Raw genomic sequence first — 144,179 nt, 5'->3', positions numbered from 1 at the left:
AGCATATCAGTAGGGATGTTGTTGATGGGTAAGTTGCCTAGGTGCATCGGGGCCACAGTGTTTGAGAACCGTGCAATGCGGTCCATCCACAGTTCAAGGTCCAGTGTTTTAGGAATTCCTGTGTGCTGAGAGTCATAAAACGATTTGCCTTTTCGTAGGGTTGAATTTAAATGCTTTTTAATTGCAAATATTTTCTGACGGTTGAAAACTGCCCGGGCTCTGGAGAAGGCAATACGATCTTGTATAGCGCCTGATTCTTTCCATCTCTTATGCAGATTTTGTTTTTGTTGAAAGCTGTTGTTCAGTGCTGGTGTCCACCAAGCTCTCGAACAGGGAGTGATGCAGACAGTCTTTGTAGCACCATAACTTGCAATGGTTCGAATCCATCTGGTCATGAGGTCCACAGCTAGCTCGAGATCACAATTATTGAGAGCCTCCCAAGGTATCGAGGATGCAGCTTCGAGACATCGTGGTGGATCAATGAATTTGGGTGCCGTGATGTCTTTTTTCTTTTTTGGGCCTTGGATATCAAAGTTAGGTGCGGCTAAGTGCAGGAATATGGCAATGGTTTCATGATCGGATTGAAATAGGTTTTGAGGACTGTCTTTGAGGTCGCATGGTGCTGAAGAGAATATCAGATCCAAGAGATTAGATCCTCTCATGGGGTGGCAATTAAATAGGCCGATACCCAATGAATTCATACTTCTAATGAGTTTCCTACTAAGATGTGTGAGAGTAGGTGGAAGATTGAAGTCTCCACAAATAATGTGCTTAGCAGAGGCATGGAGGTGATTTACCAGCCAGTGGATCACATCTTCAATGATGTCACTGTGATATATCAAGACTCCATGACCTACCCTGGCAGCCCGTCTGCATGGCTCAGCAAACATCATATTCAACTGCACAATTATCCCCAGGTCTTTTTCACTTTCCACTTCCCTGAGTGGGGTAGCACACAGTTGGTATGTTTCTCTTGGGTTATTGCTAACCATATTGCAGTTGACCAGGCTATCCAGGTGGGTAAAGTGCCTGCCTGGAAACCCAAAGGTGTGTAAAGTGTGTTAAGTGTCTAACGGCACCAGGGGTTTCCCCCATCTCCGTGTTGCTTTCATTGTGAGTATACCAGTTCACTGGGAAGGCCAGAGATTTAAAAGTGTGTGGATCATGTGAATGTGTTATGTACTGTTGTTCTTCTAGCCATTTAGCCGCTGGACCCCAGCTGAGGCCCAACGTTGTCCACACTTCGCCCCGTGGAGGCAGACCAGGCAACCACTAGTTTAAATTTTTACTCTGGCAGGTCCTGCCACCTAGTTTCCTGAGATTTCAGTGGCTTGGACTTAAAAAAAACAAAAAAAAAATTGTATGGGGATATTGCGCTAGAATTGGAAAAGCCAAAATGGTGGGCGTACAGCATAATTTAGATACGGTTATTTTTGGCGTGTGGGGCTTGCATACAGATAGCTGGGTAGGAAGAATGAAGATTGGGGGGGATAAAGACAGAAGAATGAGGTCAATAGGGAAGACAACCCCAGATGGAATCAGTGGGGCATGCCCATGCCCCACCACCAGAGTGAAGAGTGGGGTCAGCGAGGAGGGGAGAAAACAGAAAAGCCGTCACCTCCACCCTACCGGGGTGAGGGAGAAGAAAGGGCCGAACAAGAGAGCCGGCTCAGATTGCCAGCATGGCTTGTATGCAGCAAAGCTGTGGCAGGTCTGCGACAGTATCCAGTCCAGTAGTTGGTCAGTATTGGGATAGGATCTCGTCCACTGCTGGTCCTGTAATCAGGATGTCAGTGTGGGATGGTGTCACTAATGGGACCTAGATCTCATCCAGTAAAGTCCTAGTCATTGTTGTCAGAGTTCCAGTGTCGAGGCTAGGGAAGTTGTGGTAGCGTTCGTAGTCTGCTGGACAGTTTGTGCGCAAATTGCGAGAGGGCTCTGTAGTACTGCTCCTCCCCCAGTACAAGGTGTTCCCGATCCTTTGGGTTGAAACATATTTTTGTTATAAAGTAACATCTTATATCCTCAAAGAGGGGACATTCATGCATCAGATGTGTCCATGTCTGATTTTCACCGCAGTGGCATAGTGGTGATTCTTTTATTCTGAAGGTCGAAAGTTGGCATTAAAGGAACCGTTCCCCTTTAGAAGGAAGGTGGTGTAGAGCCCCGGTGAGAACCAGGCCAGCTGGTGTGGGTAGACTTGGGTAACGTCCGGGATAAATTTCCGGGTTATGGCGCCTTTAGTTGATTCTGCCCGTCGGGACTGCTGGGTTTGCCGGAGGTGGGTGATAAGCCGTTTTTTCTCTATATTGCTGTTGTTGGCTGGATCGGTAGTGAAGCCGATGCAGGATACACTTTTACCTCTCGACAGTTGAAAGAGCATGCCCCAGCGGACAATTTCCAGGTCCAGGTTGAGTGATCCCGCCAGGGCCTGCAGCGCATGAGAGCTGACAGTGCAGCACGCTCTTGTGATGGTGAGCAAGATGCTATGCTGTATTGATTCTAATTTCCTTTTGTTGACAGCCACGGTTGCTGTGTTGTACCAAATACCTGCAGCGTAGGTCACGGGTTCGAATCCCACCTCTGGCTTGGATCAGAGTAAAATGCAAAAACTTTGGGAGGTGCATTATGGCCATAGAAGCCGATGTGCCAACAACTACCAAAAAAAAAAAAAAAAAATTAAAAATCATATGCAGTATTTTGCATTTGTCAACATTAAAACTTCAGTTGCCACTTTTCAGCCTATTGCCTAACTTATCAAGATCCATTTGGAGTAGCATACTGTCTTTATTGTCATTAAAAACCCTGCCAACCTTTGTATCATCTGCAGACTCGGACATTAAACCTGATATACTTTCATCAATATCATTGCCGATGGGCCTAGCCGGGTAGGTAAAGTGCCTGCCTGGCAATCCAAATCGCAGGTTGGATATCCCGGCCACGATACACAAAGGAAGCAAGAAAAAACTGGTTCCTTCGTGTATTGATCACATCATACGAAATAAAATAAATCAATATCATTGATAAATATACAAAACAACAATGGGCCCAACACCGAACCCTGGGGAACTCCACTAATAACATTTGTCCACGAAGAGCAGTGTCCATTGATTACAACTTTCTGATGTCTCTCACTCAACCATCCCTTTATCCATTGTAGCAACTTACCCTTAATGCCATACCTCTCCAATTTGTACAGCAGTCTTCCATGTGCAACAGTATCAAAAGCTTTCCTGAAATCCAAGTATAGGATATCAAAATTATTTTTGGCATTCAGTTCCTTTGTGACCACATAGTATCCAATGATGTGGTCACAATCAAATTGGTAAGACAAGACTTCCCTTTAACTAAGCCATGCTGTGTCTTAACTATGCCATGCTGTGTCTTAACTATTACTGTAGTCTTGTCTAGATGATCCTGCAATGCTTCTTTAACCAGTGATTCCATTATTTTTCCTGGAACACAAGTTAAACTTACAGGTCTATCGTTACCTGTGTCACCTTTTGAACTCCCTTTGTGAATTGGTGATACAGTCCAAGGAAGCTCTCTAATTATGGCTGGGGGTTTGCTTACTTCCTTTGCTGCCTCCTTTAATATAACTGAATAGATCCCATCTACCCCAGGTGCCTTTTTTTATGTTTAACTTCAACAATTTCTCCTCCACTTTGCTCTCAGTTATTACAAAATCACTTAGCTACCTGTTAGAGTTTGATAAACTTCTGGCACTCCCCTCGTTGAATAACTCCTCACGTGTGAAAGTAGATGCAAAATACTCATTCAGTTTGTCAGCTACCTGAACAGGATCATCAATAGTCAACCTATCTATGTTAAGTGGCCAATCTGATTCATCCCTTTCCTTCTAGAGTTTATATTAGTAAAGAACTCTTTGCTGCTTCTCTTTGCACCCTTTGCCAAGGATTTCTCATAATTGCCTTTGCCTGCCTAACCTCCTTTGTGACTTGATTATAGACTTGTTTATATCTGCCAAAAGCCTCATTAGTTTATCTGACATCCATTTAGGCTTAAACCATGAACAGTATTTCTTAGTTGGAATGAAAAGCCTAGTAGCCTCCAAAATTGAGTCCCTGAAGGATTCTCATTTAGAATTCAGTGTTGGTAACATCATCAGTTGATCCCACTGAACAGAATTTAAAAACTGTCTGACGCCTGTAGTCACCTTTACAAAAGCAAAAGCCCTTCCCTTTATCCTTGATGGTAGTTACATCCATAAGTAATTCCCACATCAGTACATTGTGATCACTGTCACCTCGAACATGTTGCTGTAGAAAACAGTCATCCAATAAATCTACGAAAGTCTTGCTAGTGTGCGAGTGACCAATCCACAAGTTCCAGTCAATATCTGGGAAGTTAAAATCCCCCATTATAAGACATTCTGATTTACTGGCCTACTCTATTTCTCTGCACAATTGCTCATTATACTCATCAGATTCATTAGACCTATAACACACACCTGCTCTCATTTTTTCTTTCCCAGTGCTTATGTCACACCAAACAGACTCAACATTGCATTGTCCACCAACATCAATTGGATGCACTTCCTTAGATTTTGTGTTTCTTAACTAACAGCATAACCCCGCCTCCCTTTCTGTCCTGTCTATCCTTTCTGTACACATTGTACTCCCCAAATTCCAATTCTGCACTGCTTATGTCTGTGTGACACCACGTCTCTGATATCCCAACAATGTCTCTGATGTCTTGAGTAGCACTTCAAGCTCATCAGATTTATTAACTATACTCCTAGCATTGGTGTACATGCAAGTATACATGCACCTGTTTCTACTCTTAGTTACCCTAACACAGCCCATGTATTTACTTGTTCCACTATGACTCCCAGCAGTCCTGGAAATCTCCACTGCCTGCTTTCCAGGCTGCTGCTCATTCTAATAGAAGCAGTGCAAGTGACTATGCCTGCGGCCACTGTTAACCTTTTAGTCTGTGTGTCCCCCCCCCCAAGCTAGCAGTTTTCTGCCCTCCTAACACTGCCTCGATAGCATCAGCAAATATTCTTGCACCCTTTCTATTTAAGTGTACCCCATCCCTGTAGAAGCAGTCTCTCCTGTCAACATGCACAGACCAAGTTGTAAAAATTTCTACCCCTTGAGCCTTGCACAATCTCTCCAGGGCCAAATTGATTGACAAGGCTCTCATCATATACTCCCTCCTATCATGTCTGGGTAGAATTGCACACACTTTCACATTCAAACTTATCTCGCGACTTTTTTTCAACATTGACCTGTACTTGTTTAGTAAATCTGCTGATATCTCACTCTTAATGTCATTAGTTCCAATGTGTACAACAATATCACCTTTTGTGCCCTTTAAAGATGATATCTGCTCTACAACATCATCAACTTTTGCTCCTCAGACATACCCTGGTCCTGTTCCAATGTTTAGTCAGTTTGGTGTGATATAATATATCACACCAAAACAGTCTCTCTCCTGTTAACAAGCACAGACTCTGCTGATAAAAATTCTACCCTATGAACCTTGCACATTCTCCCCAGGGCCGAATTGATTGGCAAGGCTGTCACGTACGCTCTCTCCTATAGTGTCTGAGTTGTAACTTACAACTCACTACTCGTACACGTTCATTAGCTAAATTTAAAAATAAGCTAATGAACATGACTAAGATTCTGCATTCTGCACTTGTATGTATACCTGATTATATAGCCAAGTGATCTGGAGTGAGAATGTAATAGTACTACACACTCTTTGAGTGGACTGTGGTTCACTCTAAGATCGTGTAACAATTAACGATTGTATTTGTGCTTTATTATAAACTCCTGTACCTGGCGGTTTTGCTAGAGTATAAACAAGAACATTTTTTAGGCCTAACATAGCTGAGTGATTAGAAGCAAGAGTGTAGTCTACTTCCATTTTGAGTGGACCATGGTTCAAGCTTGTATAATTACTAAATATGATTTAATGAATGTATTCATGACTTATTGTGAACTCCTCTCCTGGTGATCATGCCAGAGTATAAATAATAACATCAGCAAACTTAGACATTAACCTTGATATATGCTAATAAATATTGAAAAGTGTAAGGGGTCCAGCACTGTACCCCGAGGGAACACTAATAACATTTAGTTCATGAAGAGCAGTGACCATAATAACCACTCTCTCTTATCCATAGAAGTATCTTGTCTTTAATGTTGTACTGCTCCAATATATATGAGGGGGGGTATCAAAAAGTTCATACCCTTACCTTGAAATAATAGCCCTAGAAAGGTGAAACTTCACAGGAACTTTAATCCTTTTCCATGTACTCTCCATGTGTAGTAACACATTTCTCCCATCTATGGATCAGTTGTTTAATGCTTTGATCATAGATTCCACACTTTTTGCCTGTAACCGCGATTCCACTTTATTAATGACTTCCTGAGATGAATAAAAGCTGCATCCACTCAATGGTTTTTTCAATTTACACCCAGCATTCGCTGTTTGTCACCAACCAATCAAAAAAGTTCTCAACATCTGCATTACGCAAATCCAACAATTGATGAGAACTTTGCATTTGACATTGCTTCTGCAAAGGCGTCAGCAATCTTGGAACCCATCATGCGGAGATCTTAGATATGTGCTTAGAAATGGTCATGAAAAATGCCGTGGGCAGACTGATAACTAATTCCCACTGCATTTGCGATAAAATGAATTTTTACACGTCTGTCACTCAGTGCCAACCGTCTCACTGTCTGTAGATGTTGATGGCCTTCCTTCCTTCTCCTGGCTCGTCGAAGACACTTGCCCTAGAACTCCTGTTTCTGCTTTTTTACAGTCATAGGATGGACAATTCTGCCCATACACAGCTTTCATTTCTTCCTCAATTTCCTGAGCTTTCTTGCCCTGCAACTGCAGGAACTTGATCACTGCTTGATACTCCACCTTGTCAACCATAGTGTCCTTCCTCAGATTCTGGGCTCCACCTCTGGTGTACGATTACCGACGGGAATGAAATTTCACGTTAGTTATTGAATATGTAGACAACTTATATTAAAAGCAGCATCTTCCTACTGATGTTTTGTGTGTGTCAGGATACAAACGTTTTTTGATACCCCTCGTATATATATAATTTAACATTTTCAGTTTCCAAAATTTCAGACCTAATTATTTTCTGTAAATTCTTCCACAGGCTGTAATAAGAGTTAAAATCTATCTTGATAAATGTTTATAGAGAATGGAATCATCATTGTCTCTAAACTTTAAATATTTTATTTAATGAAATACTGAACAGGTGCACTGTGTTTTAAATTGCAGTATGTATTTATGTTCGACTGTTTTGAAAGGATACAGGAAGAGAGAAGTTGGCCTGTTGGTAAGTAGGTTTTTGTTATGTCCAGTTTTACATGAAAGCATTGTAGAAATTATATTTTGTGGTAGTCTCACTTTGTTAATTAACCTTTGTTATCCATTATTCCTGTTCTCAGTGTTGACATAGAAGATCAGTATTACAGCATGACCAAAATGTTTGCATCATATTTAACCTGAAATTAGCTTGGCGGAAAAATGTAAAAACATTAGTGTAGTGGATGTCCCATACCCCAAACAGTTTTGCCCATTTGAAGATATATTTGAAATTCTTGAGCTCTATTTATTTTCTATTATTTTAAAGTTTTAGAAGTCAAGGAAACATTTTGTTTAAAAAATTTTTATATCACTTTAGTAGGACACATTGAAGTCTTTTTTTTGAAAAAGAGGAATATGTTTAAATTCAGTCTTCAAAGAAAAACATAAACCAGATTAAAAAAGTGACATGTATTTATTCTTTATGTTCTTTGTGCTGACACCCTAGTTCCCATAGTCAATGACTGGCAGCTTTTTTTGTTCTGCTAAAAAAGTGTCTTTTTGGACAGAACCTTCAGCCTGATGACAATGTCAACTCTGTTGTATGTTACTGGTGCGCATGCACACATGCACAACCTGAATGGCTTCAGTGACAGTAGAAATCTCTGTCACATTGGGACAAACATTTGAACTGCTTTGGTGACAGTGCCAAAAAGTAATGAAACAAATGCTCTTTAATTTGCATACAATGTATTATTACTGAAAATTGTTTACTTAATAAATTATTTGCATGGGCTTTAATCACTCTTCATACGAGGTCTGTTCAATAAAAAATTATCATAATTTTTCATGAACAACCATGCCACTTGCTATTTCTAGCTGAGCTACAGAATTTAAGACCAAACCAAGTTGCATCACATAGTAACTGCGCAGTTGACTCATGTGTATATAGTGTATAGTATTAATTGTAACACGGCTCTGGGATTTCCCGCAACTTCGCATGGCGTCTTCGTAGCCAGGTGGGAAGGAGCAACAGTGCGTAGCACATGCTTCTTGATTAGACCGGGATTCGAGCCCGTCACCACCAAATACGGAGGATGCAGAAAGGTCAAGGGAATGACCACATATTCCCGGAGCAATATGGCCTTAGTTGCTAATGCTCCTAAAAAAATAGCAACTTTGCATCAAGCAATGTGATGCATACAAAACTCTGTAAAGGCTAGATTTATGTAGGTTAGTGTGCGGCTGTGTTGTTCATCTGGCCTGTTAGCCTAAAGGCCTGGAGGTTTTTGAAAACGTCCAGTTTACCATCCATCCACTGCCACAAGCAGGTGGGCCGGGTAGTAAGGAGTGTAAAGCACTGGCAGGGTGAACCCTATGGCAGCCAAGACAGCATGCACACAGTGTAACCTTGGCTGTTTGTCAATTTTATGCCCATTCAGTTTTGCCTACGTAAAAATCTACGTAGGTTGCTCTCAAATTTTGTTTCTCTCTCAAGAAAACATCAGCTGAAGTGTATGAAATGTTAAAAGAGGCTTATGGTGAATGTATGCTTCCATATAGCACAGCTAGCAGGTGGTTTAGAATGTTTAAAGATGGATGTGATTCAATTAAAAAATCGGCAGTCCTGGAGCTCTAACCACTGCTATCACTACAGAAACCATAAATATTGCTTCTGTAATCGTGAGAGAAGGTTGTTGTATAGCAGTAAGGCAACTGGCAGAGATGTTGAGAATATCAGTAGGAAACATTACTGTCCGTGACCATTTGCATATGACATGTTTATGCACGCTGAGTTCCAAGACTACTCACCCTAGTAACAGCAAGTTTGCATACAGGTTTGTCAGTAATTGCAACAGATCGTTATTGAAGCTGGTGAGATTCTGCACATGGTGATAATGGCAGATGAGACATGGCTTTCTCATTTCAACTGAGAGAGTAACCAACGATGCTTAGAAATTTTCGTCATCACCAACACCAAAAAAAAAGCAAAAGTTGTGACTTCTGCAGGCATTCTGCAGAAGTCATGCAGATGTGACTTCTGCAGACATTTCTGATGAAGCAGAAATAACAATAGTGTTCAGAAGGTTTACACACAGCCCTAACAAATCTTTTGATATCCTGATTTCTGTGTCTGTGGAAATTGAGTTGTCAAAATCCAACACTCATTGAATCCCAAAGAGAAATCAGTTTTCCCTTGCAAACTAAAAATTCTTCAGTAAGATTATTCTGATATCAGTGCACAGAATTCTCTGAATGGGCATTGAGCTTGGAGGAAGAAAATCCTTGTTTTAAAACAGCCATGTTTTTCAGTGATGAAGCTAATTTCAAAATGCTGGATGGAGTTAATCAGTGTACACACACACACACACATACATTCTAAAAATAGCAAAACACCTGAGTATTTCTCGAACATGCCACAGACTCCATTCATCTTCATCCATGGCTCTGCTATGCTGAGAACTAATATCCTAACAAATGACACCAAACATGAAAATTCCCAGTAGAGTCTCTCTGAACTTGACAAACTGAATTGTGTGCAATTCCTGTTGCCCTGTCTCTTGCTAAAACCTCTTGTCCCAGGAAATGCCCGGGCAAGAAACATGTTCATGCATAACATTCTAACCCTGCTATGAGGGGTGGATTCCTCCACCTGGCTAGCCCAACTTCTGTGTCAGGCACACACCTGGAGAAAATTCCACTGTACACATGTGAATGCTCCAGAACTGCTAACCTTAGGGGAGGGGGTGTTACTCTATCCATGAAATGCACATTTGCTGACCCAGATATTTACTGGGTTGGACATATTCCTAGATCTGACTGTTGGTTGTGGACTTGATCTTGGCTGAACCAGGTTTTAACTGGGTGAGATCTACCCATGAACCTGACTGCTGACCTAGGATTCCTTCTGTATGTGGGACTTGGTACTACCTACTGAAGTGTATATGCTTGTAACTGAAGTCCTCTTCAGAGTAGGATAGAAGACCCCATTCAGGGAATGATGAGGAATTATACCCTGGCTTTGCCAAGGTGGAATTCTTGACCGAGCTTCTCTGCTCAAAATTCTTGCATGGGAAGACTCCGGCTTGCCACTGTCCACCCTTCTCCTTCTACCTCCTTTGCCTTTCTTAAATCTTATATTTTTCTTCCTCTGAGGGGGGGGGGGGAGATAGCTTCCTCTCTCATCTGAGTTTTCTATACACTTGAAGTGGTGGAACCCATGTTTAGTCTCCAGAGCTAAGTTCCGGTCAACCCTTCCCCATCTCTTCTATCATGCAGTATGACTGATGACTTTTGAGGTTATGATGGACGTCATGGCGAGATCCAATCTTCTTTACATTTCAAGGGTACAGCTCTAAAACGGTGTTCACAGGCCGGCCGCTAGTAAGTACACCGGACCAAACCTATTGGTAAACATCTAGGAGGCTTCCGGATCAGTAGTGTATAATCTTGCTACCTCTACTCTGCCAGATAGTGACGGGAGGGAGTCCGAATAGTGTGTTTGCAGGGGGCATTGTCAAGGCCACATTATGCCAAGGATCTGGGTATATCCTTACCATGTGTACGGCATATCCACAAAATTCATTACTTCATACAGCATGTCCCCCCCCCACTTTGTCTTACTGTTGAATACATAATGAATTGTCAAACTAATAGAGTAAGCTTATCTGCAAAAAGATCTAAACCTCCCAAACACTTCCTAGTTCATTTCACAAATATATATGGTCTCAATTCTAATCTCAACAATGTCCATTTCCACTTGCATTCTGCCAAACCTCATGTGCTTTTTCTGACAGAATTTCAGTTATCAGTTGATTCAACTACTGCTCATCTCGGTTGCCCAAATTATTTGCTGTATGATTCCTTTCACCTCAAAGGTCAATCATATCCCATCACTTCCATCATGCAGTATGTTTACTTGTGCATATGTCCGTTCTGATATTCCCTGTCAGAGACTTGGTAATTTGGAATCTCCTCTTTTCAATCTTCTCTGGCTTAAAATCTCTCTACCTCTGTTTCAAATCATCTGTTGTCTCTACCGTTCTCCCAACTGTACTAATCACTTGGAGTTCTTCGACTTCCTCTCTCTGCAATTTAACTTTTTCCAACCGAACTTACATTGAGGTAATTTTCCTTGGTGATTTTAATGTTCACAACTCCAGCTGGCTTCTGTTTTCTAGTCACGCCGACCCAGCTGGTCAAGATGCTGAGGCTTTTGCAATTACTAATGACCTTGCACAGATTGTTCATTTACCTACAATAATACCAAATAATCCTAACCATACAGCCAACATGCTTGATCTTTTTTCACAAAGAACCCTTCTAAGTACATGGTCGAAGTGAGTGATCCATTAGGCACCTCAGATCACAACTTGGTGATTGTCTCTTCGCCAGTGGAACCTTTATCTCATGGCTATTCCCAATCTCGTGTTGTTTGGCATTACAAGAATGAAAATAGGATGACCTGCGAGGTTTCTTTTCCTTTATCAGATTACTGTTTTAAAACTTCTGTCAACGTTTGCTCAGATCGTGTCAGTGAAATTATTCTTGTAGCAATGGAATCCTTTATTCCGCACTCCACTTTAAAATCTCATCCTTTATCTAAACTTTGGTTTTCCAATAAATGTGCTAAGGCTGTTCAAGAGAAGAACTTTGCATATCGTAATTTGCTTGTTTCTAATTCTTCAGTTTCATTTTCTGCCTACACCAAACCTCGCAACAATTGTAAAGCAATTATTAATCAGTCCAAACTAGATTTGGAACAGGCTAAGAGTAGAAAACTTGCTTCTTGCCCTAATGGTAGCTGAGCATTCTGGTCGCTTGCCAAAGCTATTGGCCGCAACTTTTGCCCATCTCTGCTCCCACCTCTGTTAACACCAGATGGCTCTGTTGTCACTTCAGCCAAAGATAAAGCTGACCTGCTAGCATCCCATTTTTCTTCAAACTCATGTATTAATGATCTTAGTAAAACACCTCTCACCATTCCCAGCACGCTCCATTCAATGCCTGCTGTGGTCTTCCGTCAGAAGGACTTTGACTATTCTTGACCTAAGAAAGCTCCAGGTCCTGATGCGATTTCTCCACTTGTTCTCAAAACTTGTGCTCCTGAACTTACTCTTGTTCTTTGCCGCCTTTTTTCACTTTCTTATTCCAAAGGTGTTTTTCCTTCTGCTTGAAAATTTGCTCATATCCAGCCAGTTCCTTAAAAAGGGTGACAAATCCCTCCCATCCAATTATTGTCCCATTGCAATTACTTCTACTATTTCTAAAGTAATGGAGAAATCAATTAAATGCCAACTCTTAAACTACCTAGAAACCTTCCGTCTGACCAATGATTGCCAGTATGGATTCCATCAGTGTTGATCCACTTGTGATATTCTCCCTTATGTTACCCATTTATGGACAAATTCAATGGAAAAAGTTCGGTGAAACACAAGCAGTTGCTCTTGACAGCTCAAAGGTTTTCGATCATGTCTGGCATAAAGGTCTTCTAACTTTTTTTTTGTAATTAATTGTCAACGGTTTGCCAACTGTTTTTAGTAATTGGTTATCCAGTTTTCTTTCTGATTGCTCACTGAGGGTGATGCTAGATGGCTCCCTATCTTCTAACTTCTCCACTAATGCTGTTGTCCCCCAAGGTTCAACTCTTTCCCCCACTCCTTTCCTCTTGTGTATTAATGACCTTCTTCCATTGACTGGAAATCCTATCCATAGTTTTGCCGATGATAGCACATTGCATTCCACTTTCCATTTTGAGAAAAATGGAAAGTGGAATGCAATTCTCTGCTCAATCAGCTTCAATTTCTTGGATATCCACTACCAATTCCTTAAATGCCAATCTCCAGGTAATTCTCTAGTGGGGCAAAGACAACTTAGTTGATTTCAATCCTTCCAAAACTCAGTCTTTTCTTATATCTCACAAAAAGGATTCTTCTGCTTCTGTGCTTATCTTTTGTGACACTACAATTTCTAGGCAAGTTGATATATCTCTTTGGGGATTACCCTGACTTCTAATCTCTCTTGGCACAAGCACATTACAAATATTGCTTCCTCTGCATCTAAAAAACTTGATGCTCTCGCTTCTATTTTGCTCTCGGAATTACTTCTCTTCCAAACAGCTGTTCACTCTGTACAAATCTTCCCTACCATGGAATATTGTTCCCACATCTGAGGTGGTGCCTCCAAAACCTCTCTCAGGCTTCTAGGTTCCATTCAGAAGAAGGCAGTTAGGTTAATTAATGACTCCTCTCTCTCTCTCTCTCTCTCTCTCTCTCTCTCTCTCTCTCTCTCTCTCTCTCTCTCTCTCTCTCTCTCTCTCTCTCTCTCTCCACTTGCTGTCTCATAAACTTACTGTTTCTGCTGCATGCCTTTTCAACAGATTGGCTTCTATAATTCCCACTCTCTCTTTCAAAACAGTCCAAACACGTGCTGCCACCAGCCAACATCCATTTACTGTCCAACTTCATACCCACAGAACCAACTTTTCATATTCCTCGTTTATTTATTCAACTGGCCTTTTCTGCAGAAGTTCGTCTAATGTCAACAAATATCTTCTCTCGTCTTCTCAACCTCCAACCCAAAAACGGTACTAAGTACTATAGGTTCTAATACCTCTCATATTTGGGGTTTACATTTAAAAAAAAAAAAAAAAAAAAAAAAGCTATCCCAACCTACCTCCTACTCCCCCACCCTTTCTGGCTTTCATCCTTCCCTTCCACAACAAATCTTGGATCTTCTGGAATTTTTCTAGCAGGCCCAGTACAGTGCCCTTATAGCAGAGTATTGCGTGCTTCCCTGTGGCTTAGAACTGAAGTCAGGGGGTGACTGACCTTGTGTTTTTCACCCCCAGACTGCTAAACACTAATGCTGGTCACAACATAAAATGCTACACTACACTACACTGACACACCATACAGTACACCCATGGCCGGTGCATGGCTTACACCAATACAGAAAACCTAACATTGAAGGGGGGAACCCTGGAAACCACAACTATGACACACACACACACACACACACACACACACACACACACACACACACACACACACACACACACACACACACACACACACGTTCTAAAAGTAACCCTAATTTAATTGGCTTAACCCATCTAAAGTTATACCCAGGGACTCACATCTAGTGAGTATGGGCTTGGCACACCCAGGGTCCTGAGCTGGGTGTCATCATTCTTCTCTTCCTTGGTGATTCCCTTCTACTTCTGACTCTTGTTCTCTCTCTCTCTCTCAGGGTAACTCAGTGCATCATAGCCACAGTTGCTAATACACCAACAAACTTAACAACAAGAAGGTAACTCAGATTTTTTTTTTTTTTTTGGCTGTTGCAGAAAAAGCCTCAGGCTTCCTTGCACCATATGGCTGATGATGATGATGATAATAATAATACTAATAAGGAGCAAGGTGGTGATGATGCTAGAAGTATGCTCGGACTTGGCCATCAGGCTGAGTTTGGGCCCCGTAGCACAAATCATAATTGGGCTTGGGTTGGACTGTGTAGCATAGATAACATTCAGATTCAGGTAACTTTTAGGTTCAAATTTTATGAAACTTTAAGTATTTCAGGCTTCTTTGAGTCATTTTTTATTCCAAAGAAAAAGCACGTAGCTTGTAATAGAGAAAACATAGAACATAAAGTTAGCTGTCAATGTTTGTGTTGCAGTCAAGGAAGAACAACACGTGGACTAGGAATTCCTCATTAGTACTAGAGAAAGGTGAGGTTCCATATTATTATGAGCAGACTTCAATCGAGCTAAATAAAACACATGTTGAAATGCAGATGAAGTGGGAAATTGTTTTCGCAATGAAACGCAATCAGGTTGAACTTCCTTGGCCATGAAATGAGAGTATCATAACAGAAACAAATTAGTGTGATAATAAAGCTTTCCTTTCCTCTTAGTTGCAATGAAGTGTAGCTCTCATATGTACAGGCAGGGATGAACTGCTGTAGTTAGCAGTTTTTCCAACTATGGCAGCAAATGGCAAATTGTAGGGGATTTGTAAAGTGAGTTAATGACAAATGGTTAGAAATGGTTTTAAGAAGTTTCGGAACAAATTGCTGTTTATATGGAATACCGGTATTCCATATACCTGATTGCAGAAGATTAGACCAATTGGAATGTGTTCATAACCCACTACTGTTATGTCTGTAGCAGTTCAGTCTGATTGTTCTCTTGACTTATACTGCAGCAGAAGGAAATGTGGATTTTTAAGGTTATAAAATTTGATTTGGTGACTTTTTATAGGAAAAGATAGACTTTTAACTGCATTTGGGGACTTGTTAATAGCAAGAGTTCACAACACTGATTTCTGGATCTTGTGTTGTCTGATTCAGCATGTGAACAGTATTTATGAATAGGTTTTGAGTTTTTAGTTGTTTTTTCAAATATATTCAGAAGAATTGCATGCCACTCAAAATGAATTTTGATAAAATCAGAGAGAAATTAAAAAGTTGAGAAAATAGATACGTACAATGATAACCTAGTTTAACGTAATATAATAAAATATATAATAATAAGTAGCAGGCAGTAGCTTTCAAGACTAACAAGTCTCTTTTTCAACTGAATTTAAATACAACGGATAAGTGCAATGAGCTGAGTGAGGCATGTTATTCATTTACTATTGTTGTTGCATAGACGTGCAGTTTTTTTTACTCCACTGATTATCTAGCATTGGAGTAAAAAAAAATCAGTGGAGTAAAAAAAAAAAACAGCGCACGTCCATGTAACAACAATAGTAAATGAATAACGTGCCTCACTCAGCTCATTGCACTTATCCGTTGTATTTAAATTCAGTTGAAAAAGAGACTTGCTAGTCTTGAAAGCTACTGCCTGCTACTTATTATTATATATTTTATTATATTACATTAAACTGGGTTATCATTGTACGTATCTATTTTTCTCAGCCATGTACACCAGGCCCATTCGTTACTAAATTAAAAAGTGGTGAATATATTCTGAGAAGAAAGAAGAAAAAAAAAAAAAAAAAAACATGGTAAAAAGTTAGGTATGGAAATTGTTTTATGAAATACAAGATGCAACTACTGAAGAGAAAATTGGTGCCATTAAGTGCATAAAATGTCACTCTCTTAAGTCAATCTGCCAAAAAAAAACTGGAACTTTGCATTTAAGTTGTCATTCTTGTAAAATCAGGGGACAACGTAACATAGAGAAGCACTTACATCCACCTTCTTTGTATATCATAAAGTAAAGGATGAAGTGACTAAAACTTGTGTCTCACTATGTTGCTAAGAAGTTAAACCCTTTGACATTGTGACTGGTTCTGGCTTTATAGAGTACCCAGTTTTTAATAAAAGTATGATCACTGCATAGAAATCTGAATGCTAGAGATTTTTTACCACATTCTACTACAATTTCCCACAATGCACAAAAATAAACTGAAAAGTTGTGCAAAACACTCATCTCCAGTATTCAGTCATTAATAAATCTCTATCAATATAGTGCATCTACCAAATGTGGACAGATATAAGCACATATCCTATGTGTAATGCTAACGTTGCACTACATTAATGATAACTGGAAGCTGAAAAAAAGTACTGTTCACTTGTGAATTTCCTAATGATCGTAAAACTGCCACTAATATAGAAAATAGTTGAGTCACAGGCTTGTGAAATTAGGTCTTTGGCCAGACATTCTCTCCAATTTAATTGTTGTTACAGATCAAGGAGTTAACGTTGTATGCACCCTTCACTTTTGCGTTAGACTAAGCTGCAGTTCACACATGATCGATACTATTCTAAGAAACACCTTCAAAAGGGAATTCCTTGAAACAAACTTGCGTTAACTTATTATCACTCGACATTAAAGATGTTGTGACATACCTCATTGTACATCATCTAAAAACCACGTTTCATCAAGGGTGCAAGTCACATTAGTATAGCAGAATAGACATGTACAAATCATTTGATGCTAGTTATCAAGATATGGAAAACATTCTAATAGAATGCCAAGAAGCTAGAATATCTCTCATTCAAGATGACTCTGCAGATGCTGGTGAACTTCTTTACATCCTTCAAAGAAGCTTCACTGCAACTTGAAGCAGGTACCTATGCAACACTTCCACTTGTTCTGCCAACAAGGAGGTGCCTCCGTAGCCAGGTGGGCAGGAGCAGCAGTGCATAGCACACGCTTCTTGATTAGACCCGGGTTCAAGCCTGTGACCACCAAATACTGAGGATGCGGAAAGGTCAGGGAATGACCACCGCATATCCCTGGAGCAATATGGCCTTAGTTGCTAATGATCCTAAAACCCAAATAACAACATCTGCCAACAAGGCAAGGTTTAATTTAAATCACTTGGACATGTTGGTTTTAGACACTCATGAACTGGCTGAATTAAAAACACATGCTCATGTGATTCTAAATTAAAAGTTCAAAGAACATGAATTGCACAGAGTTGCTTTGTTCTTCTGGCCAAATTTGCACCAATTAAGAATCCTTTCAAGCAAAGAATAAGAAGAAACAAAGGGTGATGTGTGAAATTTAATAGAAAAGTTTAAATGTGACAAAGAATTCTGAACCACTGTGGTCACATCAAGAAATCTTTGCAAGGAAAGTGTTGGTCACTGTTGAAGACAGAAGCTGCAGATTTTAGTTTTCAGCATGCTTGAAGATGCAACTGAAGAGTCAAAGTCAAGATAAAATCAAGAAAAATATGAATATTGCTTTAGATCATGTTGAAATTCATGACTTATTTGATTGGTGGAAAAACCATGGGTGGGAATTAAGGCTTTTTTTGTTGCAAGAATTGCCAAATATGTACTTTGTGTACCTGCCACAAGTGCAAGCAGTGAAAGAAATTGTAATGCAGCCAGGCTCATTGTGAAGGAGTGTCAAACCTCTTTAAGTAGTGAAAATGTTGATTAGATTTTGTTTTTACACAACAGTATGAAACAAAATTCACCAAAGGATGTTCAGCGTGGAAATATGTTGAATGTAGTGAATTGAGAATTTATTTAACTCTTCATTGATTCCCCTTAAAATGTTTGCAACTCTGTTTATTTTTAAATAACTTTTTATGGATTGTTTTGGAGTCTCCCCCCCCTTCTGAAATACTGAGCTCTAAAAGCATTGCAGAATATATGTGTGTGATTTAATAGTCTATCATTAATGGTAAACTTTGTACATAATGATTATAGATAATCCACTTGGAAATCCTAACGCCACAGTTTTCACATCACGAACTGTATTTTTCATCACTCTGCTTCGGGGCACACCATTTATATTGCAGCTTTTGATTAGTTTGTGTTTGTGTGGTTCCCCAGTTGAGATGCTTTTCCTTCAGTCTGTATTGGATGAATATTTGTTTATATACATTGCACTTAAGAATAGTCTGCATTTCGTAAATCAATGTTAAGTGCTCTTTATTTTTATAAGGACTAATGAAATGAAATATAGATTAGTGTGTCCTTTCATATCAGTATATCCAGGTTTCACTTCTGCATTTATTTACAGTCACATATATTGTTCAGATTAGTACCTAATGTTTTTAATTCCACAATATGGTCAAGGATATATAGTCATGTGTTATTATTATTATTAGCAGCCATATGGTGCAAGGAAGCCTGAGGCTTATGATGCTGCACCAGCCAAAACAAATTCCCGAGTTACCCTGAGACAGAGAGAGAGAGAGAGAGAGAGAGAGAGAGAGAGAGAGAGAGAGACAGACAGACAGACAGACAGACAGACAGACAGACAGACAGAAAGAGAGAGAGAGAGAGAGTCAGAAGTAGAAAGGAATTTCCAAGAAAGAGAAGAATGATGATATCCAGCTGAGGACCCTGGGTGTGCCAAGCCCATACTCACCAGATGTGAGCCCCTGGGGTAATATAAATACACAAAACTTACAGCATCTTATAAGTGTGAAAACAAGACAAGCTGATGGTGAGGCTTCATGGTATGTGGAATAATTCTACAAAATTCCTTAAATTGATGTATATCAGTTTTAATCTAAGGTCGGTGCTGCCATGCAGTTAGTGTCTGTTTAACCTTTAGCACAAAAGTGGAATGATTCAATATCAGTTTTGTTTATATGTTCATTAAAAAAAAGTTTAAAAAAAAAAAAAAGGGGAGAATAGTATTTGTTATTACTTCTAAGAATAAGCTTCAAAGGGATTAACTTGATCACTCACATTATACAGCTGTGATGTAGGAAAAAATCCTAATGAAACTGTCAATTTGTATAGAAAGGTACACCACTTGATAGCCAAGTTAAGAGGTATGGATGGGCTCAGCGGGCCTGTTCTTCATGTTTGGCCCCAACTTAGCTGAGGGCCGGGTAGAATGGTAGCCTTCAAGCGAGCTGTCTTTGGGTCGGGCCAGGAAAAATTCTAAAATTTCAGCTTGTGCAGTCCTCTGGTTATGTAGACGTGTTATTGATGGTATGTTTTCTCTGGAAGGACTGAAAATTGCACCTTTTTTCCTTCAAAACAGTGGCAAGAGCAGTGTTTACATAAAGCCTGAGGATTCTCAATGAACAAGGCAAATATTTGGTTACAACAAGAAGGCATGCCTGCTAATTACAGCTGTGTGCAGCCAGCAAATGGCTAGATGAACAGTTTCTTCAATATCCTAGGTAACCTATGAGAAGGAAGGTAGATTTCAATGGTGTGGACAAGTGAAATGGCCACTGCATTCCCTTGCCTTTGCACTTTTAGACTTTTACCTGTGAAGTCATTCCAAAACCAAAATTTTTTTGTTATGAAAATGCAAAGTGCCAAGCATCTCAAGGAACAGATTATCACTGCATGAGATCAAACTTCAAATAGTTCATGCTGTTTCCTGACTAGCAAAAATGTTTGTATTTTTGTGTTCATCTGAAGGTGCTCATATGGAAAAGTATTTTGCAGTTCCCTATGGTTCCAGACTTGTGGTATACCCTGTGAATATTTCTGTTCAAAGAGAATCAGTGAATTTACAAAGTTATTGTAGTAATTTTTATTTGGATTATAGTACAAAATTTTTAATGTTTGAGGGGTAATCAAGTTTCCTATCCCTAATATTGAAATTAGTTCCAAGTTCTTTTGAAATATGTATTATGTACCTGCATATCACTCTGATGCACATGCACAAAATTAGAGGTCACTGATATATAATCCTTTTTTTGTTGCAAGTAAGGAACTGACTGAAGGAATACTATCTCTCTAAGAAATGGAGAAAACAGCAGGTTAGAGCTGTTATCAGATATTTAGTGAAAAATATCTGGATTCCAACTGATATTCACAGAATATCTACCCTGTTCACCAGATTTGTTCTGTGGCTTCCTTGTGCTATATTGCAAAAAAGAATTGCTAAATTGAAGAATTAATATAAGCAGAGAATTGATAATACTAATGACATTGAAATATCACTTAAACATCATGCCTTTTAATATAGTAAGTATTGAGGGGAAAAAAATGCTTCTATAAATTAAGAGCATACCTAAAAGTCTTTGTATAATGGGCCTTTAGAACAGGCTTATGCTGTTATATAAAAACAGATAACCAGTATCCATTTGTTTAAGATTCTTCAATTCAACTAAAAATTGTTAGGCCCGAACACTGGCCAGCAGTGCTTTCTGATTATTAAAATAAATAGATAATTAAACCACTAGTGAAATAAGTAAAATTATTTGATGAGAAAATAAGATTTGCAATAATCTGGTAGTAATACAAGTGACATCCAAAAACTTACCTGACTTGACTGTACATATGCTTGATATATAAAAACAACTCCATTTTTATCATTCATAAATGTCTCTCTTATTGGGCTGTTCCAGCTTCAATACATTGAAGTACAAAGAACAGAAGAGAATAAAGTAGCCAAACTAAAGGAAAATGTAGATGTCACAGAATTGGGTTATTTATGAATAGATGAAAGCTTGTATATGTTGGGATAAATTTTGTCAGATAAAATTTTGGTCCAAGCAGTTTAAATGGGATTAAGAATCTAGAGAACCTGACCCTTCCCCTTTGTGGATGATCGACAGAAGTGAATGTGATAAAAAAAAAAAAAATTAAATGCCTGATTTATGCAGGATCAAATAAAGTATCTATAATTGTCAGAGATTGTAACATTTTTGAGGGGTTGTTACCAGCCAGAAGTTATTCATGAAAAGTGTGAGGGCTATATATGGTGATACTGCTCCATCTGACCGCCCTTGTATAAACACCTGACCATCAAAAGTCAGTTCTTGCTAGTGCCAAGAAACAGTGATCTGCATCAGCAGATCCACATGGATTCATCACCGGAATCTTAACAGGAGTCCATGCAATGAAAACAAATTGTAGCAATGTGGCATTAAGGACAGGTTACTTCTTTGGATAAAGGGATGGTTCAGTGAAGAATACTGAGAGTAATTATTAATGGACACTGCTCTTTGTGGACTAATGTTATCATTGGAGTCCCGCAAGGTTCGGTGTTGGGCTCATCGTTGTTTCCATATTTATTAATGATATTGATAAGGATATATTGGGATTAATGTCAAAGTTTGGATATGAATACAAAGGTTGTCAGGGTGGTTAATAACATTAATGAAGGTATGCTGCTATTGCAACAAGATCTAGAAAAATGAGGCAGATGGGCTGAGAAATGGCAGTTGAAGTTTCATATTGAGAAATGCAAGGTACTGCATGTGAATAGCAGTAATCGCAGATTAACATACCAACTCTGTGGTATGTTAATGTAGGTAGTTGAAAATGAAAAAGACCTGGGGGTAAATGTGCAGTCAGATATGAAGTTCTCTGAGCAGTGCTGACAGGCTGCCAGGACAGATCATGTGGGTTTTGTCAATGATATACAGAAATTTTGCTAGCAGGGAATAAGCAAGTGATTATCCCTTTGTATAAGGCAATGGTTAGGCCATATCTTGAGTATTGCACATTGGTCTGGAGTCCTTATATTAGGAAGAATGTGGATTTGCTAGAATGTATGCAGAGAAGGGCAACAAGATTAGTGAAGGGAACGAAAGGGTAGTCTTACCAAGAAAGGCTTGGGTTCTGCAAATTGCAGCATCTGGATCTAGTCAGCTGTGAGGTGATGTGATTGGGGTGTTTAAGGCTTTGAATGGATTGAGCTGGTTCATTGCTGGTGGCATTCTTCCTCTTGCTCAGACTACATGCGTAAGGGAAGGGGAACAAACTGAAATTGAGGATGGTTATAGGATAGATGTGTGAAATTTGCCTTTAGCTAGCAGGAGCGAACTTTGGAACAAACTTCCATCTGCTTTTGTGGAAGTACGTAATTTGAATAAATTCAAGGAAGAACTAGGCAAATTATTGAAGAGAATGGGCAAGTGACGTGGGAAAGAGTTTTTTTTTTTTTTTTTTTGGCTTATGTTTTGTAAGTTTGCTTTCTAGTGTCATTTTCCACTACTAATACTACCAGTTTCCACAACCCAAAAATTCAACACTTACCCCTCCAATGGGAAGATCATGGCCACCAGATTTTGGAATATGGAAGAAATTCTTTTGATAGACTGTGCCACATAAGAAACAATCACTACAAATGCCTATTCTTCTGTTCTCGTAGGCTTCCTAAATTTTCAAAAATTTAAGAGGATCCATAAAGGCACACGCGCGCGTGCACACACACACACACACACACACACACACACACACACACACACACACACACACACACACACACACACACACACACACACACACAGAAATTAGCACAAGGTTTCATGACAGTATTCCTGTACATAGGTCCTACAAAGCAATTGTTGCTCTGAGAAATTACAGATTCCGTTTAGTTAAACCACCCATCCTGCAGTGATTATTTCTTTTACAGAAATTTGAAGAAATCTGATGTCCACTTGAAAATTGTCCACAATGTGATGACACCACATCTCAAGAAGCTTTAAGTGTCATTTTCAGACAAAAACTTTTTTTCCCTTCAAAATGGAGGATGGATATTGAAATCAAAAGGGTGGGGGGGGCATATATTGAGAAAAAAAATTAGGCTTTTTTATTACTGAGGTAGACAACTTTTTGCATGATCTCTCATATAGTTGAACTTTATAGATGGCATAGAATAACATGGAAAAAACTATTTACAAAAGTGGGACATCTAAATTATTCACCAGTAACTGAAATCTTAATCAAAATGGCTGCTAAGAACCTTGACTTTCCTTTGCTGACATGTGACAAAATTTCTGATCTACCTGAACACAGCATTTCTTGTGCACATGATGATCTACTGAAATACATTAATCATTAGCTGTTTCATGCATTTCAGTAGATCATTGAAGGCAGTGATGCTCACTGCAGCAATGAGATCCATGGATTCTGCAGGGTTGAAGAAAACAAAATTGTGGGATTTGTTAATGTTTCATTACTTCATTCCTGCACTAATGAAACATTAACTTTGCTATTAGTAAAGTTTACTTTTCCTTTTATTTTTTCTCTCTATATATATATTGAAAAAAAATAAAAGGAAAAGTAAATTTTTATGCGATAGTTTTAGAAAAGTGATTACAAGAGTCCAAAAATGATGGTATACGAGGGTGAGGTTTGTAAAGTTTGCAGCCTGAGTATAAAAGAGTAGTGATACACTGTTAAAAATTTCTCTACTTAATGTGTAACACTTCAAATAGTAATCCACCAAGATTTGTGCAGTTTCAATAATGTCTTTTTTAATTACAGGTCCTGAAGGCAACAAAGTTGTGTGAATGAAGATGGAGAAAATCAGTCACTGTGCACTCATCCAATATTTGGGAAAAAAGGGACTAATTCCAGAGGCAATTCGTGAAGATAAGGTTACATCGGGGGGGATGTCCCCTCCTATTCCATGGTTAAGAAGTTTGCAGCAGAATATAAACAAGTGAGGGAGAGCCAGGAAAATGGTACATGCTGTGGAAGACCTGCAATGCATTATGCAGTGGAACACGGCTCTTCTCCCCCTCCAGTGAAAGCTAAATCGATTCTTTGTTTTTGGGATGTTGATGAAGTGTTGCTAGTGGATTACCTTCAGAAATACCAAACAGTTTCAGAGGCATATTACACAGACCTGAGACATTTATGTGAAAACATCAATGACAAACATTGAGGAAAACTTAACAAAGGAGTCTTATTCTACTAGGACAACATGCCTACTTGCAAGTCTTTCTGTGCCATGGCTGTAATGCATGAGTGTGGCTTTGAAATCTTGGACTGTGTGGCATGTGGATGTTTGTTTTCCCTGGCTCAAAAGAAAATTTTCTTCACAGCTGGAATCAACACATTGCAGCATTGGTGGCAAAAAGTGTATTGACTCCAAAGGGGACTGTGTTGAAAAGTAACATGTTACTAGACTCCTCAAATAAACCCTTCATACTCACGCTATGAACTTTTCAAATGCTTCTGGTAGTTAGCAAAGAGAAAGCTTTTTTTTTATTTAATTAGTATACCAACAAACATGACTAATTTATTTTTAAATTAGTTAATGCTGATAGGAAAAAAAACATTGATTTAGAGATATTCTCATGGGCAGATTTAATGCTTCTGAATGGAGTATGTAGAAATCTGCTTGAGTGACCTTTCATCATTAGGAGTTATAGTTGGTTATAGGAGTTATACTCTGGATTTGCAGGGGGTATAGTTAAGTAAGTGCCATTGTAGTGGCACTTTGCTGCTATGCATAGTTACTACTGCTGAACTAATTTATTGCAAATTAATATGGTGAATTTCATGTGAGTAGGATGTGATTTTCTGCAATTTCCATTGAGTATACTTGCAATTTTTGTAACTGAGTAAAATAATGTATCAATTTTGTCTTTAACTTGGGAAAACAGCTTCATAGACTTATGAAATCCATAAACAAGCATTTGGTATTGATGCCATGTGTAGAACACAAACTTTTCAATTGTATTTACACTTTCAAGGTAGCCAAGCTTCAGTTGAAGAATTTGAGTATTCAGGTTACCCGTCAAGTCAGACTGATGAAAATGTCGAAAAAATACATCAGGCCACCCACAAGGACAAATGTTGTGCGATAAAAAAAATATTTTAGACATTTTAGTCCTATTGTGCAGTATGTGCCTACTCATTTTAACTGAAAATTAAAAATGGAGCAGATTGCTGCAAAAATAGTGTGTCATTTGCTGAGTGACAAGCAAAATGAGAACTGACTTTCTGTGTGCAGGGGCTTGCAGGCACAAGCTGGAACAAACAGAAATTACCTTTCCAGGGTCATAACAGGGGTGAAAGCTGGGTTTATGATTGACTCAAAAACAAAGCAGTGGTCCTCCCAGTGGAAAAATCTATCTGCATCAAAAATTATTCATATAAGTCTGAATTAATTTTATTGCCCACTCTTGACTTGTACTTGTATATGAACATTGACGATACTATTGTAAAACAAAAAAAAAAAAAAAAAAAGTGAAAAATATATATTTAAAAATTACACAAAAATAATACAGGGTTGTTAAAATTAAAGTATCCCTATGTAAAGGGCTCTAGAGCGAGTTCTAAGGCTTGTACTGAAGAGGGATTTGGACAACAGGTACAATAAAGAATACGCTCGCCATTTATTGGGGGAAAAAAAATTAGTTACAAAATTTGTCGCTATATGGCACTGTAACAATACAAATCACTTGAACAGCGCTACAATTGTTCAATGTGTCCTCCATTTTGGTCAACAGCAGTTTCCATTTGAAGAAAAGCATTTTCTACAGCAGAATGTAACATGTCAACTGGAATAGCCAGCACATGACGTCTAATGCTGTCCTTCAGATCTGCCAGAGTTTGACATCCTTTCCGATACACCTGGTTCTTCAAAAAACCCCACAACCAGAAGTCACATGGGATGAAGTCCGGTGATTGGGGTGGCCAAGATGTCTGGAAACAATGGCTGATGACACATTCATCTGTAAAGTGTTGCCTTAGCAATCTTTGGACACAACAGTGGATATGAGGCGGCACACTATCTTGCATGAATATGGTATTCTGAAGGCACCTACTTTGTTGCAGCTCTGGTATTGTGAAATTTGCCAACATTTCATAATATCGCTGTCCAGTGACGGAACAGGTGCGGGGCCCATTCGGTGTGTTACCTGTTCAAAAAAATATGGCCCAATCATGAATGTGGCTGTAAATCCACACACTGTCACTTTTGGAGAATGCAACGGGACCTCTTGGATAACTCAAGGTTTTCTGTTGCCCAAATTTGACAGTTGTGCATATTCACTTGTCCATTTAAGCAGAAGTGGGCTTCATCACTCCAAAGGATGTTCCATGGCCAAGTGATATCCACTGTCATTCGCGCCAGAAACTGAAGTGCATATGTGAAACGAATATCTGCATCACCATGCTTTAGCTGCTGTAGCATGTACATCTTGTAAGTATAGTACCACAACACCTGATGCATTACTAGCCTTACAGTGGAATACGGCATGTCCACTTCACGATACCAAATGCGGAGGACGCAGAAAGGTCAGGGAATGACCACCACATATCCCCAGAGCAATATGGCCTTAGTTGCTAATGCTCCTAAAAACCAAACAACAACAACAACCACTTCACGAGAAACAGCTGGCACATTTGCGCTACCACATGGAGATTGACTTGATAAATCCATGACAGCCATAGCCACAACCACATCTTCAACACGAGAGGAGGCCACTCTTTTTCGACCTCTACCCAGTTGAACACCAAGATGTCCTGTCGCTTCAAATTTTGCAATCATTTTGTGGACAGCAGAAACAGTCATTAGGTCCCTGCCTTATGTGCTTCTGACACCAGAATTCTCTGATAGCCGCAGCTGCATTGTTGCTGTTCTGATAGTACATCTTCACTAATAGCACCTTTTCCTGCAATGTTGTTGGCATTGCTTCTGTAGTGCAGGTAAACATCTACTGTATGATTTTGAAGAGACTGCTTTGCTTTTATACAGTACATTAGAGCTGAGTAGTGGCTCTGTGCCAATAACTTATGATTATGCAAATAACTTACATTATTTGCATAATCGTAACTAAGATAATTACACACCATACAGTGACAAATTTTGTAACTCCCCCCCCCAATAAATGTCGAGCGCATTCTTTATTGTACCTGTTTTCCAAATTTCTCTTCAGTATGAGCCTTAGAACTTGCTCCAGAGCCTCTACATAGGGATACTTTAATTTTAACAACCCTGTACTTCAAAATTATTTTTTTCCCTTTGTAGTAATGTTGTTGATGTTTATATATATTATGTGACTTGGTATCATCAGCTTCTGGATCCAAATCCCAGAGAATTGCTTCAATTTCGGACCATTAACGCTGGTTATTACCAAAAAAAATATATATATATTGGAAAATAATTTTTTACTCTGCTCTCATTGTTTGGTTGTAAAATCAAAATTTAAAAAATATATATATATATTTAAAAGCATTTATATATATAGTTTTTCAATTTTTACACTTTCACATTCCTCAGGGGAAAAAAAAAAAAAAAAAAAAAAAACTTAATCTGGGTCACTTGCACATCCCTAAAAATACAGTAACAAAATGATTAACTAAGGAAAACCTTATGAATGTATTTAATTAAGTATTAAACAGCATGCTTTTACACTTGATTGGCATTATTCAGAAATGAATAATAACAATCAATGTACATATGCAATACTAAATGTCAAATTAGAGTTGAACAGTAATTTATGCTTTGCTGCTATAATTAGATATTCATAGCTTAAATGTCAACTATTTATTTGGATGTGATTAGCTGTCTGTTAAAACCAGTCATATGAAATTTTTTTGTTATTTTCTGGTTTATTTTTAGGTACAGAATGATACTGGATGATTTACTTGGTTTGTTGTAAAAAAGGAAAAATATATATTAAAAAAGTTATTCATGGCTGAAATTCAGCACAGACCATCTGATCGAGTAACATTTTGAATGCCTTGCTCTTTCTGTGGCTTCGTCTTGTTGCCCCAGTCTTAGTTTTGCAGGTAAATGAGGACTTGTGATTATTGTTCCAAATAGAAGAGCATTCATCCAAAGGTTTTCTGATGGCCTGTCTCTCTTCCTGGACAGTTAGAGGTTTTTAAACATACAAAAGCCATTTCTTTTATACATCATGGTTGTAATATATTTCTATTGTGATAAAAAATATATATAATAATAATAATAATAATAATAATAATAATAATAATTTTTAAAAAATATATATATATTATATATATTTTTATTATTATATATATATTTTTATTATTATTATTATTATATATATATATATATATAATAAACATCAATACATATTGATCTGTATATAAAAGAAATTCAATTAAATCAATGCTTAGTTATTTGTAAAAAAAAAAAAAAAAAAAAGTAATGCACAAAAAGTTGAATTAAAAGTGTTTTGATTGTACCGTTTTGATATTTCATTGTCATTTCAGTGACTTCATTTATTTGGTTCTTTGTTTTGTAGAAAGGCTTAGATTCCCTGTTTTCAGTTTGCAGAAGAACTCATTAATATTCAGTGTATAAATAGTAGAATGTTCATTTTCATTAATTGCAATTCGAAAAAAAATAATAATAACATACATAGATATCAGTACTATTGATTGGTTGTATTATATTTTTGTTGTGTTGAAAATGTTACATACACACATCACATAATTTGTAGGTAAATTAACCTATTAATGTATATTGTATAAATATGGTATATAATCATGTTTTTTTCTTTTTTATGTGTGGGAAGGGAGGATAATCTTAGAGCGAGATGTTAATTTAAACATTTATTTCACCAAGTGCTTATAAATGATGTTTATCAATATCTTTAAAATACTTGAGATGCCATTATTGTAAGGAGCCAATATTTTTTCATTTATAATTTATATATATATAATTTATTTCTATTCCATTGCAACTTCCATATTTATGATGACTGTAGCTAACTATTTTTGTTGAAATAGTAAAGACGTCTTTGCAGGATAATTTAGAATGAGCTCTGGTAAAAATAAAAATTACTGTTGTGAAATCCAGTTTTGCTTAGTCATTATCATTTTCATCTATCTTTGTTGCATTAATATTGTTCTGTTTTTTTTTTTTTTTTGTTTAAGCTTTGATTAGCCAAAAAATTTTATTATTAAAATTTGTTATAACTATTGACAGTCACAGTAATAACAGATTTGATGTTATAAAGCAAGGAAAAAGCACTTTGAATTTAATAAAAATAAATTTTTCCTAAACACCTAGATGGCCCATGATTTAATCCCTTTGAATTATATCATTTGTACTTTTTTTTTTAAGTACACAATTTGATTTTTGTAACAAATGCCTATAAATTTTTCATGTATTATTGTTAATATGCAGACACAGCCATAGTATTCACTAAAACTTTCCCCTTTAGTTCTCTTAATTTTTTCCCTTTAGTATTGCCATATTCAAGAAAGTGCAAGGAAGCTAGAGGCTTTTGCTACTTTAGTGAAAAATATCCTCTGTTTCCCCTCTTCTTGTAGCTACTGATCATTGGAATTTTCCTAAACCATCTGCCTCAACTACCCGTGGAGTCAACTTATTCCAATAATTAACAACTTGTTGTCTAAAGGAAATTTTTCTACAATCCACTATACTTTCCCCAAATTCAATTGTATACCACCTTGTTCTAGTTTCTCTTAACATGAAAATTTCACCTTCATTCATCTTACTGCCTGCCTCCTCAGTGCACCTCAATCAAGACCCCTCTAAAGTATCTAATTGCCAAGCTCTGTAGCCCACATATTAAAAGTCTCTTCTAATATGATAGCCCTTTAGCCAATCTCACCAGTCATGTTTCCCATCTTTGAACATTTTCAAGTGGTTCAGTGTAGGTGCAATCTCCACATTTGGACACAGTATTTCAATTGCAGCCTCACAATTGCCTCAAATATATCAAAAATGTCTCGAATATATTTTTCATATTTACTGAATATTTGCTGATATTTACAAGCATATATTCAGTAAATCACCAGTTTGACACCATGGACCTCCTTTATGATTACATTACAGATAAACTTTCATGTCTGTATTGTGACCTCAAATCCCTTTCTTACTCTACTACCATTTTTAATTAAGTATATAAGTTATTTTGGGATTGTTATGTCTCAAGTATAAAACTTTGCATTTTGAAGCATTAAAACTTGGCTGCCACCACATAAACCTATCTAAAGTCATCCTGAAGTGCCACTGCTTGGCAATGGTCATTAATTCCCAATATTCACATCATCCAAAAATTGACATTTCCTATATCCACTTATCAAAGTAATTTTTAAAAAAATTAGAAAAGGTTGTGGTCCTAACACTGATCTCTGAGGGAACCCCCCACTCCAGCCCACTCAAAAAAAGTAATTACGACCCTCCTGATTCCATCGTGTAATCCGGCTAAAAATCTTACTGCAATTTCAGTGTTTCCAACTTATATAGCTATCTATCATGCAGGATCAAATGCTTTGCTAAAGTCCAAATAAACAGTGTCCCATTTATTTTTTTAATCCATCTCATAAATGATACTGATCATGTTAGTTAAACAAGATTATCCTTTTAAAAAAATCTCATTCTGAGTTTCCTTGAGAAAACCTTTTCTATCCAGATTATCCTGTACTGCATTCTTACTCATTGCTTCCCTCCATGATTTTCCCTATCATTGAAATCAGACTGACTAGTCTGCAGTTTGAAAACTAAAAATTCTGTACTACTTAGCTTTGTGAAATAGTATAAACAGTTATCAGTTAATAAGAAAACTGATAGATGGCTTTTAATAAATAAATTGAAATGACTTTACCTTGATTACAAGTTTTTTTTTTGCTTTCTTTATTAAATGAGATTTAAGGTATCATGCAAAGGTAATACTGAGGATTACTTTCGTTGCTTAAAGGTAGTTGTGATGAATTTTCACAACTTTTTCACAACCTTTTTTTTTTAGAGATTGGTAGAATTGGGATGGCTGAGGAAAAAAAAGCATAATGCAAGAAATTTTATCATGGATGACCAGATGACTAAAATGCATATTGATTTTTGGTATAGTTTTGCAAAAGTATTTTGATTTATATTTTTCATATTCAGATGTTTTATTGAATGTTTATAAGTAATGTTAAACTAGATGACTAAAATGCATACTGATTTTTGGTATAGTTTTGAAAAAGTATTTTGATTCATATTTTTCACATTGAGATGTTTTATTGAATGTTTATAAGTAAAAGAAAATTATTCCTATGAAGAACTTTTATTTAGCAAATTTAAGTACTGCATCTTTTCTAATATGTGCTTAGATTTATTTTTATGCATGTGCTTTTTTTTAATTTTGCTTTCATACTGCTTTTTAAAATATTTTTAATCTATGTAATTTCTTATTAGCTAGTGCAGATAAGAAATTAGTTTGTGTGCTTTTTTTAATATAACAACTCAATAAAAGTAAGTTATATGTAATTTGTGTAAATCTGCTGAATACAAAGAATTTGTCATAAATTCATAAGGAGTCAAAACTCAAGTTGATTGAAAAGGCTGTTTGGCAATGAAAAATGTACAGTGCTGTCACTTTTAAACATGCCACCAAAATAACTAATGAAAAGTTCATACAGGAAACCTTATTAATTCAAAATTTAGTAAAATTTTGAATTAGTAATCCAGAAATGGTAAATAAAGGCAATTATACATAAATAAGAAAATATCAGGCTTAATAAATTAAATGCATTTATCTTTTGTAAAAATATGAGCGGTACATGTATAGTAACTCATGCTACTAACTTAGCATGGTTGTAGAAAACTTAGGGGGAAAAAAATTACAATTTTCTTCTTTCCTTTAAAGAAAAATAGGTGATTATATTATTTGAATTTGTTGGATTTAAATCTGAGCTTGAAAATTTTGCATCACTCACCATTTTCTTGTTAAAGGGGTCAAAAGATATATAAATAAACTTGAACTAAATAAGTAATAAAGTAGTAAAGAAAATAATAAAGGAAAGGAAGAAAAACAGTTGTTGGGTAGCATATTTTGATTCCACTTTCTGATAGCACATTTCCATATAACATTGCCATACCAAATGACTGACTTTCTTATTTTATATTCTAATTATATATAATAATAAAATTTGATATTAATTAATAAAATAAATTAAATACAAAATATTTTATTCATCTGTTTATTTTTCATTTTGTAAAAAAAAGTGGATTCCACTTTCTTATAGCACATTTTTTCTACAGGGCATATTTCTGCTTTGTAATTGCCGAGGAAATTAGCAGTGACCATTTTAAGAGTTCTGTGTTCTTCAGTTGGGCATATGTGACTTCAGATGTGGTGTCTTGCATTAGTTTTCTAATTTGTGGCCAAACAAAAATAACACTTTTAATTTTAAACCCTCTCTCTCTCTCTCTCTCTCTCTCTCTCTCTCTCTCTCTCTCTCTCTCTGGCGCGTTATGGCCTTTGCTGTCCTTGTGCCATAAAGTCCTTAAACGAACAGCAAACATCTCTCTCTACCTCTATACAAGAGGCTGATACAATACATTTTTCTGCTCTGGAATTAAACCAAGTTTACCATTCCATTCTTGAACTGTGTTGCTCTCCTACCTCTACAAAAAGCAGTAATATTTTGTGTAGACTAGCTGCATTCCAAGGAGTGCTGTTACTTTCAGGTTACATAATTATTCCACAGTTATTTATCTTAGTACTTTTCAAAAGCATAGCATTCTTTCACATGAACAGTGAATAATCCTGATGTCCAACCTTACACATCCCAAGTATAACATATGTGCCTTCTTAATAAATGGAGTAGACACTTCTTTTAAGTGTTTTCAAAGTCAGTTCCCCAATATGACAAAATGAAAAAACGTGATTATTAATGCACTTTTGGGACGTTATGTGTGATATTAAACAACTACCTACAGTTGACCCTTGAACAATGCAGGGGTTAGGGGCGCTGACCCCCCCCCCGTGCAGTCAAAAATCCGCATATAACTTTTGACTCCCCAAAAACTTAACTACTAATAGCCTACTCTGACCGGAAGCCTTACTGATAACATAAACAGTCGATTATCACATATTTTGTATGTTATATGTATTATATACTGTATTCTTACAATAAAGTAAGCTAGAGAAAAGAAAATATTATTAGAAAATTGTATGGAAGAGAAAATACATTTACAATACTGTACTGTATTTATCGATACCGTAAGTTTCGTTGTCTGTTTACAAGATGAATCATCTGTCTCTCAGTACCCACATCAATATTGTCTAAATTGATACAAAACACCGTAGATGTTATATGTTATTACTAACACTAGACATCAAAAATGAAAAAATAATGTGAAAAAGAAATTCGTATTTATTTACAGGTATAACGATTCATGCATTGATAACGAAGAAGCAGCAGTATGATTGCTTTATGGTAGCCTAGTGTAATCAATACGATTGCTTCACAGTATCGTAGCCTATACACTAATTGAATGAATCATAAAATTTTTATGGCATACAATATTACAGTCATATTCATAATACAGTATTGGAAACATTGTTACAGTTTTAAAAAAACCACTTGCCTGTGATGTTAGGCTGATACGCAGTTTCTCCAATTACGAGAGAGAGAGGCATACTGTACGGTAATGTAATTCTTTATTAATTATTAACATTATTAATTTTATATTAAATATCACTCACCTTATGCCTATGTAAGGATAGGCTAACCATTTCCATACAAGTCTTGCCACCTATTCCGACCTCTTCCGACCTCCCCTTAGACAGCAAGACCAACCCCGTCCTCAGCCTATTCAACGTGAAGATGAGACAAAGACCTTTATGATGATCCACTTCCACTTAATGAATAGTAAATAAGGCATGATTATTTACTATTCATTAAGTGGAAGTGGATCATCATAAAGGTCTTTGTCCTCATCTTCACGTTGAATAGGCTGAGGAGGGGTTGGTCTTGCTGTCTAAGGGGAGGTGGAAGAGGTGGAATAGGAGGCAGACACACTCAGTGTAACTTTACTGAAATACAGTGTAATTTTTGTTTGCCTTTTTTTGCTTTTTCATTTCTCTAAAAATGTTTCTATACGGTCCTAATCCTTCTTCCACTGTTTGCTTTAGTTTCAGTGCCTGTATCATAGAAGGGTCCATGTCGTAAAAGAAGCCAAAAGCAGTCTTGAATAATTGGAACTCTTCTGCCAGGTTGTCTAATGTCAATTTGTTTTCTGGCACTGCTTCTTCTACGTCTTCTTCCTCATCATCTGGCACTGGTTTGGAAGCACTCATCTCCATCAAGTCGTCTTCTGTTAATTCCTCTGGTGTGATGTCTATTAGCTCTTGAATTTCTCCAAGATCCATATCTTGAAATCCTTCCCCCCCCCCCACCTTTTTTGCCATATCCACAATCTCTTTCATGATTTCCTTGATTGGCTCTGTTGTAAATCCTGTGAAGTCATGCACATCTGGACATAGTTTTCTCCAGCAGGAATTTATTTTTTCGGGCTTGATGGCTTTTTCTATAACAACGATGGCATCTTCAATGGTGTAATCCTTCCAGACTTTCACGATGTTCTCTCTGTCTGAGTTCTCTTCCATAGCGTTGACAATCCTTTCCATAGAGTACTGTTGCAATGAGCCTTAAAGGTCCTTATGACCCCCTGATCTAGAGACGTTGTGTTTGGGGGCAAGTAGACCACTTCGACACCTTCGGTGTTGAACTCATGGGATTCTGGGTGGCCAGGGGCATTGTCCAATATCAAAAGAACTTTAAAAGGCAGTCCCTTACTGGCAAGGTACTTCCTGACTTCAGGGACAAAGCATCTATGGAACCAATCCAGAAAAGGTGTTCTTGTTGTCCAGACTTTCTTGCCATTCAACCGAAAGACTGGCAGCTGGTATTTATCTTTTCCCTTCAAGGCTCGGGGGTTAGCAGCTTTATAGATAAGAGCAGTCCTGATCATAAACCAGACTGCGTTTTCACAAAACAGTAGAGTTAGCCTATCCCTTCCTTCCTTAAATCCTGGTGCTCGCTTCTCTTCCTTACTAATAAATGTCCTTTGTGGCTTTTTTTATTTTTTTATTTCCAGAATAGGGCACTTTCATCTGCATTACAAACCTGTTCTGGCAGATATCCTTTCTCCTTTGTCATTTCTTCTTAATGGCATCTGGGAACTCGTCTGCTGCCTCTTGGTTGGCAGAAACTTATTCTCCTGTTATCTTGATATTTTTTAAGCCAAACCTCTCTAAAATTATCAAACTATCCTTTGCTGGCATTAAATTCTTCCACTTTAGATCTTTCACCTTCCTTTTGTTTTAAGTTGTCATATAATGACTTTGCTTTTTCTCGAATCATATTAGAGTCTATAGGCATGCCTTTCTTATAGCAACCCTGCACTCACATTAAAGCTGCATTTTCAATATGAGATAAAAAGGTATTTTGCAAAAAGTGCAAGGTTTTCGTGCCTGCTGGTGTAGCTGCAGTGACGGCTTCATGAATTTCCTTTTCTTTTTTTTTTATAATGGTCCTTACGCTGGATTCATTTATCTTGAAATGGCAGGCAACCACAGCTGCAGACCTCAATCTACAGTACAAATCAAACAATTCAACTTTTTCTTGTAATGTCATGACTTTTCTCTGCTTCTTGGGAGCACTTCCAGCATCACTAGTGGCACTTCATATGGGTCCCATGGTGTTATTCAAGGTTTCCGGTGTTGCACTAAACACGATGAAAAATACGCGAGAACCACGAGAGATCACTTTTTACTGCGATACGCAATTTACTGGAGAGATGAACTGCTCACACAGAGATGAATAATGCCACACAGCATTTTAAGCAGATACTCGCAACACTTGAGCTCACTGCAATAGCAACAGCAGGTGGCTATGAAATTATTATAGTAGTACAGTATGTACTACAGTTAATTTTATGTGGTTATGATTTAATACTGCATCTTTACGTTTGTTTACATTTCTCTCGACTGCGAATGGCACCACGTACAGTCTATAAGTGGTTGTGTGCATAAGTTTTGATAAATTTTAACTTTTTATAATAGACTAGCTATAGGCTAACGGTTTTTTTTTTTTTATGTGAACCCCCAAACACGAGAGGTATTAGAACCTATAGTACTTAGTACCGTGCTTGGGTTGGAGGTTGAGAAGACGAAAGAAAATATTTGTTGGCATTGGACTTGAACTCTCTGTAGACTGTAATTTACAGGAAATACGTACGAAGGAAGGTTGTTCCAGAAAACAGCAGCTGAATGAATAAATGAGAAAGATGAAAAGTTGGTTCTGTGGGTTTGAAGTTGGACAGTAAATGGATGTTGTCTGGTGGCGGCACGTGTTCGGACTGTTTTGAAAGAGAGAGCGGGAATTATAGAAGCCAATTCAGAAGAACAGTGCCCATGGAAGTATCTGTAGAAGAGGCATGCAGCAGAACCAGTACGTCTATGAGAAAGCAAGTGGAGAGATGAATCATTAATTAACCTAACTGCCCTCTTCTGGAATCAAGAAGCCTGAAAGAGGTTTTGGGGGCACCACCCCAGATGTGGGAACAATATTCCATGGCAGGGCAGATTTTCGATTTATACAGAATGAGCAGCTGTTTGGAAGAAAAGTAATGCCAAGAGCGAAAGAGAAAACCAAGTTTTTTAGATGCAGAGGAAGCAATATTTGTAATGTGCTTGTGCCAAGAGAGATTAGAAGTCAGGGTAATCCCCAAAAGAGATATATCATTTTGCCTAGAAATCGGAGTGTCACTAAAGATAAGCATAGGAGCAGAAGAATCCTTTTTGCGAGTTATAAGACAAGATTGAGTTTTAGAAGGGTTGAAATCAACTAAGTTGTCTTTGCCCCACTAGAGAATTACCTGAAGATCTGCATTTAAGGAATTGGTAGCAGATTTTCGAGAAGTTGAAGCTGATTGAGCAGGACAAGGTTTCTCAAAATGGAAAGTGGAATGCAATATGCTATTATCGGCAAAACTATGGATAGGATTTCCAGTCAATGGAAGAAGGTCATTAATATACAAGTGGAAAAGAGTGGGGGAAAGAACTGAACCTTGGGGGACACTGGCATTAGTGGAGAAGTTAGAAGACAGAGAGCCATCTACCATCACCCTCAGTGAGCGATCAGAGAGAAAACTGGATAACCAATTACCAAAAACAGTTGGCAAACCATAAGATGGAAGCTTGTTTAGAAGACCTTTATGCCAAACACAATCAAAAGCCTTTGAGATGTCAAGAGCAACTACTTATGTTTCACTGAACCTTTCCATTGCATTAGTCCATAAATGGGTAACATAAGCCAGAATATCACCAGTGGATCGACATTGATATACTGGCGATCGTTGATCAGACGGAAGGTAGTTTAAGAGTTGGCAGTTAATTGATTTCTCCATTACTTTAGAAAGAGTAGAAGTAATTGCAATGGAACGATAATTGGATGGGAGGGATTTATCACCCTTTTTAGGAACTGGCTGGATGTGAGCAAATTTCCAAGCAGAATTAAAAACACCTTTGGAATAAGAAAGTGAAAAAAGGCGGCAAAGAATAGGAGTAAGTTCAGGAGCACAGGTTTTGAGAACAAGTGGAGAAATACCATCGGGACCTGGAGCTTTCTTAGTATCAAGATTCATCAAAATCCTTTTGATGGAAGACCACAGGAGGCATTGAATGGAGTGTGTTGGGAATGGTGGGAGGTATTTTACCAAGATCATTAATACATGAGCTGGAAGAAAAATGGGATGCTAGCAGGTCAGCTTTATCCTTGGCTGAAGTGACAACAGAACCATCTGGTTTGGACAGAGGTGGGAGCAAGAGATGGGCAATAGTTCCGGCCAGTAGCTTTGGCAAGAGACCAGAATGCTCGGCTACCATTAGGGCAAGAAACGTTTTCTACTCTTAGCCTGTTCAAACTCTAGTTTGGACTGATTAATAACTGCTTTACAATTGTTGCGAGGTTTGGTGTAGGCAGAAAATGAACTGAAGAATTAGAAACAAGCCAATTACAATATGCAACATTCTTCTCTTGAACAGCCTTAGCACATTTATTGGAAAACCAAGGTTTAGATAAAGGACGAGATTTTAAAGTTGAGTGTGGGATAAAGGATTCCATTCTTGCAAGAATAATTTCACTGACACGATCTGAGTAAATTTTGACATCAGAAGTTTTGAAACAGTAATCCGACCAAGGAAAAGAAGAAAAGAAGTCTCGCGGGTCATCCCATTTTGCATTCTTGTAATGCCAAACAACACAAGGTTGGGAATAGCCATGAGATAAAGGTTCCATTAGAGAAGAGACAATCACCAAGTTGTAATCTAAAGGACCTCTCACTTCACTGTTAATTCATCTCATACTATTTACCTAATACAAGTTTTTATATTTTTTGCTTTTTTGTTCTCTCAAGTTTATGCACACATCGCCTTGTGCAAACATCAAAAATCAAGCTATTATATACAAAGATATATATCTTTGTATATATAAAGGCTATGCGATTTGTCTGCGAGTTTTTTCAAATTGCTGCAAATCTCCAAAAAAATTTCCAATATATTTATTGAAAAAATTCTGCATATAAGTAGACCCATGCAGTTCAAACCTGTGTTGTTCAAAGGTCAACTGTATTTCAGCAGCACACAACAAAGATAAAAACTAAAATACAACCCAACTGGCAGTATAAAAGTTGTAAGATATATTGGATAAGGCTGGATGTGATGTGTTTTTTGTTTTTTTTTAATGCAGTCATTGCACAACAAAATTATTTTCTTACCAATGTATTGGAAACAATACATTGGAACATCAGTGAGTAACATTTATTACCAATGAATTACAAATAATGTTACTCGCTGATGATTTTAATATATCTTGCCCTTTCATCTGTTTTTACAGCCAGCAGTATTTAAAGTGCATAGATAATGCAATGATCTTAGTTCTCACAGCAGAACAGGGTCCTAAGCTGGATATTTTTTTGGTTGGTGCAGCATAAGCCTTAGGCTTCCTTGCACCATATAGCTAATAATAATAATAATAAATTGTTTGATGTGATCACTCATGTGCATAGGAAATCAGTTTTCAAAGTTTTAATATAGTTAAAGATAACTGTTTCATATGAGTGTTGTCATTAGAGACCACTTGCTATCTGATGAGGGACCAGTTAGTCCTAAAACAGGTTGTCATCACAGTATTTTGTCTTTTAAATGGGTGGCCAATTAACCATTTGATGAAGCCATCTTTTTAAAAGCAGTTCAAGTTGTTATAAAGACAGGTTTGTTCTACTGTGAAAACTAAGATCATTGCGTTATCTATGCACTTTAAATCCTGCTGGCTGTAAAAACAGATGGAAGGGCAAGATATATTAAAATCATCAGTGAGTAACATTATTTGCAATTCAATATAACTGTTTTGTATGTGTGTTATCAACTAAAAACCATTTGCCATCTGATGAGAGACCAGTTAGTTTTGTCATAGCAGTCTCATCTTGTAAACTAATGGTCAGTTAAACTTTTATTGAGGCTATCTGTTTGAAAGTAGTGAAATGGCAAAGTGGCTTATTGCAAAGGCAAGTTTGTTTTGCTGTGAGAATTCCATTTCATTGCACAAGAACACAAAGGGGATACTCTTATCACAAAAGATTTTGGTTCTGCAAATTGCAGCTCTTGGAAAATAGGCACTTGTGAGGAGACTTGATTGAAGTGTTTAAAAGGATCAAGTAAGAGAACACCATCACTTGGTGATAGTGTTCTCTTTCTCAGACAACACACATGAGACATAAATTTTAAAAAAAATGGATGAAAATTGAAAAAGAATGACAATTTTCTTTCAGCCAGAGCATAACTGATTGTTGGAACAGACTCCCATCTGGTGCTGTGAAAGTGAATAGTATGAATAAATTTAAAAAGGAATCAGACATTATTAGAGGGTATGTACAAATGAGTTGAGTAGGTTTTTTTTTTTTTTTTGGCTGATGCTGTATAAGTTTGCTTCCTTGCACAACTTCCCACTACTACTAATAATAATTATTATTTTATGCAATTTAAATCATATTGTCCATAAAATAGATTAAAGGAAAAGATAGTCTTGCAAGAGCATCTAATAAAGAGAGAAATGTCACTCCTGTTTTTTTTTTTTTTGCATGGATTCTTAAAGACAAATTCAATCATTGGTATGAGTACCGGATTGCTTTAATATTTCTGAATTGTAAAATATGCCAGATTTTACAAAGTTTATTATATATAATAATGAATTCTATTCTAATATATAGAAGAATTCTTATATAATATTTAAATGAATATGTGTGTGTGAATCAACTTATAAAATTATGGGGCATACTTTTTTTTTAAATTTAGTTTAAAAAAAAAAAAAAAAAACTGATTCAGTTGGTTATTAACAGGTTCAGTTTAGCTACAAATGCTGAACGTATTAATCCAATACTGCAGCGTATTGGATTAATCCACACATCTGCCACATTGTTTACACTTTGAGGCTGTTACCTTGTTCTTTTGAATATTATACTGGTAGCATTTCCAGCCATCAAGGTTGAACTAATTTCTTATCACTCCATATGAGACCTGCTTCCATTTCACTGTGAAAGTTATGTGGTACTGCAACTACTGCATTGTCCTCTCCATATGTCATTAAGTGTAAGCTTAAACTTCATTTCCCTGTGATGTAGTTAGCCATACTACTGTATCACTTGATGGATAGTGCATAATGTTTTGATACTGGGTTCAGTTGCTGCATGTCTGATTGATAATCACTGTAAAGGTGCTCATTCATTAATTAGCATTCTGTTTTGATGAGGTATCAGTGTAATGGTGGGCAACTTTTTTTTTTCGTGTGCATGTTTTTCATCAGAATTAATACAGCATTTTACTATATGATGAGAATTTTTTCCTTGTTCTAATGGAGTAGGTGCTTTGCCTCTAGCTATTTCATTTTATCGGTTTTAATTTCTAATAAATACAACTAATTATAATTTTACATACAGTAGCGTTATTTTGCTGCCTCATAAATGTTACTCTCACATTTTTTCATTTGTATTTGCATGGAGCTGTTCTACTTTTATATACATAGGGGTGATTCTATCATTATGGGAATGTGTTTGTTATCCAGCACTATGTTACTTGTCTGATATTATATCAGTCACGTTTATTTTGTTCATATCTGTGATAATGTTTGTTCCCAATGCACGTGACTGTTACTGATATGTTAGTCTGTATTAAAAAATCACTGCTGCATGTGATACACCCCACTTTAGCCTTGGTTCTATCATTTTGAGACACACCTTATACAGAGTGCTTCAGTAAAAGCCACTGGAGTCAAATGACTTATTTTTAGGTTTAGGCCATTTGTCACCTATTCCTTTTGTGTTGTGTTTTGGCTGAAATTTTTGAATTTGTTGTTAAAATTACACTAAACATAGCATACAGTCGTTTTTCCCCCCCCCCCCTACCAAATAAAATCGATTTACATTCATTTCAGAAGTATTCAGTGATATTTTTAGGCTAAATCAAGCAAGGATGGCAAACAACTTTCCCATTGATTAAAAAAAAAAAAAAAAAAAAAGCGGTTAATTAGGCAAAATTAATTTAGAAATCATAACATTTAAACAATAATACTTAGTCCAATTTTAACATAAAAAAATTTATGTCCAGGTACAACAAAAGATATAGCTGACAAATACAACTAAAAGTAAGTGAAATAAATCTGGTACCTTGTAATTGAAATGCCCTATGTGTGTGTCTACACACATGCTTATCCTGCTGAACACCAGATGCATTCAGGTACCATGGCCTCATGTTGCTTTCTCGAAATGCAAATACAATCATCAGCATGATACAGTTGGCAATGGCATTCATCAGACCAGCTGACAGATTTCCACATCGGTGGTCCAGTGTTGGTGCTGATGTGCCCATGCAAGATGCAGTTTCTTGTGTCTTGCAGTGAGCGTTGGTATCCATGATGGCCATCAACTGCCATGGCATATACGAGCTAATGTTTGGCACAAAGTCCACATGGATGTTGGTCTTGCTATTCCTACGTTGTACTGGGTGGTTGGCTGGGCCACATCACTGCTCTGTTACAAGATGAGACACGATGCTCACCTTGAGCATTGACCCCACATGTGACCTTTGGTTGGTTGCTCGACCACTGCTGAGCCAGTCAACATTATTTTTCATAGCTTTCAGTTTTTTTCCAAGTAACTAAATACAGTAAACCCTCGATTTAATGGACTAATATGGGAGAAGGAGTGTCCATTAATGTCGAAAGTCCATTAAATTGAATGTAACCTGCAGGGAAGGGGGCATTTTCTTGTTCTTAATTTTCAAAAAAAAAGCTTTAATACAGTATACAGTACTGTACAATATAAAATTATGTTGCAATTTGGCTTTTGATTTACAGATATCAGAAACAGTTTTTTTATAGCGTAAATTTCACAAACACTTGCTATTGAGACGCCTTGTTCTAATTTCTGTGCCACATTTAAGTTCACACGCTTTCTTTTAACTCCTCTATCACTTGATGCCATTTTAAATTGTAAGGTTGCAAAATTATTTAATAAATAAAGTCACAATTCAGAAATCACAGAAACACTCTGTATACAACCTGACCGCACAATAGTTTGAGGCAGACTGAGACCGAAACAAAGAAAGTCGGTAGATCTGAGTGTCCGAGTCACGTTCAGCTCACAAGTCATGCCTGCCCTTATCTGTTATCTGGGAGAACAGCTATTTGAACACATTTTCAGAAAGAATAAAAAAACACCCCTGAATTTGATTATAAAAATAAAAGTAGGTAATTATCAAAACAGTAATGGAAATAAGTAATTATTTAGTGTTATTATGAATTAATTTTAATTAATAATAATTATTAATTTTTAATTAATAATAACACTAAAGTTTTGTATAACCTAAAAAAAATATGGTCAAGATTAATATGTACATTACTGTATTATTATTTGTCTGGTCCGTTAAATCGAGGGTTTACTGTAACGTAATAAAAAAATATTAGAGATTATATCCTTAAGAGCTGTAACCATCAGAATGTCTATCATGGTAGCAGTGGCATTGCACTATAAATAGACGTGACATTATACCACTCTTATAAAAACTGCTGTTTATTTAATAAGACATGATAAATAAATAGAAAAGGTTATTTTTAGTGACTTTTCACTGACCTGTTATTTTTATTGATTTTTTTTTTTTTTTTTTTTTTTTTTTTTTTTTTTTTGAGATAATAAAATACTTTCCTCTTAAGAAAAATCCTAAATGAAAAATTAATTTTAAAAAATTCATTATCAGTGAATTTGCTTGGATTTCCTGAACCATAAGTATTTTAAGTGGGCTAGAGTTGTACTATTGCTCAAAATTTTCAGTCAGCAATTGGAGGTTAAAGCATTTCTGAAACAGAGTTGGCTGATTTTGAATTTTCAGTTTTTGCAGTGTAGTTAGTAGTAGGTCTCTTTCAGATCACTGGATTCTGTATTTTCTGTTGAATATCCTCCTTTATTTATTTATTCCCCCCCCCTGACGATAAATGATTACTGGTCACACATGAAGAATTTTTTTTTTAAATGGCCACCTGGTAGTGACAGGAAAAAAATTTTAAAATTTCACTGCCTTCTTTACATTCCAAAAATGAAGATTCCATCAACATCAACTATTTTAAAGTAGATATTTTCTGGCAAGAAATTCAAATAATAATTAATTTCCTATAACCGTCGAGGACACCAAAGATGAAAATAATTTCTTTATTAATTTTGAAACAAATCTTGAAATCAAAAATATGTAACCTCAATATCTGATATCCTCAATATCCTCAATATCTGTAACCTCTACCACCCAAACTGATTTATCAGGGTACAGCAGTCCTGGTTCCTAAGATTACAGGGGTCCCTGAAGAAAAGCAATTACTGTAAGAGGTCAATTTTTTATTTTTTTTTTTAGCTTTTAATTGCATTTCATTTACTGTAATTATTGCTCATTTCATTTATTACATTTGTATTCCATTCATATCAAAATACTCTTCAAGCTGCTTCTTACAGCAAACACTAGGAAAGGGCCTCTAAAATTTTATAACACAGTTATTTCACATTACTTTGCTTAGGAAAATTCTTCCCATGCTACCTAAACCATTAAAAGAAAAGTACCAAAGAAGTCTTTGCTTATGTTAACACTACAAAGAAAAGGATTAACCATGCAGATTCACTTGATATGAATGGCATAACTATCAATTATCTGTATAGGCCGCTGACAAATTGAATAAATATTTTACATTTCCATTCACCCGTGAAAAATTTTTTAGGGATGAGAATACTAAAAGTATAAATGACTCACACCCTAAATGAAACAAATACTGTAGTGGTGTCTGTTAGATGCTTTTTTTTTTTTTTTTTTTTTTCTTAATTATAAAAAAATTTATTTTAACTGTTTGTTTGTTGAATTGAAAACAGCTTATTATGAGTTCCAAAACAATTACAAAATATCAATTAAAACTTATTGTGGCTTTATGGTATTTCTTAGCATTTTCAAGGTTTCTCATAGACAAAAAAATAGATGTGGTAGCTGCCAGATTTCAGTAAAACTAAAGCTCTGCATTAGATCAGACAACTCTCACTGATGTCTCAAAGATACCAGGCAATGAGTGGAGCGGTGTACAAGGAACACTGACATGATCACTCATGTGCATCCTTCAGATGCAAAAAAATTAAAAAAAAAAATTAATTTCTCATAATTCATTGAATATCGAAACAAAAACAGAAAATATTGTATATTCATGTAGAGAATACTGGTGGGGAAAAGTATGTAGGAGGATCTGATTTCATTTTCAAATTTAAACAACAGAAAAAAAGATGCCTGTCAGATACAATTCAATTATTAGTAGACCTGATGTAGCCAGGTGGTCAGGAACGTGAGTGCAGTAGCACGTGCTCTTTGAGTGGATCAGGGTTCAAGCCCGTGACTGCTAAATACGATTAACATTTGTATTGGTTTATTGTGAACTCCACTGACCTGGTGGCTGTGCCGGAGTATAAATAAGGATGAGTAAATGAAATGGCTATTTTTATTTTATTTGCTAATGCTGTACAAGGGAGAGTTGAAAAGTTTTTAGCCGAATATAAATTGAAAAGGTTTTCACAAAAGACAATATTGCCAATCTGTGCTGTAACTCTTCTTGTGTGTTCACAGAAAAATTCAGGTTTGTAACTACAGGAACTCCCCGACTTACATAATACTCGACTTACGCAAGTTTTTGCCAGCTGGTGAAAACTGAAAAAAAATATATGGAAACTTATTTTGCATCTGTAGGGATAAATGGAGGTATTGTGAAAATATTGTAATGTGAACCCAGTAGCACATTGTTTTTTTTTGTTTTTTTTTTAATTTGTTCCAAGTCTTTGTAAGTTGAAAATTTTGCTATGTTACTAAGCTATTTCTCTCTCTAAAAGGTCGTATTTATAATGTAAATTGCACTACCCTTTCATCGTTCTCATACAGTGGCAGACAAAAAAAACTGCATCACTCATGAATTTTGCAAATGTTTTTTGGGCTGCATTGTGGGTTGCAGAAATGTTCGAAATGCATTTGTTAGATGGGATATATATCTCTGTGAATAGAATCCAATAAAAAGACTCCACCTGATATACCTAATTGCCATAAATATCTTCCCAAAGGGTAAAATGTGTAACCAATGGAAATATGAGAAATCATGCAAATGGTAATCATGACAACCAAACATACATTTTATTGCATTTACGTGTAGAAGCTGAAATGACAAGTAACGTAATAGTATTATGTACTGTAAATCAGCAAAATAAGTCCTTAATATTTTGTTGTTCCTCCTCGAGCTGCAATTACAGCCTTGCAATGATCTGGCATTAGAGTCAATCAACTTCTGGATATACAGTTGCCCAATATCGTGGTACGACACCTTACAATGCTCTCTTGCAGCTGAATCTTACTTGTTGGCTTCTTCTGAGCAATTTTAGACAACATTATGTACCAGCAATTTTCAATAGGGTTCAAGTCTGGACTGTTGCTGTGTCAGTCCAATGCTAATGCCAGCATTTCTGAGGTATGACTACACAGCAAAACACCAGTTTTGCTGTGTGGCTAGGTGCTGAGTCCCGTTGAAAAATGCAGTTTTGGACATCTGCATAGTGATTTAATAATGGGTTTCAGGCACTCCTCTAAGATAGCAGTGTAGGTTTCTGCATTCACCCTTCTGTTAATAAACTTAATTTGCCCCACCCCTTTGCATTATGTATCCCCGGACCATCTGATCGGCGGGGAACTTTACAGTCTGTGTTGTGTAGTCAGGATGGTATGCATCCGATTTTCATCTTCTGACATATCGCTTCCCATCTGAGCCATGCAGATTACAGATTAAAACCACTTGTGTACCATTCTGGAAATCCTCATGCATTTAAGGGCATCAATAAAATCACCCTATCTGTGCATTTCTGATCGAGAGAGCATGGATAACAGTATCCCTCTTTGAGGATTGGTTTAAATGCTGCTTCATTCCCAAGGTTGAAAAATATTGTAAAGACGACATTCCTTTCAAGATTTTGCTTCTATTAGATAATGCTCCTGGACATCCTATGCATCTAGATGATTTCAATTCGAACATGAGAGTCATATTTCTACCACCAAACGCGACTTCACTCATCCAACCTATGGATCAGGATGTTATTTCGAATTTAAAAGCATACTATTTATGCACATTTTCTCAGGCATTGTCTGCAGTAGACTGTGAGAAAAATTTTACGTTAAGAGACTTTTGGAAATCTTACAATATTTACCATGCCATTTTAAACATTAATAAGGCCTTAGCGGAAATTACTAAAAGTTGTTTAAATGCCACATGGAAGAAAATAGACCATTGTAAATAAAAGGCTTTGAAGGATTTGAAGAAGACTAATCATATGATGAGGTTACTGATAAGATTATAAAGGTTGCAGAGCTACTTCAATTGGAGGCTGATGCCAAAGACTTGGAGGAGTTAATAGAGGAAGAAGAGAAGGAATTATCTAATGAAGAACTTCTTGACTCCAGGCAGCGATAGTGAAAGAAGAAAATGCTGATGAAGCTCAAGATGAACCAAATGAAGAGCCGAGATGCTATTTTGTGAAATGGCGAGGTTTGAGAAGATGGATCCTGACAGCAAACAATTCTTAAAAGTTAACAGAGGGGTGAATAATATGCTTGCTTGCTACAAAGAAATCTACGATGAAAAGAAAAAAAAACACCGTCCAGTCACCATTAATATGTTCTTTCGTAAGGTTGAGCGGACGACCCCTTCTGAATCTCCACAACGGCGTACTTATCAGCTGTAGACGTTGATTCTGGTAACAATGCTCGAGAGGTAAAACTTACTGACATTATGCCTGCCTCCTCTCTTTTTTTGTAATTTTATAATTTTGAAAATTTTTAAATTGCACGCTTTTGTAATTTTTTTCGTGCATGACATAAAAAATTTAATAAATACAATAAATAATTCTATTTACATGTTAGTCAAACATTTCTTTTTTGATTCAATCAATTCAGCGAGTGCTGCACAAGCATGGGGGAAATTCCGACTTACATAGAGTTCCATGGAACTCAACCCCGGCATAAGTCAGGGATTGGCTGTATATTCTTCTCCTTTACAGAGGGCATTGAATTGTGGAAGATGGCGACTGTTGAGAGAATCAAACACTGTGCAGTTATTGAGTACTTAATTTAAAGGAAATGTTGCCAAAATAAATTCATGAAGACATGCAGCAAACATTAGGGGAATCTTGTCCTTTATACACCACAGTCAAAAACTGGCTTGCATAATTTATGCATGGACAAGACAGTGTTTAAGATTCATGCTGGAGTGGGAGGCCTGTTACTGTGTCTACACCTGTAAATGCAGATGCCATTCATGATGACCTGATCATACAAGACTGCAGAATAACATTAAAGCACATTGAGACAACAATCAACATCTCCCATGAGCAAGCTCACGATATTGTGTTGAATGTTTTAGGAATGAAGGTTTCTTCGGGGTGGGTCCCTAAAGTACTAAATGCAAATCAGAAGCAGGGAAAGAGTGAGGTGTTGTCATGAGGTTGTGTAGAATTTTGAAGCTAATAAAACTCAGTTTAGCGGGCAGTATGTCACTGCAAACAAAACCATTTACACCCTGAAATAAAATAAAAATCAACGGTGGAAGCATCCCTCTTTTACCCTCCTAAAAAAGTTTTGAATGCAGAAATCAGTTGAGAAAGCCATGGCATCCAAATTGATTTCCTAGAACGAGGTACCATTGTCACTGCTGAATATTATTCTAATCTATTGAGATGTTTCCACGAGGAATTGAAACTCAGGCAACACTGCATTGACTGTGGGTTCAAACTATTACAGCATCAGCCCCACTTACCAGATTTGGCTCCATTGGACTATTTTCTATTTCCAAATCTCAAAAAGGACAAATTCAGCAGTGACAATGTTCTGATGGATGCAGTCAACAACTGGTTTTAGTCAAAATTTTCTGATTTTTTTTAATGTGGGTTATGAAAACTAGTGGATCATGCTAGGTAGCGAGTTGACTTTTGGGGGAGGTGGACTATGTTGAAAAATAAATAGGTTTTCACACCTTTCCAGCATTTCTTTTATGAGAGTAGAAACTTTTCAACTTCTTCTCATATAAGCTTGCTTATAGTATCTTTCAAGGTTAATGGCTAAAATCTTGAGTACCTTCCTAAGACAAAGTTTTATTTGAGCTGTTTTGTAGGTGAACAATTGTTTACTTGGAATTACATATATAAAGTACCTGTTTTGCCTTTTACTTCACTGTATTATGTTCAGTTTCAGCATAATGTAAATAAGCATTCTTTGTTTTATTTTATCTTTAATTGTTATACAAACTATCTTGTCTTGATAATTATTTACGTTTATTCCTTTATTGCGGTACCCAAATTCCATCATCCTACCACCTGCATGGCATCCAAGTTATAAATATTAAGCATGGTTAAACATTTCTGTCATCAACATTGTGATTTTCTTATAAACTGTAAACATTTAACAAAAAACTGTCCAGTACATTCACACAGTCTTTGTTTAAAGCAGAAGACTGTGTTAAACAAAGACAGTAAAACACTCAACCTCATGGCCTCAAATAACACAAACAATTTATAATTATAAGATATCCCCTCTGCTTTTTTTGCTACATTCATTAAATGTTTTTTTTTTCTAACAGCATCATGAAAATCATTCACTGCATTTCTTTTTCAAAAATAAAGTGCTAAAAAATTTGTCTAGATTCCAAATTAATATTACAGGCTAATTTAAAAACATTTAGTTTCCTTATGTTACAAAATAACATAAGGAAACCCAGTGCACTTATTCTTAATTTATCAAAATAATGTTTTGTCATCCATATCATTAAACCTAATGCTAATGGCAGACATCAGTAACTTAATATGCAGAAATCAACTTTAATTTTATATACACTATATTCCTTTATTTCTACTTTTATATTTTTCTATCCTATCATTACATATGCTATGTATACACATTTTGCTACTTTATTTCATTAATATGGCAATTTTGTGAATTAGAATAACTTACTTTCTTTTGAATTATAATTTATATGTATACACTCACTGGCCACTTTATTAGGTATATTTACATAATAGCAAGTTTACTTTAACCTGCAGAACAACCTGGATTTATCATGACATGTACTGAACAAGGTATCAAAAGCATTGCATGGGGATACTGATTTGACTCACTTACCACACTCCAAAGAGCTTGTTCCACCTCATTGCACAGGCTCAACTGGATTTAAACCTAGTGATTGGAGAGGCTGCTGCAGCATGCTGAATTCACTCTCACATTCATGGAACCAGTTCTACAATTTTGACCTTGTGCCAAGTGCAAATGTATGCACTTGGTCAGTAACAATTTCTAGATAACCTGTGGCATCTAAATGTTGTCCCACAGGTATCAAGGGGGCCCAGTGTAATGGTGTTTCCTTGGTGTATACTGGGCCCCTTGATACCAGTGGGACAACATTTAAATGCCACAGGTTATCTAGAAAGTGTTACTGACCAAGTGCATACCTTTGCACAAGGTCAAAATTGTAGAACTGGTTCCATGAATGTGAGAGTGAATTCAGCCTGCTGCAGCAGCCTCTCCAATCACTAGATTTAAATCCAGTTGAGCCTGTGCAATGAGGTGGAACAAGCTCTTTGGAGTAGATATCTACAATCAATTTGCAACAACTGTGGTGAGTCAAACCAGTATCCCCATGCAATGCTTTTGATATGGTATAAACAACATAAGTTCATGGACCAGCCCTTCCAGGTGTCAACAATGCAAGATTAAGGCACCTGGAAGGGCTGGTCCATGAACTTGTGTTGTTTATACCATATTTTGGTCTCCTGGCATGGAACAGTGATTTATCAGGCCAGGCAGTGGTTTTCAAATCCTTTCCTTTCCTATCCAGTGTTAGTGCTCTTGAACTTGTTCTAGCCATACTTTGTTTTTGCTGTTGACAGGAGTGGAATCCAGTTCAATCATTAGCTGTAATGTCCCATGCATGAAAATGTAAAATTGTGCATTCATTTGCATCAATGAGCTGTTTCTGTGCTGAGGGTTGCTGTTGTCTGGATGTTGCTTGGTTATTTGACTAATCTTGATACACCCAAAACAATACTATGGGTATGCCACAGCAGGGTTGCAGTTTCCAAGATACTCAGATCAGTATGTCTGGTGCCAACTACCCTACTATGTTCAGAGTCACTTAAATCTTTCTTCTTGCTCCTTCTCACAGTGAATTACATATCTGCATAACTGTTTTATATTGAATAGTGCTAACACATGATTCTGCTACTGAAGGAGCACCCCATTTCATGGGAAAGGTTGGTGTACATATGGAAGTTCTGGCAATGTATATACTCAGTATAGACAGTGCCAGATTTTCCATAAATTGGCACCAGTCCAGACCAGAATTGCTGTTGTGTTTGTGATATGCTAGAATATCTTTTTTGATATTCTAACAAGACCACAGAAAACTGAAATTTGCTACAGTCTTTAAAAAAAGCAAATACTGATATTTAGGTGAGTCTATAGCTTGAATAAAATTGAGGCTGTTATAAACTTCTCTTGGTTTGTTTAATACACGTTTCAGCATCTCTCATCTTGAGTTAAATTGTCACTTGAATGCTTGACCTCCATTAAATTACTGAAATGATTCTGGGAGCACTGCATTACAAATATATACTTTTATACTCATCTTTGAAGAGGTGCTATTTATTTATGGTTTAACACTGAGGCAATTTCTAACATCATCAGCCATTTTCAATCCACTGCAGGATGTGTCCTGCCCAAGACCATTTTAGTTCTTTAGGTTTGATAAAAATGTCCTTTACTTGAGTTTGCTGCCTAATCTATGTGTTTCTCTTATCTAACAGTCTGATTCCCAATATAATTCATTCCATTCTTCGCTGTGTAGTTCTCAGCTTCTCTTCCATTCTTTTGGTGAGTGCTCAAGTTTCACTTCCATAAGTCATGGTGCGGAGTATACATTGGTTCATTATTTTACGTTTCAGAGAAATTGGGATATTGCTCCTCAGTATGTGACTATATTTCCTGACTGCTATCCATCCAAAATTTATTCTTCTCTTGACTTCTAGCCATTTATCATTATTACAACTAATGACTTGTCCCAGATAAGTATATGACTCCACCTTTTCAATTACTGCTCCTTCAATCATTATATCCCTTTCTGTGGCATACTTGTTCATCATTGCTTTTGTTTTAGCCATATTCATCTTTAGTCCAAAATCCTTACTAACTCTGCATAACTGACTAAGATAAGATTTTGCTTTAATTCTTTGGGATCATGGCTTATGACCACAATGTCATCTGCAAATTGTAAATGGTTTAGGTACTCTCCATTCACATTGACTCCTTTCTGTGACCAGTCTAATCTTCTGAAAGCTTCCTCAAGGGCAGCAGTAAACAACTTCAGTGATAGTGTCTCCTTGTTGAACTCCTTTCTCAATATTAAATTTACTAGTCTGTCTTGTCTAATAAAGGAGGTAGCATTCTCATATATTTTCTTCAAAATCATAATATATGGGATATCTATACCTTGTCTTTCCAGTGCCCGAAACATTGCCTTATGCTATATAGAGTCAAATGCCTTTTCATAATCCACAAATGCCAGGCATAATGGTGTTTTATATTCATTTGCTTTCTCCATTAGCTGTGATATTACATGAAGGTGATCCATAGTTGAGAATCCTGTCCTAAAGCCAGCTTGCTCTTTCAGTTTATTCTCATCAAGTATTCTTTCTAATCTGTAGTAATGACTTGTGAACAACTTGTAGATGTGGGATAACAAGCTAATTGGTCTATAATTTCTACTTTTCTGATTTTTCTCCTTTCTTATGCAGCAAAACTATGATTTCATTATTCCACTCCTTAGGTATCACACCTTTTTTAATGCATTTTATGAAGAGTCTTGCCAGTTTTTGTGTCATATCTCTTCCTCCCAATTTTAACAACTCTACAGTAACTTCATCTTCCCCCGGTGCTTTCTGATTCTTCGTTTTCTTCAACGCATGTTCTACCTCATCAGGAAGGATATCAGGTATGTCATATATGTTATTAATTTGCAATCCATCTTCCCCACTGCTGGCATCATTCCCTCACTCCTTGTATAATTCTCTATAGTAGTCTTCTGCTATTTGAATTATGCCTTCTCTGCTACTTATAAGTACACCATCGCTATTCTTCAGTTTCAGTATCATTTGTCTTTCTGTATTACTGCTCATGGCTGTTGATTTAAATCCTTTGTTTTCCCTTAATGCTTGTTCTACTTTTCTTATGTCCTCTCTGAGTCTTTCACTATACTCAAATTTTCTCCTTGTCAGTGTTTTTCTTGCTCTTCATTTGTCGTCTTTGGTTCATCATAACAAGTGTTTCTTGACTAATTTTTTCTTCCTTGGATTTCTTTTTACCTATAGGTTTCTTGGGCTTTATCACTTTCAGAAAGTTGTAATATTCCTCGTCGATATCTTGGTCCTGAGCAGTCTGCAGAAGCTCAAACTTGTTCTTAAGTTTCAGTACATACTGCTATTTCTCCTCGTCTGTTATCTCAAAGACCTTTGTATTATTTACTCGAGTCAGTTTTTTTCTTACATCTGTATCAAGTGTGCATCTTACAATTCTGTGATCACTTCCAACCTTTACCTTGTTCAGGACAGTAGCATCATTCATGATATATCTTCTGTTAGTGAGGATGAAGTCAATTTCATTAGTTGATAATCTATTTGAGTTCTTCCATGTCCACTTTCTGTTCACCCTTTGCTTGAAAAAAAGTGTTCTTTACTGACATTCGTCAAGATTCTGCAAATTCCTTTACCTCTTTCATTTCTTTCACCAATTCCAGAATTTCCTATAGTTCCCCTTTCTGCGCTGTTTTTTCCAACCTTAACATTGAAGCCCCCCATAATGACAGTGTAGTGAGTTTTCTGTTCATCTAGAAGACTCAATTTTGGTGTACATCTCATCATCATCATGGCTCGATGTTGGTGCATAAATCATTATAACCTTTAGCTTGTATGTTCCTCTTAGAAATCCTGAGTAGTAGTCTTGACACCCTTGGTGATATACTTTTGAATTCCAAAATGTTTTTTTATATCTTTATGGACCAGAAAGCCAACTTTCCCTTCGCTCCTTTCACTGTTTCCATTGGTGTACAGCAGATTTCCACTTGATAAACTTATAAGTGATTCATTTCTTCTTTCAGCTAAACTGATAATATTCCTCTTCCAGCTGTAATATCCTGTACATACCGATAAGCGATCTTATGTTGTTAACAGGCCACGTTCAGTTTCCGTGCATGGCAGCCTGGATGTACCCTGAGATTCGTAGCACCCTCTCCTTCCACTCTGATCTGCTCGCTGCCATAAGAGGGGGAGTGATATAGCTGCCATAGGAGGGGGAGTGAAAGTTGCTGGGGACTGAGGGCCATTTGTTTCGTTTACTGTCATGTGCTGGAGGGTTTGGTCTTTACCTCTTCATGTTGACCACGCGTCTTGAAGAGAACCACTCTACACATTCGTTGCCACCTAAGTGATGTAACAGGGCTTACCATCGAGAAGGTGTGAATGAGTGGATTTTAGGGAGGCAGGCTAACCGGACTTCTCCTAAATCTTCTGAAATAGAAAGATATTGGATCCATCAGTGTTTTAGACTGAGTGTCTGATAACACACAGAATTCCTGTTCCCCTCTTAAGCCCCAATTTCTAACAGTAGCCTCCAACATTAAAGATAATGCTGTGTGAAAAGATGTCTTCTCAGTAGTAAATTTTCATTTACTGCAGTCATCAATAAAGCATAATGAGTCTATAATTTGAAAGTATTAGAATGCTATTTATTTGTGTTAAACCACAAATAAATAGCACCTCTTAAGATGAGTATAATACTATTTATTTGTAATGCAGTGCTCCCAGGACCATTTCAGTGATTTAATAGAGGTCAAGAGAGGGTTGTGTCAAAATGCCCTCTTAAAAAAATAAAAAATACTTTTGGCATAGTTTACATGTATAAAGTGACTTGGCTGCTACTATTTTTATTAGCTAATTATGCATCATAGTGGATCATTTCTGTTTCACCAGAGTGAAAGAGTATTTCACTCTGGTGCAATTGATATTTCATAAGTTTAGAATTTATCAAATATTATTTTTATGCAATTTGTTTATTAGATATATATGATTATATAAATTCATTTACCATCTCACCTTTTAAGATAGTATTATAATCTTGCACCATCATATTAAATAATTTTTAATAAAGTTTCATTGTGTCTGAATCCTTTAATCTTCCTCTAAATTTTTTCATATTGAAAGTAATGCATTATGCAGAGATCTGCAAGAATAAAATGCAGTTGCAGATGTGTTTGGAATTTAACTGTTTTAGCATAATAGAATGAATGATGATTTTTTAAGTTTTCTTTATAGATTAGTGAGAATGCTCAAATTTCAGGTGCAAATTATATTTCAATCTTTTCACTCTTAAAAGCAGTGGGGGAGGCTTTAAAATTGGCATGAAAATTTTTAGAAGATTTACATTTAATTGAATGTACATGAGAAAAAAAATGCTGAATGTGCAGCAGTAAAACATTATTGATAATTACTGTATATTCCTGTGGAATATGTATATAAGCAACCTTTTACCAGTCTGAATCATTGACGTTGATGTATAGAATTTTGCCTATGGCATGAAATAAAATGAAATATATGAACAGATTTGTGTAGCATGATGATATGAAGTTTAGCATATAATTATACCATGACAAGGTTATTCAACTAAAATATAGAAACAGCAGACAAGGAGAAACTAGCTTGGACTCCAACAGTATGCACATGTTACAAATGAATTTAGTGGCACAGCATGCAAGAAAAGGCTTTAAAGTTTGGAGTGCACAATGGATTTATCAGTCAGTATAATAATTCACCTTTATAACATATGGGTAAAAATTATAATGCATGTACTGTGGCTTAGTGGCCACTGTTCATACACTGCTTATTGACCAGCACAAATAAATGTTATAATTGATATTTTAAAATTTAATACAATTTTGTTTCAAATGTCAGTTACATTTGTTTTATTCACAACCCTTAGAAAAATGTGACAGACATTTTTTTTTTTTTTTTTCACAAAGAGAACTCCGTAGCCAGGTGGGAAGGAGCAGCAGTGCATAGCACACGCTTCTTGATTAGACCGGGGTTCGAGCCCGTGACCACCAAATATGAAGGATGCGTAAAGGTCAGGGAATGACAACCACATATCCCCGGAGCAATATGGCCTTAGTTGCTAATGCTCCTATAAAACAAAGAGAAAGACGAAAGCTACATATAAAAATTATTCTGTAAAGGATAATCAACAAGTATCTTGCAGATATTTAAATCTGGTACACAAAACTACCACTGGAAAAAAAAAAATTATGAAAATTTCTAAAATGTAAAAAAAGTAAATTATGAATAAATGTCTTAAATTTTAAAATATATATAAATCATCTTCCAAACCTTTTAAAGGTTAAGGTTAACTTGCAGAGCAAGGCTATCCTGCTTAAAATTGAAAATGCTACTAAATGTAGGGTCTGCTTGAACCTGGAATCAGAAACCCAGAAGAAATTTGCAGACTTCAGTGTGTGTGGGGGGGGGGGGAATGAAGGTGGTTCAGAGTGAAAAAGATTTAGGGGTTACAATACAATCAAGTATGAAGATTACTATGCAGGCAAATGGTGCCCTATTAACAAAGGAAAAGAACATTTACCGGACCTCTACAAATTGCAGCGAATTAGTGTATCTACAAATAGATGCATTAATTATCTCTAAAGAACAGTTTAGTAACTACAGATTGCAAAGCTTGACAACTAGATATGGGGGGGCCAACTGAAATGTATATCTCTGAAGGGGAGGTTCAATAAAATGAATCAATGCCACCCTCCCCCATTAGGCCTATTACCATGGAAGAAAGAAAACTGCAGAATGAAAAAGAATGAACAGGTTATTGACAGCAGTATATAAGTTGGCTCTCCCGATTCAAGACAATTTAGGATGTCCATTCACATTTAATGTATTAACTGCTGCCTATGCTATTTCTTTCATTCATGAGAATTTTGGACTCCTTTAAAGGAACTATTAAAGCAAAATCAATAAATAACTCAGGTAAATAAAAAAAAAAAAAAAAACCACTAAAAATAGAGCATAGAATACTTTCCACTTACTAAATGACAGTTTGCCAGAAAATATGGCATTAATAATTTATTTGTACTCAGCTGGGAATATTTCCTTTAATATTTCAGGAAATGACTTTTAAGGTGTGGCTATAACAAGGTGAGAAATGTCACAACCAAATACTGATGGTAATTTTCAAATGTCATTAAGCAAGGTATACCTGTACTATTATTCTCCAAAAAGATGATACACTGTTTCTTAAGTATGTGAATGCACATCACCTGGTAGGGGTCACCAGCCCCAACTTAGAACTCCATGATCACTCCTTGCTAATGGTTCCTGTGCTGTCAGCCCCTATGATGTCATCTGATTCATGAGAGATGACTGGGTCTAGAATATTCTCTCCTAATACTTTCCCTTGACATACTGGTAAAAATGATAATCATCTAGTTGATTTAAAAATTTTGTTCCCCATGGTGAGTTTCCTACCCACTTGCTTCAATCAATTAGAGGCAAATTGAAATCGCCCATAATAAAACGCTCACGCTTGCTTGTCCATTCCATTTGCAAAAAGAGGTTCTCATCATAATTTTCACAATCTTCTGATCTGTAGAGTACCCCACTCATTATACTTTTTGCTTCCAACTAACTCACACCACACAATTTCTATACTAGCATATATAACTCCTGAATCTGTGAAAGCTTTCATCATGCTCAGGCTCCTTTTAATAAGAAAAATGACCCTATCACTCCTTCTGCCTTCCCTATCCTTCCTAAATACATTGTACATACTGTAGTGAAACCCATACTTCCTGTTTCTGGGTGTCACCATGTTTCTGCTAGCCCTATGATGTCATCAATAGTTGTGTCTAGACATGAGTTTGAATTCACTCATTTTATTGATGATGCTCCTGGCACTACTGTACATACAGTTAAGACTAAGTGTTCTTATATAGTTTACTACACTGACACACCTCTTGAAGTTATTTAAGCTTGTTTCACTAGCATTAGCTTCCTGCTCATTTGAAACTTTTATACCCCAAGAACAGCTTGCTGATACTGGCTGTTGCAACAATTCTCCAGTGGGGCAGAGATAACTTAGATGATTTTAATAATTGTAAAACTCAGTCCTGTGTTATATTTCACAAAAAGTATTCTTCTTCTTCTTCTTCTCCTATGCTCATCTTCAGTGACACTCAGAAACTCCTGCTCTCTCTCTCTTCCAACCCAGTCAGAACACGTGCCGCAGCCAGTCAGCATCCTTTTACTGTCCAACTTCAAACTCAAAAAACCAGCTTTTCTTCCTCGTTTATTCCTTAACTCCTGTTTTCTGGTACAACCTCCTTTCATATATATATTTCCTGAAAACTACAAGAAACAGAAATTCAAGTCTAATGTCAACAAGTATCATCTTTCATCTTTTCAACCTTTGAGCCATGCACAGTACTAAGTGCTATAGGTTCTAATACCTCTTGTGCATGAGGTTTTCAAACTCCTGAGGTCTGGTTAAGCACTACTTTGATCATCAGATATATACATATCTATATTATCCCTGTCACTCCTAACTAGCAGGTTCTTTGAACCCTTGACCACTGCCTTTGTTCAAATGTATCCTGTCTCTGCAAAATAGATTCCTTCTAACTACAAACTATGTTGAAAAAAAAAATTCTGCCACCCCTTCCAGAAGCCTTTACAGATCCCTCCAGTCCTGAATTAATCCGCGAGGCTTTCAACATATTGTCCCACTTAGCGTGCCTGGGCAGAATTGTAGACACAAACTTTCTGATCTAACTCACGGCATTTTTTCAGCATATGTATACATATCTAAAAAATCATCAGTTTGTGTGTGTGCTTAATATAATTGGTCCTCACATGCATTTAAACTCCCCTTAAAATCTGACAGTATGTTGGTGACATCATTAATTGTTGCTCCTGCCAAACACACCTGGTTCTAGTCCACCTATCTTATTACAAATGTTACCCCATTTTGACAATGGAATCATTCAACAGAACTAACATTTTATTGAAAGCGTATTCTATGTTCATAAACTAACCTCAGCACAACCAAAAATCAAATAAAAATGTGTACCAAGCTATAAACAAAAACAAACCATTGATTCCAATAACCAGTGTTCATTATTTCATCTAACATCCGTTTAGATCTAAGTCTGGAATGGCAAGAAACCATCTGGTATGATGGAAAGGATCATTTTATTGAATGAATGGACAAATTATTTGTCCATTCATTCAATAAAATGATCCTTTTACCAAAACAATATGTACCAGTAAATTAACTTTTTGTACAAGTAATATAAAAATTTTTTTTTTAAAGTCAATTCCTACGTAGGTCAACAAAGAAAAATTTTATTTTGGTTACTTTTTATTAAATAATTACAATTAATATAAATATGTATATACATATGACAGAATCACAATATTAAGTGGCAAAATAGAAAGCGAATTTCCTTGCAATTTTCCTTTCTATATATGGTGTTGGACTATTATTTTTATTCACATGTTTCATTTTCCATTTTGTTCCCTCCTTGACTCAGACTAGAACCCAGAATGAAAAAAAGAATCTGAAAAAGAAATTTTTTTCCAGCGATCTACACGCTTTGCCACTGACGGTATTTATTCCTAAATTTATATCCTGCTAAATATCTTATATAAGAGAAATTTTTTTTCTCCCATATAAAACTAAAATTAATTAATTAAATTTAATTAATGAATTAATATTTGAAAAAACTGTATTAACATCAAGTGTCATCCACTACAAGTTTAAAAAAAATGTATTTGAACTTGAGTGGATGAATAACAAAAATTTATCAAAAAATTATTGATTTTCGCAAGAATTGAACTCGCATTCTTCACGTGAACAATACTGAAATCCTTGCATTTTACCGATTGAGCTACTGCCTGTTGATTTCAATTTTATTCCTAAATTTATATCCTGCTAAATATCTTATATAAGAGAAATTTTTTTCTCCCATATAAAACTAAAATTAATTAATTAAATTTAATTAATGAATTAATATTTGAAAAAACTGTAACACCAAGTGTCATCCACTACAAGTTTAAAAAAATTTATTTGAACTTGAGTGGATGAATAAAAAGTATTTTATTAACAATTGAAAATTTGAACAAGATATATAAATATATATAGGGAGAGTGTGAACTAATAGTAGGAATTGAATAAAATGCAGTCTAACTTTCTGCAAAAAAAAAAAAAAAAAAAAAGTTTTAATTTCATATATATTATTATATAAAGAAATTAAAAAAATGAAATCAAACTGTATTATGTATTTTATGACTGTATTTGTCCAGTATCATATGAATAGGACATTGTCAGTGTTCCAGATATTCCAGTAATTGTCAAGTGCAGAAAAATTATTTTTCAAAATTATAAGTCCAAAGATACAGAAACATTTGTTCGTGTTAATTATAACAAGCATTGAATTGAACTGAGCTCATAAAAATTGAAATGGAAATTATTTCAGAAATTCAAGATTCATTTTGACTATACTGGATGCATCTAATTTCTTATTTTTTGAAATGGGAAACCAAAAATTTATTCTTGATTTTGACACTGTATTGCAGAGGTTCCCAAACTTTCTCAGTTCACAGCACTCTGTGTTTCAGTAATTTTTTCACGGCACCCTAGGCCAAAATACATCACAGTTCCATTTATTAAGTAATTAGGTCCAAACAACTTAATTAGTAATGTTGAAACTGTGATAATGTTAAAACTGAACTACTTCAAGCTAGTAGCTTATGCAGTATCTAACATGTTGAGTATCACTGTGTTTCCCTCGAAAATTTTAAAAATCCCTCACTTCTAAATTGTATTAATAAGATAAAGAAACAACAGTTTTATTTTTAAAAAATTCAACCAACTATGCTGCAAGAAAAAGAAAGGAAACTGAAACTTCATATTGAGCTTCGCTTCCACAGCAGTAGTGTTTTGATATATCTGGTGCCAGATAAACTTTTAAAATTAAAAAAAAAATAACCAATGAAGATCAAAAGTGAATGTCATACTTGTGTGACAGTATAATTCACACTTTCCAATTATTTAAATTTATTTATATATATATATATATATATATATATTTAAATTTATTTATATATATATATATATATATATATATTTTTTTTTTTTTAGTGCATAAAATATGCTGGCTGCCTGCTCAAGGGTCATGTTAATTCTTATGTTACTGGATCACCAATACAACTACAAATAAATAAAATTTTTCTTGGATTTATGTTTCTGATGGAATGACCAGTATCTGGTAACTGATATAATACCGACTTGAAAAAAGGGAAGCCGACCGGGCTAGCCAAGGTGGGTAAAGTGCCTGCCTGGCAACCGAAAGGTTGCGGGTTCGAATCCCACCTCAGGCTTGGATCACAGTAAAATACAAAAACTTTGGGAGGTGCATTATGGCTATAGAAGCTGATGCACCAACAACAACAAAAAAAAGGGGGGGGATTTCCATGAACAATCTTGTATGGGATCATTAATAATGGCAAAGATAATGATGGTGTTAAAGTTAAGATAACATAGGTTATAGAAAGTACAGTAGACGTTCAGAATAACACCACCTTCAGAGATTCAAAGTGCCATTATTTCGATTTTCCCATTATATATAAAGTTTTATTTTTAATGCAGAAATAATGAAGCAAAATAAGAAATAGAGATTAAGAATGCAATTTTATTAACTGCTCATAAATATATTGACAATCCAATATTATATTCTGCCATTAATACGCTCTGGCTTACTCCCCGTTCTTTTTTCTTCATTATATCAAGTTTAGTCTGCACAATAGCACAGTGATATCTTCAATGTTCTCGCCACACCGAGTGGAAAAGGCTCGGGTTGAAATCCCATCGATGACACAAACTTATTTCTCATTCTGTGGCTGAGTTAGTTGGTCTCAGGCGTAGTAGCAAGGCCCCCCCCCCAGAAACTGGGGTTTTTCATACAGAAAAACAGGCAAATCAAGCAGAGAACACACACAATTTACAGACGGGTATATGAATTAACTTTCTGGGTGACCCTAACGTAATAGTTTGGATTATGTCAAGTTTGTCACTAACTTTAATGTTCTACTTTCCTTCTCTGTATGGGGTTTATTAACTTTAGGAGCCATAGTGAGGGGTTTTTAATTTAAAATAAATGTAAAACAGCGGTATAATCCATGATATCAGTACGGAATTTACTTTCAAAATGGCGAACATAAACAAAAGCAGTAATCGTGTGACTTTTTTTTTTTTTTTTTTTGGCACTGCAAGACATCTGCGCTGTATGTATACATCCAATCTCAATGTGCCGTTATTTCAAGTCTACTGTCATGAACAAGAAGCCACTATCAAGGGACCCACAAGGCAAACTGGGCATATGCAACTTATCAACTACAAGTTTTCACTTTCTGAAGCAGCAGCAGGTTTGCCAGTAGAGTTTTTATAGACACCTTACCACTTATCACAATGAAATTTACATAGCTAGGTTAAAACAAATACAGTACAGTACATTTTAAGCTAATTCAATTTTTTCTTAAATTAATTTTTCTTTTACTTTGAAGCAAAATGTAAATAAAGATATCAATTAATTACTGAACTTGTCCATTCAGTTTAATTACAACTATAAAATATTTACTGCGCTTTTTCCATAGAGATTTTTAAGTCCATTCTTTTTCTCTTTCATGTTACACAACAACACATTCAACGGACTGTCAACACATTTGTACGGACTGTCAAAAACTAATAATACTGAATTAAAATCATGTTTGATCTACAAATTTATTTTTTCAATACAAGCTGTATGAAAAGAAATTTCTGGATTTCTATTTGCCTGATTTTAATGAAATTTGGGATGGCTTAATAAATCTTTCTAAAAGATCTAAATAACAAATTGTGTGAAAATATATCCACTGGGAGTCAAGTTGTTACATATAGACGGATAGACATGGTGAAGAAAATGCACTTATTCATACATATGAGGTGTGACAAAGTATTGAGAATAATTCATTTAAAAATTTTATTTGGAAAATTATACAGATGTGAGGCCCATCACCTTCAAAGTAGTCCCCCTCAGACAGAACACGCGCATTCGAGCATAGGATCCATTGATCATAACATTTCTGTTACTCACTTTCTGGTACCAACGTTACATTACTTTGAATTTCAGAAACTGACTGAAAATTCATTCTTTTCGTGACTCCTTTTAGTTGAAGAAATAAGAAGTCACAAGGAGGCGAATCAGAGGGTGCTGCAATGTTGTGATCTATTTTGAAGTTGAAAACTCTCACTACAATGGCAGAATGTGCGGGAGTATTGCCATGATGCAAAATGCACGATGAAGCAATTTCAGGTCGAACCTGGTTGACTCGCTTGTGAAGCCTTTCCAAAACTTGATGGTAAAATTGTCGATTGACAGTGTCATTAGGTGGAACAAACTGTGGACGATCCCTTTTCAGCAAATTAATATGGTTTTGACTTTGACATTCTCGCTTTTTTTTTTGGGTCTTGGTGAGGAAGCTCCCTTCCATTGTTGACTTTGACTTTTTGTTTCGGGGTCGTAAGCAAATACCCAGCTTTCATCCCCTGTAATCACGAGATGGATTCACATCCTTGAAACTGTTTTGCCCAATTGAAAACGCGTGGTTTTGACATGGTATTATTTCCATAAACTCTGGTCAACTTCTCATAAATATCCGTTGAAGATTCGCCACTTTTCACCAAAAATTATCACAACTCTTTGCTCTAAATTGCATTCCATTTTTCAAGTAACGCAGAACTGAAACACGTCTTTAGACAGACCAACTTGTACAATGACTGACATTTACCCTTTGCATGAAGGTAGAGGGAGGGTTTCAGGCTACACAGTGGGAGAACGTAGCAGTTTACAGTGTGGCCACTTTGATGGAAACAAAATTATTCTAAATTCACTACAGTGTTATGTGGGGATAAGAAAAAGACTATAATATAATTCATTTGTAACTAAAAGACAAGGCATTTGCTCAACAGCATAATGTTCCATAAAACAAGTGCTAACAGGAATTTCTGAAAAGCCATTTCTACCCCCTAGCTTATGAAAATTACTCTGTTGACAGAATGCAGAAACATAACATGGAATGTGCTTTTGGAATAATTAAGGGAATACCCCAATCACAATCACACTTCCTAGGCTCACCCTTGGTTTAGAGATAGTGATACTCAGGAAGTTTCCTTAAATGAGATATATACACTGAATTATAACCATCTACCTAATACTTCGTAGGTTCTTTTGCCCTCAGTATAGCAGCTATCCAACGTGACATTGATTCAACAAGTTCGGGAGGTATGGCCAACCAAGCTGTGTGTAATACAGTCAGCAATGCAGGTATAGAGGTGATTGGTGTATCCAGACATCTGATATTCCTTTCCATAGTGTCCCACAAGTGTTCTACGAGATTGATATCGGTGGATTCGGAGGCCAATCGATATTCTGGAAGTCAGAACTGTGTTCTTCAAACCATTCCTGTACAAGTGCCCAATGGCTCAGCACATTGTCATCTTGGAAGATACCATTGCCATTTGGAAAAAAGTGTAACATAGTGGGGTGTACACAGTCGGGAAGCAGTTGGCAATAGCGGAGACCACTGATACGTTGTTCCACATGCACCGGGGGTCCAAGTTCCTGCCAGTGAAACATGCCCCACACCATACACCAGCCTGCACTTTTGATACCATGCATGATGGATCAAGAGCCTCATGTTGTTGACATCAAATCCGTACACTACCATCCATGATGGGGAATAAATAATGACTCATCCAACCAGCACACCTTCCGATCTTCTAACATCCAACTTGCATGCTCTGTGCACCAGGTAAGGTCTTTTACTGCAATGAACCTTGGTTAGGAGAGGATGCCATATGGGGTCGTCTGCTGGTATAGCCCATATGTGCGAAGCATGGTCATGCCAGATATTGTTCCGGGTTGGCCCATGTTGTATTGGGTAGTCAACTCTTCAGCAGCCAGGTGGGAAGGAGCAGCAGTGCGTAGCACACGCTTCTTGATTAGACCGGGGTTCGAGCCCGTCACCACCAAATACGGAGGATGCGGAAAGGTCAGGGAATGACCACTGCATATTCCCGGAGCAATATGGCCTTAGTTGCTAATGCTCCTAAAAACCAAAATAACAACTCTTCAGCTGTTTGGGAAATCAAGGCACCAGCTCATCGAGCACCCACAATGTCATTTATCAAAATCCGATAAATCCTTCCTTTTATCCATTACGCTCGGAATTTTACTACCTACTGAACCACTGACACCTTATCTGTGCTACGTAGGTCAACTAACTGCACACTCTTGTACCTTACTTGGTCAATGGGTTGCATTGTTTTCATAGGGTGGTCATAATTCAGTGATCACTCAGTGTGTATATATATATATAACTGTCAATAGTTCGCTACTTCATTAAAACATGGAATATATTTTTGTAGTAGCTGATCTATGCACTTTGCCAGTGGAAGTGAACAATATTAGTTTCAGAAATCCAGGATTTTCAAAAATCTAACAAAGACTAAGTCTTTGTTAGACTTTATTGTGCAGTAAAAACCTCATAAATCTGGCATTCAAAAATTCAGTATTTTTCAAATATTTCTCTCAGGGTAGTCAACCACACAAAGGGAAAATAATCTGGCTGGACTTGGAATAAAAAAAAAAAAAAAAAAAACATTGCAGGTGCCAGATTTATGCATTATGTTTCATTAATAATTTTCAAACACCAATTTCTTTCTGTTTTTACATATTTCTTAGACTATTAACTTGTTGCTATTATGTATGCAACATATAAAACATTTCATTTTGTAAGATATTCAATACTAGTTCAGTATAGTACTTAGTATTATATTTACTTATACTGGAGATGCAATTTTAACTGACAACCTTTATTGCTTAGGCAAGCATCCATGGGATCAATCTGAAAGCATTCACATTTTGGCTTCATGCTGATGACTATCACTCTGTGGTGATCAGAGCTACTGTATTATCTTATAAAAATATTCAAATGTGATTTCCAAAAACATTACATTATTTATATTGGTAGTATAAAAAGCATACTTATTTTATCAAGCAATATCAGACTCCCCCCCCCAAATTTACACTGTCACCTGAGCTTGCTGAGTATAGAATATATATAATACGAATTATTCCTGAATACTTAGGCTATGTGCATAACTTTCAAAAATCTGGCGTGTGCTGTCCCAAGAACCAGATTTGTTGGTTCTACTGTATATGATACTTTTGCAAAGATTCACTTGGGACTGTACAAGAATAAAACAGCAATGTTTAGCATATATTTTCAATTTCTCAGAACTTGGCAGTACAGAACTCCTACTGATACCCTTGAATTCAATTTCAAGATGCATAAGTAGTTTTTTGGTTGCATTCTGAGGCTTCTACATTGAAGCAGCTGTTAAGAATAGTTCATTCTACTCAACAGCTTGGGTTTTTACTATTTTGATATACAAATAATGGTCTTGTTAGTTTAAATATCAATTAAAAAAACTGCATGGTTGATTTTTGTGTGCATGCATGTCTGTGTGTTTTACTTGAACACAGATACCTCATTATAAAAAGGTTCTCATCACAACTCCAGGAAATTTGGTCATGTTATGGGGTTTTTTTTTTTTTTTTTTTTTTTTGCCAATACAAATAAGGCTGAAATATTGTATTTGTATACTGTTCATATTCTATGGTTGGTTTTCTGCTTTACTGGATGAAAAATCTCAGTTTGGGGGGGGGGGGTGAGTAGACTGCAACACCTGCCTGAAAACTCAGTGTGAACGAAAGCCCATATAAATCCATCCCTTCTGCCAGAATTTGAACCCAAGCCCCCTTTTACATGGAATACATAGGTTATACTGTGTACATACAGTGGCAAATGTCTAGCCAGAAGGGAGGTAACAATTGGTAGTTAAAAATCAAATGGGGGGGAACAATCTATAGTCATGCCATGGTTGGAAGCAAGCTCCCAAAAGAAATGGTATAAAAATTTTGAGAATATGTAGCACTTCAACTTTTTCATGAAACAGAATAGTTTATACAAAGAATCAAAAGAAGAAAAAATGATGTATTAAAATTTGAAAAACAGCCTGGTAATTTATAGTTCTATTTAGGCTGAACCATAAATCTGTATTTTATTCAGGAAACATAACAATTATAAATCAGTATTTCATTTATAAAATAGTACTTTTATAGCCAAAGACGATAAATAACTCCATGCTGAAAAATCATCTACTTTAATTCAAAATAATCATTATTTCAAATGGTGATATTCAAAGTGATTCAGTCTGTTAACAGTCCAGTCAGTATTCTGAATGCCTTTAGTATAATCTTGAATAAATCTAGAAAGAAGGAATGATAATGTTATTTTATGCTGCACTACAAGATTATCAAAAACTTTAGTTGTGTAATCCTAATGACTAAAAGCAATATAGCTGTATACATTTATAACAAAATGAAAAGTTAATAGATACATTATATTTCAGGTACATTCAATTATTGAACAACATCCCTCAGGTGTAACATCCATACTGTAATCAAGAAGTGTTTGTCAAAACTTCACCACACAGTGGACAGTAGTAATGTGGGATTTGTGTGGTGTAGCAGGTTTTTTTTTCCCTTTTTTTTGTGGGGAGAAGTAACTAGATACAAATAGGAAATAGGTTTTAACACAGTGGTTTCCTATGATCCATATAATATATGAAAGTAGTGCACAGGACCAACAATAAAACAGCTTGTTTTGCATTAGGCAAACAATCCCATTAATAAAGATGGGAGATAGAGGGATGATAGGTTGTTACAGAGGACAGAGGTCTATAATTGGACCTAAAGACGGTACCAGTAAAATATTCACTGAATATTTAGTGATCTAACTTTCCCTCTTCAGTAATGCCAAACATCTGAAACACACTTTATTTACACACAAATATTTTAAGGGGATAAGGAGAGATGTATGTAATCAGAAATGGGCCTAAAATCTTCCCCAGGAACTAACAAGCATACAATGCAATTTTGGTGTCAAATCAACTTTTCCTTCATATAATGCCTAAAACATATGTTTGTATATATACACAGGGTGTAACAGAAAGCACGGACACATTTAGTTTTTAAATTGCACATGCTAGGTGTAATACAGCCATACAAGATCATATACCAAAAGAGTGGAGCTGGATGTTTTAAGTTTTGTTTCCCACCATTTTGTACCAGTCTATGATAGAAACATTGGCCTACTCAGTTATACACTGCTCATGTTGAATTATTTGTGGAGATTGTTTCATGATAGAAACTCAATGAAAATCTTGTCAAACTCTCCTTCAATCAAAAAACCAAATTACTCAGAATTGTTTCATAAGTGTGTTTAGTAATCTGCAATGACATATATTCAAAATTCTGAAACAAATTTCATTAAACATAAAAGGTTTAGTTCAATAATCGGGAGATTTGTGGTATATCAGAAAGAATAATTTAATAGTAAGATTAACATTCACTTGATTTTAATGGGGTTTTTTTTCTGTCCACTCCTGGCAATTTCTAAAATATTCCTGATATGCTTCTCCTAGAAGAATTGGTAATAGGCCTGTGTTGCAAATCTATGACTCTAGTAGACTTGAAGCTTAGGTAACAAAAAAAAAAAAAAAAACACTGAGCTAAACTATGTGAGTATGGGCAGTGAGAGAACATAGTGGAGTGCTTCACAAGAAAATCTTGAACGGAAAACATTGAGTGTGCAGGGGACGTCATAATGCAAGCAACAATTCCCCAACACCCACTTTTACAGTTATTTTCTCCAAACAGCACTGCACAATTGTAGAACTGTTTTATAGTTTTCCTAATTCACTGTTTAAGCACACAAGACAAATTCATAAGGAGCCCGTCAATCAAAAAAATGTAATAAGCAAGATCTGCACATTTGGAGCCTATCCTGCTTTGTAACGCCTTGGAGAAGGCAGTCTTTCACCGAGGACCAGGCTTTTGTTACTGGATTATAGACACACTACAATTTGTTACCAGTAATGATGGAAGAAGCAAGTGTGGGTCAGCAGCAGCACTTTGATGAAGATCCTGATGTGAGAAAATTTGCCACTCTGTAATCAATGAGTATGAGGCACAAACTCACTGACTGCCCTTCACTAACAACTTTGTGAACTTAAGCATTAATCACTCCTGATCAGATCATAGACAGTCAAGGGTGGCCAGTCAAGGATCATCTTCAATGGATAAGTGGCCCTCTTTAAGCTTTGCAAACTACAAAGGCCTTTGAACAACACATATAGCACCTTCGGTTTCATGGGTTTTTATAGCATCATGAGTTCTGTTGCACTTTCCCTATTTTGAAACAACTGATGGAAATTTTCTGCTTGGTAATATTACTTTCAATACATAACAAAACACGATACATTTTCTATTCAATGCACCCTAACTGAGACTGACTGTAGAGAAATGGGTGATTCATTGTTATTTTTTATCAAAATTATGTCTAAATGGGTCACCAAATATGTTGCAAGTTAAAAATACGATGTAAGTCCCTGAACTTTCTGATCACACCTTATACATTCCAAGAGGAAGCGGGCATTTTCTTTCCCCCTTCCCCTCCAACAAGTGAAAAAAAAAAAAGAAAAGTTGTGTAAAAAGACTCCTCCGCAGCATATTCTGTTTTAGAGTCCATGAACAGTTGGGCATGACACCATTCAATTAAAAATCAATGAAAATAAGTAAAGTAAATTTTACAAAAGAAAAAATATTTGTTAAGAGTATCAATTTATAAAAGCACATCATTTATAAAAAAATATCACACATTCAAAATTGCAACTTTCGCATAATATATTAATTTTTATTTTTAACGTTTAACTTTTTTTTTTTCTCATATTAATATGGAAATTCAACTTTAATCAAAGCTGTTTTGATTCAAGATTCACTAAGCTGAATTTAATTGCTACTTCCAGCACACTTTCTGCTGATTGAGCAAACTGCTTACAGAATATTTCTAGAGCAAAAAGACTTTAAACCAGGAAGCTGCCTTCATTATGATCCCAAATCTGCTCTGTTTTTTGTGCACTTTCTTCAAATTAAAAAAAAAAGTAACTAATGGTACCCAAATTTATTATTGCACATCATGTTGCTTTTTTTATTTTTGTGAAATAATGCATTGTACTGAATTTTTTATCAAAATTATTTCATTCAAATGAGACATTACAAAGGACAAATAATAAGGGAAGATGACTGAGACCTTGAAATATTTTCATTATAGCGAAATCTTTGTTAAAGCAGTATTTGTTGCAACATTTACTGCACATGGAAAATTTTCTGTATATGTCTTCTTAAATACTACATCTTATTTCTTTGGATATTGTCAATTAGCTTTACTAAAAGATATTGTTAATTAGCTTTGTACTCTGCAAAAAAAAAAAAAAAAAAGCAGTAAATGCTACATCTGACACAGGATGCAATGATTGCTTCATGCATTCTGCATGTTTTATGTAATATAGACTAGCATGCCTGACAGAAAATTCATTAACCAATTCTCTATCATAAAGCCAGAGAATTGGTGGGCATATGAAAACTTTCTACTTATACAATGACTTCTAAGTCCATTTACCTACTAGTGTAGATAATTATTACATTACTGGATGAGTTTGATGTAACATATAATTTCATAATTTTGATTTTAATATGGTTATTGGTTGATAAGAATAGACAATATGACATTATATAAACTGTTCAGACTTATAACAATATATGCTTGGGCAATCTGTTAAACTCAGATGCCACTTAACTAACTTTAAAATCACATTAAATGAATTTAAATTACTTGCTATAAATCTTACAAGTTACTGCTATCAGTACAAAATTAATTTCAACAAAATAAAATTTAAATCAAAATGCATTCAAAATATATAATTGTTTACTGACCTGTAGTTACACACAGTAAAATGTTCCTGCCGCAGGTTTTTCAATGAAACATTTTCTTTATACAAGTCTGCAAAATTGTGCATACAGTGAAAAACTACTGTTATCTCTACAAATCTCTTTTGGGTATCTAAAATAGCATAAAAAATACAAAACAGAAAAATATTGATATCACAATATTTATGGAAAATTCTTAACAAAATACAATAAATAACAGAATTTAGAAAAGTATGTACTATAATACTGATAGTATATAATAAGCAGGGATGGGATTTTGGTGACTAAATAGGATTTTTGAAAGTACAAAAAATGATCTTAAGAACAAATGCATATATAACCATAAAAATTAAAAATAAGATCTAAAATATAGAAAAATTGTCGAACAAATTCAAATTAATTTTTTAACTATTTAATTAAATCATATTACACCACGCAAATACCTCTCATATTTGGTATAGAGTTATAAATTGAATGATGTGCATTCCAAACAAAACATAAATATACTCCCATTATAGTGCAGGAAATTAAACCCTTAAAGCACTATAGACAGGACTCCTTTGGGAGGCTATTTTTCAAATTTTGTGAACATTTCATCCATAATATTGATTTTTCAGTTTATTATTTTTTTTTCCCCATATTTATGAGGCAATGGTTTATATTATATATGGTTTATATTTTGATAATAGTTACATAAGCTTAAAACCTGAATACTTAATGTACTGCACTTAATGTATCTTCAACTATTATTTTTTTTGCATCTTGATTATTGTAAAATGATAAATTTGGTGTAATATTAATGCTGTCGTTACAGAAAATTCATTAATACCATTTTAAACACACGCCCTGATACAAGCATGTACTACAAGCACACACGTACTAGCAAGAGCAATGTTGAATTTCAAAAAAGGTAAGGACAGTGTACAAATAACTAGGCACTGAGTAGCAAAGAGTGGTCATCCCTTCAAAGCTTTAAGTTAGGTGAATGACTGATATGCATTAAGTGTCAAAGCAACCAAGGCTGTGGGACATCAGTATATGCATTCAAGAGAAAGGTAGTTATATCCACATTTATTCCATCTTGAGATCCTAAAAAAAATTATATATATATATATTTTTTTTAATGAAAGCCCCAAACATGAGAGGTATTAGAACCTACAGTACTGTACTAAGTACCGTGCTTGGGTTGGAGGTTGAGGAGACAAAAGAAGATATTTGTTGACATTAGACTTGAACTTCTGTACACAAATTTTCAGGAAATACGTATGAAGGAAGGTTGTTCCAGAAAACAACAGCTGAATGAATAAATGAGGAAGATGAAAAGTTGGTTCTGTGAGTTTGAAGTTGAACAATAAATGGATGTTGGATGATGGTGGCATGTGTTTGGACTGTTTTGAAAGAGAGAGTGGGAATTTTTGAAGCTAATTCAGAAGAAAAGTGCCTATGGAAGTATCTGTAGAAAAAGCATGCAGCAAAAACAGTACATCTATGAGACAGCAATGGAAAGACTCTGAGTTGGAAGGAAAATGGGATGCTAGCAGTCAGCTTTATCCTTGGCCGAAGTGACAACAGAACCATCTGGTTTGAACAGAGGTGGGAGCAGAGATGGGCAAAAGTTGCGGCCAGAATGCTCGGCTACCATTAGGGCAAGAAGCAAGTTTTCTTCACTTAGCCTGTTCAAAATCTATATTTTGGACTGATTATAACTGCTTTACAATTGTTGCGAGCTTTCGTGTAGGCAGAAAATAAAATTGAAGAATTGGAAACAAGCCAATTACAATATGCAACATTCTTCTCCTGAATGGCCTTAGCACATTTATTGGAAAAACAAGGTTTAGATAAAGCACGAGATTTTAAAGTGGAGTGTGGGATAAAAGATTCCATTCCTACAAGAATAATTTCACTGACACGATCTGAGCAAACATTGACATCAGAAGTTTTGAAACAGTAGTCCAACCAAGGAAAAGAAATCTCGCAGGTCATCCCATTTTGCATTCTTGTAATGCCAAACAACACGAGGTTGGGAATAGTCATGAGATAAAGGCTCCATTGGGGAAGAGACAATAACCAGGTTGTGATCTGAGGTGCCTAAAGGACCACTCACTTCAACCGTGTACTTAGAAGGGTTGTTTGTGAGAAAAGATCAAGCATGTTGGCTTGATCTTTTTGGTTAGGATTGTCCAGTATTCTTGTTGGTAAATGAACAATCTATGCAAGGTCATTAGTAATTGCAAAAGCCTCAGCATCTCGACCTGCTGGGTCAGCGTGACTAGAAAACGGAAGCCAGCTGGAGTTGTGAAAATTAAAATCACCAAGGAAAATTACTTCGCTGTTAGGAAAGTTGGACTGCAGAAAGTCAAGTTGCAAAGAGAGGAAGTCAAAGAGCTCCAAGTGATTAGTGGAGTTGGAAGAACAGTAGAGACAACAGATGAATTTGACACAATGAGGTAGAGAGATTTTAAGCCAGAGAAGATCGAAAAGAGGAGATTCCAAATTACCAAGTCCCTGATAGGGAATATCGGACTGGACATTTGCACAAGTACCACCTTTGAGGCGAAAGGAGTCATACAGTGAATAATTTGGGCAAGTGAGATGAGCAGTCGTTGAATCAACCAATAACTGAGATTCTGTCAGAAAAAGTACATGGAGATTGGCAGACTGCAAATGGAAATGGACATTGTTAAGATTAGAGCTGAGACCACGTATATTTGGGAAATGAACCAAAAAGTGTTTGGAAGGTTTAGATCTTTTCGCAGATAAGCTTACTCTATTAGTTTGACAATTCATGGTGTATTCAATAGTAAGAAAAAGTGGGGGGAACATACTGTATGAAGTAATGAAATTTTTGGATATGGCATACACATGGTAAGAATATACCCAGATTCTTGACATAACGTGGGCTCAACAATGCCTCCCACCACACACACTACTCGGACTCTCTCCAGTCACTATCTTGCAGAGTAGAGGTAGCAAGATTATACACTAAGCTGATCTGGAAACCTCCTAAAGAGTTACCAATAGGTTCAGTCCGGTGTACTAATTATCAGCCAGCCTGCGAACACAGTTTTAGAACATTTTTAATGTTCTTGTTATTCAGCTGAAGCTGCATATACTTTACAAAAGTCACCTTTTGTGAAGGTGACTTTTGTAAAATATACGAAATCAACCTTTTGTTGATTTCATTTAATTTTAGAGCTGTACCCTCGAAATATAAGGAAGATTGGATTTCACCATGATGTCCATCATAACCTCAAAAGTCATAAGTCATACTGCATGATGGAAGGACCAGAACTTAGCTCTGGAAACTAAACATGGGTTCCACCACTTCAAGCATCCAATAAGCAAAGTGGCGATATTGCACTGGTTGATGAGAGTCATCTACCACCTTGTATTGCCTGGTAACACAGAAGGACATTATTCCTCCATGTGGTGTGGGTGCCACACCTCGACCCCTGCTTACGTTGGTGTATATATATATATATGTCCCTATATGTAAGTGGAAAAGGGTTTAAATGGGAGTTCTATAGATATTACATACGATTGGCCATGAAGTTAGAAAAGAACATTAAAAGTGTGAGAACACTTAATGTTCTTGTTATTCAGCTGAAGTTCCATATACTTTACAAAAGTCACCTTTTGTGAAGGTGACTTTTGTAAAATATATGAAATCAACCTTTTGTTGATTTCATTTAATGCAAAAAATGCAAGTCATTTTTTACTAAAAACCAAGAACTTACTTCCCCTAAGAATGTGCATCTTTGTATGATGGATTGCTGTTCAGCTAAAACCAAACAAAACAGAATATAGCATCAGCCAAAAAAAAAAAAAAAAAAAAACCACTCCCATTTCATCGTTCGTTCAATATACCTGTCCAGCTGAGCCTTAAATTTATTAGGCTATCAACTTCCACAACAAGGGATGGAAGTCTGTTCCACCAACCAACTACTCACTGGCTAAAGGCAAATTTCCGCACATCTGTCCTACATCTGTCTTTCCTCAATTTGAATTTATGCCCTCTCAGGTGATTATTCTGAGCAAGAGGAAGAATCCCATTGGCACTGAGCATGCTCAGACCATTCAAGGCTTTATACACCTCTATCAGATCACCTCGCCAGTGCCTAGTCTCCAGACACTGTAATTTGCAAAACTTAAGCCTTTCTTCGTAAGAGCAACCCTTCATTCCATTCACTGATCTTGTTGCCCTTCTCTGTACATGTTCCAGCAGCTCTACATCCTTCTTGAAATGAGGCCTCCAGACCTGTATATAATGCTCAAGGTGTGGCCTGATCATTGCCTTATACGAGGGAATAATCACCTCCTTATCCCTGCTAGAAAAATTCCTGTATATTATTGACAAGACACCATGAGCTACTCTTGCAGCCCATCTGCACTGCTCAGAGAACTTTATATCTGCCTGCACAATTACCCCCAGGTCCTTTTCATTCTCTACCACTGTCAGTGTAGTACCACACAGTTGATACGTTGCTCTAGGGTTACTTTTTCCCATATGTAGTACTTTACATTTGTCAATGTTAAACTTCATTTGCCACCTCTCAGTCCATCTACTCAACCTTTCCAGATTCTGTTGCAGCAGCATAGCATCAGTAGTGTCCCTAACAACCCTGCCAACCTTTGTATCGTCTGCAAACTTGGACATTAAGCTTGATATACCATCATCAATATCATTTATAAATACAGAAAACAATAATGGACCAACACTGAACCCTGAGGAACTCCACTAATAGCATTAGTCCACAATGAGCAGTGTCCATTGATTACCACTCTCTGTCTTCGCTCCCTCAACCATCCATTTATGCATAGCAGCAATTTGCCTCCAATGCCACACTGCTCGAAATTGTGCAGCAGTCTTCCATGTGCAAGTATCAAAAGCCTTTCTAAGATCCAAATATATAATATCAAAGTTATTCCCTGCATCCAGTTCTTTTGTGACTGCATCATAGTATCCAATCAAATTCCTTATATGTGTGTGACACCATGTCTCTGATATCCCAACAATATCTGCCTTTGATGTTTTGAGCAATACCTCAAATTCATCAAATTTATTTACTAAACTCCTAGCATTGATGTGCATGCAAGTATACATGCACCTGTTCCTATTCTTAACTACCCTAACACAACCCATGTGTTTACTTGTACCGCAATGACTCCCAGCAGTCTCTGAAATATCTTGCATCCTGTTTTCCAGGCTGCTGCTCATTCCAATAGAAGCAGTGCAAGAATCACTTTCACCTCTGCCAGTGGCTACTGTTAATCTATTAGTCCTTGTATCCACCCAAGCTAGCAGTTTTCTAACCCACCTAACACTGCCTCGATAGCTGATGCTATCGAGGCAATGTTAGGTGGGTTGGAAAACTGCTTGCACCCTTTCTATTTAAGTGTGTCCCATCCCTGTAGAAGCAGTCTCTCCTGTTAACAAGTACAGACCGGGCTGAAAAAAATTCTACCCCTTGAGCCTTGCACAATCTTTCCAGGGCCGAATTGATCGACAAGGCTCTCATCATATACTCCCTCCTATCGGGTCTGGCCAGAATTGCAGACAATTTCAAATTCAACAAAAAGAAACAGTAAGAATTCTGACAGAGTGGTTGGGCATGAGAAAGGTGTGCACACAAATGGTTCCGCATGTCCTGACAAGATGATCAGAAGCAGAAACATGCAGAAATGCAAATTTGGAAAAAATTTGTGAAACTCCTGATTTTTTGGATTCATTGATAACAGGAGATAAATCCTGGGTCTTTCAGTATGATCCACAACCCAAGCATTAAAGCATGCTCCCTCTTCTCCCTGTTTAAAGAAAGCAAGAATGTCTTAATCGAAGATCGTCCATGCTTATCGTTTTCTTTGATTGTCGTAGTGTTGTTCATCATGACTTTGCCCTGCCAAATCAGACACACTACATTGAGATTTTAGGAAGACTCTGTTGTAATCCATGCTTGTCGTTTTCTTTGATTGTCATAGTGTTGTTCATCATGACTTTGCCTTGCCAAATCAGACACTCTACATTGAGATTTTAGGAAGACTTTGTCAAAAATTCAAAAGACACAGCCCAATTTATGGCCACACAGATGGTTTTTGCATCATGACAATGCATTGTTTCATTTGCCCTTTCTATTTAAGTGTATCCCATCCCTGTAGAAGCAGTCTCTCCTGTTAACAAGTACAGACCACACTGAAAAAAATTCTACCCCTTGAGCCTTGCACAATCTTTCCACGGCCAAATTGATCGACAAGGCTCTCATCATATACTCCCTCCTATCGTGTCTGGGCAGAATTGCAGACACTTTCATATTCAAATATGGTGCACACATGATAAGAATATACCCAGATCCATGACGTAACATGGCCCCGACAATGCTCCCTGTATACACACTACTCGGACTCCCTCTAGTCACTATCTGGCAGAGTAGAGGTAGTTGGATTATACACTAGCTGATCCAGAAGCCTCCTAGAGGATTACTAATAGGTTCGGTCCGGTGTACTAACTAACGGCCAGCCCGAGAACATCGTTTTAGAGCTGTACCCTCGAAATGTAAGGAAGTTTGATCTCACCATGGTGTTCATCATAACCTCTAAAGACATCAATCATACTGAATGATGGAAGAGAGGGGGGAATGTTGACCAGAACTTTGATCCGGAGTCTAAATACAAGTTCCACCACTTCAAGCCTACAATAAGCAAAATGTTGGTATTGCATAGGTTGATGAGTCATCTACCACTTAGTATTGTCTGGTAATAGAGAGGGGCAGCATTCTTCAGTGTGGTGTGGTGTGGGCACCACACCTCTATCCCTGTTTACGTTGGTTCACACCTAGGTGTGAACCACCCACAATGTGCTTGCACATAGGGGTTATACCTAGGATTACCAACAGTCCCACCATCGTGAAGGTGCAAGCAGAGGATTTGGCTGTTACAGACCATCCAGACTTTGCCGAAATTAGGTCCACTTGACTTGAGTGTCACTCGAATATCAGTTCCATCAGTGTTTTAGACACCCAAACAGCTTGTCAGGCATACCTGAGAGAATGTCTGTGACAGCCTCAAAGCCCTGTATGCAGTATTCGGCCTGATCACCTTCAAAGCGATAACACCTACATTTTCCCTGCTAGCAAAATTCCTATATATCATTGACAAGACCCTGTGAATTACTCTTGCAGCCTGTCTGCACTGCTCAGAAACCTTCATTTCTGATTGCACAATTAATCCCAGGTTTAGTTTTTTTCATTCTCCACAACCCTGAGTGTAGTACTGTACAGTTGGTATTTTGCTCTGGGATTAACTACTACCTGCATCAGTACTTTGCATTTGTCAAAGTTAAAATTCAGTTGCCACCTCGCAACCCATCTGCTTCACTTTTCTAGATCCTTAGCACCAGCTTACCATCCTTACTGTCATTAACAATCGTATCAACCTTTGTATCATCTGCAAACCTGGACATTAAGTCTGACATACCTTCATCAATATCATTGATAAATACAGAAAACAACAATGGGTGCAACATGAACCACTGGGGAACTCCATTAATAACATTAGTCCATGAAGGGCAGTGTCCATTGATTACTACTCTCTGCTTTTTCCCACTCAACCATCCTTTTATCCATTTTAGCAACTTGCCCTTAATGCCATACCACTCCAACTTGTACAGTAGTCTTCCATGTGCAACAGTAACAAAAGCTTTCCTAAAATCCAAGTATATGATATCAAAATGATTTTTTTCATCCAATTCCTTTCTGACCACATCATACCATCCAATTAAATTGGTAAGACAAGACTTTCCCTTAACAAACCCATGCTATGTCTGAACTATAACTGCAGTCTTGTCTAGATGAATCTGCAATGCATCTTTAACCAGTGACTCCATTATTTCCCCTGGAACACAAGTTAAACTAATAGGTCTGTAATTACTTGTGTCACCTTTCGATCTCACTTTGTGAATTGGCAATACATTTGCATATCTTCAGTCCATGAGGATCTCCCAAGTCCAAAGATACCCTCATAATCACGGCTAAGGACCTGCTTACGTCCTTTGCTGCTTCCTTTAATATAACTGGATAGATCCCATCTGCCCCAGGTGGCTTCCTTATATTTAACTTCAGCAATTTCTCCTCCACTTTTCTGCCAATTATTGCAAAATCATTTAACTCCCTGTTAGAGTTTGATAAGCTTCTGGCTTTTACTTTCCTCCAGAATTCCTCATGTGTGAATGCAAACAGAAAATTGCAAACAGAAAATGCAAGCTACCTGAGAAGAATCCTCAACAATTGAATCGTAGATATCAAATTTTTCAGCATAGTCTGTGCTTGTTAATAGGAGAGACTTAAATAGAAGGGGTGCAAGAATATTTGCTGATGCTATCGAGTCAGTGTTAGGTGGGTTGGAAAACTACTAGCTTAGGGGGATTCACAGACTAAAAGATTAACAGTAGCTGCAGGCAGAGGCAAAAGTAATTTTTGCACTTCTTCTATTAGAATGAGCAGCAGCCTGGAAAGCAAGTTGGAAAGCATCATGGAACAAGTAAATACTTGGCTGTGTTAGGATAACTAAGAGTAGGAACAAGTGCATGTATAGTTGCATGTATATCAATGCTAGAAGTATAGTTAATAAATTTGATGAGTTTGAAGTACTGGTCAAGACATCAAAGGCGGATAATGTTGGGATATCAGAGACGTTTTGTCACACAGGTATAAGGAATGAAGAATTGGAATTTGGGGAGTACAATGTATACAGAAAGGATAGACAGGATAAGAAGGGAGGAGGGGTTATGCTATTAGTTAAGAAACACAAAATCTCGGAAGTGCATCCAGTTGACATGGGTATACAGTGCAATGTTGAGTCAGTGTGGTGTGACATAAGCACTGAGAAAGGGAAAACGAGAGGATGTGTGTATTATAGGCCTAATGACTCTACTGATGAGTATAATGAATAATTGTGCAGAGAAATAGAGTGGGCCAGTAAATTGGAATGTCTTATAATGGGGGATTTTAATTACCCAGATATTGACTGGAACTTGTAGATTGGTCACTCGCACACTAACAAGACTTTTGTGGATTTATTGGATGACTGTTTTCTACAGCGACATGTTCGAGAGGCAACCAGAGGGAGTAATACCCTTGATCTAATCATCAGCAGTGATTATTTATGCATTAAGAATTTGCAGATAAAGGAACCACTGGGTGACAGTGATCACAGTGCACTGATGTGGGATTTACTTAAAGATGTAACTATCATCAAGGGTAAAGGGAAGGGTTTTTGCTTTTGTAAAGGTGAGTACAGTGGTCTCAGATAGTTTTTAAATTCTATACACTGTTGTGTATAAATACATGGGATGCATATAAATTATCAGGCAACACAGAAGCCTATGGCAGATATAAGCTAGTCTGTAATCAAGTCACAAAGGAGGTTAGACAGGGAAAGGCAGATTTCAAGAAATCTTTGGCAGAAGATGCAGAGAAAAACAGCAAAGAGTTCTTTACTTATGTAAACTCTAGAAGGAAAGGGATGAATCAGATTGAATCACTTAACATGAATGGTTTGACTATTGATGATTCTGCTCAGGTAACTTTCCTGATAAACTGAATAAGTATTTTGCATTCACACGAGTTATTCAAGTAGAGGAATGCCAGAAGTTTATCAAACTCTCAGGATGGAGCTTAAACCAACTCCAAAAACTGCTGTTAAAGGAAGATCTGCAACTAGATGGAAGGATAGGATCAGTGAACTTTTGGGTGTGACATTTTGCAATGCCACTAATATAGCATATGATCGATGCAGTTGGAGGATTTTGTTGATGGCCACAACAGCTACAGCTCCTCAGGGAACTATGTGACTGGAAGAAGAAGAAAGATGGAGCTAAGTGATTTTGTTATAACTGAGAGCAAAGTGAAGCAGAAATTGTTGAAGTTAAACATAAGGAAGGCACATAGGATGGATGGAATCTATCCAGATATATTAAAGGAGGCAGCAAAGGAAGTAAGAAACCCCTCAGCCATAATTATAAGAGCTTTCTTGTACTCAGGGGAGTACAAGAAACTAGAGAAACTACCCATGAACTAGAGATGTGCAAATGTATCCCCAATTCACAAAGGGGATTCAAAAGGTGACACAAGTAACTGTAGACCTGTTAGTTTAACTTGTATTCTGGGAAAAATAATGGAGTTATTGGTTAAAGAAACATTGCTGGATCATCTAGACAAGACTGCAGTAATAGTTAAGACAGCATGGATTAGTTAAAGGGAGGCCTTGTCTGACCAATTCGATTGGATACTATGATGTGGTCCCAAAGGAACTGGATACAAAAAATAATTTTGATATCATATACTTAGATTTCAGGAAAGCTTTTGAAACTATTGCACATAGAAGACTGCTGTAGAAATTGATGCAGTATGGCATTACGGGCAAGTTACTATGATGGATAAAGGGATGGTTGAGTGGGAAACGACAGAGAGTGGTAATCAATGGACACTGCCCTTCGTGGACTGATGTTATTAGTTTGGTGCTGGGCCCATTGTTGTTTTGTGTATTCATCAATGATATTGATGAAGGTATATCAGGCTTAATGTCCAAGTTTGCAGATGATACAAAGGTTGGCAGGGTTGTTAATGACAATAAAGACAATATGCTACTGCAACAGAATCTAGATAAGTTGGGCAAATGGGCTGAGAAGTGGCAACTGAAGTTTAACATTGACAAATGCAAAGTACTACATATATGGGTAGCAGTAACCCAAGAGAAACATACCAACTCTGTGGTACTACACTCAGGGATAAACAATTCTAAGGGTCAATTATTGTTAACGATAAAAACCAGATATTAAATTAGATAAATACAAAAAGATTCAATTCTTATCTGCATCGGCAAGAGGAGTCTGTCAGCAGGTAAGAAATTTAATCTGCTTGTATTGAGCTAATTTAATATCTGGTTTTTATTCTTAACAATAATCGAAACTTAGAATTGTTTATTTTCAAATTGTAATTGGAGAATCATAATATTGGTAACTGTAATTGTAATTATGGAAATTGTAATATTCGTAATTTTAATTGTATTCAAATTTGTAAACTTTTCTATTTTTGTTTCCCCAACAGCAGTGTCTGATGATGGGTATCAGTAAGATATCTGAAACGTTACCTTAATGTATAGTAGTTTAGGCGAATAGCTTAATAAACTATATTATTAATTACAAGAGTGGTTTTAAATATATTAATAATCTTAAATATTAATGGAATTTTCTTTAAAATGATGCATGTCCCATTGTAGTTAGTTCACAAACAGTAATTTAATTCTGCAAAAGAAAATGATGCCGCAAGTTGAAAAATCCAATTTTACGTTTATTATTTTGAAAACGCATAATTTTCTTCTGGGGTTGAAAATGAGAATAGTTTTCCTGGGACCTCCTAGTGAGTAGAAACAAAGTTTTACGTATTTCACTAAGTCAAACAAATTTTAAAATAGAACAGGGGACAGACAGGTGAAAGAACAATTTATGCAGGATAGAATTTATGCATAGAATTATGCATAGGATTATTATGTAGTTTTATGTATCAGCTTCAGTAAAAATTTAATTTAAATTTGGACTAAACTCTATTATTTGGTTAACACTTGTCTCTGTGCAGTGGGTGTGGTCGTCAAACGGAGTGATTGTACAGTCAAGTTCTGTGATTGGGTGATTATTGTAAAGACGTTTTCTTTCTGATTGTTTTGTGTCGTCGAGGAGGGGTGGTGCTTAGCTTACGTAGGGTGTTTTCCCTCCTATCCCACTGTTTTAAAATCAGTAAACTAGTTCGCTATTTAAAAACAGCATCAAGTGGGGGGGGGATAAACACCCTAGGAATATCAACCTAGGAGACAGTAGGCAGGGAAAGCAGTGAGTGGCACCAGCCAATCACTGCTTTGTTTCTGACCATTAGTCGAAATATGGACTTGTACCCAAGATCTGGAGTTTACTTAAATTTGTTTCATTGTGTTCATATTACTAGCAAAAGCTAAAAGTTTTTCAGAACTTTTTTTTCCTTTTAAAAATATGACGCAAATGGGTGCCAAATACTTGCTGCACACAGGCGACCAAGGAGTCAGGAACGGCCCTGTCTCTGATATCCCAACAACATCAGCCTTTGATGTCTTCACCAGCACCTCAAATTTATTTAATATACTCCTAGCATTGGTGTATATGCAAGTATACATGCGCCTGTTCTTACTCTTAGTTACCCTCACAACCCATGTATTTACTTATTCCCCGATGACTCCCAGTAGTCCTTGAAATTCCTTGAAATCCCCAGTAGTCCTTGAAATTCCTTGAAATCCCCAGTAGTCCTTGAAATTCCTTGAAATCCCCATTACCTCACTTTCCAGGCTGCTGCTCATTCCAATAGAAGCAGTGCGAGAATCACTATCATCTCTGCCTATGATTACTGTTAATCTATTAGTCTGATGCACAAGAGTGAGCTCTGGCATTGAGTTGGGCAACTGAGAGTTTGATGGGCTCCCATTTCAATTACTTCAAGAGCATCTACCCTACTCTTCAAACTCTCATAGATGCCCATCAGAATGCTGAGTTGGCACCTAATTTTTTGACACTCTGTGAACCTAGCACACACAAAGACATCCACCTTGGCTATATCATGTTCTGTTCCAGAAAGATCTGCAAACATTTCACAAGTTGGATGTCTTTGATGCATTGGGGAATCTTCCCCTTCGGTTCCCCCCCCCCCAAGCCACAGCACTCCCACTACTTTGTGCATGTTGCTTTGCTGCTCTGGTCTGGGGTATGATTTCCATTTAAATACTATGCAATCAATTAACAATGAAAATTAATGTTTAATAAATTTAATTGATTAATTTACTATGCTATACTATACTTGAATATATAATATTACTATTACTATATTATAGTAATAGTAATACTATAATACAAGAACTCCTTGACTTACGTAAGGGTTGCGTTCCGCAGAACGCTATGTAAGTTGGATTTTACCTAAGTTGGAATTTTCCTAAATAAGCATTTAAGGAAATTCCATAGTCGCAACTATGTGCACTGAATTTGATAGAAGAAAAAAAGAAATGTTCGACAAACATGCAAATAGAATTATTCATTTTTTTTTATCTCATGCGCAGGAAAAATTACAAAAGTGTACAAAATTACAAAAATTTCAAAATTATAAAATTACAAAGAGAGAGATGAGACACGCATAACATCAGCAAGTTTTACCTTTCGAGCATTGTTGCCAGAATTAACTCTCCAGCTGATAAGCACACCGGTGTGGAAGTTGAGGGCTGTGGAGATTTAGAAAGGGTTTTTTCCAACGCATCACAAAATTTCTCTGCAGCTGCAGAATCGGCACTGGCAACTTCACTGCATACTTTAATGTTTTGGAAACCAGCACAATGCTTGACCCTATTAAACCACCCATTGCTTGCCATGAACTTGGCTTGGGGTTTGCCGTACTTATCGTTATCTTCATAAATACTTCTTGCTTGAATGGCCGTTAGATTCAGGGGCACCTGCTTCTGAATCTGATTTTCCATCCATATTATAAAATAGCTTTTCCATCTTCGATATAGCACCTGAATGTTGTTTTGTGATCACTGTTGGGGCGGACTGGCCCCGGTGTGAAATACGTTGATCCCTGAACATGTTCTTTTATACGCACACTGTCCCTTAAAATAGTATTCACTGTTGAAGCAGCGAGACCTAATTCCATGCAATAGATAACAAACTTTGTCCTGCTTGGTACTTCTTAATAATTTTCATCTTCATTTCTAAATCAATTCTGATTCGTTTCCTAACACTGCCAGCACTTCCGCTTTCCATTGGTCGCTTTCCCTTCATCATTGTAATAAGTAAATAGGAATGAAGAGAAGATTCTGAAAATGTAGTTGTTTTTTATGTGATTGAAGATTTCAGTGAAGGGGGAACACATTTCACCATAATAACTTAAAAACCCACACAATTCCAGTTATCGGGATTATTAAAAATGCAATAAGATCAAGTTTATACCCGTTTATAACAGATTGCGCTAACAGAAAAGCCCAATAAACCGGAATGTGCAAATTGTTTTTATTGTTTTATTTATGGTAATGACCTCCAGAAATGTGTTTTAGAAAAATATCACAAAGGCGTTCAAAATTGATTCTTATAATGGGAACATATGATAACTATGAAAGGGTAGTGCAATTTCCATTATAAAAATGACCTTTTAGAGAGATGACCTTTTAAAGCTTAGTTATATAGCGAAAATTTCAACTTCCGAGGTCTTGGAACAAATTACCAAAAAAAAAAAAAAAAGAAAGTTTTATTGGGTTCATGTTACGATATTTTCACCATACCTCCATTTATTCCTACGGGATGCAGAATACGTTTCCATGAATTTTTTAAGTTTGCACTGGCCAGCAAAAACTTACATAAAGTCGAATTTGCGCAAGTCGAGTATTACGTAAGTCGGGCAGTTCCTGTACTATACTAAGCTAATGCTGTAATACGTATTCTGCTGTATAGTTTTATGTTACACCTTAGCTATCAAGTTACACTATACCATAACTAACACAATGTTACATTAGTTATATCCTTAACTAAATACAAAAGATATATAGATATACTAAAGATATACAAAGATATACTAATTACAAAAGAGGCCCAAAAAATGATTCAAACCTTCTAAATACAGGTAGCCGTCGTTTTGCACTGGTCCAATTTGTGCCGATTCGCAATAGCGCTGATCACTAACCACAATGCCATTTTTAATTTTATTTATTTATTTTTGCAATTTTTTTATAAATTGAAAGTTTAAAATCGTCAGACAAAATTTATCGGCATCATACTGTGCTATGTATCGTGCACTGTTCACATGATTTAGGACAATCTGAGCCAATCAGCAATTAGCACATTCGTATCACAGATGAGAAAGATTCCCGCCCTCAAAGTAACCACTCGTGGATGCGGGTAATAAAAGTCCATGCAGTGAAGCATTCAGTGGGTTGTTGTTTACACTATTTACACGTGTTGGAAATTTATTATGCTAATTTTTTCATTAATTGTCCTATTAATAAATTTTGTTATAAAGTTTTTAATTTAATAGAATAAAGACACGCCATGTCTGGTAAAAGTAGTTAATTGAATCCTAGTGCAATATTCGGAGGATAGAATCTGATGAAAGCCGCCCTAATGTGTGTAGGGCTATGAATATGCCTCCATCGACTATTACTACAACTATGAAGAATACTATGATCAACTATGAAGAATAAAATAAAACAAAAGTGCAAAGTAGTAGGTAAAATTTTTGGTGCCCGGAACCTAACCCTCTGATTTCCGATTTGACTCCATTATATAAAGGGTTCCATTTGCACCTGTCCCCCCAGGAACCTAACCCTGATATAAATCTAGGGCTACCTGTACTTATTTATTACAATTAAAACCCTACTTTTCTTCTGTGCTACTGGTTATACTACAATATTCCTTCCAAAATACCAATTCGATAGCGATAGTAAATGAATTTAAAAATTTAATGAAAGTATTTCCCATCTAAATCATTACAAAAGCTGCATTCCCTATAACAAAAGATATTTTTTGAACTAGGGCTACTAACACTGGATAAACAAGATGACAGCCAAAAAATATCAAAGATTGGCTAAGAATGTACATGAGCTCACATATACAAAGAAATAATTGAATCTCCCAACCTAGATAGCATTATCTCAAGTCCTTAAGTCATGGGAATATCATGTAAAAACACATGATAAAAAGAAGTTTAGCAAGTCAATCATATTTGCAGGGAAGAGTTTCTTTAAGCTGCTAACATTTGCAGCTTTTGAGGAAACTCTTCCCTACAAATATGGTTCACTTGGTCAACTTCCTGAATACTGATCTTATAAGTTTTGCACCTATGATGCATACAGGAAACAAACCTATGAAATTCTGAAACTGTTAAAACCAGATCCATTTTAATTCAGTACAAGACAATTTGCTGCATTACAATTACCAACTAATATTGCTAAATGTCAATTTTGTATGTGACAATTTGTTGTATATGAGAACTGGGGTGTATGGCAATTTGGTGAAAGATAATTTAGAAAGTGTAATGATTCAGTGAATACTATACAAAAGTTTGGTGATCAGACAGCTAGACAAAAATTTAAAACTTTTAGCATGCTGTGATGTAAACAATAAATTTGCTGGGCACAATGTGGTTTTCATATATTTGATGAAGCACACTATCTAATCTACCGCTGACATATTCTACTTTTATTATGGTAATCCTATAACAAAAAGTATAATGGGCAGGCTAAAGACTAAAGAAAAAGGATCTTCAAACTTTTTCAATTCTGTTGGTTATAATTTTCAGAAGATCAATATGGAAGGAAGTTGTTCCACAGACTATAAATGAAGAGAATAAAGGAATAACAAAACTTAGATTAATGAATCTGGAGTTGAATCATTAATGGACACTATCTGGTTAACACAATATGTCCTGTTCATTTTGTGACCCACATAATGGTTGATAATTCCAAAGACACTTGATTAACATAAATCAACAAAAGAAAGTAGGGGTTTTTTTGGTTTTTTTTTAAGGCTGTTGATGCATATGATATTCTGAAAGTTAATTTTCAAAGCATTTTCCATCTTATCAAAACTGGAAGAATGTTTTAATAAGATGGAAAATTCTTTTTTTTTTTTTTTTTTTTTTTTGAAAGCTTATGCTGTTCTAATGGCATGTATTGGCTGAGGATTGGGAAGCAAGAAGAGTTAGTTAGTTATTTTGGTTTTTAGGAGCAACTAAGGCCATATTGCTCTGGGATATGCGGTGGTCATTCCCTGACCTTTCTGCATCCTTCGTATTTGGTGGTGATGGGCTCAAATCCTGGTCTAATCAAGAAGCGTGTGCTACGCACTGCTGCTCCTTCCCACCTGGCTACGGAGACGCCAAGCAAGAAGAACTGTACTGTGTTTCTGTTTATATACAGAAGTGAAATATACTTCATTTATATACTTCATTATATAACTTGAATTTGGGGGGGGGACTGCTTGATTTATATTGGTCTGATTTTAAGTGGTTGGTAATGCACTCAAGGTAGTGGAGAATGAAGAACTAGGGATAATTACACAGTTCTCTGAACAAAGCTCAGCAAGAACATTATTCCATTGTATAAAACAATAGTTAGGCTACATCTTGAACAGTGCTTACAGGTTTGGAAGCCTCATTTTAAGAAGGATAAGGATCTGTCGCAATGTATGCAAAGAGGAGCAACAAGATTGGTCAGGTGCACAAAAGGGCACTCTTCTCAAGAAAAACTTGAGTTCTGTAAATTGCATCATGTAAACTAAGCACCTATGAGGAGACTTGATTGAAGTGTTTAAGGCTTAAAATGGATTGATTGAACTCTCAGATGACACATAAGGAAACATAAATGTAAACTGAAAAAGGATAGTTGCAGGATGAAAATTTGTTTTCAGTCAAAGAATAACTGGCAATTGGAATTATAAATTTCCATCTAGTGGGAAAGTGTGTATTTATTATTATCCTTAAACCATTTTAAACCATCATCTAAAACAGTACCAATAATTTTGCTATATTTTATAAATATTATTTATTTATAAATAAATAATATTTATAAAATATAGCAAACGTGATCATTTTTTCTCTTGAGGGAAAGAGAGGCTGGGATTAAAGGTTTGTTTTGATTTATCACTCACAAATTAGCATCATATAATACTCATATAACTTATGTATGGTGTAACATATGTACAATTACATGTTGTGACATCACTTCCTTTATTCAAGAATCACAACTTCTGCTACATGTCTCAATTTTGAGACTTGAAAACATGGTAAAAACCCTAGTTGCAGTAATTCTGGTGACTGCCCTCCATGTATGTCATCATTCCATATTAAAAATGTATGCTCCTTTCACTTTCCTAAGAGCACATTTGATTTCCTTGGGGTAAAGGTTGGAGGAACTAATAAACTGCTTGCTGAATGTATCAAATTTTCTATTTTCATATAGTATATACATGCACTTTAATTATTCAGTATATGTTGCAACAAAATATTGAAACAAGTGATAAGATCTAAACAACATAATATTTTCATTTAATGGATTGAAAAAAAACAAAGCAACTTACCATCATCTAAAATAATACCAATTTGGTACGGAAAGCAGAAGAAAACATCCTCTGGCTTCATTAAAAGTTCTTGCCTTTGCTTTACACTCAGAAATGAATAATTTTCTGATATTTCAGCTAAAGCCTACATAATTTCCAAAACTATATATATTAAAAATATTGATACTAAATTAAAATATAATACAAAACATCATGAAATTTAAACATAAGGATCGAAATGATCAGGGGCTTTATAATTCAATAAAAGAATCACTGAACTAGTTCCTGATAGTAATATCAGTAACTTACCAAGCTGAATTATTCTGTTCAGTTCAATTAATTAAGCAACTTGTAATTACTATATTAATAACATTAATGCAATGATCAATATCATATCAGAATAGAAGGTATTACATTAATAACTAACTATCTGATTAATTCCATCAATTAGCAATTAAAGGATCATTTAACTGATTTCTTTTCTCTCTTTGAAGTGTACATAGCTATGAATCTGATAAGATAAGATAACGTGTTTTGTCTCAAAAATAATCTCTTTACACTATTATAGAATTAAGCAACTGAGATACCTGTTGTGCAAGAACTTGCCTGAACCAACGTGCACACTGCGGTTGTTATTAAACCAGACTACACAGTGCTAAAATCAAAATACAAAAGGCTGAAGATGAACAGAGAAAAGAATATGATTTTCAAATTAGTGCTAAATAGGCAACTGGAACAACTATTAAAATAGTTAGTTAGTTATCATCAATGTTAGGAGCTTAAATTATAACTAAGTAGAATTAGCATCTAGAATGATTAGAAAACAAGAAAACAAGATGAATATAACAGAGTGCAGAAGCTAAACAATGATTAGAATTTTTAAAATATTTATCTACATTTTGTAAGTACAGTGCATGTGTGGCAATGACTTTTGAAGCCAGTTTGGAACCAAGTTTAATTGCATGGAAAGCATTATCCTGTAGTTTTAATTTAAGATGAAATATTGGGTGATGAAATTTATCAGTGCCTATGGTTTGGCTGAAGGCCACAAAAAAAAAGCCAAAATAGAAAAGTTCTTTAATATGTTAGAAAGAGCAGTGAAAAAATTGTCTATTTCTCCTTTAAATTGATTCAAACTAGCCAGTTCCACAACATCGAACAGAAGTTTAAAAGCAAACTTCCATCTAGTGTTATGGCTGAAAACAAATTTCAATACATCCATCCTGCAAAAATCATTCCTCAATTTAAATTTATGTCCCCTTGTACGTGTTGTCCGAGCAAGAGTAAGTATGCCATCGATATTTAGCTTACTCAATCCATTCAAAACTTCGAGACCCTCGTTCAGACCTCCTTGCAGGTGCCTAGTTTCCAGATGATGCAATTTGCAGAATGGAAGTCTTTCTTGGTAAGAGTATCCTTTTGTTCACCTCACTAATCTCACTACTCTTCTCTGCACCTGTTCCAACAGATCTACATCCTTCTTAAAATGTGGTTTCCAGACCATTATGCAATAATGGTTTTGCAAGATGTGGCCTCAAGAATGTGATATACAGTGGAACAAACAATTACATCCTTATCACTACTGGCAAAATTCCTGTATATCATTGACAAAACTCATGAACTGTCCTAGAAGCCCATTTGCACTACTTAGAGAACTTCATGTCTGACTGCACAATTATCCTTAAGTCTTTTTTGTTCTCTATTACCTTCAATATTACCACACAGCTGACATATTAATCTGGAATTACTGCTATTCATATGCAGTGCCTTGCATTTTCAATGTTAAACTTCAACTGCCACTTCTCAGCTCAACATTTTTATATCTTATTGCAGTAGCATACATGATTATTATGTATGCTACTGCAATAAGATATTACCCACTCTGCCAACTGTGTTCCTTTTCACTTGGTTGGTACAATCCGAGAGAGAGAGAGAGAGAGAGAGAGAGAGCAGCCGCCTTATACTTCTGCTACTGCTTATGTGTAGAATAACATTTTCTCTCTCCAAATGTTTCTTTTGCCTTGCTGTGCGCTTGTTGGCGCCGTACCCGTGAGAGCGTAGATCGTAACAATTAGAACGATATCAGGTGTCCAACTCGAAGGTGATGAGAGATATATAGCTCAATCGCTCGGACCAGAGTGTTACGCAATGTTTATAAAGAACAGGGAGCAAGAGTTACGATTGCGGGCGGAGGAAGAATAGTTTCGAAAAGAGAATATCGTGCGGTCGTAACTTGAACCCGGTATTTAGCCCGTGTTTGCATTATGAGGGTCCCTTGTGAGAGAAGATGAGTCTAAGTCTGACTGTCTGGAGATGCAAGGCGACACTAATATAATAATCGCCTTGATTTCCCCCCCGTAAATGTCTTTTCGTTTTGATAGCAGTTTGAGCTTCAGAAGCATGTTAGTTTGCGAATCCGTTTTCCCCGCCCCCGGTAAAATTAACCCATGAATCAGGGCAGGCCTTTTGAAATACCAAAGGAGAAGGGGAAAAAATGCGAGATATATAAGAAGAAAGAGGAAAGAGAGTGGTGTGGTTGGAGTTGTTGCAAAGTTGTGTTCAGGAGGCTTTAAGAAAAGGAGTATTGGAGCTGGCTGATAGGAAAAGGCTTTTTCTCTGAGTTGACTAGAGCGAGAAAAGAAATAATGAAGTGTATTCCCATGGATCGTAGTAAAGACATGGGAGGCCAGGATGAGACCCCGATGTTTTCGGGTAAGTTACCATCTAACTAAGTTTGAAATAGAATATAACCCCTGAAACCCAGGCACCCACCTTTTTATCGAATCGTTTTTTTTTTCTTTCCCACATTGCTCCTCATAATCTTACACCTTGATAAATTTGTACACTATCACATTGTTATGGCAGTATTTGGGAAGTCATGAGCCTTTGCTGTTAACGGATTGATTTCAGGACGTATGATCAGGCTCATTCATTATTCATATCCTGTTCAGGAAACACTGAATCAAACAGAAATGTATGTGAGGTAATGAATTACAATGATCTAGAACCAATGTACGTGTATACAGAACACTGTTTATAGCTTTGACACTTTCCATGTATTGTGTATTGTTTATTAAATCATGTTTTGTTGGCTTAATCTTGTCTTGTGGCCATTCTCTTGACACATCTTACTTATAGCACTAGTTTTATGAGCTGTTGTAAAAGAACCATAGTTAATGCGGTACTTTGGAGCCCAATCACATAGAAAGGAGCCCAAAGTATAGTCACAACGTGGTCTTCGATGTTGCAGGCTTACTCGACGTCCATCTGGGTAAGTTTCCAGAACTCAAGATCTTTGTCCTAATTTCATTGCTAGATGGTCATATGAAACCCAGGTTTTCTGGATACACATGGTAGCGTGTAGTCTTGCTGAAAGCCGAGTGATCCACGAGTACGTTGATGGCAAGCACACAATACTACAGAAAAACCCTGTGGAACACAACCTTTGTATCATCTGCAAATTTAGACATTAAGTCTGAAATAATGCCTCCATGAATATCATTAATAAATACTGAAAACAATGGACTCAGCACTGAACTATAGGACACTCTGCTAATAACATTAGTCCAAGATCAGTGCCCAGTGATAACCACTGTCTTCACCCACTCAACCATCCTTTTATACATAGTGGTAACTTGCCCTTAATGTCACATTCCTCCAATTTGTGCAGTGTTCCTTTATGTGGAACAGTATTAAAAACTTTTCTGAAATCTAACTACAGGTAGCCACAGGGTTTTTCTGTAGTATTGTGTGCTTGCCATCAACGTACTCGTGGATCACTCGGCTTTCAGCAAGACTACACGCTACCATGTGTATGAGTTAATTCGTTCCTAGTGCACGTTTGTAAAGCGAAAATTCATAAAGCGGGAATTTATATCCCACAGACAATGTTAAAAATAGGGGTTACGTTCTCAACAATGAAATTAGTTAGCTAATTAGTTTGTTTAAATAATGATTGATTTATCCAAAGAAATTAAAATGTAGCCTGTAAAATCAAGCAAATTATAATAATAAATAAATTATTTATGACTTATACATTTTAAAGAATGTTTATTCTTCATCACCATCATCGACTAAATGCACACTCAATCACTCATTATTGGCTCGGCACTCGTTGGCTTGTTGCACAAGGAGTCGTCTTCTTCAGAAATGCTTAAAAAGGCGTTTGTTTCCAAGATAATCTTCTCTTTTCTTTATAAATTTCAACAGCATGCATAAGCATTTTTTAACAAAACGTACAAATTGCAATTAACATGATTTGCTCAGAGTAACAAGTTTACGAAGCTTGAAGAGAAGATTCTGAAAATTTATTTATGTTTTTTATATGATTGAAGATTGCAGCAAAGGGGAACCACATTTCACCATAATAACGTAGAAAACCCCACAATTTCAGCAATCGATATTTTCGCAAATGCAATAATGTGGAGTTTACTACCCATTTATAATTGCTTACAGTAACAGAAATGCCCAATAAACCGCAAAGTGCAAATTGATTTTATTGTTTTATGGTCATGACCTGCAGAAATGTGCTCTAGAAAAATATCACAAAGCCATTCAAAATTGGTTCTTATAACTGAACATATGATAATGAACGATGAAAGTGTAGTGCATTTTAATGATCTGAATTGGTAACTAATACAATTTACACTATAAAAACGACCTTTTAGAGATTATATAGCTAAAATTTCAACTTCTGAAGTCATAGAACGAACTACGAAAAAACAGTGTTATTGGGTTCACATTATGATATTTTCACGATACGATGGTGTCTCTGGAATTGATTAATATCGTAAAGCAGGGTACACTGTATTGTATAGCTACACACATGGTTTGAAATGCAGTATTTATGAAAGTTTAACATCCATTTTTTGCAATTAATGTTCATATTTTTGATTTTGTTGATACTTGATACTTTGAAAAAAAAAAAAAAAAAAAAAAGTCATAAACCCAGGAACTCATAAAGCGAAAACTCGTAAAGCGGGAACTGCCTGTATATGATGTCAAAATTATGCATCTTGTTCCTTTGTTATTCAATCACAGCATCTTATCAGACTGGTCAAACAATACTGCCCTTTAAGAAATCCAAGCTGTGATTGCCAAGTAACTGCATTCCTATCTAGATGGTCTTGCATTACTTCTTTAATTAGTGATTTTATTATTTTTTCTCTGGAAAATAAGTCAAACTTACAGATCTGTAATTATTCACTTCACCCTTTGATCCCACTTGGTAAAATGGTGAACATTTACACTTTTTCCCATAGGTATTACCCCTGAATCCAAGAATACTCACATAATTATGGTTTGTTGACTCTTTTAATATAATTGTATAGATCCAATCTAACCCAGATGCCTTGCTTCAACAATTTTTCTCATACTTTCCTCTCAGTTATCACAAAATCTTTTAGCTCCCTGCTAGAATGTGATATATCTCTTGCATCGACATCCATAATTCTTCATGTGTGAATAGAGGTAAAATTTACTTTGTCAACAACTTGAACAGGATCATCAATCTGATTCATCAAAGGACCAATGTGATTCATCCCTTTCCTTCTATTGTCTCTCTATAATACTTTTCTTTGCATTTTTTGCCAGAGACCTCTCGTAATCTGTCTTAGCTTACCTATTCCCACTGTCACTTGATTTCTGACTAATTTATAACAAATTTATGACAAATTTCTGAGTTCCCTAATCTTTTATATGCATCTATCATCCCAGATGAAAAATTGTCCCATGTATTTTAAATTGGATCTTCATTGCAGAGTCACATATTAGAGATCCATTGTGTAAGTGCAACTTGATTCTCTACCACTACTCTCATCAGTTCATCTAACATCCATTTAGGTCTAAGTTTGAATAATATCACTTAGCTGCCATAAAAAGACATAGAAACCTAGTAACTTCACAATTACTTCCCCAAATGCTTCCCATGTAGAATTTTCAGTTGGTAAAATCAACAGTTGGTCCAGCTGAATAGAATTTGAAAACTGTCTGAGAACAATTTAGTCAGCTTTATGAAAGCAAAATTCCTCTCCTTTGACAGTAGCTATGTCTTTAAGTATATCCCACATAAGTACCCTGTGATCACTGCCACCTAGCTGTTCTTTTTTTTTTTTTTTAGGAGCATTAGCAACTAAGGCCATATTGCTCCGGGATATGCAGTGGTCATTCCCTGACCTTTCCACATCCTCCGTATTTGGTGGTGACGGGCTCGAACCCCGGTCTAATCACGAAGCATGTGCTACGCACTGCTGCTCCTTCCCACCTGGCTACGGAGGCGCCCCTGTTCTTTTATCTGGAAATTCCTAATATATGAAAAATCACTGCTAATAATCAGATCAAGAATACTGCGCTCTCTCTCTCTCACTCACTGCCTCTTTAACACACTAGTGTAGAAAATAAATTCAATAATCATCCAATAAATCCAGGAAAGTTGCTAATCTGTGACTTAACTAACCCACATTATATGACATTCTAATTCATTGGCCAACTCTGTCTGTATAGTTGTTTGTTATACTCATCAGTCATTTGGCCTATAATACACTCCTACTCTCATTTTCCCAATGCTAATGTCACACCAAACTGACTCAACATTGCAGTGGCCACCAACATCTACTGCATACACTGACTTAGATCCTATGTGCTTCTTAACCAAGATCATGCCCCCTGCCCCAACCATTCTATCCTGTCACATGAGTCTCACAAATTTCACCATTCATTTTTTTTTTTTTTTTTTTTTTTTCAAAATAAACTTTAGAAATGGAATAACTGATTAAACTGTTATTCTGATTAAACTATACTGATTAAACTTTCTTATAAACTAAACAAAAATGATTAAATACTGTATTATATTCGTAAAGGAAATTACAAAACCAACTATTTACACATATTTATTTATAAAAAGTCACAGAAATAAACTGAAAGCCATATGAACACCTTTCTGTTATGACCAATGTTCCAACTTAATATTAACTAAGAAAAAATAAAAACAGATAACAATAATACCACTAAGGCCTGACGTATCAGAGTGGTTAGGGGCGAGAGTGTAGTATTACACACTCTTTGAATGGACCAGGGTTCTAGCCCGTAACTGCTAAATACGATTAATGTTTGTATTGATGAGTTATTGTAAACTCTACTGAGTTGGTAGTCATGTTGGAATATAAACAAGAACATATAAACGTAACGTTGTGACATAAGCCTATAGGTATTCAAATAAATAGCTAATATTTTGTTGGTCCATCCTGGGTTTTGATTACTACCTTGCACCTGCACAAGGTAGTAATATGCTAACAGATTCTTGATGCAATCATTACCTAGATTTTAGTACAATTAGTACAATAGAATAAATCATTTTATACTAGAAAAATGATTTATTATAGTGTCATCTTGCTTGATGGCTTCTTTTGCAGCAATTTTCTGTCCCATAATGATGGGAGTAATTTTCTGTAGAAAACAAATCTGGGCTATTTCATTTCATATTACAATAAATATGGGAGCTATAATAGGAGGCTACAGTATTTGGTACAAATTAATCATTAACATACTATAAATTGCATTAAATTACGGTGCATGTTTTAGTACACTGCAGGCAATATAGAAAGGAGCAGAGTCATGTCGGAAAATGCAGTTTTTCTGTTTCCTGAAAGTGGCCTGATCTGATCACAGGCAGAAATATCTCTTTTAATAATTTTTTTAGTAGTTACCATTAACAGTAGCATTAAGCTTCATTTGGTCTATGCCAAACAGAATGGTTTCCATCAAATCAATTGAGATTAAATTTGGACTCATAGAGATAATTATAGCTTCACACCTCCATTATCCAATTAACATGTTCTTTATCCTAGGTTGGGCATTTTTCCCACATGGAATTGATCAAAGTTTTTTACAAGGCTGATATGCTTTTGGATCACTCATGAAAAATCTTCATTGGATAGTTCTGCTTGCCTTTAGACTGGAATATTCCTCCCACTTGGCATTTAGGTCTATGGAGTCTACATGATAATCAAAGAGGCCTGTACATTTTAAACATCTCAGGAAAAAATAAAAATAAATAAAACTTCCCATTTCACCCATCCATTCACTCCTCTATTTCTCTGCACAGTTGTTTTTGTATTAATCAGAGCCATTTGACCTATAACACACTCCTACTCTCATTTTTGCTTTCTCATTGCTTATGTCACACCAAACTGACTCAATATTTCACTGTCCACCCATGTCAACTGGCTACACTTCCTTAGATTTTGTGTTTCTTAACTAACAGTAACCCCTCCTCCCTTCCTATCCTGTCTACTTCTTTCTGTACACATTGCATTCCCCAAATTTCAATTCTGTATTCCTTATATCTGTGTGACACCACGTCTCTGATATCCCAATAATATCTGCCTTTTAGACCAGCACCTCAAATTCATCAAATTTATTTACTATACTCCTAGCACTGGTGTACATGCAAGTATACATGCACCTGTTCTTACTCTTAGTTACCCTAACACAGCTCATGTATTTATTTGTTCCATGATGACTCCCAGCAGTCCCTGAAATCTCAAACGCCTTGCTTTCCAGGCAACTGTTCATTCCAATAGAAGCAGTGCAAGAATCACTTTCACCTCTGCCTACTATTAATCTATTAGTCTGTGAATCGCCCCCCCCCACAAGCTAACAGTTTTCCAACCCACCTAACACTGCCTCAATAGTATCGGTTATCATTTCTCACATGTATTAGCCCTAACACCCTTTAGTCCCTTTAAGAACTGAAAACTGGTTAGCGACGACATCATCAGTTTTAGTACCTGGAAGACATACCCAAGTTCTGTTCCATATATATTGTACATTTTTAATCAAAATATTTAATTAGAACTAACAGGATCGGTTACTTCCCTTGTAGCTTATTTGCTGTACACTAGAAAAACCCTGTAATGAAGTCTGCAAACAGCCTTCCAGCCAGCATCTATTTCGTAGAATGCAATACGGATAAAATAAAATAATCGTTATTTATCGCATTTATATTCTGCCTTTTATACCTTGACCAGCACTTCAAATTCATCAAATTTATTTACTATACTCCTAGCACTGGTGTACATGCAAGTATACATGCACCTGTTCTTACTCTTAATTACCCTAACACAGCTCATGTATTTATTTGTTCCATGATGACTCCCAAGCACCTTGCTTTCCAGGCTACTGCTCATTCCAACAGAAGCAGTGCAAGAATCACTTTCACCTCTGCCTACTATTAATCTATTAGTCTGTGAATCGCCCCCCCCCCACAAGCTAACAGTTTTCCAACCCACCTAACACTGCCTCAATAGCATCAGCAAATATTTTTGCACTTGGTATACTTCCTATTACTTTCAGCACTCTTTTCACTAACTTGCTTTATTATCTGATTTATTCCGTAGAATTTTTAACTTAGTTCTCCTAGACTTTGATCAATGTCTTCAAATCCTGTCTCAGAAACTATACTATAAATATCTGATAAGGATGGGTCATCTCCGTAAAGAATAAAAAAAATGGCTTTTCACAAACAAACGCTGCAGCGTAATGAAATACTGTAACAATAAGTCCCATGACTTCACTTCATTCAAGATGATGTTGCTCAAGACTTGTTTAATGGACTTAGTCTTTCTGCAAGCCCACTGTAGATCAGTCTATTGTTGATGTGTATGCTCACAAATGCATGCATATTCTTTGTTTACTGAAAACCTATTCTTAAATCATAATTGAGAACAGAGAAATCTATTGGTTTATTCTCCATTACTCACGTGCTGACATATGCAAATAATTATGCATCTGAAAGACCATTTATCAAAAATTAAATGATCCTAAGATAAATAAAAAGTTTTTACAAATGAATTTAATGTTTCTCTAGGTTTTGTCTATCCAAGAAAAAATACAATTAGGATGGCAACACTACAGAAAGAACTTCTTAAAACTCTTGACACTTATATGACAAACCAGCAAACCGTGTGCATTAGTTTTGCAAGTAAAATAACTCAAAACTTCCACAAACCTTCATCTGTTACTGACAAAAAGTAAAGCTCTTCCACAAACTGATTTAAACAAACTCAGTTCCCTTCTCCTACTTATTCTGAGCAACAACTTTACCAAATTGTCTTACAGGATGAAATCTCATTGAACAGCAGAATACTAACAAAAAAGTTTACTTTATTTCGTTAGTATTCTGTAGATAGTATGAATCAGAGCTGTAATACTCAATATGTTCTACGTTGATAATAATATTAGTAAATTAATAAGAGGAGTTTACCTCAATGTAGTATGTAGAACACTTCCGTATGATACCTTCCAGAAATTAAAACGGAAAAAACGAAAAAAATCGACAACTTACCGGTACATTAAAGTAAAATATAAATAATTAAATAATCAATTTAACACAATTCAAAATCAATTTAAAACAATTAAAATTCAAATTAACGCAATTAAAAGAATCTAACGAAAATATTCAAAACAAGGAAGGAAAATCGTTTTGAATATTTTCGTTAGATTCTTTTAATTGCATTAATTTGAATTTTAATTGTTTTAAATTGATTTTGAATTGTGTTAAATTGATTATTTAATTATTTATATTTTACTTTAATGTATCGGTAAGTTGTCGATTTTTTAGTTTTTTCCGTTTTAATTTCTGGAGGGTATCATACGGAAGTGTTCTACGTACTACATTGAGGTAAACTCCTCTTATTAATTTACTAATGTTAGTATTCTGTGTATGAGACATTATTGAACATTCTGTGTATACTCATATGAAACATTATTGAACATTCTGTGTATACTCATATGAGACATTATTGAACATTCTGTGTATACTCATATGAGACATTATTGAACATTCTGTGTATACTCGTATGAGACATTATCTTTGCTGAAATCTACCTCAATAACTGGATTAAGATCAGTTCCTTCTGTTTTGACAGGAATTAATTTCTTCAACATGCCTTCAGTAATGAATGAGTGAAGAGATCCACAGTCCAAAAGAGCTAATTATTCTGTATCATCAATGGCCACCTTTAAAGCTGAACAGGCAGTTCTGTCTTCTTAATCAGCATCCTGCCTAAGGCTGGCTACTAAGTTAACAAACTCATTAGCAATGAGTTGTTCACTGGGAGGCAAGGCATAATTAAATCTTATCATCTTAGTTTGTTGTTGTCCAGACCAATTCTGATTAGCTGGATGTTGTCTATTCAACCTACAGATTAACTATAGTGTCTGGTATTTTCACAGGAGAAACAAAAAAATCTATTCAAATTTCTTAGTTTGTGGAGCTAGACTTCTGAAAGTTTGAAGCACAGACTGAATTAAAGCATGAGAAGTTTGAACAAGAATTCTCTCCATCATCAAATTTTTAAAAAAATTCATCCTGACCCTTCTTGATATCATCAAATCTCTTTATTAAACTACTCCTTCAAATTTCTGATCTCTCTGTCAGTTTCACTCTAAATTTTTTGTTCTCTGAATGCTGTGGATCTTCAATGTCATCTATCTTTTGCCTAAACCAGCAGGAAAACATCCACACTGACTGTCCAGATGCAGAAGTTCTATGTCTCTGCATATCTGTAATGCATCATCAACAGTATCTGGATCCTCTTTAAAGATCTGAAGTCTCATTGCCTCACTAACTACCACAATAAACTTGTTGTTATGGAGGCTTAATGGAGCACAAGCTTCTAAGGCTATAATGTGCCTATTAATAACAATAAACTTGTGAAAATTAAGGTATTCAACAAAATCCTGATCTTGCAGTTTGATACACCAATGTTTCTTCTGAGAAACAAGCCAATGATAAAACATGTCTAAAGGCTCATCAGGTTGCTGAAAAAGTTCCACAATATTGTAAAAATTTTGGTAACTCTAAATTTCCTTGATAAATAGCTAATTAAGAATGATTTGGGCAGTTCATAACAATTTGTATTTTAAAATAGGGGAGTTGTTTATACAGAGAGAAGCCTCCTCAGGTAAATGTGCCTTCATAACAACAGTAAGATCATCCTTTGTCCAACTGCTCTTCTCTAAGCATTCTGCATCACTGAAAAATGCTTGAACTGGGTAATAATTCTTCCCAGTAAAAGCACCCAACAGGAAACATGGGTTAAACAAATGTGAGGGTTCCATATGGTAAGGATTTCTGACATTGCATTGAAAGAGAATTACATTATCACTTTCAGGAATATTAGCATTAGCCATTCTACTAAAAGTTAAATAGAAGAAAGCCTTGAAAACCAAATATTCAGTCCTGCCAGTCTGCTAGCTAAAATATACGAACGTGCATACATCAGAAAACTGAGGTATGTGAATGCTTTGGGTACAAGATTATAGAAATCAAGCTCGTTCAATAAGCATTTTCTGAAAATCAGAGTTACCTGTGGTGCTAACTATATCTCTTATCTTCTTCTGAGAATCAACACCCAAGCACACATACATATCATTTTAAAATACTGTCTCCAATCCTTCCAGAAATAGAACTCTGATTAATAATATGATTGTCAAACAATTTTTCTGCAATGAACAGTTAATCTTAATTTAAATTTACACACAACTACACCAGTAAGTTAAATATTTTATACATTTAACTGAAGTTAAATATATAACTTCAGTTAAAAATCTAGTTCTTCATTCTTCCTTGAATTTATTCAAGCTGCCCACTTCCACAATACCAGGTGGAAATTTGTTCTAAGAATCAAGTACCTGCTGGGTGAAAGCAAATTTCCACACATCCATCCTGCAACCATCTGTCCTTACTTTAAATTTATGCTCCCATCTGCATAGTCTGAGAAAGAGGAAGGATGCCATCCACAATGAGCTTACTTAATAGTTCAAAATCTTAAACACCTTAATTGGATCTCCTCGCAGGTGCCTAAACTCCAGATGTTGCAATTTGCAGAACTGAATCCTTTCTTGATAAGAGCACTCCTTCGTTCCTTTCATCACTCTTGTTACCCTTCTCTGTAACTGCTCCAGCAGCTCTACATCTTTCCTAAAATGAGGCCTCCAGATCTGTATACAGTACAGGTATGGTGTTTGTTATTTGGTTTTTAGAAGCATTAGCAACTAAGGCCATATTGCTCCGGGAATATGCGGTGGTCATTCCCTGACCTTTCCGCATCCTCCGTATTTGGTGGTCAAGGGCTCAAACCCCGGTCTAATCAAGAAGCGTATGCTACGCACTGATGCTCCTGCTCACCTGGCTACGGAGGCGCCACAGGTATGGTGTACTACCCAATGTGGTACTACTCAAGATGTGGCCTGACCACTGCCTTGCACAATGGAATAATGACCTCATTATCTGTGCTGGCAAAATTCCTATATATCATTGACAAAAACCCCATGTGCTGTCCTGGATGTCTATTTGTGTATTTACACAAATGTTTTGTTCATGATGTGCTCCCCTAAAGGTTTTGACCAGTATACTTTCAGGTGGCACTTAACTGGGAATAAATAGTAGTATACTTCCCCTTCAAAGAAAGTTCTACTTATTCAAGGCAAATGAGTAAGGCAACTTGTTGTGAAGGGATTCACAATATCAGATTATGATTACACCTGTTATGCAAAAACTTTTGCTTGCTTTTTATTTATATAACTACATACTACATGATTCTAATGCACTAACAATATGTTACTTATAATATTATTAAATTATTATCCAAAAGTCCATATCTTTCATATAAAAGCTACCGCTGTTTGCTGTCACAATGGCTGCCAGGATCAAACTGTAGTCTACCTGATGGTTAAGGAGGAAGTAACTTTATTGTAAATTTCAATCATATTTCATGGTATAGTTCAGTCTGGTGTAGGTAAATAAAAAGTTCTTCCATACTAGCATCATCTCCAAAAACATGAAACAGAGCCAGTGATGGTGTACATTTTTAAGTAACAAAAGCATACTTGAGTGGATAGTTAGAAGGTGAGGCTAGTTTATTAATAAATGATGAACGAGTTGTGTATGGCAAGATGCACATTGGGAAGCACTGACATTCATTGGCATACACACATCTCAATCATCCAACACCTCATTAGGAAGAGCAGATGATTGAGATATATATGCTCAACCCTAAGTCTCAATAATATTACTTCCTCCTTCCTGTTTTGTCAGAAGTTGGAAGGTCACAGCTTTGGGTCTGATTTTATTTGGTAAAGTTTGTTTACAGTGTAACCTCTCCAAGTCAGTGACCAGCTGTCATAACATGCTTTATGGATGATAGGTTTATAACCAGTAACTGGTATTTGAAACGATTCTGAAGGCTGCAATTCTGCTCTTTCATTTATATGCCAGAATGTCCTGGGATCCACCAGAATGTTTCACCATTTCTGTTGAAATTATGAAACATTTCAGTCTCATTACTAGTACCAGAATAGCTGTGGCACCTGCCAGAGTAGCCATTTTCAATCCATCAATATAGATTTTATAGGCCTGCAAGTTAGATAGGGTATGGGTTGCATGTAACTGCTTATTATTGGGTAAAGACATGGTATTCTTTTCCACTGTCGAAAACAGTCATCACAGATTGCAGTGAAATTGATCCAAGGTTGGTCTGGTCTGGTGGTGTTATGTCCTAAAATATATTGCTTATTTCAACGTTCCAAGCTTGTGTCCCATTCCTTATTATATAGGCATTTCCGAATAGGATGCAAAGAAAGACTGCAGAATTTTGAAGTGCACAGCAAGAATACTCTTGTTTTCCAGCAGAGGTGTAACAGAGGTTCATTCAACGTAAAAAGACGGTGAACTGGGATGATTCTGAAAGTTCCCAAGGAAATTCTCAGAGCACTATATTGAATGGTATTTAATCACTGTGAAGTTCTTTTCATTGCAGAGTCACATACTGGAGATCCATTGTGTAAGTGCAACCTGATAAAAGCTCCATAAAGATCAAACAGGGTATGTTAATCAGCACCCCATGACATGGAAGAAACAGATTGGAATATATTTAATTTCCTTAAGCAGATGGTTCAGAGATAATTCACAAGCTTGAAAATTTAAAATGTCTAGTATCATGACTAGAAACTGAACTGTGAACAAAAGGAATCAGTACATTTTTCATTTGTAGTTAAGGTCAGGATGGAGTAAGCACAGTTTTCAGAAGTGAGCGATAGTGGATTTCTGTTCAGCTAAGTGGTAGCCATTGTATAAGGTCTAGGATCCCATTTTGTTATAGCAACTACCTTTCGATAGTGTTCATGCATTGCATTTGACAGGAGATTGTTAGGTCATGTACATACATATAAATTTCAATGGTTTTTGGAAGATCTTGTGCCATACTGTTCACCCATATTTCAAACAAAATATATTTTGATTGCACTCAATACAGAATGCTATAGGGCATGCTCTTTTTGAATCTGAGATGTCAATAGTATGTTCTAATATCAAACCTAAAAAGTGCACAGTTTTAAGAAGTTCTGTATTATTTGAGGGAGATGGTCCCTCAGTATTAAATGATGCCTTTAACAATACCATTACACCAAGCGATGTCAAAAATGCTTTTTGAATATCTAGGTTAACCATAACTAAATGTTGTCTCATGATGAAGGCACTGCAGATGTTGGATTCTATTTTGAGAATCTAAGGTAGAACTGTTTTTACAAAAGACACATTGATGATCAGCTAGATTTTGCAAGTCTAGGATCAATTTGAACCTCTTATGCATCACTTTTCGAAGATTTTTCCCAAACAGTTTATCAAGGATATTGGTCTACAGTTCTGAATTAGAGAAGGATCCTTTCCTAGTTTTGAACAAATATAGGAACAATACCATGAGAGGACTGGTTTTTTCTGAAAAGATTTGGTTGTAAAAAAAAAGTAATAAAATACACAGGTCAGCTTCACACAGGTCTAAGCATATTGTAATGAGTGCCATCTGATCTTACTGCACTATTTGGAAATAATCATATCTCCAGTGATTCTCTGACACCTGTGCTAGAGTAAAAAACTAGTTGTGCAGAAGTGAAAGATTTGTTGAGAACTTTATAATGTTGCTCCTCAGTTTTAATATGCTGAAAGAAGGACATATAAGAGGAGGAGGTAAAGATATTATACAAGGATTCTGCTAAAGCATTTGTGATTTCAGTAGAAGAGAGAGGTCATGCCCATCATAACAGAAATCCATCATATTACTGAAGATTGCAGTGGAGAAATTTCTCGTTCAGAGCTAGTATTTTTTTTCCATATAAGTTAAGGTGTGGTAATTTTGTTGATAGCTGATTCTTTTTTTTTTTTTTTAGTTGTTGGCGCATCGGCTTCTGTGGCCATAATGCACCTCCCAAAGTTTTTGCATTTTCTACTCTGATCCAAGCCCGAAGCAGGAATCGAACCTGCAACCTTTGGGTTGCCAGGCAGGCACTTTGCCCACCCAGCCAGCCCAGTTGGCGATAGCTGATTCAAATGTAATTCAAGAGTCATGTTTGCTTTGTTCCTATTTTGTCTAGCTTTGGCTTTGAATTTTCTGTAAACAATTAGGTTGACTGTAGTTAGGAATTTACAAAAATGATTCCAAGCACAACTTCTTTCTAGTATGGCTTTAGAACAATCTACATTTCACCACTGGTTCTGGTGTGCATGTTTGCACAGGTCAGATTTTGGTATGGAAATTTCTACTGTGGTTAATACATGGTGAGTGATGTGATGAGTTACATAATCAAGGTGCTGTTTCTGTATATACTGGTTGTTGAGTAAGACACAAGCAGAGTAATTATTCTAGCTTGCTTTGTTAAAATTGCAAGTAGTATATCCTGCAAGATGTGAGACAGTATTGTCTGAATTATAAAGATATGAGAAGATGGCACTGTGAAATGGTCCATTCAGCACTGACCATCCCATGCTTAGGAAAATAGATGCCAAACAGATGGATAAGTCAATGGCTGGGGTAGTACACTGGCAACTGAACAAGAGTTGGAGAATCAGAATTTAACAGTCAGAGCATAATTTTCAAAGAATATATCAAGTAGCTGACCTCTTGCATCCATTGTGGGAATGGATGGTGACCACTGAAATCACCAAGTAAACAGACAGGAGATGGGAGCCATATGATAAGAATGTCAAGGTCTGTCCGAGAGCATGGATGAGCAGTGGAATATAAATGGATAAAATGTTTATTGTTATTCCTATCGCAATCCGAACTGCCACAACTTCTAAGGACATTTGTAGTTGAATACATATGAGAGATATGGTAAATTTAACCAGAATTGCAACATCTACGCACGCAGCAGTCTCACAATCCCGTATCTCACCTACACATGGTATGATTTGGGAATCTGAGCAAAATTTGTAACAAAAGAAAGGTTTCCTGTAAGCATATGCTTATTGGATTAACTTGCTTTAGTAAATCACTGAGATCATCAAAATGTATTAGTTTATTCATTATTTTAGTTTGGTTGAGGAAAGCTTTATTTGATTGTTTTTTATGAGTGATATGCTTCTATCAGTCTTGCTTTAATTTGTAGTTTCTGGAAATGATTATAGGCATTGTTTCTGTGGTATCATTTGCATGTAATTCTAGAACTGAATGAAGATAGACTTCCCTAATGCCAGTGGGTGTTTGCACTTTTTTTTAATATTCAACAGTTTTAGATTTTGTTTCTTTCATGCACAATTGAGATACTGATAGTAACACCACAGTCAGTTGGGATGCTGATTGGAATGTTATTAGTTTCATCTACAATTTGTTTATTTTTAGAAATAGTTAGTACAGTTTTGGCTTAGTTAGCAAGAGAAGCATTTGGTAGACTGAAAGAGATCTGTTTGAGTTTCCATTGAGCTGCAGTTTTGAATGACTAGTGCATTATCAGTTAGGCATGTTTAACAGAACTTCTTTTCATGCCTCAGAATATGACTTTGTGCTCAACTTCATATTTTGTGGATTTCTTCCCAGTTTTCCAAAAATTGCATGTTTTAGAAAAAGCTGGATGGAATCCTTTTCAGTTCAGGGAAATGGAAGTTTAACAGTCTGCTAGAGTATGCTCCTTAGAACTACAAATAGGTCGTGCAGCATTCATAGACGATGTGCCAAAAAATTGCACAATATAGATGATGTGTGCATTTCCTTGGCACATCATCTACGAACAGCCATAAGTTTGGCACTTAAAACAGTGAATGGCGTTCGGGATATATTAGTATTAGCAAATGATGCAAGAAACCAAGCTTATACAGCATCAGCCAAAAAAAAAAAAAAAAAAACCTTTCCCATTTCACCTATTCATCCCATCCAACAGTTTCTCTAGTTCTTCCTTGATTTATTCACGCCATACATTTCAACAACATCAGATGGAAGTTTGTTCCAATAATCAACCAACCGCTGGCTGAAACCAAACTTCCGCACATCTAGTATACAACCATCCTTCCTCAATTTGAATTTATTCCCCCTCATGTGGTAGTCTGAGGAAGGAGAATCCCATCAGCATTGAGCTTGCTGAATCCATTCAAAGCCATAAATACCTCAATCAGATTAGGCACCTTGCAGGTGCCTAATCTCAAGACGTTGAAAACTACAGAACTGAATCTTTTCTTGGTAAGGGCAACCCTTTGTTCCCTTCACCAATCTCATTGCCCATCTCTGTAACCGTTCCAGCAAATCTACATCCCATCTAAAACGAGGCCTCCAGACCTGTATACAGTACTCAAGATTTGGCCTGACCATGGCCTTGTACAATGGAGTAATGATCTTATCTCTGCTAGCAAAATTCCTTATATCATTAACAAAACCCCTGTGTGTGCCTTCCTGGCAATACCCTATGACCTGCTCGGCAGCCTGTCTTCAACTGCTCAGATAACTTCACATCTGACTGCACAATTTACTCCAGGTCTTTTTCATTTTCCACTAACCTGAGTATAGTACCACACAGTTGGTACATTAATCTGGGATTACTGTTAACCATGTGCAGTACTTTGCATTTGTCAATGTTAAACCCCAATTGCCATTTCTCAGCCCAAATGCAAAATTTTTCTAGATCTTGTTGAGGTAGCACACCGTCATTAACCACTCTGCCAACCTTCATATCATCTGATCAGGCTTAATGTAGGCCTAATGTATGTCAGGCCTAATCTTAATGTAGGCCTAATGTATGTCAGGCTTAATGTAGGCACTTTCCCAGTGCCTACATTAAGCCTGACATACCTTCATCAACATCATTAATAAATACAGAAAACAACAATGGGCCCAACCCCGAACCCTGGGAAACTCCACTGATAACATTAGTCTGTGAAGAGCAGTTTCCACAGATAACTGTTTTCTCCCACTCAACCATCCCTTTACCCATAGCAACAGCAACTTGCCCTTAATGCCACACTGCTCCAATTTTTACAGCAGTCTTCCATGTGCAAGAGTACCAAAAGCTTTCCTGAAATCCAAGTATATGATATCAAAATTATTTTTTGCATCCAGTTCCTTTGTTACTGCACCATAGTCTAATCAAACTGGTCAGACAATATTGACCCTTGACAAACCCATACTGTACTAAAGTATAACTGCACTCCTGCCTAGATGTTCCTGCATTACTTCTGCATCCATTACTTTCCGTAGAACAGAAGTTAAGCTAAAAGGTCTGAATTAATCATTTAACTCTTTGTGAATTGGGAATACATTCACATATCTGCAGTCCATGGGAACTTCTCCTGAATCCAAGGATGTTCCCATAATTATGGTTCCCAAAATTACCCTTCTTTGTGAATTGGGAATACATTCACATATCTGCAATCCATGGGAACTTCTCCTGAATCCAAGGATGTTCCTATAATTATGGTTCCCAAAATTACCAACTTTGCTGCCTCCCTTAATATAACTGGGTAGATTCCATCCACCCCAGGTGCCTTTTTTATGTTTAACTTCAATAATTTCTCCTCCACTTTGCTCATCGTTATTACAAAATCATTTAGCCCCATGTACAGTTTGAAAAACTTCTGGTATCTACTCCCATAAAGGGTCCCTCATGTGTGAATGTAGACACAAAATACTCAGCTTTTCAGCAACATGAGCAAGATCATCAACAGTTGAACCATCAATATCAAATGGACCTATGTGATTCATCCCATTCCTCCTAGTGTTTGGTTCTTTTATCTGCAGATTCTAAATGCATGAATAATGACCCCTGATAATCAGATCAAGAGTCTTCCTCTCTCTCTCTTGTTGCCTCTACCATGCTGCTGTAGAAAACAGTCATCCAATAAATCTACAAAAGTGTTGCTAATGTGTGAGTGACCAACCCACAAGTTTCAGTCAATATCTGGAAAGTTAAAATCCCCATTACAAGACATTCCAATTTACTGGCCCACTCTATTTCTCTGTACGGTTGAAAACTGTACTCATCAGAGTGATTAAGCCTATAACATACTCCTACTCTCATTTTTGCTTTCCCAGTGCTCATATCACACCAAACTGACTCAATATTGCACTGGCCCCATGTTAATTAGATGTACTGCCTTATATTTTATGTGCTTCTTAATTAAGAGCATAACTCTCCCTCCCTCCTATCCTGTCTTTTCTGTACACATTGTATTCCCCATATATTCAAATTCTGTATCACTTATATATTAGTGACGTCATGTCTCTGATACAATGTCTGCATTTGATGACTTGACCAGTACTTCAAGCTTATCAAATTTATTAACTATGCTCCTAGCATTAGTGCCCATGCAATGTGCAAGTATACACTGGTGTTCAAAGAAAGTGCATCACCTAGGAATTTCACATTTCTAACCCTTTTTCGCAATGGTCTGTTACATTAATGACTAGCATCACAAATAGAAATATAAACAAAAAGATATTTATTAATAGTTAAGGCAAAGCTAAGTAATATTTGACAGGTACTCTCAAAATATTCCAAAATGAGCATTTGCAACCTTTATACAACAGTTTTGGTAAACACGACAATTATGGCTGAAATGTTAACAGAAGCCCTCAATTTGATTCAGTTTATAATTTTATATGGAAAACAAAATGAAAAGTTCACTAAGTGCAAACTAATATTTAGATATTTAGTTGAACCACCTCTGTCCCAGATGACAGCAGCACACCGTCAAGGCATTGACAAGATCAATTTCTGACGATAATCAACTGATAGTTTGTGGTTCCAAACACGAATTATGGCTTCCTGAAGTTCACGAAGGGTCTTTGGTTTCTTTCTGGCAACTGCAGATTCCACATGATGCCAACAGTTCTCTATAAGATTCAGGTCCGGGCTGTTTCCTGGCCAGCTAAGAGTTGTAATGGACCATTCTTCCAACCATTTTTTTCACCTGTAACAAATGTAAACACATTACTATCAAACCACTAATGCAGAAATGCAGCTAAAGTAACTACAGAAGTGCCTACTTACACTTTTCACCCGATGACAAGGAGCAGAGTCGTCCTGAAAGATGCAGTTACTTGGCAGGTTGAAATGGTCTCTAATGGTTGGCAATAATTTGCCTTCCAATATAGCCAGGTAGTCATGGAACCTTTTAGAAACTGCAGGTGACCTACTCTGCGATACGAAATGCACCCCCATATCATTTGGCTGGTAGGGAATTTCACTGTACACACCATATAGTATGAAGGGTATTCTTCACCACGTTTACGGTGAATCGTTTGTCTCCCATCAGAGCCATGCAGGTTGAATTTCTTCTCATTCAAGAAAATAACTGACTTCCACTGCTCGGGGGTCCATTTCACATACTCCTTACACCAAATTAATCAGGCCTTTTTCATTTTTTGTGTGAGGAGGGGCTTCTTCTTAGGACAACAGGCTACAAGTTCATTTTTGAAGAGGCGTCTTCTGACTGTTACTGCATTTGCTACCACTCCTGTATGTTCTTCTCATTCTCTTTTCCGCTCAGACGAAGAAGCTTTACGATTTCTAAGGCATAAGTGTTTCAATACGCGGTCCTGTTTTGGCATAGAGACTCGTTTGCATCCGGTTCCTTTTTTCCTATCAGCAGAACCAGTATTCTTGAGTTTGGAAAAAAATCTCACTGTCGACTGATTATAAGACACTCTATAAGCAATACGATGGGAAGAACATTCTTCCTCACGTAAAGCAACAATAGCACTCTCTTCGTGGCATCAACTGCACAAAACTCACCATCCTGACACAAGCAAGGAATGACTGCAACTCTTGCAGAGCGTGTTTATATAGCTGAAAGTAACAGCTGATGCAATATTACGTCATAACCTACGTGTGTCAATCTTATCTGATGCAATCTTTAAGAAATATTGCCATATACTTACATTATTTGGACGACAATTACAATTTTAAGGGGTGATGCACTTTCTTTGAACACCAGTGCATATGCACCCATTTTTACTCTGTTACTCTAAGACATCAACTCATGTATCATCTTGCTGTGAGTCATCTGTTTCAAGATGACTCACAGCAGGCCTTGAAATCCCTAGCACTTTGCTTTCCAGGCTGCTGCATCTTCCAAGAGAAACAGTGCAAGAATCACTTTCACCTCTACCTGTAGCTATTGCTAATATATTATTCCATGTATCCTCCCAAGCTAGCAGTTTTCCTAATGCTGCCTCAATAGCATTAGTAAATATTTTTGTATCCTTTCTATTTAAGTGTTTCTCATCCCTGTAGTAGTAGTCTCTCTTGTTAACAAGCACAAACCACACTAAGAAAAATTCTATCCCATGAGCCTTGCAGAGTCTTTCCAGGGCCAACCTAATTGATAAGACTCTCATCATTCCCTTGTATCATGCCTGTGCAGAATTGCAGACACTTTTAAAATTTATATCTAACTCGCGAGTTTTCCTCAACACTGACCTGTACTGTTAAGTAAGTCAGCAGACCCTCTACGCTTAATATCATTAGGGCAACATGCACAACAATATCACCTTTTGTGCCCTTAAAAGATATCTGCTTTACAACATCTTCAACATTTTCCCATGGCAGACATACCCTGGTCCTAGTACATCTATCCTTTTTTTGCACAATATATTCCCCTGATAAGCTTCTTGGTTATTCTCTCTTCAGTCACAGTGAACAGATCTCACTCAGAGATAATGCCTTTGGAGGTGTTTGGGATATTGTGGGAAGTGAACTGTCACTGGTATTTCATTAATGGTTGCAACTTTAATAGTTGTTCAGACTTTGATTTTTAAATTTCAATTAGAAGATCCCCTGACTGGAGGCATTTCACCATTTTCGGTGATCCAACAACAAAGACCAATTTGATATTTTTGAATTAAGAATGGTGATATTCTGCCTGTAGGCTGAGCAGATAGATAGTGTATCACCAGAAAAATGGGTATGTCATAATTTTGTATTTCCACCTGCTGTCTCTTTAGGATGAATGGCATCATGTTTCATGAGACTCAGCTCAGCAGGCTGTAATGATGGGAATATGTCTGTATACTCAGTAGCTTTTCCACCAGAACACCTTTTGGCCCTGGGTGATCTCTTTTCGCCCAGGTTACTAGCCTGCCATGGGGAGACAGAAATAATGCAGGTGTGACCTAGTAATAGTAACTAAACTAGGAAAAAATAACGGTAACTTTCCTTCCTTACCCTCTTCAAAAACTTTTTAAAAGATAAGCAGCTATAAAATGAGAAAATGCAATAAGCACTAGAACTCAAAGGTAAAACTATGTAATTACCCTAAAGAATTGTAATTCATGCACAGAGATATCACTTATTCACACAAAATGTTTGACACCCATGTCCAAAAGCTACAAATTTTTATAATTGATTTAAATAATAAAATTTGTAGTCATATTTTTAAAATAAATCACAAATTCAATTATTCTAAGTCTTTTCTTTAATTCCATTTGCTGAATATAGCCAAGGCCATATTAAACATACCTTAGTTACAGTACTGATGTGAACTCTAATGCAACAATTTTAACATTAAACAAATATGTCATCACTGCACATTTTGAAGGGGGGGAGGAGAAGAGTGCAAAATATTAACAAAGAAAGAGCAATTCTTTAGGGTAAGCTTGCAATTCTTTAGGGTAATTACATAGTTTTACTTTTGAGTAAGTCTCTATAATGTAATTACAGTTCTTCTGAGTCACCTTTCTAGGAATACATTCTAAAATCTGGAGATATTCCAGGGATAAATAATTTCTTAAGAGAGCCTTGTACAATTATTATTTTGATTACTAGATCTCAATTACAATTTTGGAAAAAATGTTCAATACAGCTGTTCACATCTGTCAACACTGATTTATCAAAAGGAATTCTTCAAATAATAATTTGGAAAAAAAACGTGTGTGTGTGTGTGTGTGTGTGTGTGTGTGTGTGTGTGTGTGTGTGTGTGTGTGTGTGTGTGTGTGTGTGTGTGTGCGTGCGCACACGCATGCATGCAAACTTAGTTTCAGTTTATAAACAATGTACCATTTTATAAATTTTCAATGATAACAAAAAATCATGTTAGAAATAACATGATTTAGGAATCATGTTATTCCTAATATGAATAACACAAAACGTTTAAGTTCATGAGCAGACAATGTACCTTCATGCAATAGAACGTCTTATCAAACTATGAAGGAAAAAGAATCCAAAAGAAAGTAACAGAGAATGGTCTACTGAGCTGCCTTAAGATGCAACATTTTTGTATGTGTAAATATTTCTAGTTTAATGATACATTTTATTTCTGCTTTCAGAAGTAGCTAATATTACACTTTACTATTCTTAATCAAACACACTACACTAAAATTGTCAAAACTGATGATGACAAATGTATTTTGATTACTAGATCTCAATTACAATTTTGGAAAAAATGTTCAATACAGCTGTTCACATCTGTCAACACTGATTTATCAAAAGGAATTCTTCAAATAATAATTTGGAAAAAAAACGTGTGTGTGTGTGTGTGTGTGTGTGTGTGTGTGTGTGTGTGTGTGTGTGTGTGCACACGCATGCATGCAAACTTAGTTTCAGTTTATAAACAATGTACCATTTTATAAATTTTCAATGATAACAAAAAATCATGTTAGAAATAACATGATTTAGGAATCATGTTATTCCTAATATGAATAACACAAAACGTTTAAGTTCATGAGCAGACAATGTACCTTCATGCAATAGAACGTCTTATCAAACTATGAAGGAAAAAGAATCCAAAAGAAAGTAACAGAGAATGGTCTACTGAGCTGCCTTAAGATGCAACATTTTTGTATGTGTAAATATTTCTAGTTTAATGATACATTTTATTTCTGCTTTCAGAAGTAGCTAATATTACACTTTACTATTCTTAATCAAACACACTACACTAAAATTGTCAAAACTGATGATGACAAATGTATTTTATATTGAAAACGGCATACCTCTGGTGTTATTAGGCCTTTCAGTGAATCCAGATCACCTTGAGCAAGTTTGGATGAAATACATGTTAATGCCTATATAAGAAAAATAAATAAATAAAATAAGTAATACCTCAGACATATAATCATTGTAACATGGTTTAAAACTGCAGTTTCCTAGTCACAGTAAGAGTCTGAATCTAGCTGTAAAGGCAACATTTCAAATTCTTCAGCAGGAAGAAGAAAATTAAAAAAAAAAAATAAAGTCCTCCAAGACATGAAAAAATATATTATATATTATTTATATATTTATATATATATACAGGGTGTCCCAGGAGGAAAGGTCAATATTCCAGGAGGTGAAAGGATAGGTTATTTTAAGCAAAAATGTTCTTATAAACATGTGCCCTATCCCAAATGGTTTCTGAGATAGAGGCATAATTTATTTTTAAAGTGACAAATTTGGAAGAGTTTATAATAAATTTTCAAAAATGCCACATTCAACTTCAATGCACTTTCCTACTCTTATGAGAACATGGAGTGTTGCTTGTCTAAGTGTATCTTCAAGTTTCTTTATATGGGCAACAACATCCATTATGCTAGCTAGCAGATCATCTCTTATGTCCACCTTTCTTCTGTACACTTCACTCCTCATCCAACCCCATACACAAAAATCTAATGGGGTTAGGTCTAGAGATCTTGAGGTCTGATAGAATGAGAAGGGGCACCACAATGTGTGGGCACCACAATCAATGTGTGGCCACACTACACATTGATTGAGAAACGAACTTGGAAATTTGTTACCACTATACCATGTGAATTCTCGTGCAACCATCAATGAAAAAAAAAAAAAAGTGAAAAATATATATTTAAAAATTACACAAAAATAATACACGGTTGTTAAAATTAAAGTATCCCTATGTAGAGGACTCTGGAATGAGCTCTAAGGCTCATACTGAAAAGAAATTTGGACAACAGGTACAATAAAGAATGCACTCTCCATTTATTGGAAAAAAAAATTAGTTACAAAATTTGTCACTATATGGCGCTGTGGCAATACAAAGAACTTGAACAGCACTACAATTGTTCAATGTATCCCCCATTTTGGTAAACAACAGTTTCCATTCAAAGAACAGCATTTTCTACAATATAACATGTCAACTGGAATAGCCAGCACATGACGTCTAATGCTGTCCTTCAAATCTGCCAGAGTTTGACATTCTTCCGGATACACCTAGTTCTTCAAAAATCCCACAATCAGAAGTCACATGGGGTGAGGTCTGGTGATCACGGTGGCCAAGATGTCTGGAAACAACAGCTGATGACCCATTCATCTGTAAAGTGTTGGCTTAGCAATCTTTGGACACAATGGTGGATGTGAGGTGGTACACCATCTTGCATGAATATGGTATCCTGAAGGTAGCCAACGTTGTTGCAGCTCTGGTATTGCAAAATTTGCCAACATTACATAATATTGCTGTCCAGGTGCAGGGTCCAGTCAGTGTTACCTGTTCAAAAAAATATGGCCCAATCATGAATGTGGCCGTAAATCCACATTACACTGTCACTTTTGGAGAATGCAACAGGACCTCTTGGATAACTCAAGGATTTTCTGTTGCCCAAATATGACAGTTTTGTGTATTCACTTGTCCATTTAAGCAGAAGTGAGCACCATCACTCCAAAGGATGTTCCATGGCCAAGTGATATCCACCGTCATTCACGCCAGAAACTGAAGTGCGTATGTGAAACTGCATCACTATGCTTTAGCTGCGTAGCATGTGCATCTTGTAAGTTGTGTGTATTCACTTGTCCATTTAAGCAGATGTGGGCTTCATGACTCCAAAGGATGTTCCATGGCCAAGTGATGAAGCCCACAACTGCAACACCTGATGCATTACTAGCCTTACAGTGGAATACAGCATGTCCACCTCACAAGAAACAGTTGCCACACTTGTGCTACGACATGGAGATTGACTTGATAAATCTATGACAGCCATAGCCACATCTTCAATACAAGCGGAGTCTACTCATTTTCGACCTCTACTGGTTGAACACCAAGATGTCTTGTCGCTTCAAATTTCGCAATCATTTTGCAGACAGCACAAACAGTCATAGGTCACAGAAGCTTTATGTGCTTCTGATGCCAGAATTCTCTGATAGCCACAGCTGCATTGTTGCTGTTCTGATAGTACAGCTTTACTAATAGCACCTTTTACTGCAACGCTGTTGGCATTGCTGCTGTGGTACAGGCAAACATCTACTGTACAATTTTGAAGAGACTGCTTTGCTTTTATACAGTACAGTAGAGTTGAGTAGTGGCGCTGTGGCAATAACTTACGATTATGCAAATAACGTAAGTTATTTGCACAATCATAACCAAGATAGTTACGCGTCATACAGTGACAAATTTTGTAACTAATTTTTTTTTTCAAATAAATGGCAAGTGCATTCTTTATTGTTCCTGTTGTCCAAATTTCTCTTCAGTATGAGCCTTAGAACTTGCTCCAGAGCCCTCTACATAGGGATACTTTAATTTTAACAACCCTGTATATAGATATACAAATTATTTTCCTCATTCATTTGAAGAATAAATATTATTTAATGATTATTTAATTCTGTTTTTTTCAACTTTAGAAAATTACTTTTTCCACATATTAGTTTTCCACAAATTACTTTTTCCACATACCTTTCAACACTTTAGAAACTGGAATTGGTAAACTTTTAACCAGGCCAATGTTTTTGGAGGATCACATGCACTCAGAAAAAGCTATTACACTTATAATATTAAAAATCAGCATGAAATAATTCAAACTATTCACTTTTTGATGCCACCTTTATTCTCGGTCTATTAAGAACACAACTGTGAAAAATCCATTTGTTTATATTAAAAACATTTATTTTTAATTAATTTCTTTTCTATATAAAACCACCTCTGCAGCACTCTACACACACACACACACACATTTTTTATCATCTCCCATATTTGGGAGTTATTGATTTACATTTCACTTGCTAAGAGCAATGTTAGCAAGCAAAATATAAATTGAAACACCTTTGCTCCAACAATTGTATGCCAGCTAGACTCTTCAATAACATTAAGCTAGAGGATTTTTTTTTTTTTTTAAATGAAAATCCCAAATACGAGGTATTAGAACCAATAGTACTTAGTACCGTGCATGGGTTGAAGGTTGTGAAGATAAAAGAAATTTTTGACATTAGACTTGAACTTCTATAGATTGTAATTTTCAGGAAATATATATGAAGGAAGGTTGTCCCAAAAAACAGAAGTTGAATGAATAAATGACCAAAAAGAAAAGTTGGTTCTATTAATTTGAAGTTGGACAGTAAAAGGATATTGCCTGGTTGCACCATATGTTCAGACTGCTTTGGAAGAGAGAGTGGGAATTATAGAAGCCAATTTAGAAGAATAGTGCCAATGAAAGTATCTATAGAAAAGCCACGCAGCAGAAACAGAACATCTATGAGACTGAGAGAGACTGTTAGAGATGAGTCATTAATTAACCTAACTGTCCTCTTTTGAATGAAATCTAGAAGCCTAAGAGAGGTTTGAGGACACCACCCAAGATATCGGAACAATATTCCACAGTAGGGCAGATTTGCAATTTGTACAGAGGGAACAGCTGTTTGGAAGAAAAGTAACACTGAGAGCTAAAGAGAAAACAGTTTTTTAGATGCAGAGGAAGCAATATTTGTAATATTTGTGTGCTTATGCCAAGAGATTAGAAATCAGATTGATCCCCCGATAGAAATATAGATGATTTTGTCTACAAATCGGAGTGTCATCAAAGATAAGCACAGGAGCAGAAGAATCCTTTTTGCAAGATAAGACAGGCCTGAGTTTTAGAAAGATTGAAATCACCTGTTACCTTTGTCCCACTGGAGAATTACCTGGAGATCAGCATTTAAGGAATTGGTAGTGGAAATTCGAGAATTTGAAGCTGTTTGAGCAGTTAGTTAGTTAGTTATTTTGGTTTTTAGGAGCATTAACAACTAAGGCCATATTGCTCAGGGAATATGCGGTGGTCATTCCCTGACCTTTCCGCATCCTCCGTATTTGGTGGTGACGGGCTCGAACCCAGGTCTAATCAAGAAGCGTGTGCTATGCACTGCTGCTCCTTCCCACCTGGCTACAGAGGCACCCTGTTTGAGCAGGGCAAGCTTTCTCAAACTGGAGGGTGGAATGCAATGTGCTATCATTCAGCAAAACTATGGATAGGATTTTTGGTCAATGGAAGATGGTCATTAATATACACGAGGAAAAGAGTGGGAAAAAGAACTAAACCTTGGGGAACACCAGTGGAGAAGACAGAGCCATCTACCATCACTAGCAGTGAGCCATAGAGAAAACTGGATACCCAATTACAAAAAATCATGCAAAATCATAAGATGGAAGCTTATTTAGAAGATCTTTATTATTATTATTATTATTATTAGCCATGTGGTGCACGGAAGCCTGAGGCTTATGCTGCACCAGCCGAAAAAAAAAATTTCTGAATTACCCTGTGAGAGAAAGAGAAGAATGATGATATCCAGCTCAGAACCCTGAGTGTGCCAAGCCCATACTCACCAGATGTGAGCCCCTATGCCAAACATGATCAAAATCCTTTGAACTGACAGTTCAAGAGCAACTGCTTGAGTTTCACCAAACTTTTCCATCAAATTTTGTCCACAGATGGATAACATAAGTCAGAATATCACCACTGGATCGACAATGACAGAATCCATACTAGCTATCATTGATCAGATTGAAGGTTTCTAGATAGTTTGTAGTTAATTGATTTCTCTATTACTTTAGGAATAGAAGTGAGTGAATTGGGACAACAATTTGATATGAGGGATTTTTCACTCTTTTTAGGAACTGGCTGGATATAAGCAAATTTCTAAGGAGGAAAATCACCTTTGGAATAAGAAAGTGAAAAAAGGAGACAGGAGTAAGTTCAGGTGCACAGCTTTTGAAAACAAGTGGAGAAATACCATCAGGAGCTGGAACTTTCTTAGCATCAAGATTGATCAAAATCCTTCTAACATCCTTTTGATGGAAAACAAAAGGAGGCATGAATGGAATATACTTAGGAATGGTGTGAGGTTGTTTACCAAGATCACCAATATATGAGTTGATAGAAAAATAGGATGCTAGCAGGTCAACTTTATCTTTGGCTGAAATGGCAATAGAACCATCTGGTTTTGAGAGAGGTGGGAACAGAGTTGGGCAAAAGTCGGGGCCAATAGCTTTGGCAAGACACCAGAATGCTCGGCTACCATTTGGACAAGAAGCAAGTTTTCTACTCTTAGCCTGCTCGAAATCTAGTTTGGACTGATTAATAACTGCTTTAAAATTGTTGCAATGCGTGTAACAATTGGATAGCACTGCCATAAAGCCAGCATGTTTCGATAATTAATTCTAAATGAGAGATGCTACTAATTTTAAATTCTTGTTTTTCAACACATGCATATAATTATCAAGAATAAGTTTACTTGACCCTATATTTTTCCCCTTTGCATAACTACTAAGATTTCTATAACTTCAAATAGAGAAATTAAAGGAAAACACTTTTGTTGAAAGGTATTAAGAGTTTCCACTCAGTGGAACAAGTAGACGAAGAGCATAGTTACATTGCTGAAGTCATATGGGATCTTAACGATCCAGTGCACCTCACTCCAGGATAATGCAGAGTTGTCTTTTTGTAAGAACATTTCTTATAAATTAATAGTAACACTAAACAAAACATTTTTTTTTCTCTCCTTTGAAGAAATAAGTAATGTAGTAAATCTGAATATGCTGAATTTAATCTGAGCTTAAAAATTTACATCGCCTAGTATTTTCAAGAGAAAGAAATTACATAGAAATAAAATTATCGTAATTAAATAATATAATAAATTAAATACAAATTATTTTTGTTCATTTCTTCTTTTTATAACTGACAACTAGAGTTTCTCTGATGGCCCAATAACAGATCACTAGATCTGCATGCTATCAGTTATATGGAGGAAAAAAAAAAGCCAAATGCCAGAATGTACATACCACAGCCTTTTTTTTTTTTTTTTTTTTTTTTTACAGGCATTCAACATTTCTTTAACAATATAACATAATTTTGTACTTTATCTTTGCCGTGGAAACTAGTAATGACCATTTTAAATGAGAACATGCTGCTTTTTCAAATGACTTTAATGTAACTTCAAATGTGATATCCTGCACAATTTTTCTATTTTGTATTATTCTTGGAAATTTATTCTTTAACTGTCTAGTAAATATATTAAAAAAAATCTAATGGTGCACACTTGGTGTATTCTATTCATCAATCAGTCTTCTGGGAAAAAAGTAAAATGCTGCAGGCAGACATCAAAGTGATTCTTGCACTGCTTCTATTGGAACAGGCAGCAGCCTGGAAAGCAAACTTTCGGACATTTCAAGCCCTGCTGTGGGTCATCACAAAACAAGCAAATACCTCTTCAGTTACAAAGAGTAATAACAGGAGCATATATAACATGTACACTAATGCTAGGAGCACAGTAAAAAATTTGATGAATTTAAAATACTAATGAAATCATCAAATGCCGTGTCAAATCTAGACAATGCAGTAATAATTCAGACACAGCATGGGTTTGTTGAAGGAAACTCTTGTCTGACAAATTTGATTGGATATTATGATGTGGTTAAAGCAACTAGATTCAAAAAATAATTTTGATATCATATACTTGGATTTCTGGGAAAACTTTTGATACCGTTGCACATGGAAGACTATTGTAAAAATTGGAGCAGTATGGTATTAAGGGTAAGTTGCTACAATGGATAAAAGAACGGTTGAGCGGGAGAAGACAGAGAGTGGTAATCAATGGACACTGCTCTTCGTGGACTAATGTTATTAGTGGAGTCCCCCAGGGTTCAGTATTGGGCCCACTGTTGTGTTGTATATTCATCAATGATATTGATGAACGTATATCATACTTAATGTCCAAGTATGCAGACACAAAGGTTGGCAGGGCTGTTAATGGCAGTGTGCTACTGCAACAGAATCTAGAAAGTTTGGGAATATGGGCTGTGAAGTGGCAACTGAAATTTAACATTGACAAATGCAAGAAACTGCATATGGGTAGAAATAACCCCACAGAAAAGGACCAACTATGTGGTATTACACTTAGGGTGGTAGAAAATGAAAAAGATTTGGGGGTAATTGTGCAGTCAGATATGAAGTATTCTGAGCAATGCAGACAGGCTGCCACAGCAGATCATAGGGTATTGGCAATGAAATACAATAATTTTGCTAGTAGGGAAAAGGAGGTGATTATCCCTTTGTATAATGCAATGGTCAGGCCATGCCTTGAATACTGCATATAGGTCTGGAGGCCTCATTTTAGGAAGGATGTAGAGTTGATTGAGCAAGTACAGAGAAGGGCAACAAGATTGGTGAGGGGAATGAAGGAGTCCTCTTACCAAGAAAGGCTTAAGTTCTGCAAATTGCAGTGTCTGGAGACCAGATACCTGCGAGGTAATCTGATTGAGGTGTATAAAGGCCTTGAATGGGTTGAACAGGTTCAATTCTGATGGGATTCTTTCTTTGCTCAGATTATGAACCTGAGGGGGCATAAATTCAAATTGAGGAAAGACAGTTGCAGAATAGATGTGCAGAAATTTGCCTTTAGCTAGCTGGAAGTTTATAATATCTTTATTGCAATTGGTGAAAATAAATGAAATTTTACATGCATGCCTAATAAAATGCCTATAACAGCAAAAATGCTAGGGGTTAACATAGAAAGGAACTAAAACAGGAAAAAACAAAAAACAAATTGTAAACACATGAAAACATTTTTTTTTTTTTTTCACAATAGCAATAAACTGATCAAGGAAAAACAATGACAGTCACTCGGCTGAAGACAAGAGCAACTCCCTGATGATGATTCTTCTGTAGGCTTTGTCCTCAATGAATTACTTGCAAGTTGATTGCTGCAACAAACTTCCATCTGTTGTTGTGGAAGTTTATTATTATTATTATTATTATTATTAGCCATATAGTGCAAGGAAGCCTGAGGCTTATGCTGCACCAGCCAAGAAAAAAAAATTTCTGAGTTACCCTGAGAGAGAGAGAGAAGTAGAAGGGAATCACCAAGAAAGAGAAGAATGATGATATTTTTTGACAGCTTAAATAAATTAGCATTAGTTGAGGCATATGCTGCAAGAAAGCAAGCTTATACAGCATCAGACAAAAAAAAAAAAAAAAAAAAACTTCCCATTTTGCCCATCCAGTCACTCCAAATGTTTGTCTAGTTCAGCCTTAAATTTATTTAAGCTATCAACTTCCACAACAACAGATGGAAGTCTGTTCCAGCAATCAACTACCCGCTGGCTAAAGGCAAACTTCCACACATCTTCTACAACTCTTTCCCCAATTTGAATCTATGCCCCCCTCAGGTTCTTAATCTGAGCAAGAGGAAGAATCCCATCAGCATTCAGCTTGCTCAACCCATTCAAGGCCTTATACACCTCAATCAGCTCACCTCACAGGTGCCTAGTCTCCAGATGCTGCAACTTGCAGAACTTAAACTTTTCTTTGTAAGTGCACCCATTTGTTCCTTTCACCAATCTTGTTGTCCTCCTCTGTACTCGTTCTAGCAACTCTACATCCTTCCTAAAATGAGGCCTCCAGACCTAGACTCAAGGTGTGGCCTGACCATTGCCTTATACAAAGGGATAAACACCTCCTTATCTCTGCTAGCAAAATTCCTATATATCATTGGCAAAACTTCATGAACTGCTCTGGCAGTCCATCTGCACTGCCCAGAGAACTTCATACCTGACTGCACAATTACCTCCAGGTATTTTTCATTCTCCACCACCCTAAGTGTAGTATCATACAGTTGGTATGTTTCGCTTACATTACTACTACCCATATGCAGCACTTTGCATTTGTCAATGTTAAACTTCAGCTGCCACTTCTCGGCCCATCTGCCTAACTTTTCTAGATCCTGTTGCAGTAGCATACTGTCTTTAGTATCATTAACAACCCTGCCAACCTTTGTATCATCTGCAAACTTGGACATTAAGCCTGATATACCTTCATCGATATCATTGATAAATACACAAAACAACAATGGGCCCAGCACCAAACCTTGGGGGACTCCACTTGTGGATATTAGTCCACATAGAGCAGTGTCCATTTATTACCACTCTCTACCATCTCCCACTCAACCACCACTTTATCCATTGCAGCAACTTGCCCTTAATGCCATACCACTCCAGTACAGCAGTCTTCCATGTGCAACAGTATTAAAAACTTTCCTGAAATCCAAATACATGATATCAAAATTATTTTTTACATCCAGTTCCTTTCTGACTACATCGTTGTATCCAATCAAATCGATCAGACAAGACTTCCCCTTAACTAACCCATGCTGTGTCTGAACTATTTCAAGACTTGATCAGACAAGACTTCCCCTTAACTAACCCATGCTGTGTCTGAACTATTTCTGCAGTCTTGTCTAGGTGATCCTGTATCACCTCTTTAACCAGTGACTCTATTATTTTCCCCAGAATAGAAGTTAAACTAACAAGTCTATAATTATTTGTGTCACTCTTTGTGAATTGGGGATACATTTGCGCATCTACAGTCCATGAGGACCTTCCCTGAATCTAAGGATGCTCTCATAATTATGGCTAAGGGTTTGCTAACTTCCCTCACTGCCTCCTTGAATATAACTGGATAGATTCCATTCAAATTCAAGGAGAAACTGGACAAACTTTTAGAGGGAATGGATGTGTGAAATGGTTTTTTCTTTTTTTTTTTTTTGGCTGATGCTACATAAGCTTGCTTTCTTGCATCACATGCCTCTACTAATACTACTTGTACTACATTGTGGGGATATCAAAGAAATGGTGTCACTCAGACACCATTTCTTTGGGGTAGTAGAATTTGAATATGGGAGAGGGTACAATGTGTACCTCCCCCCATATTCAATTTTGATGTTGTTTCTAGAATCTGAAGGGGGGGGGGGAGTCATGCACTTAGTTAAGAAGCATATTAAATCTAAGGCAGTGCATCCAGTCAACATGGGTAGAATGTGCAATATTGAGTCGGTTTAGTGAAAAAACAATGACAGTAGGAGTTTGTTATAGGCCTGACGATGGTTGGATTGGATATTTTACTGGCGCATCAGCTTCTATGGCTATAATGCGCCAAACTTATGATTCCTGACGGTGATGGGTATAACAAACACTATACAAAGAAATGGGGGGGCGGGCCTAGATCAGATTGTCTTATAATGGGGGATTTTAACTTCCCAGATATTGATTGGAATTTGTGAGTTGGTCATTCGCACACTAGCAAGACTGAATTCACTGGATGACTGTTTTCTACAGCACCATGTTATTGAAGAAATAACAGAAACCAATATTTTTTGCTGATTTCAGCAGCAAAGAATGCATTAAGAATGGGTAAAAGACTTCTCTGGGTGGCAGTGATCACAGTGTGATGATTGATTTACTTACTTAAAGACATGACTACTGTCAAGGGAAAAACTTTTGTTTCCATAAGGGTGAATACAGAGGTCTGAGTTTTTAAATTCTATACAGAATTTTGTTTCCCATTTAGCAGAAAATGCTAAATGGGAAACATTCAGAGAAATAATCATAGAAGCTACTAGGCTTTTCTTACTAACTAAGAAATAACATTTCAAGCTTAGACCTAAATGGATGTCAAATGAACTGATGAGACGTGGCTGAGTAGAAAAATGCATGGTATGCATTTATATTATCAAATGATACAAAAACCTATGGTAGATATAAACTAGTCTGTAATCAAGTGAAAAAGGAAGTTAGGCAGGCCAAGGTAGATTACAAGAAGTCTATGGCAAAAATATGACAAGAAATACAGCATAAACTTCTTTACTTATGTAAGCACAAGAAGGAAGGGGAAGAATCACATTGGTCCACTTGATATCAATAGTTTAACTGTTGATGATCCTGCTCAGGTTGCTAACAAACTGAACAGGCATTTTGCATCTACATTCACATATGAGAAATTCTTTAGGGAAGTGGATGCCAAACTCTAACAGGGAGCTAAATGATTTTGTAATAACTGAGACAAAAGTGGAGAACTTATTGAAATTAAATATAAAAAACACATCTGGGATGGATGGAATCTATCCAGTTATATTAGGAAACACAGCAAAGAAGTTAAGTAAACCCTTAGCCATAATTAGGGAGCATCTATGGATTCATGGGAGGTCCCATAATCCATAGGAGTAATTATTGTTAGCTTAACTTCTATTACAAGGAAAATAAGAGTCAATAGTTAAAGAAGTGATGAAGGTCAATCTAGACTGGAATGCAAATATACTGCAGTTACAGCATGTATTTGTTAAGGGGCAATCTTGTCTGACCAATCTGATTGGATACTATGATGCAGTGACAAAGGAACTGGATGCAAAAAAATAATCTTGATATCATATACTTGGATTTCTGGAAAGCTTTTGATATTGTTGCACATAAACGAATGCTGTGCAAATTGAAGCAGTGGGGAATTAAGTGCACATTACTGCAATGGATAAAGGGATGGTTGATGAGAGAAGACAGTGGATACTAATGTTCATGGACTAATGTTATTGGTGTAGTTCCACAGGGTTCAGTGATGGACCCATTGTTGCTTTCTGTATTTATTAATGATATTGATGAAGGTATATCAGGCTAATGTCTAAGTTTGCAAATGATACAAAGGTTGGTATGTTGGTTAATGACAGTAATGAAGGTAAGATGCTGCAACATGATTTAGAAAATTAAATAGATGGGCTGAGAGATGACAATCAAAGTTTAACATTGACAAATGCAAAATAGTGCATATGGGTAGCAGTAATCTCAGAGTAACATACCGATTGTGGGGGTACTACACTCAGGGTAGCAGAAAATGAAAAGATTTCAGGTAATTGTGTAGTCAGGTATGAAGTTCTTTAATCAGCGAAGACAAGCTGCCAGAACATCTCATGTGGCGTTGTCAACAGTATACAGGAATTTTGCTAGCTGGGATAAGTAGGTGATTGTCCAATTGTATAAGGCTCTGCACATTGCAGCACCTGGAGATTAGGCACCTCTGAGGTGATCTGTGTTTAAGATTTTGAATGGATTAAGCAAACTCAATGCTAATGGGATCCTTCCCCTTGCTCAGACTATGCACATGAAGAGGCATAAATTTAAATTGAGGATGGTTGCAGAATAAGCGTGTGGAAGTGTGCCTTCAGCTAACGGGTGGGTAGTTGATTGCTGGAACAAGCTTCCACCCTTTGTAAAACTGGATAGTTTGATTAAATTCAAGGAAAAACTAGCCAAACTATTAGAGGGAAGTGGATAGGTGAAATTAGATTTTTTTTTTTTTTTTTTTTGGCTGATGCTGTATAGCGTTGCCCTCTTTCATTATTTGCCAATACTAATACTACCATTGTGGTGTAAGCATATTTTAATCTCACCTGCTTTGCGCCATGCATGAATTCCTGAATAGTGAAATAGCTATCAAAATGTGGCCTAATAATTAACTTTGCAAGAATCCAATTTTTAACAGTCTTAAATAAATCCGGCCAAACCACAGGAGCAAAATCCATTAGCAGCGGATGCCTATTTCTTGGGGTGTCATTACTTTCAGAACTCGAATTTCGTCGGCTGAATTTGTTCATCAGTAAACTTCCGTGGTGTTTATTTGTTTTCTTATTAATTCTGTACTGTGTATAATAATTCACATTATTTTGTTTGCATATGCCTCTCCTATAAGCAAGACCCGAAAATAAAATTTCCCTTGAAAAATTTGATAAATGCGATACACTAAAATATCGAACAGGCCAGAACCTTCCATATTTACACTGAAACCACTTTACAAACATCTTGCAACCTGAACGGAAACCTTTAAAAATCGACCTGCCATTATCAACTCCAGAAATAAATACCACTGACCGCATTACCCCACACATCATTCTCGGTACAAAACCAAACTTATGAGACAAGTCACGAAATCACAGCTTGTGATTTTGGCACTGCTACAGACACATTTAGGACCTGTGATAAATCCATACAGTACCATAGCTGTAAAAACACTGGTCAACACTTGAAATGTAAGAAAACGAAAATACCCAATCATGAAATATGCTGTTGAATACGAAAATCACATTAAAATTTGTCGAATAACTCTTGTTTTCGAATTACAGTTCGGGTCTCATATTAGCTAGTTACTTTAAAAAAACAAATTATTATATTAGGGTCACCCGTAATTGATTACATATACCCATACACATACATTTTACATTATACAGGGTGTTTCAGTTAAACGTTTCAGAACTTCTAAGAGGGGTAGGGTACATCCTGACAACTCGAAATCATATAGCAATGTGGGGTCGGAAATGCTTTCCTGAAGCGGTCTTGTACACAGAAGCACCATAAAGAAAAGAGACCGTAAGTGAGAAATCGTTTTAATAATACATGAAAAGAAGCAAAAGGTACATGGATTAAAGTAAGTGTACGAAATTTCTTCCACGGGCTACAATGCACGCCTCACATCTCCGACGCATGGACATCCGAACATTCTGGAATACTCCAGGCGAATTTCGAATTTCTTCGGCAGCTACTGCGATTCTTGCAACCAGCTCCTCAGCATTGTCAACAGGGGTGTCATAAACTAGCGATTTCATATGACCGTGAAAATTCCTTCACAAGGGAAGTAATTTTCAACACGCATAACGACCATATCTGGGCGGTCGAGAACCCGCATGCAATACGACGTCGTGCAGCACAGATTCGATTTTCGGTCAATGTATGGGCCGGTATTATGGGAGATCACCTCATCGGACCTTACCTGTTACCGTGTCGTCTAACCGGACCTATCTACTTGATCTTTCTGCAGCAAGTATTGCCACAACTTTTGAGAGATGAACAGATTTCTGCATCGACGCAACAGACAATGTGGTTCCAACACGATGGAGCCCCTGCCCATTATAGCGGAGATGTTCGTAACTACCTGGATGTCACATTTGGTCAACAGTGGATCGGACGTGGTGGTCCAGTGCGTTGGCCTGCTCGGTCACCCTACCTATCATGTCTTGATTTTTATTTCTGGGGTCATATGAAATCGCTAGTTTATGACACCCCTGTTGACAATGCTGAGGAGCTGGTTGCAAGAATCGCAGTAGCTGCCGAAGAAATTCGAAATTCGCCTGGAGTATTCCAGAATGTTCGGATGTCCATGCGTCGGAGATGTGAGGCGTGCATTGTAGCCCGTGGAAGAAACTTCGAACACTTACTTTAATCTATGTACCTTTTGCTTCTTTTCATGTATTATTAAAACGATTTCTCACTTACGGTCTCTTTTCTTTATGGTGCTTCTGTGTACAACACCGCTTCAGGAAAGCATTTCCGACCCCACATTGCTATATGATTTCGAGTTGTCAGGATGTACCCTACCCCTCTTAGAAGTTCTGAAACGTTTAACTGAAACACCCTGTATATGTATTTTGTCTGTCAATTGCGTTTGTCCTCTGGTCGATTTGCCTGTTTTGCTGGACGAAAAAACCTTGGTATCTACGCCTCATACCGACTAACTCAGTCACGGAGTGAAAAAAGCCCATTAAAGTTCCTCCCGTCATCGACGGGATTCGAACCTGGGCCTTGTCCACCCGGTGTGGGAAGGAAGGTGATGATACCCTTGTGGTACCCGCGCAAACAGCGAGTTACTCTACACTATCAACTACGGCTCTCGGCAAAACTCATTGCAAACCTGCAGTTTCAGTATCACCACGCTCTTATCACGTGATAAGTTGTTGTCGCCTCAAATGCGTCTTCAACTCTGTTGTAGTAATCCTCGAATACCTCTCAGTGTTCGTGATTTTCTCAGTTACTGGGTCTGGGTGATTTTCGTAGTTTCTTACTTTTTGAGCAGTATTTGTGTCGTATAACATTAATTTGCCCTGTAATTGTGTGAATAGTCCGGATGACTTCTGTTATTATTATTATTATTGTTGTTGCTCTTATATTATTATTTCTCCCTGATTGGGGGATTCAACTCCGTGACGGGTACTGCTACCAAATACACAGGATGGTTGTAATGTCTGGGAAAATTCAGGATTGCGACTTTCTGGAGTTCCTTGTAGGTGTTCTCTGGGAGACCTATTGCCGCTAGGCTGCTATGTAGCATCTTTGGTACCATACCGCAGGTTGACACGATGATCGGGATGGTCGATACTTCTTGCATATGCCACATCTCCTTGACCTCATGTCTCAGGTTCGTGTACTTCCTAATTTTTTCCTGATGGATTTTCTGGACATTGCTAGTGTTGGGCACCGCTATGTCAATGAGGTAGGTATTCATCATCTTGTCCACAAGATTTATGTCCGGTCTGTTGTGCGAGATGGTCTTATCCGTCATTATGGTGCGGTCCCAGTACAGCTTGTGGGTTCGGGTCTCTAGTACTGCCTGGAGTTCGTACTTGTAGTATGGTACACTTTCTTTGGTCAACTGGTATTTCCTCGCTAGCTTCTGGTGTATTACCCTAGCTACCTGGTCGTGTCTATGTATTCAGTCTGGGTGATCACCTTGCACCCCGCGGTGATATGTTGGTTCGTTTCTGAACCCAGGTGGAATCGTCGACATGTGTCATCTGATATTCCGGGCTCCTTTGCGATGTATTTTCTATAGCTTCTGGTGTTAATTACGTGGTCTCGGATGGCCAGCATGAATCCTTCAGTCCCGGGGCAGAGCGTCCCGCTTGTGAGCCATGCATTAGAAGCAATGTTATCGATATGATCTTGATAGAGGTCATTGTAGTGTCTGCCATGGAGTGTCTTCGTTGCCCATCTTTCTAACTTCGTTTCTTGTGCCGTCTGGGTTGGTAGGGGTTCCTCGCTTAGGTTGAGTGGGTATACCACTTAGCTATCTTCCTTATGGCCTGGTGGAGTGGTGCTGTGTTGTTCTCGAAATAATCCTTCAGGTTAACTATCGCTGTTTTTTGTTGCTCTGTCAAGTCTATCAGGCCACTTTCTCTGATGATATTTTTCGCTCAGGCACTTCATAATTTCCTTGTGCTCTAACTGCTGAGCCTGCATCATCCCTAGATATGTCTCTCCTTCTGTCATAGCTTCGATCTCTTTACCAGTCAGCAGCTGGTAGTTTCGGCCAACTAATTTTCCCTGGTGCAGTGTGTGGGTCTTGCATTTGTCTAGACCAAATTCTATCCTGATGTCCTTGCTGAATTCTTCAGTGATCCGGAGTAGTTGCTGGAGTTGCTTCTCGGTTTACCCATAGAGCTTGATGTCGTCCATGTGCATAAGGTGGGTGAGGGTGTACAGGTTCTTTCTTCCTTCTTTGAAGTTATATCCATACTTGCTGCCGTTAAGCATGGTGGATAGCGGGTTGAGTGCTAGACAGAGCCACAGTGGGCTCAGAGCATCTCCCTGAAAAATTCCTCTTCTAATGGGGATTGGCCTGGTTCTGATGTTCTTGATCTTAATGGTGGTACTTCATTTCGCCATTGTTGCTCCTCAGAAATTTGTTACTATTGGATTGACCTTGTAGATCTTTAGGGTCTCTTTTAGGGTTTCTTTTCCTATGAGGTACGGAGTCGAAGGCCTTGCCGTAATCGCTGTAGGCCGTGTATACGTTGCGGTGCTTCTTGTTGGCTTGCTCCATAACTGCGGCATCTATGGTTAATTGCTCCTTGCATCCTTTGCTTCTCCGCTTGCATCCTTTCTGCTCTTCGGCCATTATGTTCTGATATCTTCTTGGTTATGCAGCCGGTCAGGAACTTGTACATCGTTGGGAGGCAGGAGATTGGCCTGTATTTCCCCAGGTTTCATGTATCTTCGTCTTTAGGCTTCAGATATGTGACTCCTTCGGTGAGAAACTTCGGGAATGTCTCCGGGTGCCTTATCTTTCAAGTGAACTGCTGTGCTAGGTGCTTGTGTGTGCAGGTGAGCTTCTTGTACCAGTAGTTGTGGATGTTATCAATTCCTAGGGTTTGCCAGTAGTGGGTGTTCCTGATCGACTTTTTTTTTTACTTCTTCTTCTTCTTCTTCTCAAATCTCCCACTCTCTCATCTCTTGTATGTCCTTGGTTTTCTTCCGTTCTACTTCTATCCAGGGTGCTCTGCTATTAGTCTTACTTCACTGCTCCAGATATTTCCCCAGAGCTCCTCGATCGTCTTCTTCTCGGGTTGTCCGTTTCCTGCTTTCTCATCTTCACCCAGTTTCCCGTAGAAGGCTCATTGGTCCTCATCGAAGATTTGGTTGTTTATTTTCCTCTCTTTGTATCTGCGTAGTCTCTTGCTGAGTGCGAGGAGGTTCTGCTTCAGTGTGGCCAAGTATTCTCCTATTCTCTGATTTCTGGTCTCATGTTTGCTGTGGACGCTGTCTCTCTTGAGGATGCTCTTCACCTTTCCAATCAATTTCTTACTTCTATTACCCAGTTGGTACTGGGTCAACTGGCCTATCTTGACTCTTAATTCTTCTATCTCCTGCTGAAGTCTTCTTTCTCAAGCTGGCGATTCCTTGTGTTTTCGGTTCTTCTGCTGCTGGTCTCTCGTTTCTTTTCCATTAATTCTAGTAGCTGCTACTATCCACACAGTATACGGCTGTGCGGATAGCTTCCAGCGTTGCATCATTGTTGTCAAGGTTATGTGGCATTATGTGCCGATTCAGAGAGAGAGGAGAGAGAGAGAGATAATCTTTATTACCCTTCACGGTCATAAAGCCAGGGGCTTACAGTTTCCCAAACTTCCGGGAAAATTGAACAATTATTTACAAAAAGATAATTTCAGGTGGTCTGTTACTCTCCACAAGATTTTATTTGGCCTCTGCTTAGGCATCATATGGGTTTTTGTGGGGTCCATTCCTTCGAATTCTGTGAGGGCCTTCTTCCACTCATCTTCTGTTCTGGTTGTCATGACTTCGTCTCTTTCCACTTCAGCTACTCTGGGTTGTATTTCTTCTTGCTGTTCCTCCTCTTGTTCATGGTATCATGTTCCTCCTCTGGTTCCATATTGACCATATTCTTTGTGTTTTGTAGTTGATCGCTAACATCCTGTTTGATTTTTTCAAGCCCAAGTCTATCAGGCTGGTAGTCCAGTGTCTTAACCACTCAGCCATCGCGCCCCATTTATTATTATTATTAAAATTATTATTGTTATTATCATCTATATGGCGGAAGCAAGCCTGAGGCTTATGCTGTACTAGCCAAAAAAAAAAAAAAAAAAAAAAATGTCCCTAGTTACCCTGAGAGAGACAGAGAGAGAGAGAGAGAGAGAGAGAGAGAGAGAGAGAGAGAGAGAGAGAAAAGTAGAAGGGAATCACCAAGAAAGAGAAGAATGATGATATCCAGCACAGACCCTGGGTGTGCTAAGCCCATACCAGATGTGAGCCCCCAGGGGAGAGGTCACCTTAGCTTCAAGAAAGCATCCATTAACTCGAGCTATAAAAAGTCCTATTTTTTGTACTTTGGTGTAAATTACGCGACCAGGACAAGAACTGGGCTCCACATAAATGCTTCACTGTCTATTGATCAAAACTCAATGGGTGGGTGAATCGAAAGGGATGTTTTATGCTTTTCGCAGTGCCCATGATATGGAGGGAGCCAATTCACGTCATAGATGGTTACTTCTGTATGCTGTCTCCTATTAGAAAAAGGATGGCAACGAAGAAAAAGTGGACAGTGACGTATCCAAATATACCATCTGCAATTCGTCCGTGTCTCGCAGTGAAGTACTGACTATTCCTGAACCACCCGACCTTTTTTCTGTATACACACTGATGAACATCAACTAGAGCTTTTAGCCTCAGGTACAACAGTAGAATCTTCTAGAATCTAGATCATTTTGTGAAAGTGACAACATTTCGTACTCGAAATAAAGACTATGATAAATTCTATCAGACAGAAAGTGAACTCACTGTTGGTAAAGATGTTGATGGTCTAATGGCAGCAGTGAACATGAGGCACGTTCCCGAAGAATGGAGACTATTTATAGGTGCTTCTAAGGTTAGCCTTAAGGATGTGTTATTACACAATGGAAATATACTGCCTTCAATATGTCTTGAGTAAAACGACAAAAAAGAAACATATCCAAACATCCTCTTAGGTGTGCACTATCAGCAGTATGAGTGGCAGATATGTGGTGATTTAAAGGTAATCGATATTTTATTAGGATGGCAAAAGGGTTACACTAAGAATTGTTGCTTTCTCTGAAAGTTGGATAGTCGTGCCAAGGATATGCACTAAGAGAAGAGGAGTTGGCCTCAACGAAAATCATTAACACCTGGATACCATTTGAACCTCTGGTAGATCCAAATAAAGTTTTGCTTCTACCACTCGACATCAAACTGGTGATCATGAAAAATATCGTGAAGGCTTTAGAAGTGATCGGCCCTGCATTCGTATGCAAGAGAAATTCCCAAAACTTAGTACAGAGAAAATTAAGGCACACGTTTTCATTGGTCCACAAACAAGGCAACTTTTCAAGACGAACAGTTCGAATATGTCTTTAGTAATAGCGAGAACTCAGCGTGGAAAGCCTATCGAAATGTTTCGACTGGTTTCTAGGAAATGTTAAAGCCGGCACTATAGGCAGCTTATGGAAGATCTCATTACTTCTTACGAAAAACTGGGGTGCAACCTGTCATTAAAGATGTATTTCTTGCACTCACACCTGGATTTCTTCCCGCCAAACTGTGGTGTGCTGTCAGCGACGAACATGGTGAGCGCTTCCATAAAGACATCGCAGTGATGGAACGAACATACAAAAGCAAATGGAGTGCCTCCATATTAGCCGATTATTGTTGTATGGCGAAATAAGATAATCCCGAAATTGAAAATAAGCGAAAGGCGAAAAGGTCCCCTGGTTGATATACAGTGGCGGACAAAAAAACTGCATTCACCTGAAAAAAAAAGTAACGTTTGTGTGAAACGTATTAGTATTAGTATTAGTAATGGCCGCATGGTGCAAGAAAGCCTATGGCTTATGCTGCACCAGCCAAAAAAATATCCGAACAAAACAATGATAAAAACAAAAAATAAATAATAAATAAATAATAATAATTAATAAAAAAAAAAGGAAATTAAACCTATTATCCTATGCGCTTCCCTTATCCGAAGGTACTATCCAGATGACCTTTGAATGCCCCCAAACTGTCAGCCTCTACCACCCAATTTATTCCAGGCAATTTATAATAAGGCAATTTATTATATTTATTATAATCTGGAATAAGGCAATTTATTCCAGTAATTTATAACTCGCTGGCTAAAATAAATCTTCCTGCAGTCCAATCTAAACATTTCCCCCGTAACTTGAATTTATGTCCCCTAGTTCTAGCTTTATTTATAATCTTGAAAATTTCATCCTCATTCATTTTACTGAGTCTTAAACACCTCAATCAAATCTCCTCTAAGGTGTCTAGTTTCCAAACTCTGCAACCCACATATTCGAAGTCTTTCTTCATAAGGACGCCCTTTTGCCGATCTCACCAGGCAAGTTACCCGTCTTTGCACCCTTTCAAGAAGCTCCTCGATGTCTTTCTTTAGGTGCGGTCTCCATACTTGAACACAGTATTCCAAGTGTGGTCTAACAAAAGCCTTATATAATGGGATTATCACGTCCCTATCTCTACTTGCAAAAGTTCGATAGATCATCGATAGGACACCATGGGCCTTCCTTGCAACCTGTTTACAATGCTCAGAGAATTTCATGTATGACCGTATCGTAACACCCAAGTCCGTTTCCTCCAGTACTGGGTTTAGTTGAACTCCGCCAAGCGAATAAGTTATTTTGGGATTACTGTTTCCCAGGTGTAATACCTTACACTTTGTTGGATTAAAGCATAGCTGCCATTTTTCTGACCATTCCTGAAGTCTATCTAGGTCTCTCTGAAGAAGCTCAACTTGACAGTGATCATTAACTACTCTACCAATTTTAACATCATCTGCAAATTTAGACATCACGCCCTCTATCCCTTCATCAATGTCCTTTATGAAAATTAAAAACAACAGTGGTCCTAATATTGATCCTTGGGGAACCCCACTTCTTACATCAACCCAATCTGAGGAATAGCCATTTATCACAACCCTCTGCCTCCTGCCCTGAAGCCATTCTTCTATCCATCTAAGGATATTCTCAGTGATCCCAACCTGTTCCAGCTTATAAAGCAACTGCTCATGTGGGACTGAGTGAAAAGCTTTGCTGAAATCTAAATAAACAATGTCGAAATTATTCCCTAAATCCAGCTCGTGAGTGACCCTCTCAAAATAGCGAACCAGATTTGTTAAACATGATTTTCCCTTTACAAAACCATGCTGAGTATGCTTGAGAATTTCAATTCGATCCAAATGATCCTGAATTCCACCCTTGATCATTGCCTCCATGAATTTCCCTATTACTGAAGTCAGACTGATAGGTCGATAATTTCCAACTTCACTTTTATAGCCACCCTTATGTATGGGAGATACATTTGCACTTTTCCAATCCAAGGGAATCTCCCCATATTGTTTGATTACAGTCATTTTGTTTGTCGGAAAGCAAAGGTATTACGTCAGATAACGCTTATATTGCATCAGACAGTAATTTCAAGGTATTGCATCAGCCATTTCTATAAATACGGCGTTAGAAGGGTATATACGCTCATTAGTATCCTGTTTTGCGGAGGTGTAAGCATGGATCCATATGTTTAGTTGACACAAGAAAAAAAAAGTGTAGCTGTGCTCTGTCCCAGGAAGGGATTGATACGCGTGCTATCGCTGATAAAATAGGCTGCTACCAGTCAACAGTATCCCGGGTGCCGGAATTAAAGCGTGAAACCGGTGATGTGAAGAGAAGACCTGGATCAGGCCGCAAGAGAGTGACTACGCCTTCCTAAGATTGATATTTGAAACGGCTATGCCTTCATAATCGCCATTTGAAACGGCTATGCCTTCATAATCGCCATTATAGCGCTCCTGATCTAAAACTGGACTTTGATATGACCTCCGGTGTTGAAACAAGTGCACGCACTATCCAAAAACGGCTTTATTTTTTTTAAGAACAGGCCCTTGCCGCTAAAATCTTCAGAAACTAGGTGGCAGGGGCTGCCAGAGTAGGAAATACAATCTACTGGGTAACTGACCTGCCTCCTCGTGGCAAAGTGTGGGCAACGGTTGGTCCCGTTAGGGGCCAAACGGCTAAATGGTCAGAAGATACAACGCACCACAATATTACACTACAGAACAATATCCATAATACGTTTTAAATCTCTGGCCTCCACGGAGTACTTTGTTTCACTAACAATGCATACAACGCGGAAATGGGGGAACCTCGGTGCCGTTATTTACGCTTATCTTTGTTGACCCAACAAATCAGAAAGAAGCGACTTGCTTAGACTAAAACGCATTTTTCATGGACAAAAGAGTAATGCGACTCAATCATTTTTTCTGACGAATCAAAACCTGCAAAAAAAAAAAAAAAAAAACTATTATATTTAGGCTACCCAAATAATTAAATTCATCTGCTGCGCTGTGTCTATGTTTGTTAATTGCATGCGTTCTGTGGTCAATTTGTCTGGACGAAAAACCCCAGTTTCTGGGGGAAAACCTTGCTATCTACGCATGAGACCGACTAACTCAGCCACGGAGTGAAAAAAGCCCATTAAAGTTCCTCGCTTCATCGGGATTCAAACCCTGGCCTTTACCACCCGGTGTGGGGAGGACAGTGACGATACCACTGTGCTACCGCGCAGACGAAATTCAACTTGGATGTAGACATGTATAGTATCTTATGTAGGACGGCACTTGAACGAAAGTTTAACTCCGCCTTTGTACACTGTGATTACAGAGCACTGTAACAGGCCAGAAATGTGTGTAATGCTATGTTCGTGCAGTGTGTGTGTGTGTTGTTTAGTTGTTTCTGGCCGTTTTGTCACCAGGCAGGCAACCACCTGGAAAGCCTGCCCAGCGTCCGTCCACGGGGAGGTAGGCCACAACTACGCATGTAACATGGCCAACCTCAACAGCCACGCACTGAATGTCCAAAGAAAGTTTGGAGCCATTCAAAAGAACCCCATGCCAGCAAGCCGGCAATAGCACACACACACACAGTTATTCCCAGGAGACAGGACAGCAGAAGACGAAGAAATAAAGAAGAGAATAGCATAAAGTAAAAAATAAAAAAAATAAAATACAACAAAAGAAAAATAAAATACAACAAAAGAAAAATAAATAATAATTAAAAAAATAAAAATTATAAAATATTTATCCACAAAGTTGTCCACAAAGAGAAAAGGTGTACTGTCAAACAGAATTAGTAAAATCATTCAAAAACAAGATCAGCAGGAACAAGTTCTAGATATAATTCTGTTAATCTGGAGTGGTATCAGAAGTCACTGGTTGATGACGGTATCACTGTGCAGAGGAACGACTGAGTTCTGGAGAGTCTTGATAAAGAATGAACCAGGAAAATGCAGCATTTGTTAAAATCTTCGTCTGTTCTTGAAAACCAGCAAAATTTTGGATATTACGCCATCAGGACGACAAACGAGGCAACAGGTTGTATTTTCATTTATGAAGTGTTTTCAGTTTGAGTGCTTGCATTAACATTAAAAGACTTCCTTCGATTAAAAGCAGCATTGCAGAAGGTTTGAAAAGCCTGGAAGTTGTTGACAGAAATGAGTATCTTCTCACATCCGGGACATAAGTTTGTTACTGTTGCCTTAAGAGCCAATCTTTGGTCCTCGTAAATGGAGCATTCAAAAAGTAGGTAAGGAGAGTCTTCTGGTAGCCCACATCGACAGGAGACTATATTATGTTTGAATTGGTCTGCATGGCTTGGATAGGAAACGATATATCAGAAGACGAAAATCGAAGGCACACCATCCTGACTACATAAAACCGACTGTAAAGTCCCCCGCCGGTCAAATGGTCTGAGGATGCATAAGAAGCTAACGGGTGGGGCGAATTAAGTTTATTAATGGAACATGAATGAAGAAACCTACACTACTATCTTGGAGGAGTGCCTGAAACCCGTTTATTAGGGATCACCACACAGACATCCAAAACTGCATTTTTCAACAGGACTCAACACCTTTCCACACAGCAAAATTGGTAAGTTTTATGCTATTTAGATTCAATTATGAGTTTGTTTTCTTGTCTCACAAGGCTTAAAACACACTTACATCAATGTTTTCCCTCGTTTTTCTCCCTTAAGGTGCAGCAGGGGCGTATTCAGGGATGGGCAGAGAGGGCATATACCCCCTTAACCAAAATTTTCAAATTAAAGAAACAGAACATAGGAGGTGTTCTAAAAAAAAACTCAAAATTCTGGTCGCCTTGCGCACCCCTTACGATGTTATCTGGACCTGGTTGCCATGCCCTCCCTTACGATGATACCTGGATGCACAGGATGCCACTGAGGTGCAGTCATACCTCAGAAATGCTGGCATCACAGTGTCGGGCTGGCCAGGCAACAGTCAAATTTTAACCCTATTGAAAATTGCTGGTATATAATGTCGTCTAAAATTGCTCAGAAGAAGCCAAGTAAGATTCAGCTGCAGGAGAGCATTGTAAGGTTGTGGTACCACGAAATTAGGCAACCGTATATCCAGAAGGTGATTAATTCTATGCCAGATCGTTGCAAGACTTAATTGCAGCTCGAAGAGGAACAAAAAACATATTGAGGACTTATTTTGTTGATTTACAGTACGTAATACTATTGCGTTAACTTGTCATTTCAGTTTGTACACGTAAAATGCAATAAAATGTACGTTTGGTTGTCATGATTGTCATTTGCATGATTTGTCATATTTCCATTAATTACGTATTTTACCATTTGGGAAGATATTTATGGCAATTAGGTATATCAGGTGGAGTCTTTTTATTGAATTTCATTTACAGAAATATATATCCCATCTAACAAAGGGTGGTACCATGAAATTTGGCTACCGTATATCCAGAAGGTGGTTAACTTTATGCCAGTTCTTTGCAAAGCTGTAATTGCAGCTCGAGGACGAACAAAAAATATTGAGGATTTATTTTGCTGATTTACAGTTCATAATACTATTACGTTAACTTGTCATTTCAGTTTGTACACGTAAATGCAATAAAATGTATGTTTGGTTGCCATAATTTCTCATATTTCCATTATTTACGCATCTTACCCTTTGGGAAGATATTTATGGCAATTATGTATATCAGGTGGAGTCATTTTATTGGATTTCATTCACAGAGATATATATTCCATCTAACAAATGCAACCAGCGGCTCACATATGGTGAGTATGGCCTTGGCACATCCATGGTCCTGAGCGCTGGATATCATCACTCTTCTCTTTCTTGGTGATTTCCTTCTGCTTCTCTCTCTCTCTCTCTCTCTCTCTCTCTGACGGTAACTAAAATATATATATATTTTTTTTTTTTTTTTTTTTTTGGCTAGTGCAGCATAAGCCTCAGGCTTTCTTGCACCATATGGCTAATAATAATAATAATAATAATAATAATAATAATAATAATAATTTCGAACATTTCTGAAACCCAGAATGCAGCGCAAAACACACTATTTGCAAAATTCACAAGTAATGCAGTTTTTTTGTCCGCCACTGTAGGTATGTACGGAGCAACAGCTTACTGACATACCGATATACACAAAAATACCTTGTATAAATATAAAAATTTCGGCGTATTATTTAGCCATTATAGACCTAATGAATCTGATGGCCTAATCATCAGATTCATTTTGGCTATAATTTAGGCATTACAGACATAATGAATCTGATGAGTATAATGAGCAATTGTGCAGAGAAATAGAGTGGGCCAGTAAATCAGAATGTCTTATAATGGGGGATTTTAACTTTCCAGATATTGACTGGAACTTGTGGGTTGGTCGGTCGCACACTAGCAAGACTTTTGTTGGAATGAAAAGCTGCTAGGCTTTTCATTCCAACTAAGAAATACTGTTCAAGGTTTAGGCCTAAATGGATGTCAGATAAACTAATGAGGCTCGGGGGAGAGAAGAAAAAGGTATGGGATGCAGATAAAGTATCAGGTGACACAGAAGTCCGTGGCAGATATAAACTAGTCTGTAATCAAGTCACAAAGGAGGTTAGGCGGGCGAAAGCAGATTAGGAGAAATCCTTGGCAAAGAATGCAAAGATAAACAGCAAAGAATTATTTACTTAAGTAAGCTCTAGAGGAAAGGGATGAATCAGATTCGATCACTTAACATAGATGGGTTGACTATTGATGATCATGCTCAGATATCTGATAAACTGAATGAGTATTTTGCATCTACTTTCACACATGAGGAGTTATTCAACGAGGGGAGTGGCAGACGTTTATCAAACTCTAACAGGGAGTTAAATGATTTTGGATCTATCCAGTTATATTAATGGAGGCAACAAAGGAAGTAAGCAAACCCTTAGCCATAATTATGACACCTTTCTTGGACTCAGGGGAGGTCCCCATGGACTGGAGGTGTGTAAATGTATCACCAATTCAAAAAGGGGATTCAAAAGGTGTCGCCAGTAACTATAGATCTGTTAGTTTCATTTGTTTTCCTGGGAAAATAATTTAATCACTGGTTAAAGAAGAATTGCAGGATCATCTAGACAAAACTGCAGTAATAGTTAAGGCACGGAATGAGTTTGTTAAAGGGAGGTCTTGTCTGACCAATTTTGTCCTTGAGGTTGCTACAGACATTCTCTCAGATAGGCCAGACAAGCTGTGCTTGCTACCTGGGAGTCTAAAACTCTGATGGAACTGATATTCGGGTGACATTCAAGTCAAGTGGACCCAATTTGGCAAAGTGCGAACGGTCTGTGGCAGCCAAATCATCTGCTGGCACCTTCACGATGGTGGGACTTTAGTAATTATGGGTATAACCTTCATGCACAAGCACACTGTGGGTGACCACACAGGTGTGAACCAACGTAAGCAGGGGTCAAATTGTGGCACCAACACCCTATGGAGGAATGCTGTCCCTCTGTGTTACTAGGCAATCCTAGGTGTCGGATGACTCTCATCAACCGGTGCAATTCCACCACTTTGCTTATTGGAGGCTTGAAGTGGTGGAACCCAAGTTTAGTCTCCAGAGGTAAGTTCCGGTCAACCCATCCCCATCGCTTCGATCATGCAGTATGACTGATAATTTTTGACGTAAAGATGAACATCATGGCGAGATCCAATCTTCCTTACATTTCGAGGGTACAGCTCTTAAACGGTGTTTGCGGGCCGGCCGCTAGTTAGTGCACCGGACCGAAGATATTGGCAACTGTTTAGGAGGCTTAAGAATCAGCTAGTGTATAATCTTGCTACCTCTACTCTGCCAGATAGTGACTGGAGGGTGTACGAGTGGTGTGTATACAGGGAACATTGTCGAGGCCACGTTATGTCAAGGATCTGGATATATTCTTACCATGAGTACGCCATATCCAAAAATTTCATTACTTCATACATCATGTCCTCCCCACTTTTTCTTACTATTGAATGCACCATGAATTGTCAAACGAATAGAGTAAGTTTATCTGCGAAAGGATCTAAAACTCCCAAACATTTCCTAGTTCATTTCACAAATATACGTGGTCTCAATTCTAATCTCAACGATGTCGATTTCCACTTGCAGTCTGCCAAACCCCATGTACTTTTTCTGACAGAACCTCAGTTATTGGTTGGTTGATTCAACCACTTCTCATGGAAGTTGCTCAAATTATTCTCTGGATTATTCCTTTCACCTCAAACGTGGTACTTGTGCATATGTCTGTTCCCATCTTCTCTGTTAGAGACTTGGTAATTTGGAATCTCCTTTTTTTTATCTTCTCTGGCTTAAAATCACTCTACCTCATTGTGTCAAATTCATCTGTTGTCTCTACTGTTCTCCCAACTCCAGTAATCACTTGGAACTCTTTGACTTCCTCTCTTTGCAACTTGACTTTCTCCCGTCAAACTTTCCTAACAGTGAGATAATTTTCCTTAGTGATTTTAATAGTCACAACTCCAGCTGGCTTCCGTTTCCTAGTCAACAGACCCAGCTGGTCGAGATACTGAGGCTTTTGCAATTACTAAAGACCTTGCACAGATTCTTCATTGACCCAGAAGAATCCCGGACAATCCAAACCATACAGCCAACACGCTTAATCTTTTCTCACAAACAACCCTTCTAAGTACACGGTCGAAGTGAGTGATCCTTTAAGCACCTAAGATCACAACTTGGTGATTGTCTCTTCCCCAATGGAGCCTTTATCTCATGGCTATTCTTGTATTGTCTGGCGTTATAGGAATGCAAAATGGGATGACCTGCGAGATTTATTTTCTTCTTTTCCTTGGTCGGATTGCTGTTCAAAAAACTTTTGTTGTCAACGTTAACTCAGATCGTGTCATTGATATCATTCTTTTAGGAATGAATCCTTTATCCCACACTCCACCTTAAAATCTCATCCTTTTTCTAAACCTTGGTTTTTCAATAAATGTGCTAAGGCTGTTCAAGAGAAGAATGTTGCATATCGTAATTGGCTTGTTTCCAATTCTTCAATTTCATTTTCTGCCTACACCAAAGCCCGCAACAATTGTAAAGCAGTTATTAATCAGTCCAACCAAATTTTGAACAGGCTAAGAGTTGAAAATTTGCTTCTTGTCCTAATGGTAGGCAAGCATTCTGATCTCTTTCCAAAGCTATTGGCCACAACTTTTGCCCATCTCTGCTCCCACCTCTGTCAAAACCAGATAGTTCTGTTCTCACTTCAGCCAAGGATAAGTCTGACCTGGTAGCATCTCATTTTTCTTCCAACTCATGTATGAATGATTTTGTAAAACACCTCCCACCATTCCCAACACGCTCCATTCAATGCCTCCTGTGGTCTTCCGTTAAAAGGATGTCAGAAGGATTTTGACGAATCTTGATGCTAAGAAAGCTCCAGATCATTGATAGTAGTTCTCCACTTGTTCTCAAAGCCTGTGCTCCTGAACTAACTTACTTCTATTCTTTGCTGCATTTTTTCACTTTCTTATTCCAAAGGTGTTTTTCCTTCTGCTTGGAAATTTGCTCATATTCAGCCAGATCCTAAAAAGGGTGACTAATCCCTCCAATCCATTTATCATCCCATTGAAATTACTTCTACTCTTTCTAAAGTAAATAGAAATCAATTAACCGTCAACTCTTAAACAATACCACAAACCTTCCATCTCATCAGCGATTGCCAGTATGGATTCCGTCAGTGTCGATCCACTGGTAATATTTTGGCTTATGTTTTCCCTCTATGGACAAATTCAATGGAAACGTTCGGTGAAACTCCAGCAGGTGCTCTTGACATCTGAAGCGCTTTCGATCGTGTTTGGTACAAAGGTATAAAGTTATAAAGGTATAACTTCCCTTGACTGGAAGTCAAGAGAAGAATAAATTTTGGATGGATAGCATTCAGGAAATATACTCACATATTGAGGAGCAATATCCCAATTTGTCTGAAATGTAAAATAATGAACCAATGTATACTCCCCACCATGACTTATGGAAGTGAAACTTGAGCACTCACTAAAAGAATGGAAGGGAAGTTGAGAACTACACAGCGAAGAATGGAACGAATTATATTGGGAATCAGACTGTTAGATAAGAAGAGAAACACATGGATTAGGCAGCAAACTCAAGTAAAGGACATTCTTATCAAACCTAAAGAACTTAAATGGCATTGGACAGGACACATAGCTCGAAGACATAATGACAGATGGAATAAGAAAATAACAGAATGTTACCCGAGAGAAGCTAGAAGAAAACCTGGAAGACAACGACAGAGATGGATAGATGAAATTCATGAGTTTGTGGGTACTAAATGGATGGCCATTGCACTGAACAGAAGTAACTGGAAAGTTGCTGGAGAGGCCTTCACCCTGCAATCATGATGATGATGATTCCCGAAATTTTTGTGATTTTGTGAAAGTGAAAAAAAGGGATTTATAATCACTTACGGAAAAAAATATCAAGGCAGG

General features: G+C 36.9%; 2 protein-coding genes across 2 annotated transcripts in view; one reads left to right on the top strand and one right to left on the bottom strand.

The window, feature by feature from the left end:
- Positions 1-28,347, top strand: part of Snx27 (sorting nexin 27) — a 300,277-nt gene extending 271,930 nt beyond the window's left edge. The window contains exons 12-13 of the mRNA XM_090381146.1: positions 7,279-7,336; positions 28,061-28,347. Of these exons, the coding sequence (XP_090237272.1) occupies positions 7,279-7,336; positions 28,061-28,071 (69 nt within the window). The 3' untranslated portion in view covers positions 28,072-28,347. The remainder of the gene's footprint in view (positions 1-7,278; positions 7,337-28,060) is intronic.
- Positions 28,348-67,243: 38,896 nt separating this feature from the next.
- LOC150080660 (m-AAA protease-interacting protein 1, mitochondrial-like) lies at positions 67,244-127,257 on the bottom strand. Its single transcript, XM_090380777.1, has 5 exons — positions 126,695-127,257; positions 114,247-114,318; positions 89,021-89,144; positions 70,900-71,026; positions 67,244-67,331 (listed from the first exon to the last, which is right to left on the bottom strand). Exons 1-5 carry the CDS (start codon positions 127,190-127,192, stop codon positions 67,244-67,246), a joined length of 909 nt encoding a protein of 302 aa, XP_090236903.1. The 5' UTR covers positions 127,193-127,257.
- Positions 127,258-144,179: the final 16,922 nt, after the last annotated feature.

The sequence above is a fragment of the Mastigoproctus giganteus genome, chromosome 9 (genome assembly GCF_048544385.1).
Source record: "Mastigoproctus giganteus isolate SK-2022 chromosome 9, ASM4854438v1, whole genome shotgun sequence".
Lineage (NCBI taxonomy): Eukaryota > Metazoa > Arthropoda > Arachnida > Uropygi > Thelyphonidae > Mastigoproctus > Mastigoproctus giganteus.
This window is presented reverse-complemented; position numbering and strand designations above follow the sequence as displayed.

Bases quoted from the DNA above. Each gene is read 5' to 3' on its own strand.
- LOC150080660 (XM_090380777.1), bottom strand. From the start codon at position 127,192: ATGATGTGTGGGGTAATGCGGTCAGTGGTATTTATTTCTGGAGTTGAT. The intron at 114,319-126,694 runs GTGAGATTAAAA...TTTCTTATATAG, and splicing joins TCATGCATGGCGCAAAGCAG to GCATTAACATGTATTTCATC. The intron at 71,027-89,020 runs GTAAGTTGCTTT...ATGCTATTTTAG, and splicing joins TGGTATTATTTTAGATGATG to ATACCCAAAAGAGATTTGTA.